This window comes from Prunus avium, chromosome 2 (genome assembly GCF_965620075.1).
Source record: "Prunus avium chromosome 2, drPruAviu1.hap1.1, whole genome shotgun sequence".
Classification (NCBI taxonomy): Eukaryota; Viridiplantae; Streptophyta; class Magnoliopsida; order Rosales; family Rosaceae; genus Prunus; species Prunus avium.
The window spans coordinates 9925384-10049496 of NC_142285.1; the positions used below are offsets into that span (position 1 = coordinate 9925384).

At 38.6% G+C, this 124113-nt stretch overlaps 8 protein-coding genes, 2 long non-coding RNA genes and 2 pseudogenes across 11 annotated transcripts; 4 read left to right on the forward strand and 8 right to left on the reverse strand.

Moving 5' to 3' along the window:
* Positions 1 to 2325: 2325 nt before the first annotated feature.
* LOC148296456 (uncharacterized) lies at positions 2326 to 3069 on the reverse strand. Its single transcript, XM_088248533.1, has one exon. The coding sequence runs from the start codon at positions 3067 to 3069 to the stop codon at positions 2326 to 2328; it is 744 nt and encodes a 247-aa protein (XP_088104659.1).
* A 9024-nt stretch (positions 3070 to 12093) lies between these two features.
* LOC148296457 (uncharacterized) lies at positions 12094 to 23982 on the reverse strand. Its single transcript, XM_088248911.1, has 4 exons — positions 23697 to 23982; positions 13033 to 14839; positions 12830 to 12935; positions 12094 to 12747 (listed from the first exon to the last, which is right to left on the reverse strand). The coding sequence occupies exons 1-4, from the start codon at positions 23884 to 23886 to the stop codon at positions 12094 to 12096; spliced, it is 2757 nt and encodes a 918-aa protein (XP_088105037.1). The 5' UTR covers positions 23887 to 23982.
* On the reverse strand, positions 16312 to 18206 carry LOC110759320 (uncharacterized; annotated as a pseudogene).
* LOC148296458 (uncharacterized) lies at positions 18552 to 22259 on the reverse strand. The gene is made up of 6 exons (XM_088247898.1): positions 22180 to 22259; positions 20535 to 22098; positions 19814 to 20442; positions 19417 to 19701; positions 19225 to 19330; positions 18552 to 19133 (listed from the first exon to the last, which is right to left on the reverse strand). Exons 1-6 carry the CDS (start codon positions 22257 to 22259, stop codon positions 18552 to 18554), a joined length of 3246 nt encoding a protein of 1081 aa, XP_088104024.1.
* An 8572-nt stretch (positions 23983 to 32554) lies between the features above and the next one.
* LOC148296459 (uncharacterized) lies at positions 32555 to 34548 on the forward strand. The gene is made up of 6 exons (XM_088248534.1): positions 32555 to 33016; positions 33355 to 33449; positions 33575 to 33668; positions 33759 to 33854; positions 33932 to 34271; positions 34388 to 34548. The coding sequence occupies exons 1-6, from the start codon at positions 32555 to 32557 to the stop codon at positions 34546 to 34548; spliced, it is 1248 nt and encodes a 415-aa protein (XP_088104660.1).
* Positions 34549 to 37935: 3387 nt separating this feature from the next.
* Positions 37936 to 40414, reverse strand: LOC110774155 (uncharacterized). Its single transcript, XM_088247737.1, has 4 exons — positions 40192 to 40414; positions 40066 to 40102; positions 38193 to 38231; positions 37936 to 38082 (listed from the first exon to the last, which is right to left on the reverse strand). The coding sequence occupies exons 1-4, from the start codon at positions 40370 to 40372 to the stop codon at positions 37986 to 37988; spliced, it is 354 nt and encodes a 117-aa protein (XP_088103863.1). The 5' UTR covers positions 40373 to 40414; the 3' UTR covers positions 37936 to 37985.
* Positions 40415 to 40829: 415 nt separating this feature from the next.
* LOC110759193 (uncharacterized) lies at positions 40830 to 43312 on the reverse strand. The gene is made up of 3 exons (XR_015833838.1): positions 42912 to 43312; positions 42054 to 42134; positions 40830 to 41135 (listed from the first exon to the last, which is right to left on the reverse strand). It is a non-coding gene; the product is annotated as an uncharacterized LOC110759193 (long non-coding RNA).
* A 5139-nt stretch (positions 43313 to 48451) lies between these two features.
* Positions 48452 to 50936, reverse strand: LOC110766065 (uncharacterized). Of its 2 annotated transcripts, none has more exons than XR_015833837.1 (3): positions 50534 to 50936; positions 49676 to 49756; positions 48452 to 49229 (listed from the first exon to the last, which is right to left on the reverse strand). It is a non-coding gene; the product is annotated as an uncharacterized LOC110766065 (long non-coding RNA). The 2 variants fall into 2 exon arrangements; XR_015833836.1 differs by having other exon boundaries at positions 48452 to 48757; positions 50534 to 50924.
* Positions 50937 to 56578: 5642 nt separating this feature from the next.
* Positions 56579 to 92629, forward strand: LOC110745745 (uncharacterized; annotated as a pseudogene).
* Positions 67805 to 68524, reverse strand: LOC148296460 (uncharacterized). The gene has a single exon (XM_088248016.1). It carries the CDS (start codon positions 68522 to 68524, stop codon positions 67805 to 67807), a length of 720 nt encoding a protein of 239 aa, XP_088104142.1.
* Positions 92630 to 92704: 75 nt separating the features above from the next.
* LOC148296461 (uncharacterized) lies at positions 92705 to 94180 on the forward strand. Its single transcript, XM_088248535.1, has 3 exons — positions 92705 to 92803; positions 93266 to 93350; positions 93735 to 94180. The coding sequence occupies exons 1-3, from the start codon at positions 92714 to 92716 to the stop codon at positions 94178 to 94180; spliced, it is 621 nt and encodes a 206-aa protein (XP_088104661.1). The 5' UTR covers positions 92705 to 92713.
* Positions 94181 to 105661: 11481 nt separating this feature from the next.
* LOC148296462 (uncharacterized) lies at positions 105662 to 106583 on the forward strand. The gene is made up of 4 exons (XM_088248536.1): positions 105662 to 105755; positions 105849 to 105927; positions 106024 to 106346; positions 106377 to 106583. Exons 1-4 carry the CDS (start codon positions 105738 to 105740, stop codon positions 106581 to 106583), a joined length of 627 nt encoding a protein of 208 aa, XP_088104662.1. The 5' UTR covers positions 105662 to 105737.
* Positions 106584 to 124113: the final 17530 nt, after the last annotated feature.

Sequence of the window (124113 nt, forward strand, 5' to 3'; positions counted from 1 at the left end):
GGCTCGTGCACTTGCGAGTATCACTAGTTGAGGATGCAACTGAATCCATTTTGGTGCAGCTGTATCTACGCAACAGCCGTAACCTGATGCTTGGGTGTGGACAGAGACGCCGAAGCTACTGCTTTCGCCGCAAGGCTCGATTCTCTCGCGCTCTTGGCTCCTCTGTCCGGCCCTCGGGGGTGTCGCGGGCGAGGTTGCCGGCATCCTCTCCTAGAAAAGTGTTCGCAGTTTTGAGGAGAATCTGTCCATGGCGGCCATGAAGGACGTTTCTATCCTGTAGGCCTGCTTGGACATTAGCTCCTCCACTACTGCCTGTTCTTGCATGGACTCGGCCGTGCGATCCGTCGTTACTGGAACGCTGGCCGAGATCCCGACCGAATGTTCGGTCTCGGTGGTAGCGATTGGCGGGGTGGACTCAGGACACTCATAAGTCATTTCGACTGCTTTGTTTTTGAGTTTTGCTTGTGCCCTAGTTTCCACCATAAGTTTTGACAAGTGATCCCACCGGGCGTGCCAAAAGTGTCTACTGCGCAAATATCACGGCCTGGGTTCCGGGCCGAGGGGATATGCGTTGACATGCGGCTTCCTACTTTTGGGTGCGGTGCAGTTGTACGCGGGCGTGCCAGCACGGTCTACCGTGCGTCGAGATGTGGTTTTGATGGAAGTGGTGAAATGGTGCGCCTGTTTGGACTTGACTTCTAATCAAACGATTGTGGCCGAGAGAGGAACTAATCTCGGCCGTCAGGTTCACGGCCTGAGCTACAAGGCCGTTTAATGGTGATGTTGATGGCGGGTTTAGGGTGGTGCTCCGGCGCGCTACTCAGTGAGCGACGGTTGTATGATATATGGGGTGAATGAGCGAATAACAAAGGTGGTGCTCCGGCGCCTTGAAAATCAAGGGTCGTATGATATATTGATGAATGGATTTTCCTTACAATCTAACACTACTCCTAGGAAAGCAAGTAAAGATATTAAAAGTGCATTACAGGAAAATATAAATTGCTCCGTGGGAGGCTTGGGTTTGGTGTTTGAACCTTTTGAACGTAGTCCTGAGCCTTGTATTTATAGGAAGAGTTTCTGGATGAGTAATCGAGGCTGAAATCCTGCATAGTGGAGTCTGATTAGAGCAAGTGGATAGTCCAATCGACATTTGGGATCGTGAAGTATGGTGGTGTGACCCCATGAATCCCGGTGAATCTCGGCTGCCGCCCTGATCGTGGGTTCTGCGCTTCTGGCCGTGGAGACGCATTTATTGCTCTTATAGCTGGTGACCTAATCTCTCAAGCTGCAAGGATTCTTGTGAGAATGTGCACGTCTAATCACTCTGTTTTCTGTCTCCACATCCTGACTCCAGTCACTTCCCACCTTCCCTCGTGCATTAAATGCTTATTCGTGGCCAGTGGGTTTGCTGCAATAAACAGAGGCCTTGCTTCATTAAATGAAGCATGTGGCCCTGTTGTCACGTGATGATCTGCCATTAATGCCTTTGGCCGTAATTTTGTTCGGCCTCGGCCTCGGCCTATAAACGAGGCCGAGATGATCGTGCCTTAGTAACATTTCTTTTGTTTTCAGGAAGGCCAAATACCTTGGCGGAACGCTGCGTTTCAGTTTTACGAGTAAGTGCAAGGGCCGAGGAAAGGGGCTCCTCCGGCCAGTTCATGGCCGTGATTTATTAGGCACAAACAAACTTATATTATCCTGTAATGTACTTTCAATATCTTTACTTGCTTTCCTAGGAGTAGTGTTAGACTGTAAGGAAAATCCATTCATCAATATATCATACGACCCTTGATTTTCAAGGCGCCGGAGCACCATCTTTGTTATTCGCTCATTCACCCCATATATCATACGACCGTCGCTCACTGAGCAGCGCGCCGGAGCACCGCCCAAAACCCACCACCAACACCACCACTAAACGGCCTTGTAGCTCAGGGCATGAACTTGACAGCCGAGATTAGTTCCTCTCTCGGCTACAATCGTTTGATTAGAAGACGAGTTCAAATAGGCGCACCATTTAACCATTTCCATCCACATCAACATCTCGACGCACGGTAGATCGTGCTGGCACGCCCGCACACAACCGCACTGCACCCAAAAGCAGGAAGCCGCGTGTCAACGCATATCCCCTCGGCCCGGAACTCCAGGCCGTGAGATTTGCGCGGTAGACACTCTGAGAACTGGAGTTTCTTCTCGTCTATCAGCTTCTGAATAACGTCCCGTAGGACGATACAGTTGTTCGTGCTATGGGACCAGGAGTTGTGGTACTTGCAGAATGTCTTCCCTTTGAGCTCCTCGTCCTTTGGGATCTTATGACCGGAAGACAATTTAACCATCTTTTCGGATCCATAGTAAATCGAAGATAGCCTTGGCCCTCATCAGGTCGAAGGTGTAGGCCTTTGTTTCTCGGGCCGCAAACTTGGCGTTGAGGATCTTGGTTCGGCTGTTGTAGGCCTTGACAAGTTCCTTACAGATGAACGGTTTATCTATGCTGACTTCGGCTGAGCTTATTTCAATCTCGCCGTCCTCGGCCTTGACTAGACCGTCTGCCTCGGCGTAGCCGACGATGGGGTTCTTGTAATACGTCCCTTTTGAGGCCGTTTTCTTCTGCATTTCCTCCTTCAATAAGGATGCGTATCTGTCCACCTCGCTGATCAGGTCATGCATGTCCCAGAATTCGATCCCCTGGAACTTTTTCCGGTACTCGAATTCTAACCCTTCTTCGGCCATTTTGACAAACTCCCTTTCTGATAGGTTCATTCGGCACCAATTCCTGCACGTCTTAAACCGCTGCAAGTAATCACGGGGTGTCTCGTCTGAGGCCTGACTCATCCTTGCCAGCTTGGCTACGGTTATCTCCCGATTAGCCCGGTAAAAGTGTTCATGAAAGATCCTGTCCATGTCAGCCCAGTCCCTTACCAAATTCAGTAGAAGATTTATAAACCAGGAAAACACCGCTTCGGTTAATGAATGAACGAACAATCGGAGTTTCTGGGCGTCCGAGTCAGGCTCCCCACATTGGGCCGTAAAACGACCTATGTGCTCGATGGAGGAGGTATGTGATCGGTTCATAATTGTATATCATTTTGTACCCTTCTAGCTTATGATTTGGTTATGTTTTTGAGTTAAACTTGTGCTTTTAATCCTTTTTGTGTTTATCTTTCAGCTTTAGGTAACAATGATGGCTTTGGATAGGAAATGATGCAATCCATGCATGTTAAAGCCTGATTTGGATAAAGGGAAGAAGTGCTTAAAGACAAACTCATTTTGGCTACAGCCCCCTGCCAGTCCAGTTCCGTAGGTCATATTGCAAGCTTTGTTTCAGTAACCTACACAGCTCGGATGAGGCCACATTCTTCATGAAAGTTGTTCCAATGGGTGTATACTATAATATATCCAAAAATCAGCCCCATTGGATACATATGGAGTCTGCCACCTAGCAAACACAGAACCATGCTCAGGATGGATTTTTGTCAGCGAGCAAAACGAGTTAGCAATTTGTTTTGGCCTTAACTTCTTCATCCAAGCTTGGATTGGGCCAATACTTGTGTGGTTGGATCAGACACATTCTGACCTTCAATTTGGAGTGCTTAAAGTCGTCATTTGCTTAAGAGAAGCCCAATTTGTAAGCCCTTGAAGTTGCTGGTCATGCTGACCTCAGGATGAGCTATTGTAGCTGGTTGGAAGCTTGGTCATGGTGACATGAAGATGAGCTAGGGCTGCTGGTGGGATTTATTGGTGAAGTGCATCAACCAATTCAGATTTTCTAATACAAGTGCATCAACCAATTCATATTTTCTAATACAAGTGTTGTATGCATTAGCCATATCAAATTCAGATTTTCACTTCCCCTAGGCGTATAAATAGGGATGTTCTCTAAGCTTGTAAACACACCCCAAGGGGGGGAGCTCTCAAACACTTCTCTAGAGCTCCCTTCCCTTCTCTCCCTCAAATTCTCTTAGTTTTGCTTTCTAGTTCTCAAATCTAGCTTTCTTTAATGTTTTCTTAGTTGTAATTTATTTTTCTTGTAATGTACATTCTTTCTTAAGTATTCAAGTTTAATTAGTTTCCAAGTTTCAATTATGGTTTTTGTTCTTATTCATTATGCTTATAAGTTAATATGCTAGTTTGAATGATTGATCACCATTTAGGCTTGCATGTTAGCTATCTTGGTTTGAATTAAGAGTATACACCATGCTTTAATTCGAATTGAACTATGAATAGGAAGAGTATGTATGGACATTCAACAACAGGGATTAGATACATGCTTGGTTGTTTAAAATGTTCTTCTATGCTTAATGGGTTCCTAATGCTTAATTTTAGGTTAGACAACAAATGATCAAATTAGGGAATTAGGCACACAAGGTTATGACCACACACCATGGCTTAATCATACTTTAGCTAGAATCAATCCATTAATCTAAATTGAACTTGGGAAATTATTTGCTTGAGTTACTTTCTTATTTTCTTCCTTCTTTCATGTTCTTTGTTTTTGTTTCTGTTTTGTGTAGGAAAACTGAATTGGATCATTCAATCACCAATCCCTGTGGAATCAACCTCGCACTTACATACGCTAAACTACCAACGGTTCGTGCACTTGCGAGTATCACAAGTTGAGGATGCAGCTGAATCCATTTTGGTGCAGCTGAAATCTACACAACAGTATGTCCATCCCCGGAGAACAACATGAATTCTGGCAGTCGGTAGTTCCGGGGAAGGAGAGTTCGGTCGATCTTTGGTGGGTATGGCTTAGTATACCTTGGTGCTTTCGTCCATCTTTGAGCCAGGCCGTCCTCGATCATTCGTCAAACGTCCTCGACTCGAAGCCCCTGATGAGGTGGCTCTGGTTGGGCCGCAAACGGCCGCAGGACCTGTTTTGCATCGTTCTGTGGGCTTATTTGTGGGGCCATTTGAACAATGGGCCCGGCTGTGGTGACTGAACCGAACTGCACTTGGTAAGCGTTATGGGCTTGGCCGAAGTGCGTATAGTCTACCTGCCGCAAAGGCGTGGCCACCTGCTGTCGGTTTGGACCACTCTGTAGTGGGAACCCGAGTATGTCTGTGTTGCCGTCAGGATGGCCGAACCGCACTGAAGCGGGGAGCCCACCGGAAACATCGGTGCCTGTGATGGCTGCACAATGGCCAAACCATTCGGGCCGTACTGCTATAACGATCCTGTGGACGCATTGCTTGGGCCGGGCTGTGCTTGGGCGGCCAGGGTATAGACAGGGCCGAGTTGTTGGACAGTGGAGTGCGTGGGGCTACTCTGTCCTAACACCACAGCTAACCTGATGTGGCCGTGCGGCGTCTCTGCCCCCAACTATTCATCGGCGGCTGAGAATGCTGACCACAGCTCGACGCCGGTATGCGGCCAGCAGCGCCGAGCCTGCTACCTTCACCATAAGGCTTGACCCTAGCTTCTCTGTCCGGCTCCAGGGGGAGTCGAGGGTGAAGCAATCGGCACCCTTTCTTGGAAGAGGGTTCGCAAATCCGATGAAATTCTGTCCATCGCGGCCATAAAGGAGGTCTCTATCCTGTAGGTTTGCCTAGCCATCAACTCTTCCATCTGCGAGTGCTCTTGCATGGCTTCGGCCGTACGGGCCATCACTATCGAGATGCTTGCCATTTGCTCGGTCTCGGTCGATATTGGCGAGGTTGACTCTGGAATTTCCAAAGTCATCTCGGTTCTCTTTTTCTTGAGCTTTGCTTGTGACCTAGTTTCCACCATAAGGCTCCTAATATTACAAGCGAATCCCACCGGGCGTGCCAAAAAGTGTTGGCATTCGCGAATCTCACGGCCTGGTGTTCCGGGCCAAGGGGATCTGTGTCAACACAGGTCATCCTTCTTCTGGTACCAAATGGTTTGTGCGCGGGTGTGCCAGCACGGTTTACCGTGCGTTTGAGAATGATGCGGCTGGGTGAATAGATGAGTTGTGCGCCTGTTTAGGTCTGACTTCTAATCAGAGTGATTGTGGCCGAGAGAAGAACTGATCTCGGCCGTCAGGTTCACGGCCTGAGCTACAAGGACGTTGATGGTAGTGCTGATGGTGGTTTTTTGGCGGTGCTCCAGCGCGTCGCTTAGGTGGCGACGATTGTATGATATATGAGATGAATGGAAGAGTAACAAGGGTGGTGCTCCGGCGCCTTGAAAATCAAGGGTCGTATGATATATTGATGAATGGATTTTCCTACAAACTACCACTACTCCTAAGAAAGCAAGTAAAAGTATTGAAAATGCATTACAAGAAGATAAATGACAAGAAGTAAATTACATGAAAATATAATCTGCTCCGTGGGAGGCTTGTGTTTGGTGTTGAACCCTTTAAATGTAGTTGGAGCTTGTTATTTATAGGGAAGGTCTTGAGGAGACAATGAAGCTGAAAATCTGCACTGTGAGATTGATCAGAGCTAGTGGGCAGTCAAGTCGGCATTTGGGAACGTGAAGCATGGTGGTGTGTAGCATCGGGCCTTGGAGGAGCATTTAATGCCCTGGTCTGATGGTTGGTGGCCTAGCCTTTCAAAATCATGGGATTTTCGCACCTAATCCCTGATTCCATTCGTCATATTTGACTTCAATCACGTCCCCTCTTTCTTGGCTCATTAAATGCTCCTATGTGGATCATGGGCTCTCTACTGTGATTAGAGGCATTACTTCATTAAATGAAGTGTGGGACCATGATGCCACGTGGCGACGCCACTTGATTTTCCTACTTTGGCCGTGTATCTGAGGAGTTTGTCCTCGGCCAGTATTACCGAGGCCGTGATGACTTTGAATTATAAGCTCAATTTTGTTTTTAACAAAAGGAAGCGAATGATAACTTGACAGCCGTGGATAGACGCTAGGGCCGAGTTGTTGTTCCTTCGGCCAGCCTCCTTTGGTCAGCTTCCTCGGCCGAGATTTTATTAGGCACAAACATCGTGATATTAATAATTTCTCGGTGAATCTTTAACAACCGGATTCTTCCTTGAGGTATCGATTGTAACAAAATCGAGCTTTGTTAAATTCATCATTTTCTTCTGCCAAATAAACATGTGGTTTGCCATAGCTTGGAATAAAACCTCAAGGATTGTCCACTTAATTGTTGGAAGTTTAGGTTCTTGATACTTTTTGATTTTTGAACTTCAAGTCAAAATTATATATTCTCATGGTATGGACATTCTTATAGTTTCATGTTCATATTACGGGACTTCAGGCCCTTACATAATTGTCCATGCTTTGACGAACTTGTGGCATCTCATTTAATTTGTGATCTAAAAGTTAAGAATTGCAGGTTCCTTTTTATATAATGGCAACAGTTCACCCAAAATGGTCACTATTTATGTATATGATACTATTCATCAACTCATGGATACATGTATATTCATGCATACAATACATTTGCCAATATAGTAACTATTCATGTGTACAACACTATTTACTTATATGGTTACTATTCATACATTTTTCAGTGCATTTACCATTCATGTGTACGACACTTTTCACATATACGGTACTGTCACATTATCAAGAAACTTCAAGTCCTTATTTACATGTTAAGGATCAAGGATCTTCGGGTACGATCACTTGTTTACAGATATAGTACCGGAGAGACTATCAAGTCTCATATCATTATCATCATCAAGGATCTTCAGGTCGATCACTTGTTTACAAATATAGTACTGTAGAGACTATCAGGTCTCATATCATTATTATCATCAAGGATCTTCAGGTCCTGATGTAGTTGTATGATGAGGATTAAGGAACTTCTAGTCCTGATCTGCGTATGCTATAAAACTCATCATAACACAAAATTAATTCAAAAAATAAATTGCTTGTAAATAAATTGTTAGTATGGACGATAAACACGCTCCACACTTTAAATAAAAGTAAATGTGCGGTAAAATAAATTCATAAATTAAATTGCTTGATGTATGGATGTTAATTCCACACCATTCTTTAAATAATAAAGTAAATGTATGATAAAATAAATGTGCTTGTATGAGTACTAATTCTACTCCTTACTTTAAATAAAAAGTAAATGTGGGGATAAAACCACCAGCTAATATATATATACAGTCTCCTTCTATTGAGGGATCCCTAAAATAATTTTGTTTGAGGGACGCCCTTTAGGGTACCCTATGAATTGTTTTTCAACGATCCAAACTATCTTGTTTTTAGGTCTTCATTCTTAGATCATCATTGCAAAAAATTAGACAAATCGAAAAATGTTTCAACATCAATTGTATCCTACAAAATCAATGAACATGATGCTTCAGGAAAATACTAAAATTTCAATAACACAATTGAGTGGTCAAACGATATCCAATTCAAGTGATTTTTTGTAGAGATGATCTTTGAATGATTATCTAAAACATAGATGATTTGGATTAGTGAAATACAATGTGAAGTGGGCCCTACAAAGGTGTCCCTTAAATAAACTAATTTGAGGAATCCCTCAATAGAAGCTCTCTCTCTCTCTATATATACTATACAACATACTATACAACATATTATAGTCACATTTCCATATAAAGGTGAACCATATATAATAAAAACCAAATCCGTTAATCATGTAGTAATATAATATATAAATCAACAATCAACAAGGATATTAAAGTGGTCCTACTGTAGATGCATTCTCCCAAATTTTTATCTCACCTGCCACAAGTACAATCATAAGTTCCACGAACTTTCTATAGTCAACAAGGATATTTAAATAACATAGATATAATAATAATAAATGATCAAGATAAAGGAAAAGGTAGTGGGCTTATATTTTTCGATGAGGGTTCATATCCCCCTTTCAACTTCAATTCAGATCAGGTGAGAACGCTTATGTGAGAACATTATATAAGAATCAATCGCAGCCGTGGAAATGCATCTGAACGGTTTAAGAGAAAAAGCAAGCTTACGGTGGAAACAGGTAGGCTACAGTTCCCCCTTAGCAAAGGTGTCAAGTCGCGCCTGGTTCGAAAAAATGGCGCCTTTCTTATTCCTGACAATGGCGCCTTTCTTGTCAATGGAGTTATGAATGAACCCTAGTCATAACACCCAAATACCTACCAGACATCAAGTTCTGTATTCCTCATCTCTTCTCGCAGAAACTCCCTGGTCTACTGTTTCTCTTTGACTTGCTCTTTTGTTGTCGCAGAACCTCCGTCATCTAGTATTTCTCATCTGAACGTCTGAATTGGTACGTTTCTGTCGAATTCCTTCTCTCTCTTTGATATTAAAGTTTGCATGTTATATTGCATTCAGTTAATATAAATTGCTTTAGGATTTTAGGGCTTTGATTTTCTGGGTAAGAGTAGTCTGTCTCTGTACGGATGTGTTTGCAAAAATATTAATTGGCCTGAGTAATTTGTGTTGTGTTTTCTACTTCGTATTTTTGTTTGCATTCTGGTTGTTTGTTGTGTTTTCGTAAAATTCCAGGAATCTTCATTTGTTCCTCATTGTAATCCTGCTTTGGCCATGTAGTGGTGTGAGTATAGGGCATAATTTTAGGGATTTAATGGGGCTTGGAAAAAAAATAATAAGTACCAGTAGAAGTAGAACGCATAAGAGAAAATTGAATCTTAACTCTGAATATGAGATGATTTGGGATGCATAAGGATCAATGCATCTTGTAGTAGGTATCAATTCTGTATCTGAATTTGTTGAAATTAGTGTTTGTAGGTGAAATTATGTATCTTAATGTGTTGAAAATAGTATATCAGTTTTGTAACTTGATATGTTGAAAATTCTGTTAGTAGGTATCAATTATGTAATGTGTTGAAAATAGTGTTTGTAGGTTTGAAAATGTGTAGATAATATTGTGAGTAGGTATCACTTTTGTATGTTAATGTGGTCATAATATTGTGAGCACGTATCACTTCTGTTTCTTAAGCAAAAGGTATCTGTTGCAGGTATAAAATGGATTCTGGGTTTGAGTTTTGTTTCCCGGAGTCAGAGGTCTATTCTGTGAGGGTGAATAATCTGTGTGTGGCGCAAACAGTCCTATGTAATTTGGGGGCGCATTTCAGTGAGTCGCTTATGAAAAGATTTAGAGATGGCTATTTTGGGCACCTGCTGGGCCTCCATAAAATTGCATTTAGTGGTCAAATTGTGCATGGTTTGGCACTCCGGCGAGTCGGAGGACTTGGTATAAAGGACATGATGGGCCTTAGTTATACAATAGGGTCAAACGTTGCTCAATTCAGTGTAAAGGATTTTTGTTTGATAAGTGGTCTGAAATGTGGAAGAGTGTTAGTTTTAAAACATTTTTAAGAAGTTCAATTGAATATTAAACATGCATTTAATCAAATTAATCGCAGCGGAAGAATATGGTGGTTGTTTAAATTCAAAACAAAACTTCTTCCAAGTATCTTAAGCCATGAACATTGATATGTTTTTCATAAATGAAAAATCAAGAGAAAGGGATAAGTTCTAATTACCCTTGAACCTATAATATGAACCAAGTTGTGTTTTGGTCTTCTCTTGATGATTTCCCTTAGTTGATCTCCTCTTGATCTTTCTCCTCCTTGTGAGCCACAAAAGTATATGGCATCTAAGTCTCCACACCAATAGAACCTTGAGATGAGAAGAAGTATCTTGAGAATACAAGGATGCTAATACAAGATTCTCAAGATTGGTTTCAATCTAAACCCCTTTGAAAGAAGAGACACTACTACAAAAAAGGCAAAAGACAACGGGAATTCACCGTCGTGAATTTGGTTTTCAAACCGTCGTAAAATCGATCGACGTCTTTTGCAAAGTAAAACCACGACGCGAAATCACCGTCGTTGTTATAACAAACAACGTCATTAACAACCAAACAACCGACGTCTGTATACTGAAAAATGAACCAAAAAATTGTCTTGGAGAAGAATAGACGACCTATTTTATACAACCTCCGTCGTGTAAAAGAATACAATACGTCTTTAAATAAATAAAATATGACGTTATTAAATCATACGACGTCCAATGTATTTATATAACCATCGTGCAATAGTAATGCCACTTCGTTTTTTACATTAATATTGACGTGGAAATAGCGGTTAGGGTAAATCACCGTCGTTGTTATAACAAATAACGTCATTTACAAAAAAAAACCGACGTCTGTACACTGAAAAATGAACCAAAAAATTGTCATGGAGAAGAATAGACGACTTATTTTATACAACATTCGTCGTGTAAAAGAAAACACTGCGTCTTTAAATAAATAAAATATGACGTTATTAAATCATACGACGTCGAATATATTTATATAACCGTCGTGAAATAGTATTGTTACTTCACTTTTTCCATTAATATTGACGTGGAAATAGCGGTTAAGGTAAATCACCGTCGTTGTTATAATAAACAACGTCATTTACAAAAACAACCGACGTCTGTATACTGAAAAATGAACCAAAAAATTTTCATTTAGAAGAATAGACGACCTATTTTATACAAACGCAGTCGTGTGTATGTATATACTACGTCTTTAAATAAATAAAATACGACGTTATTAATATTTATTACGTCTTATATATTTACATAACCGACGTGGAAAATATGTTAGGCTTATGACTTACGACATATTTATTTCTATAAACGACGTAGTATGTGATATACAACGTCGTGATCATGTAAAAGACAGCCGTGTTTCCCTATTTATACGTCGTCTTTAGTAAAATAATAGTCGTCTAATCCATCCAAGACGTCGTCTTTTGTAACGTTCAGGTTCGATATCTGTCCTTTTAGACGTCGGTATTATTGTACTGAAGTCGTGTTATTTGTAATTACATGTCGGCTCTTTATCCTTCTCCGACGTGATATCGTTAATAACTGTTTCACAATAACGTCGTCTTTTTTCACTTTTAGTTCGCTTTTAGACGTCGGTAAATTCAATGCCGTCGTTGAATGCTCCAAAACGTCGTTTTTTATTGACAATTTTATGGCAACAGACGTCTGTTTTTCACAGTTTTATAAGGACCGTCGTTTTATAATACTGAACCAGTATTTTATGTACTGATTGTTTTGTGTCCAAAACCTGCATAATGAAAGTGAAGAAAACACATTACAATTTATTGCAAAATTAATGTCATACAGTAGTGCTGTTTAGGGCATAAATAATTTCATAAATTACAAGAGCATCATTCAATCCATATATCTTCACACCCATCTCGAATATTTTGACTCCCAAACTCACCCACTAGTTCATCAAATGTGTCAACATTTGGCATCCCTCTAGTAAATGGCTCACACTCAATTCTCACATCACCTAAGACATCATGACCAATAACATCATCATTATATTCTCTATTAGGCGCTGATAACACTACCGACCAACCATGATGCATCGGGTCGTCAACAAAAAATACTTGTTTGACTTGAGAAGCCAAAACAAATTGGTCATTCCTATGTCCAATTTTACTCAAATCTACAAGGGTAAATCCAAGTTCGTCGACTACAAGGCCGGAAGTACTATCTATCCAATCGCACCTAAAGACTGGGATTGTAAACTTTTGGTAGTCAAGGTCCCAAATTTCTTGAATGACACCATAAAAACCCATATTTGAGAGAATTGGGTTTTTATCCTTGGCACTAGCAACTTGCATGGTATGTGCAAGTAAATAAACTCCACTATTTTGAACTGTCCGCACATCATCTTGTGCCTTGATGTTAAATTTAACACCTTTAATAAGATAGCTCCTATATAATGGCACTGCCATGTTTGGACCAACTGCTAGCCACCTTAAATTTTCTGATACCCCATGATTGCCTCCCTCATCAAGTTCACTTTGAACCTGCAAATTAATCATATCTTAATTCAATCTAACATAGAAAGAAGAAAATTAAAAGTCCAATATGTTATTGAATAACATATACCTTGAAGTGTAGCCATTGAATGAAAGTGCTATTGTGCTTATCTTGCAGCCACTTTGTTCTCTTTCTAAATTTTGGATAAGCGGCCTTGATGTGGATCATATGTTCCCTACATGACACGAAAAATTCAAGCATTACGGTCCCAAACATATAAGATAAACATAAGGAATAATTTAAAATGGAAACTTAAGGAATAAAAATCATACTCGATATAAGGTAGAACTTCCTCCGTATTCTCCAAGACATATAGATGTGCTTGGTTCAACAGGTCCCGATCAACTAAGCTCACTGTGCAACCTGATAATGGCTTTGAAACTCCTATCTTCTGACTTGATGGCACTCCAATTGTACTAATATCAGATAAATGTTCAGTGCAATATTCTACAGCTTCTTCAGCTATATAACGCTCCGCAATGCAACCTTCGGGATGAGTACGGTTCTGAACATACCCCTTTAGAACTTTCATATATCTTTCGAACGGATACATCCATCTAAAATAAACTGGCCCACATAGATGAACTTCTCTCACAAGATGTACTACTAGATGAACCATGATATCGAAGAATGAAGGTGGAAAGTATTTTTCAAGCAAACACAAAGTAACTACTACATCTTCTTCCAACTTATCGAGCTTGGAAACATCAGCCATCTTTGCACATATAGCATTGAAGAAGAAGCACAAACGAGTTATTGCATACCTTGCAGGCTTCTCCAAAACAGAACGAATTGCCACAGGGAGCAATTGTTGCATTAAGGTATGACAATCATGTGATTTAAGGCCAAGAAGTCTTGAATCTTGTAAAGATACAAGATTTTTTATATTTGAAGAATAACCTTCAGGGACCTTCATACCATAGAAAGAATTGCAAACCGCTCTCTTCTCTGCTCTTGACAAATTCCAAGGCCCTGGAGGCAAACGAGTACTTCTTTCTCCATACTCGGGTTGCAAATCAGTTTTGACCCCCATGTTCAATAAATCTAACCGAGCAGCAATCCCATCTTTATTTTTTCCAGGGATCTCCAGCAATGTACCAATGATACTATCACAAACATTCTTCTCAATGTGCATAACATCGAGGACATGCCTCACTGGAAGGTATTTCCAATACACAAGATCAAAGAATTTTAACTTCTTCTTCCAACAAACTCTGTCACCATCATTTTCACCTCCACCTCCCCCTTTTTTCGATCCCCATATGTAATTAATATCTTCAACCATATGCAGCACTTCTTCTCCCCTTAATGGCTCCAAAGGCGTGCCATATTCAGGTTTCCCATTAAAAGCTGCACGTTGCCTTCTATATGGATGATTAATTGGTAACCATTTTCTATGCCCAATGTAACAAATTTTGTGGCCATTTTTCAACCTGTGACTAGGTGTATCATCGCCGCATATTGGACAAGCTTTATATCCTTTAACAACACAACCAGATAAGTTTCCATAGGCGGGAAAATCATTAATGGTCCACAGTAATGCAGCTCTGAGTGTAAAATATTCTCCTATGTGTGCATCATACACTCCTCTAATCCCATCCCACAAAGATTTTAAATCATCAATCAAAGGCTCCAAGTAGACGTCTATATCATTTCCGGGTTGTTTAGGACCGGAAATCAATAAAGTCAACATCATGAACTTTCGTTTCATGCACAGCCATGGTGGGAGATTATATGTAACTAAGATAACTGGCCAGCAACTATATCTGCTACTTAGAGAACTGTGGGGATTAAATCCATCAGATGAAAGAGCCAATCTCAAGTTTCTCGGCTCATTACCAAACTCGGGCCATTTATCATCAACAAGTTTCCAAGACGGGGAATCCGCCGGATGAGACATCTGACCGTCAATTGATTTTCTAGCAACATGCCAAGTCAAATTCTTAGCTGTCTCATGTGATTGAAACATCCTTTTAAACCTTGGAATTGGAGGAAAATACCACAACACCTTCGCTGCCACACCCTCTTTCAAGAATCCATCTTTGGTTTCCTTCCACCTTGAGATACCACAAGTAGGCACTACAAGACAAAAACCATTCCACGACGTCTGATTTGCGTCATGGAAGGCATTTAATGACGCGGACGAGACGTCGTAACACACGTCGTAGAATGGGGGGGTCATGGAAACTTTTTTAAAAACATGGCGTCTGTTACGCGTCATAGAATGATGTTTCAATGACGTGGTCCCTGTGTCGTCCTATACTTTCTATGACGCATCCACGATGTCATGAATGATGTTTTAATGACGTCCATTAGGCGTCATTAAGAATATGACATTCCTTTTAACGCCGTCTATTAGCACTTTACATGACGCAACATGCACGTCATTGAACTTAACGACGTTCCTGAGACGTCATTGAAATATTTTTCATGACACACAGTTAGACGTCATTGAAATTTAAAAATTAAAAATTAAAAATTATAATATATATATATATATATATATATATATCCCATCATTTTTAATTCTACAAAAAGAAATTAATATATAGAAGCAAAACTGAAGACATAAAGGCTAATTAATATACTTTAAATTAATATTACTCAATATGATTCTAGTACATCATGGCAAGTCTAAAAATTGTCTTTAACTAATCCCATAATGTCAATCCTATGAAGTATGAGAAGATTTGATACTTGCACTGTCCAAAACAAAATAAACATCCAAAAAGATGAGCTCCATGATAGTTTGAGAGGATGTGATGCTTCATGTCCAAAAGAAGGTGCAAATGGTACTAAAATAATTACAACCATTATTACCTGCATTAAAACAAAAGATCAGAAAATGAGAATGAAGGTCTAGAAATTACAAGCACGCATGAATGAAAATGAACCAGGTCTGTAAATTCTTGGTCCAAATGGGAAATTTCATTACATAGAAATATCTTGCCAAATAAAACAAGAGAATAAGAGAATCCAACAAAACTAATTTAAAGGACCGAAAGTTCATGAATGAAGTTAAAATTGACCAAGAACCCAGAAAAAAAAAGAAGAAGAAAGATAATAAAAAGGTTTAAGCACGGGGAGAGACGACACAAGAGACTAAACAATGAGTTCACAAAGAATCTAACTTGCCCCTTCTTTACAATTCTTTGGTTTTTTTTTTTGTGGTAACCTTTTTCTCACCTATGAAAGACAGACTTCCAAAGCTCAGCATGTAACAGTATATAAAAAACTATATAGATTCTTAATTACCCCTCAAGTGTCCATGTAGAACAGATGTATACAACTCTATATATACAAGGTTCTTTTCTTCTGCAAACAGAGATTTGACATTTCTAAGTATACAACTCTAAGATAATGCAGTTAATAAGATTTCAATTGCATGTGCAAGTTTAAGATTTGAATACCAAATTATTTAGTGCATGTAGAAGCCAATTAATGCCAATATTTCATAAACAAATTACAAATGGACAATCACAAGTGTGGTAGAAAGACCTTCATATATTATAGAAGAAATGATTTTGACTCCGAATTTACCTCAAACTTCTTTAGTCAAAGCTGATATACTTATGCGGCCAAGCAACTATGCTTCCAATTGCATCATCAAGAAAGAAATGCTCACGTGAACTCCTAAACAATGGTACTTCGAGGACTAAAATTTCTTTGATCCAAACTTTATAACAATCAGGCCCAAGTACAATATGATGTACTTTTGAAGTAGGATCAGTAGATGCAATTTCTGCCCTTGCAACTACTTGCCCTGTTGCAGTCCAATTTAGCAGATTGCACTTTGCATTGGTAAGGTTTAGATTAGAAGGCACTTGAGTATTGCCTTTTGGGGACTGATAATAAATCAAAAAACTGAAGTTACTATAATTTCTACAATCTTAGGTGGATATGTAATTTTTAATAATTGACTATTTGTATTTACCTGTGATGGTCCAACAGGACTTTGTGCAACTCCATCAGCATTGCTAGTCTTTTTCTAAACAGAGATTTGCATATTTAAAATATGAGAATGCACCATTGAGATAAAACTACTAGAACTACAAGAATTAGAGCAACTTACCATGTTTTGCCTAAACTCCATGATAAAATCCTCTAGAAATTTTTGGCGTTCTGTCAATGCTGCCACTTGAGTAATCATGGACTGCTTCCAAGAATTGTTTTGAATTTGAGCGTCTACCTGCGAAGGTGTAACCCCAAATCCAAGGCCTCTAACACGACCAGGGTGCTCCTTACCAAGAACTTGAGTCAATGCATCCTCTTTAATAGAAATGGGATTCTCAGAAGCTGGAGCTTCTGCCATTTTTTCCTTGATATTTTCCTACACAAATAAATCAAAGACATGAAATTATATTATATTTCACATGCATTAAGAAATCAATTAAATTTCGAATTCATCTATATTACATACAATTGCAGCAGCTACAACATCATTCATTTTTGCTTTCTTTGGCTCATGTCCGATTATCCATAATTCAGGCCTTGTTAAAGTTTTACCTGGATTATTAGTTTTCTGCATAGAAAAGAATTAGTAATAAATCAAAAAGATCTAATAAATAAGTTTTCAGAAAAGATAATATAAGTCCTACTCACATAATCATGTTCCAATCGTGTATATCCTTTTCGGCTAAGTGTGTGTGGCATAGTTTGTCTTGCCCGTACTGCTCTCATTTTATCACTTTTTTCCTGCAAAGGATCATATATATCTCTTCATATATGTAACCTTAATCTTACAACAATAATTTTTTATTACAAAGCATGATACATTTCTGGTCGTACTTTCCACTTATCTGACATGCGTTCTGCCACAAATGCATCCCATTCTTCCTGTGCTGCATCACTAGGCTTGAGTAGAACCATATGACGTGCTACATCTGACCTACTTTCTAAAATTCTTCTTATTTGCACTGATAGTTCAGATTTCCAGTTTCTCCAAAGCTTATCCATCATGCGCAAGATAAAATTCTTGTGACAATCTTCCACTATGAATTTTTGCTGCAGTATCAAATCAAGAACTATAAGAACAAATATTCAAATCCCTCATAACGTAAATGCACATTAAGAAAGACTTATATTACCATCAGGAGAGTCCAAGCTCGATTTTTGATAGAAGGTGTCACTTGGTCCCATGACTCTATGTTTATTGGCACACACTCCCTTACTATATAACCCCAAGGGTTGTACTAAACCTCACTGAGACTTCACCAACAGGTTGGCCAGATTCATTCCACTCAATTTTCTTGCGATATTTTTCTCCCGTTGGAATAACTTGCAATGTTGTTTTACCTCTTTTCTTCTTCTTTTCCTTGTTCATAGAATGGGGAATAGTTTCTTCTCGAGGTGTAGATTCAGAACACTCATCAGCTATTCTGGAAGAACTAGCTCCTTCTCTCAAACCACATCTAGGTCTTTCCTTCCCTCCAACAGAATCTGCCATCTCAAGTGTAAATCTGCCATTTAACCCCCCCCCCCAAAAAAAAAAGTACCATAACATGTCCAGTTTTCTAATTAGTAATATGATGTTAAGAGAAAACCAACACAATCAAAACAGCAAAGAACATGTCAGCACAATAAGTTCAATAGAAAATAGTATTAGCACATTGTAACTAAAGAAACTGATTGTGGTTGCAGTTGATAGCATTACAACTTAAAAGCAGAAAAAAATGCAAGGGTCTTACTTTGATAAACAAATAAAATATATAGCACGTAGTAATATGAACAGAAACGAAATTTGTAATGCCAATAGGAAAAGAAACTAATTTCATATATGGAATACAAACAATTAATTATCAGCATTGTCCCTATCATCTATGTCAAGTGAAGATGCATCTTGTGGAGCATATGATTTATAAACACTCTCATCAAATTCCTCCAGGTCATGAAAGCCTCTTGGTGGTGCCTTTAGTACTGTATACCAATGTGAGGTTTCACTTTCTCTAAAGTAGAACACTTGCTTTGCATGAGATGCTAAAATGAATGGATCTCTTTCGAATTTACTTAAACCATCATGAAGGTTAACTAATGTAAAGCCATCCTCTTTTTTGACACCACTAACAATGTTGGCCCAGTCACATTGAAATATAGGTAACCTAAATTTGACAAAGTCCAACAGCAAAATGTCCCTTATGACCCCATAATAATCAACATTTGCAACAACTTGTGCTGTATCCTTGGCACTAGATCTGCATAGAGTCTCAGCTTCAAGATAAACACCATAGTCTTGTGTAGAGTTATCAACTTCAGTTGTATGAAAGCGTTTTCCATTAATAAGATATCCAGTGTGAGACATGGCATAAAGCCTAGGCCCATTTACAAGCCATTGAAGTGTATTCAACTCTATGTTGGTATCACCATCCAACGGAATCTGTATAATCAGAATAAGTGACTTTTTTAAATATATGCATGTCAGCTATTATATCAATTGTAGCAGACCAGATTAAGAAAGCATTTCTAACCTTGTGTTTTAACCATTCAATGAAGGTCTCCAAATGCCTTTTAACTAGCAAATTGTCATCTCGTAGTAAGCGCCGGTCTGAAAGCAATAACTCGTTCTTATGCATCCTAATAGGAACACGGTAATGATAATATTATTAGTTACTAACGATTATAAAACCTATAAAGGGCTGTTAAATGGTTAACAAACTCACTTGATGTACGGTTCAACTTCAGTACTGTTAAGCAACACATGGAGATGAACAATTTTTTGCATTTCGGCAGAAAGTTGAATTAGACGCCCCTTTAAAAGTGGGCGACCCACTATAATTGTCTCATCTTCAAAATCTTCATTACGATGGTATTTAGTACCAACTGCCTCAACTTGTTGAATGTATCCACTACACAATCTCACACACTCCTCAGTTAGAACCCATTCTGCTATACATCCTTCCGGTCGTGCACGATTTCTAACATACCCTTTAAGCACCTTCATATATCTAACAATTTGCACAGGAAATAAGTGAACAGTTAATTACTCCTTTTCAGAATGTGCAATCATTGATTAGATTGTGTATTGCATAGATAAAATAAAGGCTTAAAATAAATTACCTCTCAAAAGGGTACATCCACCGGTAATGCACAGGTCCACATAATCTAGCTTCCCGTCCTAGATGAATTGTTACGTGAACCATGACGTCAAAAAAAGATGGAGGAAAATACCTTTCCACCAAACATAGAGTTTCTGCAATCTCGTCTTCTAATACTTCCAATGTATTTTTATCAATCACTCTTTGACATAGCTCATTAAAAAATGAACATAGACGGTATATTGCCTTTCGGGGTCCATCAGGTAAAAGTCCTTTTATAGCTACTGCTAACAACTGTTGCATCAATACATGATAATCATGGGACTTCAAACCAACTATTTTGCATTCTTTCACTTTAATGCAATTCCCAATATTTGAGCTATATCCATCAGGTAACTTTAGATTAAATAACCTCTCACAAAATTTTATTTTCTCAATCTTTGATAATGTGTAGCGCACTGATGGAATATTCAACTTATCCTTTCGTTCTTCCAAAGGCAAATCTCCCATAAGATCCAATCGCTCTAAATCTCTGCGAGAATCAGATCCATCTTTCGACTTTCCCTTAGCATCGAATATTGTTTCTATCAAACTCTCACAAACATTTTTTTCAACATGCATCACATCCAGATTATGACGCAAAGGCAGTACCTACGTTACATTTCAAAAACAACATGTTTAGTTCAAGCTTAAAAGTAATGAACTAATTACAAGGAATGTATGATATTATAAAAATAACTAACCTGCCAATATGGTAAGTCAAAAAAAATTGACTTCTTTTTCCATATTTTAGATGGATAACCTTTTTGGGCTCTCTTTCTCTTTTTTTGGGACTTTCCCCACTCATTGGTGAAGCCACTTAAAGCACGTAAAGTATCATTCCCAGTCAATGGTTTCGGTGCCCTCCTTGTTTCTTTGGTTCCATCAAACCAGCTTGCTTTTGAGCGCCATGGGTGATTTGGTCGAAGAAAACGTCTATGACCCAAGTACACTGTCTTTCTTGCTAATGATGACCATTGAGAGCATATATCTGGACTACAAACAGCACATGCGAATTCCCCCTTTGTAGTACATCCAGCTAAATTGCCATAAGCTGGATAATCATTTATTGTCCACAACAAAGCAGCTCTAAGGTTGAAAAGGGAATTTCTAAAAGCATCATAGACCTCGACCCCATTGGTCCATAGCTCCTTCAAGTCATCCACAAGTGGTTGCAAATATATATCTATGTTGTTTCCTGGTTGTTCTGGACCAGGAATAAGTAAAGTCAGCAACAAGTTTTGTTGTGACATACATATACTTGGTGGAAGATTGTAAATGACTAGAACAACTGGCCAACAACTATATTGAGAGCTTAGATTCTTGAAGGGATTAAATCCATCAGTTGCAAGCCCAAACCTAAGATTTCTTGGATCACCAGCAAAATTGGGCCACTTTTGGTCAATCACATTCCATGTGACTGAGTCAACCGGATGACGCATCTTCCCATCTTGACTATGGTGAGTGGAATGCCAAGTCAATTGCTCCGCTAATTCTGGTGAATTGAACATTCTTCGCAGTCTTGGTATTAAAGGAAAGTAACGCAAAACTTTCGCAGGCACTCCCTTCTTAGTCTTCTTAGTTCGTGGGTTTACTTGCCATCGCGACTCACCACACTTAGGACAAATCTCCATATGCTCTTGTTCTTTTCTAAATAAGCAACAATCATTAACACATGCATCAATCTTCTCATACCCCAAATCAAACTCTTTCAGAAACTTTCTTACTGTGTACAAAGAATCAGGAAGAACATTTGGATTTGGTAACATATCCTTAATAGCCTCAAGAAAATCGTTGAATCCCTTATCGGTAAGGCCATTTATAGCTTTAATTTTGTATAAGTATGTGGTGGCCAATAGCTTTGTGTATTTCGTACACCCTGTATATAAAGGGCATTGGGCCTCATCCAACTTCTTTTTGTAACAATCCTCTACACTTTCACCTGTTGACTTTCCAGCTCCATCACAAGTAATATAAGCATCATTGTACATCCTATGTGCCTCTGGCATTTCATAATCTTCAGTTTGGGCATGCATTTCCAAATCTTCAACGTGTGTAGAAGTACTTACTTGTTCCCCATGAAGGATCCAAACCTTGTATAGAGGGTCAAAACCATGCTTGAGCATGTGCATATATAATATGTTATCTGTTTGAGAGCAAAGGTTTTTACAAACTTTGCAAGGACATATCACCATATCAGGATTCCTTGCATAATGTTTAGCATTCTCAATAAATTTTCTCACTCCATGTTGGTATTGATAACTAAATCTACACAAAAAATAAATTTATATTAACCAACTAAATTTAATAATTCCTCTATAGTTCTATTGATTTAGAGATTGGGGAAACCTTGGGAAAGTTGTCCAGCTTTTATCCATAGTAATTAATGAATTGTCTTTCTTATCTAACTGGAATATGACAATAGTCATAGTTAGTAAAAGAACAACACATGTGATGTTATCATAAACTAGAATTAGTTTGATAACCGAGGTGATAAACTGATGTGAAAATCTATCTGTCATTGTACTTAAAAAAAGGCAATCTGGATAATATATATGTATAGAAACACAATCCCATGACAGTTGCTTTGTATAATTCAGATAATTAAAATAAATATAAACGGTTACTAGAAAAAATCCACCCAATGAAAGTGCAAGACTTAATATGCACAACAGATAACAAACCCAATGAATACAAAAACAAAAGCAAACATCAATCGAGGAAACAAAAACAAAACTTCACTCAATTCCAATCACAAGTAGACCAACACTTCATGAGAAACAAAAAATTAAGAACAGTAACACCTTAAGAATATTCTGGAAGAAGTTTGGTGAATTAATTCTGTTTCAATTGAATTCAAAAGCCAATTACACACCAAGAGAGAGTGAAAGCTTAAAATTCCTCTTGCTGTAGAAGCCACCAAGATAGAGTGGAAGAGAGAGTGCTTACCTTGAGACTCCAGGTCTGAGAATGAAGAAGAAGAAAAAAAATCAATTTAACCTTGAGCTAGGTTTGAGAACGAAGAAGAAGGTCTGAGAACTGAGAACGAAGAAGAAAAAAAAATCAATTTTGGGTTTAGGGTGAGCAAGAAGACGCTGGAAAATATCAGACCCAAAAAAAAAAAAAAGACGCTGGAAAAAAGTTGTGAAAAAATAAGGCGCCAATATTTTGGTGAAACAAAAGGCGGGACGCGAAAATAAAATAGGGAAACAAATTCTAGATTTATGACGCAGACTACAAGTCATGTGAAATAATTCTATGGCGCGGCAGACACGTCTTTAAGTTAATGACGCAGACCAAACGTCGTCTAAAAGCACTAGAATCCATGACAGACAACACGCGTCATTAAAAAAAAATAACAATGACACTTGAAACGCGTCATGGAAACCCCTTTCGATGACGCAGATCGCGCGTCATTAATAGTTTGACGTTAAATTAAAAAATTTTTAGGGGTACATCTATGACGCAAGTCATGCGTCGTCGTATAACTGTTTCATGACGTGTAGAGGACGTCGTTAAATTAAGAAAAAATTTCGGATGCATCTATGACGCAGATCATGCGTCGTCGTATAGGGGTTTCATGACGTGTAGACGACGTCGTTAAATTCACAACAAGCTATAGAGAAAAAAAAATTAACGGCGTGTGATAGGCGTCGTCTAAATATACAAGAAACAATGACGCACATCCCGCGTCATTGAAAACAAATTTAATGACGCAGTCAGCAAGTGTCGTGATAACCGTGTCATAAACTCACTTCGATGACGCATTTTAAAAACACGTCATAGATAATGGCATTTAATGACGTGTATTTTCAATGTGTCATTAAATCTGCGTCATAAAAAGACATATTTGTTGTAGTGAGGACAATTAGTTGAATCTTCATACTCCTTCCTATACAAGATGCAATCATTGGGGCATGCGTGGATTTTCTCATAACTCAGCCCCAATGCACACAAAGTCTTTTTTGCCTCATACAAAGAGGCCGGTATTCTATTTCCTTCTGGAAGCAACTCGCCCTGAAGTATCAATAATTCTGTAAAACATACATCACTCATCCCATGTTTTGCCTTCAAATTATACAACTTCACTAATGCTGATAACTTGGTGTACTTTCTACAACCAGGGTACAATGGTTGATCTCCATCCCCAATCACATTAGCAAACTCATAAGGATCGGATCCAAAATCACCAAAATCATTATCATCCATCTCTATTTCTTCAGACACAAAACTGTACCTACTATGGTCATCATCTTCTTCAACATTTCTACTAGCATTACTAGTTGCAATTGGTTCCCAAGGTTCTCCATGAAATGTCCAATTCTTATAGCTTTGGTCAACTCCATTAAAGTATAAGTGATCCCTTATAATTCCAACCCCAAACAATTTCAAATTCGCACATTTAACACATGGACAACGGATATGCGTTGTAGTTAGAAGATTTTCTACAGAAAATTGCAAAAATGCTTCCACCCCTAACTCATATGCCTTCGATCTTCTATCCGAGTGCATCCATGACTTATCCATCTCCGACACTATATCCTATTATCTATAATAAGGTGAAAAGACAAGCAATGACTATCACTTATAGCAGATTATATAAGGTTTTAATAGCAAATAATAGAGTAAACAGACGACGGTTTTTAAACAACAACAGACGTATTACACATATATAGACGACGGGTTTGAAAAGAAACGTCGTCTAATGCTAGCAAGAAACGACGCCAGCGAACTTGAACCACGACGGTAGTTAAAAACTACGTCGTGGTATATATTTACAAACGACGGTTTGTTAAAAAAACCGTCGTCGTATGCATAAAAAGATATCGAAATCCCAGTTTATTTTCAAGAACCCAAAATATATTCAGAACACAACATATATAAGGTGAAAAGACAAGCAATGACTATCACTATAGCAGATTATATAAGGTTTTAATAGCAAATAATATAGTAAACAGACGACGGTTTTTTAACAACAACAGACGTTTTACACATATATAGACGACGGGTTTTAAAAAAACGTCGTCTAATGCTAGCAAGAAACAGACGCCAGCGAACTTGAACCACGACGGTAGTTAAAACAAGCGTCGTGGTATATTTTTATAGACGACGGTTTGTTAAAACAAGCGTCGTCGTATGCATAAAAAAGATTTCGAAATCCTAGTTTATTTTCAAGAACCCAGAATATATTCAGAACACAACATATACATTAATACTAAGCACGAAACCAACATATACTAAGCATGAAAACATTAAATCCATTCCCGATTCATAATAACAGAGAGTATTAAAAGATCCGACAACATTAAACCCTAAACCCGATTCATGAAAACAATAAACATTAAATCCATTAACCCATACCGTCGACAACATTAAAACATCACAAAACCCTTTACCACATAACTGAATATCATTCAATGAATTTACAAGCATGAGATTAGGGTTTGCACTTACAGGTAGGCAGAGCTCACAGCTTATGGCCAACTTGGATTCGACGGAGTTGTAAACTTGGCCAACTTGGATTCGACGGAGAGACCAACTTTGAATTAGAGTTGAAGTGAGAGAGCGAGCAAAATGTTTTAGGACACAAATTTTGGCAACTTGTATAAGAGTTAGAGCGAAATCTGAAAATTTTAGGTCGAGGTGAAATTTTTAGAAAGCGCGCTTTTTAAAAAACATCGACGGAAACAAAAACACAATCGTCGTTAAAAGTTCAACCTAAACATGACGCTTATTTTAAAAATGACGTCGTTGTAAATATCCTTACGATGCAAAACCAAACTACCGTCGTTAAACCCTAATAGACAAATATAACCTAAACCCTAAACCCTAATAAATAAAACCACAATTATATATATATATTTTTAAAAATAATTTCTCCAAAGGGATTAGGGTTTTATGTCCTAAAATATCTCGTCCATAAAACCCTAAACCCTAATCCCTTTTCTAAATTTATATAAACCCTAAACCATGAAAGTATAAGTGATGTTGTGACTCATGAAAACATTTCTCTTTTTGGTTTTAATTTTAAATTTGTATAACTCAAACTTAATTTTTTAAAGCTTAAGGGGGAAGAAAATATCTCAATGACTTCATAGGAGTTGACGTTGCATTTTTTGGATTTATTTTCAATTTATTATAAATATTTCGAATTAAATAGAATAAAATATTATTAATAAAACCCACAAACCACGTCGGCGTTAATAAATTAACGACGTTTTAAATTATAATAAACGACGTAATTTTTAAACAAACGTCGTTTAATGTTAAAACCATGGCCATTTTTACACAGAAAACGACGTACAAACCATTTTCCACGACCTAAACGTGTATATGTAATTAATACACGTCGGTATATTACAAAAAACGACGTCTTAAATAATATACCATGACGCGAGAGATTAATTTATCGACTTATTATTTTGGAGCATACTACGACGGTACCTACAACACTACTGTCGTGTTTATTTACCACGTCCTAAGTTCAAATTACCGTCGTATTTTTTCAATTTATACGTCTGCCTTCTCTATAAACCGCCGTCTTATTTTTATAGCTTTTTAAAATTAATTAATTTTTCTTTTATTTTGGTAATATCTTTCTTAACACAAAACAAAATTTAATTCTCAATCCTCAACAACATTTTCATCTTAAAAGGCAAATCTCTTCGTGTTAAATATTGATCAATATTTACACAATATATGTACACAAATTTGGCAAATACATCGTGGTTTCTTTTCTGCCTTCACCCTCAGCTTGTTCAACTGTTTCTTCCTCTCATATGCAAGCTGGGCCCTCTCCTTCCTCTTGTTCTCAAGCTCCTGCACAGCCACAGATGAATATCTAATAATTTCAGAAAATCAAAATCAACAAAGTGTGAAAAGCTCACTCCTCGATTCCTGGTTACATTGTAGTCCCCTTTTCCACAGTGATCAACTTCAATCCTCCTGTGTAGCAGGGGGGAACCAGCCTTAGATTCTGTTGTGGGTTGTGCGTCTGCAAACCCATGCAGGTTCTAAAGCTGGTTCCACCCTTGCTACACAGGAGGATGTAGCAAACCCATGCTTGGTCTTGTGAGGAATCATTAACAGACGACGGTAAATATAAACAGAGAAACAGAAAATTCAAAGTTCAAAGACGTTACCATTTCCTCCTGCTGTTCCCCATTCTTGGCAGTATCCTCCTCAAATTGTAGGGCTCTAACATCAAGTGCCCCAGAACAGCTTGCTTTGTCAGACATTGGATTTTTGGGACTTTGCCCTTGGATTTGGGACAATGTATTCAGTTTCAGCAGGCTTGGATCAAAATTGGGGATGATTTTTGAAAGCTGACTCAGCAAATTTTCCCTCTCAGCTTCTACCAATTGCTTCGTCCTAGCCTCCATCTTTAAACTCTCTTCCCTTGATCTAGCCTCCATTTTCAAAGTCTCTTCTTGAAGGACAAGTCTTACACTTTCCTTCAATTGATCAGCAAACCTAACCTTCTGTTGTCTAGGTAAGTTGAAGTATTGCTTAGGGGAAACCCCAGCCCCTACACCTCTAACTCTTCCTAGATGCTCGGGACCCAAAGCCATTGTCAAAACATCATTGGATCCTGACAGAGAAATTGTGCCTTCAGAGACTTGCTTTTGCAAATCATCCTAACAAAAAGACATAATAAAAAGTCAGAATAAGGAAACAAACGACGGTTATTTATAAAAAATAGACGTAATATAATATTTCACACGACTCAATAACATAACAATCGACGTAATATAATATTTAAGACGACGCTAACTAAATACCGACGTTATTAATATATTAACACGACGTCAATAATAATCCACCGACGTCTTATGATATAATTACAAAAAACAGAGCATGGATTCCAGATTCAGACCTTTAACATCGCCTTTTAAAATATTTCGACGTAGTAAAACTTTTCACACGACGGAAAAATATAACAGCAGACGTAATAAAATTTTTAAAACAAAGTGAGTAGGCTTACAATTAATTTTGCTTTCTCTGCAGTCTTTGGATCCGGGATGTTATCATGTTTGTCTTCTCTTGCTTTTTTCCATAAGGTAGATCGATCAATATCTACCCCAGGCATGATTTCCTTCAAGTCCTCCTTAAAACCAACATATCCTTTTCGAGACAATCGATGATTGTACTCGAGTTTCTCCCTCCTCTGTGATTGTTCTTCATGCACAGCCTCAAATTCTTTAGATAACCTTGAAGCTACAAAGGCATCCCATTGAGCTTTCTCTATGAATTTGTATGTTTCAGGGGGCTGCCTTAATCTATCCTGCTCCTTGATGAATGGAAGGATATGAAACCTCGTTAGTGTGGACTTGAAATCTTTCCATTTCTTGGCGGCAGAAGATAGCACCATTTGCTTGCCCCCTTTACCAACCACAAAAGCCATGTCAACGGCTTCCCAAATCTGCTCTTTTATATCCTTGGATATTTGAACCCATTTCTTGTCCACAAGTGGGACTCTGGAGCGTGCCAACACACCAATGTAGGACTGCATCTCATTATGTGCACGGCCATAAGGTTTCCCTTCTTCATTGTACTCAACAACAGGCTTGATTTTCTGAATTTTTCTCTGCACAACACGGGGCATTGTGCTCATACCCCGACCTGACTTTGCCTCCTCAGAAATAGTTGCCGTGCTGGCTGGTTCTGTCTCAGAAGATGAAACAAACTTCATCTTCTTCGAGGCCTTGGTTTGAGGATTTACAACTCTAAGCTCCTTCTTCGAGGATTCATTTTTTTTCAAACCAGACTCCTTACTTTGGGATTGAGAAACCATGGTTACAGACAAATTAAACCTGCAAGTGAAAATATATCAGTGAAATTAAGAAAAACCATGACGATTATTTATAAACTACGACGTATTATAATATTTCAAACGACGTAAGAACAAAACAAACGACGTAATAATAAATTTACACGACGGTAATTAATCACCGACGTGATAAAATATTACAACGACGTCAATAATAAACAACCGACGTCTTATGATATAATAAAAACAGAGTATTAAATATTACAACGACGTTAATAATAAACATTCGCCGTGGTATTGAAAATAAAACGACGTAAATATTAATATACCGTTGTCTATACCACAAAAATAAATTAGGAACAACGTAAAATATTTTCAGCAGAAAAATAATTAAAAAGATTTTCGAAACAAAAACCATTGTTCAGAGAAATCAAACATGCGATGAAAGCTTGGAAACTTAAAATGATATCCTTAAAAATCAAAAACAAAAAAAGGATATCATTTTAAAAAACAACGACGAACACTTTCACACGACGCTAGGGTGACTGACGAACCGTCGTGGTCTATAAATCTAACCACGTAAATAATAAGCCACCGTCGTCTTATTTAGTTGAAGTAAAAGAACCAGAGTAGTGTTCAAACTTGGAAACTTTTCGTCTTTGTCTGCAAATTTTATCAAACTTGGAAATAAAAAATGTAAAAAGATTTAAAGAAACGAAAATGATATGCGCATGCAAAACAGGAACAAAAATCCTTCCAGAAATGCTTACCCTTTGCTTGCGATGAAAGCTTTCTTCTGGAGTTTGGTGTTTCAGTTCAGAGATGAAGACGAAGAGGAGATAAGCTTGAAAGTTTGAAACAGTTCTTGGAGAATGAAAAATGAGAAAAGCTTGAAAGTTTTTCTCGGGTTTGGAACCAATGCAAGTATGGGTCAGGAAGGCGAAAAGTTTAAAATAATAAAAAACCTTTTCATAACAACGACGCTATTAATAGTATGCGCCCTAGTATGATACATTATACGGCGCTATTGTTAACACTGCCCTATAATATTACTTTCAACGACGGTATGTTTTAATGAAACGACGTTTTGAAATCGAATTACACGACGCATGTTTCTTCAAAAAAGATGAATCGTCATTTTCCAATTTACCAAACGACCTTATATTCAATAATAACGACGTTAAAAATTAATACCACGTCGTTTTAATTACTCATACCGACGTGTAATTTTTTTAATTACACAATAAATTAATTTTCCAAAAAATTACAACGTCGTTTTTATATAGCGTCGTTGTTAAATAATTTATACGACCTTATTTTAAATTTAAAGGACGTGTATGTTATATATAAACGTCGATATTTTAAAACACCGACGTGGTATATAAGATTTGTTTATAAATAATGGGTTTTCTGTCTTTCTGTCGTCTTCATTTTTCAATTAGGGTTTCAACTTTTTCTCAATTCTCTGGAGGCACATCACCTCTCTGTCTCATCTCGCTTTCATTTTTCAGTTTGGATGTTGATGTGTGGGCGCGTTTGTGTATCTGAAAGACACAAACACGCACACATCATCTAAAAAATTGTCTTTCTGCATAGAAGGAGAACAAGGTCTGCATCAGCCCTCTTTCTCAGCTCCTCCATGATGGGGTTCTCTGGGTTGATCTCCATGGTCTTCTTGCTCGACATGTACCCAGCCGCTCTGTTATCCCTCAAGGCCTGAGCCTTCATGATTCTTTCCATGTTGGCAGTCCAGCACGGTCAGACGGTCAGACACCACAACCTTCTCCACTCTGTCACCCAAAACATCCTTCACAACCTTGCAGAGTCCCTCAAACTTCTCCTTCAACTCTTCCTTCTTCTTTGCCTCGTCTTCACTCTCATCAAGCTTGAGACCTTCCTTGGCGGCTGAGACAAGCTTCTTGCCCTCAAACTCCTTGTGAGAGTAATTGGCACATCATCCACTTCTAAAACATTGCCTTTGTTCATTCTGGTTCGATTATGATGAGGAACAGAGTTCATTCTGGTAATGATAGACTAATAATTGCATAAAATTTGTACGTCGTTAATTTAACAAACCGTCGTGGTTAGTACAATTATGCGACAGTAGAGTTATGGATACCGTCGTAGTATATTATAATTAAAAAGTCGATAAATTTATATTTACAGTCGTGGTAACTTAATTTAAAGCGGCGATTTTTTTTGTAATTAACCGTCGTAGATTCCTTTGAATTTATGCGTCGCTGACTAAGAAAATTGGGTCGTGTTTATTAATTAATTAACACGGCATCTTATTTTTATATCGTCGTCTTTACTTTCTACGACGGTGATTTCATAGATATAGTCGTTGTTTTTAGGTTCAGATTTTAACTCTGAAAATACCTTTGTAATAAGACGACGCTTTTTTAATTTGGTGCGTCGTGGTTTCAAAATATCTATACGTGTGCCATTTTTTAGGTGTTTAAAGTATGTTTCTACGACGGGTTTCTATTACCGTCGTCTTTTAAAAAACAACGACGGTTTTTTGATCTACCGTCGTTGTTTACTGGTCGTCTTTTGCCCTTTTTGTAGTAGTGAGAGTGTTTCACTCTTGAAAACTCACAACTATCTCTCTTTGATCTCCCAAACCTATTTGGTTGATGTTGGATTGTGTTTGTTGTGTTAATTAGCTTATGGAAACAATTCCCATACACATTTACTTAAGCATTTTCGGCCAAACCCCATTGGGCTTCCAAAAATGGGCCTTATGACACTTAAGCCATAATTTAGGTGTCTTAAGTCCATGGGCTTGATACCCAACCATTTGGGCTTCTCATTAACTATTACCGAGGCCCAAATACATTTTTACACGTAGTAAATCATCCACATCAAATCAATCAAATTGATTTCCTCATTCTCATTTGTATTACTCAAAGTTAACCATTTAAGGTGTGCGATCCATTAGGTTCTAATTTAGCAAGGCAGTGGGAAAACATTAGAACTCTTTCTAACCAACTGGAATTAAAACCCCCTTTTAATTCTTCCTTTATTTGGATCGATCACAATCAATCCTAGGACTTCCACAAGCCAAGAGTGACATCTAGCAATATATCATGGCTACCCATGCTAATTAGAATAGATGAAGAACATATTCAGTTGGAATTGCAATGCAATACGGTCCTTCTCTTATACAATGTTTCCAATCATATTATTAGGGTACGAATTGATAATGTCAAACCCCTAATATGATTAACCTCATATGATTCAATAGAACATAATTAAAACCACTTTCTAAATCATGTTCAAGTACTTCGGCCGAAGATTCACTGAATCATATCTTGAAACATTCTCCTTTCCTTATCAAAGGTAGAGATTCCTTATTGTACATTCACATGCCTCCATGATGAATTAAGAGATCCCAATAACACATAAGGAAAATCTTTTACGACTTGTCTTTGTGAGCTATCAAAGATCAATAACGCATCACAAGACAACCATGATGCCTCAGGTCTAAGGACTAAGTTGCATTATTGCAACTACGAGTTCTCGTTTGACATATAGATAAATACTCCATACGAGAACTGCGGTTGATCACGTTCAGTGTACTCATTCATTAATGAGCACCCACATACTTATATTAGTGTCAACTACACAAATGGTTTGAGACCAACCATCCTCATTATTGAGCATACATAGTATGTGCCAATCTTGACGGTTTATCAATGCCCATTTGATAACCCTATGATTAGGAACATTTTGGGATACTACAGTTAGAGATTAAAGGTCTCCCGAATCTAAACTTCTTTAGATTACTTTATCTCTTATTTAGTATACCCTGGACTTTTGTTTCTTTACGCGATATAAAAGATAACAAAATAATATTGCCCTTTATTTTTCATATACGAAATGTATTCTAAGGAGATTACATCAAATGTATTGGCTCTTAGGGCACATTTCTAACAAAGAGAGCCTGACATAATGTCTACCGGTGAAGATCATAAGCGATTTATGAAAGCACATTTTACCAACAGGAGTCACATTACTTGCCAAGACGAAGAAAATGCATTCCTAAAGTCCGAAAGAGGAAGCGAGGACTTGTTCAAATTGGGACTGTTGTATTTTGTGGAGTCTGTGATAATGGGTAAACCTCGAAATGTAAAGATAAACGAGGACTACTTACATTTGGTTCATAAAGTGGATGAATTCAACAAATATCCGTGGGGATCTATATCGTTTGAGTGTCTACAAGATTCTCTGTTGTTTGTTCCCGGGAAGAAAGAGAGAGATGAAGACAGGGACGGGAAGGGGAAAGGAGAGAAAAAGCGAAAAAAGGTGGTGCGGAGTTCAGTGAGAAAAGGGAAGAAAAACGTGGAGGATGAGAAGCCTGAAAGAATTAACAGACCTGCATGGAATATAAAGGGATTCAGCTATGCTTTCCAGGTATGATTTAGTTTAATATTAGTGTTTCTAAAATTTAAGTTTGTAACTAAGTACTGACTTTGATAATCTATTTGTTGTAGATTTAGGCGTATGAATAAATTGCTGAATTGGGAATTCCCCCCCCTTAGATATTGTAGGCAGATCGAGGAAACTGTATTAGTCCCTCAAATTTGCTGGTGGGAATCCACAGATAAAGTGCCTGAGTTTAGAAAGCTGAACGCTTATATATTTCAAAGCAAACAGGTGTGTAGTTAATAATTGATTTCAATAGTATGTTGATTTCATGCGGAAAGCTGTTTACTATTGTATATGACCTGTTAACTGTATATGTTTCACAGCCTGTTACACTACGGCTCTTACGACCAAGTGAATTGGAGATGAGGCAACCTATTGGAGTTGGGGATCAGATGTTCCTGAATGTGATGCACCTAGTGTAGGGACAATAAGTAAAGTAAGTTCCCTTTGCCCGTCCTTAGTGAAATGTAAATGGTTTATTATGATTACCTATTGAGTCACTGGTGAAACCGAATTGATAATAACAATGATTGACAAATATAGTTCACATGTGCGGTTATGTGGAGACAAAGCTATGGAAGGTTTGCATAACTACTTTGTTCGGTTGCTGACCAAGGACTGTTGGTTTGATGACTCGGTAAGCATTGATTGAGTTGGGATTTTGTCGATATGCCATTGCTATGTAGTAATTTATTGATTTAATAATGGAAACAACCATTTTATGTAGAACATTGACATGGCCTTGCATTTGCTACAGGAGCGGCACAACAGGTCTGGCAAGTGGGTGGGTTCTGACTGGACGATACTGGACACCACTTTTCAGGTCTGTATTATTTCATAAGCATTGTTTGTTTTGAAATTCTGTATCCGTATGATGCAAACTTGTGTGCCACTATGCAGAAATGTGTTGCCTTAGATTACATACAAATGAAGTCGTATATGGGAAAGGATGAGAGGCAGCACACCAACGGTCTACTAGGAATGGTCAAGGGCGAAGGGCATAAGTTGGCTAAATCATGGTCGTCTGTGAATCAAGTTTTTTTGCCCTTCAACCTACAAAGGCAGAAGCACTGGATCTTACTTGTTATCTATTTAAAAGAGTGTGAGATAAGGGCATATAATTCAAAAGTAGATATGTGCAGAACACAAGCCATCCAATGGGCTGTGCAGCCCGTGGCGAAAATACTGCCCCGGTTGTTATACGAAGCTGGATATATTGGCGACGGTCTACTTCGCAAAAGTAAGTGGCCAGTTATTCGCATTTTGGATGCACCCCAACAAGTAGGTGGGTGAGTCATTTTCGACCTAAACACATTGTGTTATGAAAGTGCGCTTTTATTGTACAATGAATGACAGCTTCTTCGCTATATTTCAGGGGCGACTGTGGGATGTACATTCTCAAATACTGTGAGTTTCTGACCTCCAATGTAAACCTAGCCAATATTTCCCATGACGCCATGCCCTTGTATCGGTTGAAGCTACCTGTGCAATTGTTGCAGGGATATTGGAACCTGTGATTAATTAGGAGAGGCAATATGACATAACTGGGTGGGTGTAGTATATGAACTTGCAAACTTCATTTCACTGGGTGGGTGGTTTGTAATTCTGTAGGTAACAGTTGTTGAACTGAAGAAATTCATATAGCTTGGTATTGGCTCAATTCACGAGATAGAGAACTAACCTTTCTATAATATAAGGGAAGCTTGAAGAGCTTTCTTCCCATGCTTGAGTGCATCTTTCCCGTTTGTACTAAGGTTTTGAAAAGGTAGTTTTGAGTCCTACTTGTTAAGGAACAAACTCTTGTTTATGATCCAACTCCCCCTTTTGACTTCAAATTAAAGAATAAGTTTTTTTATTGGGTTCAAATACAACCTATACGAAACCATGAACACATGTTGTTGATACTATGCTGAACCGTAAACCGTAAATGGTGCATGATTGTTTTCAAATGTGGAATAAATAGGAATGTATCTTGTTTACGGCAAACAAGATTGTGAAGTTTAGATGCAGGCATATCAAACGTTCAAAAATTCTTCTACTAATTATGCTCAATGATTAATTCATAATTGTAGATTTCCAAACACTTCTTCATATTTCATAGCTGTCCGGATTACAAAATTACAAAATATATACTTGAAAAACCAAAAGTTAACAAAATTTAAAAATGTATACTTGAAATTGCTTGAAGATTTCCAGACGCAAAAAGTTTCTTACTTATTCATCAATTTAACTGCCAAAATCAGAAATGATAGAACTAACAACAGTAGGAGGATATTTTTAATGCCCTTCACCATACGGATGACTTCAGCATATGCATTAAGTTCCTTCACATCCAGCTGGTTTTGAATGTGACATTCAGTTGGCCTGTTGCCTCTAGTCACCCATTCATAGCCACTACACCTTGTAGCTCCCTAAAAAAACATAACAAAGTTACATTTTTCAGTTTCGGATTACAATGTCAGACCCTATTCTTCCACTCTGTACCAGTTTTCGTTGGCTTAGGCAATGGCTGATCTGAGTTAGTGTTATTGGCTTGATAAGTTCATAATTCTACACATTTGCATGCCTTCTTTACTTAGTGATTTGGTTTAGTTTCTCTTTATTTCAAGTCACTTACCTATGTTTGTGTGTTTTGTAGGTTAAGGCAGCAAGAGATCACATTTGATACAATCCATGCATGTTAAGGGCTGATTGGCACAAGAGGAATATAAGCTTAAAGACAGACCCAATTTGGGCCACACTCCTTGTCAGTCCAATTTCGTGGGTCATTGTGCAAGCCTCATTTCTGCAACGTACACAACTCGGATGAGGAGACATTCTTCATAGAAGTTGTTCAGATGGGTGTCTAGTGTAACATATCCAAATTTCAGCCCAATTGAACATATCTGGAGTCCTTAGCCCATCAAACACTGAACCATGCTCAGGAGAATTTTAATATGCAGCTGCCAGCTAATGAGCCTTGTGTTCCACACCCCCTTTGAGCCATTGCCTCAACTCAGCTGTACCTGACTTTAGACCTGACATGTTGAGCAAATTAGGGAGGCATTGCAGCATTGGAAGTCTCAAGGAGCAAAACAAGGCGTGCTTAATTATGGGGAAACATGTTTGCACAAATCAAGGAACAGTTTCCAGGATTTATGGTGGGCTGTCTACACCAGTCAAGGGGAGGACGAATTTGAAGTCTATAAATATAGAGTTGTAGCTCATTCATAGGGGAGATAGACACACACATTCACTTCATCCATTACTCTCATACACACATTTAGATTCATCACAAAGAGAGAAGAGAGCTAGCTGCAAAAGAGGGAGAGCTTGGAGCTGTCCTGGGAACTACCTTGCTACCACCAACTAGTTCTTCTCTTCTCTTTAATCTATTTATGTATTTCTTATTTTCTGTATTCTTAGTTATGTGTAACTAATCCATTTAGTTAGGGCTTAGGATGAAGCCCTAGTCATGAATATTCAATGTTATGGATGATTTCATAGTTAATTGATTTCCTTGCTTTCATTATCAAGTTGTTAATTTCCAGTTTATTATGTGCTTGATGTATGCTTTCTTAGAGTAGCAAACTAGGATTTTATGCATCTAGCGTAAGTTGAGAAGGGGTTTAGATTCACCAATTCTACTCTCCTTTCACAAGCAACACGTGAATGGCCTAAGAATCATTCATGGGGTTAATGACCATAGGTTGACTAGGACAGATACCATGTTCTAGGACTTGTGTGATTATCATATTCTCAGGGAACTTAATGACTCTTGTATGCTTTATTCTAAGTAGATACCATGCTTAGGTTGCATATTAGAGATCACGTGTTGTGTAGATACCATGCACAATTACATGCCTTAGGAGAATCATGCATCCTGCACCTAGATATAATAGGCTTGTAGGCGATAATCTATTGTTGATGAAACTTGAGTCACTTCTATGCATTCATAACTTGGATAGGAAAACTAGTGGTGGATTCCAAGGCTCTAACACCTCACAATCATTGTTTCACAACTTGTTGATTGCTACTATTGTTTACTTTCCAGCACTTCCATTTCATTCTCTTGTTTTCATTTCAACAACAAAACCCCCCATTTCGAGTGCGTGTGTGGTGCTAGGATTCTGTCCTAGACCTTTCTCTTAGTAGTTAGTTTGTTTCTTTGTTTTCTGTTTTTCCAGCATTCTAAGTAGTTTAACTTGTAACCACATTACCATTCTCCGTGGGATCGACCTCGTATTTACATAAGCTATACTATAAACGGTTCGTGCACACTACTACAAAAATTGAAATAGACGACGGGGAAACACCGTCGTCTTTTTCTTTTTCTTTTTCAAACCGTCGTTAAATCGACAGTCGTCTTTTTGAAAGTCAAACTACGACGGTAATTAACCGTCGTCTATTATATGTAAAAACGACGGTTTTTAAAAGATCCGTCGTCTATTAAATGTAAAGACGACGGTTCTATAAAAAAACTGTCGTCTATTACATGTAAAGACGACACTTTTTCTAAAAAACCGTCGTCTATTAAATGTAAAGACGACGGTTTTTCCTAAAAACCGTCGTCGTTTTTATGAAAAAGACGACGCTTTTTGTAAAACCGTCGTTATATATGGTAAAAACGACGGTATTTTGTTAAATACCGTCGTTGATTGTATATAAAGAAGACATTATTTTGTTTAAAATCGTCGTCGTTTTTATGTACAGACGACAGTAAAACCACCGTTTATTTTCTTTAAATATGTCGTCTAATAAGTTTCCAAGCTTTTACATTGTAGTTTTTTGTTTTCTATGATTCCATACAACAATTTCAACTAGGAAACCGATTATAATGATTCAAAAATTATTTCTTTCATAAAACTTGAAGATTCAATAGTCATTACATAGTCAACCAATATTTATTCTATTACAAACATACTTCCTACCTATAATTAGAAATAAAGGAGCTACATGTTGCTCACAAATTCTACTAATTTGATACAAACTTCATCAATTTGTTCTTGGATGTATGAGTTAGCTCCGCCTTCCTTGCACATTTTCCAAGTTGTTGTATTCCCCCCTCCACTCTAGCAATATCAACAACAATAGGTCAAAATACTTGAAATGCCATGCTTGAAGCTTTGTTACAGACTGACAACTCAAGTGGAGCAAGGCAGAGAAAGTTGTATGCTAGTACCTTTCTTGACCACTGAGTAAGCTTCCTTGTAGCAGCAACCTGTACCAAATCAGAAAAACAAAAACAAAATTTTAACTAAAGCTACTATGGTCTACACTTTAATAATACAGCACTTCTTGGAATTACCTTTTTCTGAAAATATATAGATTTATTTTCCCTATACTGCTAAAAAATGCTTTTCATATATTCATAGTCTATTACCATTGATGAGTGTTACTACAGCACCAACTGACAGTTCAAATAGACCCCGAGTATAATCCTTACCAAGATAGCCAAACCTGCCCTAAACTTCTATTTTAATCATATAGAATATGTGAAATTCATCTTATTTCTACTGAAAACAACAGAAAATATTACTTAAAGTTACTTAAACTTCTATTTTAACAAAGAAACAGTAACTGGGGCATAATCCCAACCCTCCTCACAACAATGAACAAGTTGTAGGAGGGGATTTTTCTCCCTGGTGGACTTAAAGTTGAAGAGTTCATAAGTTACCACATACCTAGTATCCAGGCCTGCATTTTCTAACCCTTCCATCCCAAAACAATCCCCAAAATTTGAAACCGTAGTGCCTACTATTTAGATATGTATAGCAGCAAAAGTATACTTGGTTAATGTCATTGCATAAAAAATACCATCAAATACTAACTTAGATAACCAACAAAATGCAAGTGTCTTTCCTTGTGTAGGCTCACTTTACACAAACTCTTGTCACCAAATTACTATGAGACTGCTAAATTGATAAAACACATTTTTAGAATGTTTTACTTGAATAGTGGATTCAAATAATTTCCAAGTTAACCCTTGTCCATGTATAACATGAATATACACTCTTCTAGCTAGAAAAAAGGTAAAAAGCAGTGGATAACTAGATAAAAATATGTTAAAAGGCATCATAGATTATGATCTGTTCTTGATAAATCCATGAATTTCTCCATAAAAATAAAGTTTTATCATAGAAAAATGATATTTTCATATAATTAGTATGCCTATTATGTCTTGAAATTTTAGTTAAAATAATGAGAAAATAATAAATCTGAAAGTGACAGCTAGTACCAAATGTATCTGGTATATGATATATTAAAATAGAAGCACTCGCATTCCTTATAGTCTCCCATTTGTTTATCATCCCATGACATCATATAAAACCGAAAATCAAATTAGGAAAAGAATGACTGGTGAACACTGTTTTAAGAAATCACTGATGAATATTATCTTATAAGAAATCACTGATAAAGATTGCCTCTCATAAGTCAAACTTCGTGCAAGTTTATATTGACCACAGTGGAAAAGAAAAAAGAGGAATCCATCCTACATTATATCACAACCAAACCAAGAAAACATATTAAAATCTGCTTCTAAAATCCTTGCTTAATTGGCCAATTTTTAATTTTTTTTTCAGACAAAAAAAAGGGCCAATTTTAAGAGAGAATCAATTTTGAACTGTTGACCTACAAAATTATTAGAATCGACCAATGCTAATGACTAAATTCAGTACAATCTCAAAATTCAGATTCAAAGCTGGCTTCATCCATCAGAATGAATCACAAAACACTCCTTTAGACCAAAAACAGAGTAATAGCTAAAAGCTCCAAGACAATTCAACCAACATCAGCAAAAACCAAAACAAACCCAAGTAGAATTCAGCAAGTTAAAGTCCAAATTCCATCAAATTACATTAAATCAGACCAAAATTAACATTCTATATCAAATCCCTAAAATAGTCGATGGTGTGGATTTCTTACCAGCTTTTTATACCCAAAGCCCTAATTCCTAAATCAACTCACCAGCATCTTTAATGGAAGAACCTAAATCAAACAAAATAAAACATAAACAGTTTCTTCGATAATAAACCAAACATAATAAAACATACCCATTGCAAAGTGTTCGCGAGCCAATCATAACCAGATCTGACATTAAAACCCTCATTAAAATTAAAAAAATCAAAAAAGGAGAAGAAGAAAACAGAGAGAGAGAGAGAGGGAGAGAGAGAGATTACTTGGGGTTTTTCCCTTCAAATTAGTGCTTGAGCTTGGTTCGTTTTCAGAGGGAGAGAATAAATTTTGGCGAACGAGGCGAGTTCGGTGGACTGAACGCGGTGAGCTCGGTGGACTGAATGACGCGATGGAGATGGCGATCTCTGCAAACTCGGTGGATGGTGAGAGGGAGATGTGCTTCATCGATGTGAGAGAGAGTTGAGAGAGTGAGGGTTTTGTGAAAGTTTCGTGAGAGAATTTGAGATAGCATAGTGTCTGAGAGAGCGAGTGTTTTCTGAAAAGCTCTGCGCTCGCGAACTTAAAGTGAACTGTTGTTAGCGCCTCCTGAAAACACGACGGTCCTGATAAGGTATGGTCGTAATTTTAAAAATCAACTTAACATATTGGTGTATTAGGTACTTTACCAGGGCGGTGTTATAAAATTGGTCGTCTTTTAAAATACCACGACAGTTTTTATATAAAGGGTCGTTTTTTGGGTGTCGTAGTTTAACATAATTGTAGTAGTGGCACTTGCGAGAATTAAAGTTGCTATTGTTAATAACTCGTTTTAGTTGTTAAGAATTGTCACGCCCCGAATTTTCAACAACAATTAATCTGCAAAATTAAACAGAACAACCAACGATCCGGGACGCGAAGCTCGGAACCTTCAACAAAAGTACCTAGAAATTTAAACTTTTCTTTCTTGATACAACACCACTGTTCCGAACCACAATGTCAATAATGACTCAACTCTTCTGAGTCAAATATTACATTACAAACTCACAACATAAATGAACAATCATCATTTTACATAATATGCTCCTCAGAGCTTATTTCACACAGCGGAAGTCTAATACTCACCAACACTCTCACACCACACTTTACAGTCTGTGGAACCACCAATGAGCCTCCTGCTCCTCACCTTAATTCTCCTGCTCACCGTCTCTACCACCTGCAGGATTTTCCCCTACACCATTGAATAGTGCACCGGGTTCACCACAGAACAACCCGGTAAGCTTTCTAAAGCTCGTATGAGTAAACCACGTCCACAGTATAATATGTCAATTGCACATAATATACAAACACATGCACTTACATTAGCACACCACAATCCTTGTATAACCAAGGTAATCATAATCATCAATATCATCACAATCACAATTCTTTTATTTTATTTAAAGAACTGTTTCGATCACCACCTGTGACCACACCAAAACTCTTTATTTCAAAGTAGTTTTCACACGTCAATTGTTTGACAGATAGAAGAGAGAATACTATGAACCTCTAATCTATAACACTACAAAACACCATAGTAGTGTTCACTCATGATTACACACCAGTCATGAGTACTAGATGGCGCCAGACTAGAGCTCTAACTGTTCTTGGGTCTTGCTCCCTAGGGTAATTTATCCCTCATTATTTGCCACGAGAATGCCCACCTGACAAACTCAGAAGGGATTCAAGGTATTCTCACCTAAATCCATCAACACCAAAACACCAACACCAAAACACCAACGCCAAAACAATATAAAATGCAGTTTCACATTAAACATTGTTTTATAGCCAAATACACCAATCACAGCAATATATATTTATTATATATATTTATGTGGTTATTCACGAATGAATTTCCACCATACATCCACAATATATGTTATATGGTTAAACACCAAAATCTCCAATAATAATAATTAATTCAAAACAAAATAGGTTTCACTTACCTCATGAACCGTTGATGAACAAGTTCATGTGTTTTAAATCAATTAAAACATTTTATAAAATCACAACCAACATGTTAATTATAGCCATTAACATTATCCAAGGTCACCTTATAATAAATATAATAATTCGTGACTTTACTCACGATTAGGATGGTTTTACTCACCTTTCGTCCAAGCTGCGTCTTCAACAACTTAACGAATCCTCAATCTCAGACCTCAACGAGCAACTCAAACTCCAACAGTACCTAAGCAAAGTACATAGCTCAACTTAGTACAAAACTCCAAAAATCCAAGATTTCGCATCTAATGACGAAATTGCCCTTTGGACCAACCGGGAATCCAAAGTGATCAGATCTCATCCAACCAACTCCAAAACTGTGACGTACGTGTTGTCGACGTCGAATCATGACCAATGACACCCATTGTCCAAAAGGTCACTATTTGGGTCCCGTGGGTCCCACATGTCTAACCGACACTCCAAAAATCCGCCTTTGGCCCACAACCTCGGATTCCAAATCCGATCTCACCAATGGACTCTAAATAGTCCCAACATCACCCTGCAACAATTTGGGCCCAATCCAACGGTCGGATAATTCTACATTACACGATCGAATGGCGATCGCTCGCCTTAACTTTGAAATTTAAAAACTTAAGATCGGGACGTCCGATCATCAATCCGTCTGAACCCACAGACTCCTAACAACACCAGCTACAACATAATTAAAATTGGACACGATCCAACGGTCCGATAATCTCAAATCAATGGTCCACATTTGTGAGGCTCCGATCGTCGATTAAACGACGGAATCTCAACAATTTTAAACATACAAACATGTTCAGTTACTCCAGCAATACATTCTGTCTCTAAAGCCCTAACTCAGAATCGCCACCGAGCGCCGCCACGCGCCGCCACCGCCGGTGGTGGTTCGGGTACTATTCCGGCGACGGACCACCCTAAAATCGCCGGTCAATACCTATGCCAAAATGTTCGTAATACTGAGTAGAACAACTTTAATTCTTACCTCGAGGTCCAATTCGAAGCGTAAGTGACTCAAACCGCCTGTTGAAGTTGCTGATTTCACTATTGACGAACCAACTTCGCGGCGTCGCCCAGCCTTCACCGCACATCCGATGGCTCCGATTCTTCTTGGGTTATGTTCACAAGATAGCAGGCTTCCTATCTGGGTTGGTGGTGTCGATCACCTCCACCGTACGCCGCCGCAGACGCCGCCGGAAATCGCCTCTCCGACGAGCTCTCAAACCTCCGGGGACCAAAATGAGAAATCTGATTTGCACAGTAACCCTCCACAAAATATAAACCAAAATCTGTCACTGTTTAGTTTTTGCAAATAAGTCCCTAAAACTTCAATCGAGCATAACTTCTTCATTTCAACTCGGATTCGCGAACCGTTTGCGCCTACGCGTTCCTGAGATCAACCTCGATTTTCCAAATCAAAAATCATAATTTTCTCGCTTCAATTTCTTGTACTTCCTTTGTAAAATCATAAACTTAATCATAAAGGTATTTTGTCCCAAATTGAGATTAAGTCACTTAATTCCAATATTTCCACACCAAACCCAAAATCATACAACATCCAAAATAGTCACACGACTTAATAATATTTTCCACAAAAATAATAAAACCAAATATTATTTTTGAGGTCATTACATTCTACCCTCCTTAAAGGAATTTCGTCCCGAAATTCAACCCGCTTCGTCCTCAAAAAGATGAGGATACTTCTTCCTCATTTCAGACTCCAGTTCCCAAGAGGCATCACCCTCGTCATGGTGACTCCACAACACTTTGACTAAATCCACCTGAGCTGTTCTAAGCTGTTTGGTCATCCTGTCCAAGATGCGTACAGGTGCCTCTACATAAGTTGCATCTCTTCAACAGTACCGTAATCAATTACGTGTGAAGCATCCTTAATATACCTCCTCAACATTGACACATGAAACACGTTATGGACACTTGACATCATTGGAGGTAATGCCAACCGATATGCCAACTCACCGACCTTATCTAGAATCTCAAAAGGTCCAACAAATCTGGGAGATAACTTCCCTTTCTTTTTACCAAATCTTATTACTCCCTTCATTGGTGAAACCTTCAAAAACACATGGTCACCAACTTCAAATTCCACACTCCGCCGTTTCTTATCTGCATAACTCTTCTGACGGTTCTGTGCTGTGCGGATTCTATCTCTGATGATAGAAACCTTCTCTGTAGTCTCTTGAACTACCTCAGTATGCATTACTTTATTATCACCTACCTCAGCCCAACAAACAGGTGATCTACATGGCCTTCCATACAATGCTTCATACGGTGCCATACCAATACTAGAGTGATAACTGTTGTTATAGGCAAATTCTATCAGAGCCAAATATTCATCCCAACTTCCCTTGAAGTCCAAGACACATGCCCGAAGCATATCCTCCATCACTTGATTCACTCGTTCAGTTTGACCATCAGTTTGAGGATGAAAAGCTGTACTCATATCCAATCTAGTCCCCATGGCCTTTTGGAAACTACTCCAAAACTTAGAAGTGAAACGAGCATCCCTATCCGAGACAATGGATATAGGAATCCCGTGTAGTTTCACCACCTCACGAATGTAGAGCTTACTCAGTGTGTCCACTGAATACTTCATAGATACAGGCAGAAAATGTGCCGATTTCGTTAGTCGGTCCACAATAACCCAAATTGCATCGTGACTCTGTTTAGTCTTAGGCAATCCCACAACGAAATCCATAGCAATATTTTCCCATTTCCAAACAGGAATAGATAAAGGTTTCAACAACCCTGATGGCCGTTGATGCTCTGCCTTCACCCGTTGACAAGTTAGACATTTAGTCACATACTGTCCCACCTCCCTTTTCATAGCAATCCACCAGAATTGTCTCCTAAGATCCTTGTACATCTTAGTACTTCCTGGATGAACCATATACTTAGAACGATGAGCTTCATCCAAAATCTCTCTCTTAAGATTCTCAGATTCAGGCACGCACAACTTCCCTCTGTATCTCAAACCACCATCACTCCCAATTGTCCACTCAGAAGGACCTATAAAAGTTGGTTCAATTGTTAACTCAACCATTTTAGCTTGCATTCCCACATCTTGAGCTTGCTCTTGAATCACCTTACTAATCAAGCTAGGTTGAACTGTCATACTCCCCAGAAAAATATCTCCTCCAACTGTAGTTGGTACTAGGTCCACCTCTGTTGCCATTTCCAGCATTCTCCACTCCTGTGCCATTACAGATGCGACCACTCCTCTAGGCTTGCGACTCAATGCATCTGCAACAACATTAGCTTTCCCTGGATGATATTCCAACGTGAAATCATAATCCTTTATGAGTTCCATCCATCTCCTTTGCCTCATGTTCAGCTCCTTTTGAGAGAAGAGGTACTTTAAACTCTTATGGTCTGAAAAGAGTTCAAACTTCTCACCATACAAATAATGCCTCCAAACTTTCAAGGCGAACACTACTGCAGCCAATTCTAAATCATGTGTAGGGTAGTTTCTCTCATGGACCTTCAGCTGTCTAGATGCATAAGCAACCACTTTACCATTCTGCATCAACACACATCCCAAACCCTGAAGAGATGCATCACTATAAATCACCAATCCTCCTCCTCCTGAGGGAATTGTCAACACCGGAGCAGTAGTCAATTTCTTCTTCAGTTCCTTGAAGGCTTTCTCACAATCCTCATTCCAAATGAACAACACATCTTTCCTTGTCAACTTGGTCAAAGGTGCAGCAATACTTGAGAAATCCTCAATAAACCTCCGATAATAACCGGCCAAACCCAAGAAACTACGAATCTCAGTCACAGTAGCAGGCTGTTTCCACTCCATAACTGCTTCCACTTTAGAAGGATCCACTAATACCCCATCCTTAGAAACCACATGACCGAGAAATTTTACTTTATCCTGCCAAAAATCACACTTTTCATACTTGGCATACAACTGATTCCTTCTTAGTGTTTCCAAAACAATTTCCAGATGTCTATCATGATCTTCATCATTCTTTGAGTAGATCAAGATATCATCCACAAACACCACAACAAAATCATCCAAGTAAGGACCGAATATTCTGTTCATCAAATCCATAAACACAGCAGGTGCATTAGTCAACCCAAAAGGCATGACAACAAACTCATAATGTCCATACCTGGTTCGAAATGCTGTTTTAGGAATATCTTCCTCCCTCACCCTAACTTGGTGATATCCTGATCTCAAGTCAATCTTTGAGAACACAGTTGCCCCCTTCAACTGATCAAACAAATCTTCAATCCTTGGCAACAGATACTTATTTTTATCGTCACCTTGTTTAACATTCTGTAATCCACACATAATCTCAGTGTGTGATCCTTTTTCATCACAAATAGGACAGGTGCACCCCAAGGTGATGTACTCGGTCTAATGAACCCTTGTGCCACTAAACCATCAATTTGAATCTTGAGTTCTTTCAACTCGGTAGGTGCCATTCTATATGGAGCCTTTGATATTGGTGACGTTCCCGGAATCAATTCAATAGTAAACTCCACTACCCTCCTTGGAGGCAAACCCACAATATCTTGGAAAACATCCTGATACAAAGATACTTTAGGAACATCTTCCAATGCCAGAACTCGTTCTACTCTTTCCACAAGAGCTAGAAACCCGAACTTCATAGTTGCATCAGTTTTAATGCACCTATGCCGAACCACCGCTTGTCCAGGAGTATGAAATGACACTAACATTCCATGACAATCAATTACAGCATGATTACACCGTAACCAGTCCACACCAAGTATCATATCATACGAGTTATTATCCAGAACAATTAAATCAGCAAGGAACTCCTTGTTACCAATCAACAATGGGCAAGACTCACACACCAAAATTAATTTCACAGAATTACCCAAAGGTGACTCAACAGTTAAAGGCACACCAAGCAATTTAGGAGTTAATCCCAACGCATTCACAACAGATCGAGAGATAAAAGAATGTGATGCACCAGTATCAAACAAAACCCTCACAAGATTATGAAAGAGAGTTATTGTACCTTCCACACCAGTGTTCCCCTGCCTTTGACCCACGGCAAAGACTCTGGCATTTCCTTGTCTTTGTTGTCTCCCCGGTTTGTTTTCACTCTTGCAATTCTTAGCAATATGTCCTGGCTGACCACAAGTAAAGCATGTATACACCTTAGGCTTGGTGCAGTTTATTGACAGATGACCCACCTCATTGCAGTTATAACATCTAATGGGCCCAGCTTGCTTAGCATGTGCCTCATTTTTTGTCGCAGTCAGGTACCCCGTCCTCTGCTTCTAGCCAACACCTCCCTGATTCCCAGTGGTGCTACTTTGTGCTGGCGCCTTTCCTTTCCCCTTGACATCTCTCTTGACATCCAGACTCTTCTTGAACTCATTATTATTTGCTTCAATTGAAGCTGCACACTCCACCAAATCCACCAATTTCGTATGACGGAAACCAGTCACCATCTTTTTCACATAAACATTCAAACCCCTTTGAAACTTCTGGGTTTGTTGCAACTCACTCAGAGGGTCTGAAAAACGAGACAACTCAGCAAACCGTGCCTCATACTCCCTCACAGTCATGGTCCCTTGCGTCAAGTTTATGAACTCCATTTGTAATTCCTCTCTTACGGTATCAGAAAAGTACTTCTTGTAAAATAGTGCCAAAAACTCTTCCCAATCCATCTGGTCCACATTATGTGATCTTTCCACCGTATCCCACCACACTCGTGCCTCATCCTGTAAGTAAAAGGAAGCTGCACTCGTCTTCTCAACACCAGTCATACGCAACATCTTGAAGTAGTTCTCAAGATTCCGTATCCACCTATCCGCCTTCATGTGATCCACTTTACCCTCAAAGGGTTTAACTCCCAGTTTCTTGAGTTCATAAACCAATTGGGACATTCTGAAAGGATCTGCGGGTGGCACTGGTGGTGGTGGAGGAACACCATGCTCCCGTGCCCGCAAGAACTCTGCAAATAGATCAGCTGTACGATCATCCATTGGCACATTGCGCATATTTTGCGCACCAGCAGGAGCTTCTTCTTCAATCTCCTCCTCAGACTCCTCATGAATTTCAAAATTAGTCTCAACAGCTCCTTGCTCTTCGCCCTCACCCCTAGCTCTGCCTTGGCCTCGGCCTCGGCCTCTGCCTCGACCTCTGCCTCGACCTCTGCCTTGAACCATTATCCTTCTGGCAAAAGACCAACAAACTGTTAATTCCATACTTGAGTATTATCTCAAAATAAACAAGCTTGAAATTAACATACAACCACAACAACAACAGAGGATCCATTCCTCTAACACCTAAACCCTTCTTAGAGTTAAACACCATACAGGTCTCCCGAACTTACCCAAAGTTCCGACAAGGCAAAACAATTGAGCAGTTAGCAAACTGTCAGAGCTGACCATAAGCTCTAACACTCCATCAGAGCAGAACCACATGCTCTGATACCAAACTGTCACGCCCCGAATTTTCAACAACAATTAATCTGCAAAATTAAACAGAACAACCAACGATCCGGGACGCGAAGCTCGGAACCTTCAACAAAAGTACCTAGAAATTTAAACTTTTCTTTCTTGATACAACACCACTGTTCCGAACCACAATGTCAATAATGACTCAACTCTTCTGAGTCAAATATTACATTACAAACTCACAACATAAATGAACAATCATCATTTTACATAATATGCTCCTCAGAGCTTATTTCACACAGCGGAAGTCTAATACTCACCAACACTCTCACACCACACTTTACAGTCTGTGGAACCACCAATGAGCCTCCTGCTCCTCACCTTAATTCTCCTGCTCACCGTCTCTACCACCTGCAGGATTTTCCCCTACACCATTGAATAGTGCACCGGGTTCACCACAGAACAACCCGGTAAGCTTTCTAAAGCTCGTATGAGTAAACCACGTCCACAGTATAATATGTCAATTGCACATAATATACAAACACATGCACTTACATTAGCACACCACAATCCTTGTATAACCAAGGTAATCATAATCATCAATATCATCACAATCACAATTCTTTTATTTTATTTAAAGAACTGTTTCGATCACCACCTGTGACCACACCAAAACTCTTTATTTCAAAGTAGTTTTCACACGTCAATTGTTTGACAGATAGAAGAGAGAATACTATGAACCTCTAATCTATAACACTACAAAACACCATAGTAGTGTTCACTCATGATTACACACCAGTCATGAGTACTAGATGGCGCCAGACTAGAGCTCTAACTGTTCTTGGGTCTTGCTCCCTAGGGTAATTTATCCCTCATTATTTGCCACGAGAATGCCCACCTGACAAACTCAGAAGGGATTCAAGGTATTCTCACCTAAATCCATCAACACCAAAACACCAACACCAAAACACCAACGCCAAAACAATATAAAATGCAGTTTCACATTAAACATTGTTTTATAGCCAAATACACCAATCACAGCAATATATATTTATTATATATATTTATGTGGTTATTCACGAATGAATTTCCACCATACATCCACAATATATGTTATATGGTTAAACACCAAAATCTCCAATAATAATAATTAATTCAAAACAAAATAGGTTTCACTTACCTCATGAACCGTTGATGAACAAGTTCATGTGTTTTAAATCAATTAAAACATTTTATAAAATCACAACCAACATGTTAATTATAGCCATTAACATTATCCAAGGTCACCTTATAATAAATATAATAATTCGTGACTTTACTCACGATTAGGATGGTTTTACTCACCTTTCGTCCAAGCTGCGTCTTCAACAACTTAACGAATCCTCAATCTCAAACCTCAACGAGCAACTCAAACTCCAACAGTACCTAAGCAAAGTACATAGCTCAACTTAGTACAAAACTCCAAAAATCCAAGATTTCGCATCTAATGACGAAATTGCCCTTTGGACCAACCGGGAATCCAAAGTGATCAGATCTCATCCAACCAACTCCAAAACTGTGACGTACGTGTTGTCGACGTCGAATCATGACCAATGACACCCATTGTCCAAAAGGTCACTATTTGGGTCCCGTGGGTCCCACATGTCTAACCGACACTCCAAAAATCCGCCTTTGGCCCACAACCTCGGATTCCAAATCCGATCTCACCAATGGACTCTAAATAGTCCCAACATCACCCTGCAACAATTTGGGCCCAATCCAACGGTCGGATAATTCTACATTACACGATCGAATGGCGATCGCTCGCCTTAACTTTGAAATTTAAAAACTTAAGATCGGGACGTCCGATCATCAATCCGTCTGAACCCACAGACTCCTAACAACACCAGCTACAACATAATTAAAATTGGACACGATCCAACGGTCCGATAATCTCAAATCAATGGTCCACATTTGTGAGGCTCCGATCGTTGATTAAACGACGGAATCTCAACAATTTTAAACATACAAACATGTTCAGTTACTCCAGCACTACATTCTGTCTCTAAAGCCCTAACTCAGAATCGCCACCCAGCGCCGCCACGCGCCGCCACAGCCGGTGGTGGTTCGGGTACTATTCCGGCGACGGACCACCCTAAAATCGCCGGTCAATACCTATACCAAAATGTTCGTAATACTGAGTAGAACAACTTTAATTCTTACCTCGAGGTCCAATTCGAAGCGTAAGTGACTCAAACCGCCTGTTGAAGTTGCTGATTTCACTATTGACGAACCAACTTCACGGCGTCGCCCAGCCTTCACCGCACATCCGATGGCTCCGATTCGTCTTGGGTTATGTTCACAAGATAGTAGGCTTCCTATCTGGGTTGGTGGTGTCGATCACCTCCACCGTACGCCGCCGCAGACGCCGCCGGAAATCGCCTCTCCGACGAGCTCTCAAACCTCCGGGGACCAAAATGAGAAATCTGATTTGCACAGTAACCCTCCACAAAATATAAACCAAAATCTGTCACTGTTTAGTTTTTGCAAATAAGTCCCTAAAACTTCAATCGAGCATAACTTCTTCATTTCAACTCGGATTCGCGAACCGTTTGCGCCTACGCGTTCGTGAGATCAACCTCGATTTTCCAAATCAAAAATCATAATTTTCTCGCTTCAATTTCTTGTACTTCCTTTGTAAAATTATAAACTTAATCATAAAGGTATTTTGTCCCAAATTGAGATTAAGTCACTTAATTCCAATATTTCCACACCAAACCCAAAATCATACAACATCCAAAATAGTCACACGACTTAATAATATTTTCCACAAAAATAATAAAACCAAATATTATTTTTGAGGTCATTACAAGAATAGGCTCAACATGGCTTAGGGAAGATAATACTTACATATGTTGTGAAGCACTTCCAATACGGTCTGCCCAGATTCTTTTCAGATTTGGAAATTAGCATCACCATCTTAGCATTGCAGTGCCGACACCTCTTTCCTTCAGTGTTTGTTGAAGAATTCGACATAGCTTTGCCCAGAAGGGAAAATGAAGATAACAGAAGATGACAACCCTTCCAAAAATTTGCTCAAAACCCCAAAATTCTTTTCCTTCAATTCTGAAATGGAATTGTATTTTATTTTTTGGGGAGAACTAATATGGAGTTTGAAGTTTGAATTGTCCTGTTTTGGTCGTAACAATTCGTGACTGTGAGCGGGAAATTTGAAATTTGCAGGAATTTTTTTATTTTTTAACCCTAACCCATGAGCGGGAAAGAAAAGCATTGCTTTGGGGAATTTTAAATATTTTTTAACCCTAAGCACTCCACAGTAAACCCTAAATCGTAGGCGGCAAACCCCTACACCCTTCAAGTCGTTTTTTAATTGAAAATTTAAGTGGAAACGATTAAAAATTGAAAAAAAACAGGCATGTGGTGGCATGGGAATGCGCTGCGTGTCGGTCAGGCTTGTAGCTCTCCACTCCAGCGCCTCCACTTGACATTTCTTGTATATTTTATTCCTTCTTTTTTCCAAAAATTGTAAAAAAAATGCATGAAAATTACGAAAAAAAATTGGGAAAATTCTTAACTCTGTGTGGGGATGAATACTTCATACGGAAAGTACAAAACCTTGTTTAGGAGCGAGTGAAAAATAAAATTAGGGAACGAACCCTACATTCGGATGATGCGAATGAAAACACTAATACACTTTGTAAACCCTACACTCTCATTTGTTCGATCACATTAATCCCGTATCCAAATTTGTTTGCCCTGCCCTTTTTCGGGATATGTCATCGAAAGAAATCTCGTCCCGATCGCGGAGGAATTTTTCTGCAATTTTTCACCCTTAAATTGGATTTTTAATTGAATATTTAAGTGGAAACGATTAAAAAATACAAAAACTGGCGTGTGGCGACATGGGAATGCGCCACGTGTCAGTCAGGCTTGCAGCTCCCCACTCCAGCGCCTACACTTGGCATTTCTTGTATATTTTATTCCTTCTTTTTTCCAAAAAACGTAAAAAATGCATGAAAATTACGAAAAAAATTGGGAAAATTCCTAACTCTGTGTGAGAATGAATTACTTCGTCAGGAGTTTTGGGTTAATACTTGGCAAAATGTTTTTTGTGGAAATTGATATGTAATTCATTAAGTTAGTGAAAAGGGATTTCCGTAATATGGGAATCAATGATTTTTTTGTTTGGTGCAGAAATCCTAAAAATTGCTGGACAAATCCAAAAATAATGGGGAAATGTCGTAGATGGTTATAATCAAAATGAGAAAAACCCTCCACTTATGTCGTTGGTTAATTTAGATTTTTAAATCATTATGTTAGTGAAAAGGGATTCCCGGATGACTTAATTAAACTTCTGTTTTGTTGCAAATATAGTTTCAAATGCAGGACAAATCCGAAAATTAGGGGGAAATTTTTTGGGGTATTTATGGGATCATCAGAGTATCTTAGAAGATCAAGGATGGCTCAGACTTCCACTGTCAACGAAGTGACTGAAAGGATAATCCCTTATGCGTTGACAACACGCAACCTCTCTACCATATGCCTGTCTGTCATGTTGAACGAATGACTGTTTGGGTGATCTGAACCAGCAATACCCCATGTCAGACCACTTACTCAAACCATATAGGACCCAAAACCTCGTGTGCGACAAACTAAAAACATAATATACAGAACAGATGCGTGGATGCCACTAAGTAACACAAACGTCTACAACAGGACTTAAATTAGATCTTACAGGTGTACTGAGCTTTAATAAAACCATAAACATACCTTGAAATAAAAACAATACAACCATAAACATAAGGTTCACACAGTTTCCCCTTTACATAAAAACAGTCAAAACCAAAAACACACTTTCTTAATAATACTCATATCATACGATGTATATGAAAATTAAATCCACGAGGTCATCAAATGGAGTTCGCGCTGGAAGCAGAACAACTCCCTCGTCCATTTGCAGGGTTCACAGTAGTTCCAAGCATATACGTTGTCACAGTATTCGCCCCTGCGGTGCCATAATTGATACCACTCCCGATTACCCTCACAGTGAATGCAGTCTTCAAAATAACTTTCGTCAGTAGTAAACTTTGCAAGCGTTGGAGGAGTCACGATGCCACACATTGTATACCTCAGCAGTCGATAGATGATTGAATCCCTGCAAGCTTGCCTGTTAATTTTCTTGGTTTTGCTGAGATGACACAAAAAGTCCATCTCATCCTCCTTGCCCTCACTAGTGTTCAACAACCCTAGCAAGCCAACAATGTAGGAGGATTCCATATGCCCTGCCATAGCCCCCACCCACAGGTTCTTGACCGCCTCATCATCTTTCAATAGGAAGAAGTCATGAAAAGCTTCTCTGTAAATGATTTCTGGATTGTTATGTTCTTTTCACTTTTGCAAGAACTCAACAATTTTGCCTTTATCAAACCCGTACTAGTCCTCATGCCACTGGTACTTATCTACAGACACAGTTCGCCAAACCTCAGGATCACTACAAGAAAACATGGATTCGGCAACGAAACATTATGCAACGACTAAAATCTCCTTGCCTATAACTACAATAGGCAACAACTTTTTAAAGTCCTTGCGTAGTCTGACATTTGTGAATACGGGAAACCTAGATCCTCGCTTATTAATTTCATTTTGTTGCCAATTTCATGGAGGGGGAAATTTGCCGCCATAATGAAAATGTAATAGGAAACAAGTACATGTGTGCTTGCGTATAGCTATGGACAACAATTTTTTATCGTTGCTTAAATTATAAGGAGAGGACTTAGAGAGAAAGTGCAACAACGTGTCAAATACATGAGGCAAAGAATTGGTTTTCTTGTCTTTTAATAAAACCAAGGAATCTAATCAAAATAAATAACAATTGGTATTGTTGCCTATTCATTTTTACGCACAAAACCCACAAAGAAAAAAAATATGTGATATTTCCAAGGCACTCAACTCTATCTCAAAATTCTATAATCTCCTTTCTAACTCAGACCTTCGGTGCTTGTCCCAGCTCCTCCTTCATCTCCTTTCTAACCCCATTTAACCCTCTTACTTTCTCGCAATCATAGAGAAAAACCAAAGGCCACCCCACCCACATAGGTTAGTTGGAAGATATGGTCTTTATTTCTCAGTTTTTTGTTTCATTTTTCATTTTTCATTTCTTTTCTAATCCCAACTTCTCATTTTTCTTGTAGCACGAAGAGACCAAAGACCCACTCATTCTTTGTTTTTCCAGCACCATGGCCATCACATAGAATTGGTAATCCCAACCACACCATTAAACCGTTGTCTTTCTCATTTTGGGTATAAAAAAAAAAAGCTTTCTTTTCTAGTTTTCACTTGGTTTTTTTTTTATGGGTTTCATTTACCCCCTTTTTTTTTTCTTTTGTTTCTTTACAAAAATTTTTGTTGGATAAGGTATTTAATCTGCAAAATTTCCTACTTCTTTGGATAAAAAGCCTTTCTTTTTCTCTAGTTTCACTCTGTTTTTCAAAGTTTCATTTCCTTTTTTTTTTGTCTCTTCTTCTTTGCAGGTTCTTCAAAGAATTTGTTGGATAAGGTATATTTGTCGTTGCGCTAATATGTGGTTAACTTATTTACAAATATTGTGGGTATGCTCCTTGTTTATAAGGCTTTACTAAATATGTTGTCTGCATATAACTTGTTCAGCTTTTGTTTTTGTTTTAATATAACTGATTGGTTGATTTTGATAAAATTTTATCATTAATATGATTGAGAAGTCTTGTTCTTTTTATACATTTATGTCTTTTTGGAAGCATTGGTCTACTAAAATATGTAATTTGTTGGGTTTCACTATAAATTCTTCATTTGTTAAGGTTGGGCATTTGGTATTGTTCTTTGTTGTCTCTGGTTTAGGATTTTTCAAAAAACTTGATTCCATTGGTTGAATTTTGCGTTTATTAAAATCTGGAAACCACATGCTATCTTATATGGTTGGAAATTTTAAAATTGATAAGGCTTTATTAATTTGTTGGCTGAATATAACTTGTTCATTTCTTTTTGGTTAAAAAGAAATTTTTTGTGATATTATATCATAGTTATGTATATATATATATATATATATATATATATATATATATATATATATATATTGTCTAGTTAGAGAATGTCTTATTTTTTCTGAAATTGAAAGCATAGTGTTAGAGCTGCTCACCACCGCCCACAAAAGAGAAGAACTCATCTGGTTTGAGGAGCCCAATATGGATAGGCAGTGGATTCGTAATCGCAATCGACGTACTGAGGAGTATTCAAATGGGGTTAATTCATTCATTGATGTTGCAAGACACCATGTCAATAGCATGAATCAGACATTATGTCCATGCAAGAATTGCCAAAATTTATTTTGGCACTCTTTGGAGGTGGTTTATGTTCATCTGTTGAAGTTTGGGATGTCAGTGACTTATGATATATGGGTGTATCATGGAGAATACATGACTGGTCGTGGTTTGATTCCCCCAGTTCAGGTGCGTACTAATGAAGTGAATAGAAGCTTGTTTAATATGATTGATGATGTTTTTCATAGAATGGATGGTGATAAAGAACCGATAGAGGAGGAAAATTATATAATGGGCAATGAGGATAGTATAATGGGTGTTGCAGCAACCAATCATAAAGCTAATGTCGATAATTATGAGAGGTTGCTTCGTGAGGCTCAATGACCTCTTTACGACGGATGCACTGATTTCACTGTTTTGACCGCTGTTGTGGAGTTGCTTCATTGCAAGGTTGATAGTCAATGGACTAACAAGTCTTTTGATAGGATGCTAGAAATCAAGAGGCGGATGTGTCCTAAACCTAATTATCTTCCTGAATCTTACAATGCATGCAAAAAGATGTTGAGAGGTCTTGGCTTGGGGTATGAAAACATTCATGCATGTATAATGAATGTGTTTTATTTTATAAGGAGCATGAAAAAAAAAAGACAAGTGTCCTTTTTGTAATGAGCCAAGATATCAGCACAGTGAGCGCAAGCAAAGGAAAAAGGTTCCCCAAAAGGTGTTGCGCTATCTCCCACTTAAGGACAGATTACAAAGACTATTCATGTCCAGGCACACTGCTAGTGCTATGAGGTGGCACAAAGATAAAAGAATTGAGGAAGAAGGTATTATGAGGCATCCTGTGGACTCTATTGCTTGGAAAGAATTTGATAAAACATATGCTGAGTTTGCTGAAGACCCTCGAAATGTTAGATTAGGCCTTGCAACTAATGGGTTTAATCCTTTTGGGAATATGAGCACATCTTATAGTATGTGGCCTGTGATACTTGTACCATACAACTTGTCGCCATGGATGTGCATGAAAAAACCATATTGAATGATGACCTTGTTAATTCCTGGACCAAAAGCACCAGGAAAAGACCTTGACGTGTATATGCAGCCACTAATTGATGAGCTTAAGGAACTATGGGAAGATGGTATTCAAACCTATGATAAAGTGAGTGAGTCTGCATTTAATATGCGTACAGCTGTGATTTGGACTATCAATGACTTTCCGGCTTATGCAAATTTATCCGGTTGGAGTACCCAAGGTTATTTGGCATGCCCCGTGTGCAATAAAGATGCATCATCTACCGGCATAAGGAGTAAGGTTTGTTATACTGGACATCGCAGATACTTATCTATGGATCATTCATTTAGAAAAAGTCCATTATTTAATGGAAAGTCAGAGATGAGACCTTCTCCAAGGGAATTTTCTGGACATGACATACTTGACCAATTAGATCTCATCTTACCTTCTAATCCTGGTAAGCATCCAAACAACAAAAAGAGAAAGAGAAGGGAAGATTTTGAATTAAATTGGACAAAAAAAAGTATATTTTTCGAGCTTGATTATTGACCTATGTTAAAAATTAGACATAATCTTGACGTTATGCACATTGAGAAGAATATATGTGACACCATTGTTGGGACATTATTGAGTATAGAGGGTAAATCCAAGGACACGTACAAGGCAAGGTTGGATTTGGCTGACATGAAAATTAGGAAACACTTGTGGTTAAAGCCAAAGGGGGATAAGACTAATAAGATGGAAAAATTTCGAGGGGAGTATGTGTTCAAACCAGCTGAACGTACAGCTTTTTGTGAATTCTTAAAATTTGTGAAATTTCCAGACGGGTATGCATCAAATATATCACGGAATGTGAATGTTGATGAGGGGACAGTTTCAGGTTTAAAAAGCCATGATTTCCATATGCTAATGCAAAGGCTTCTTCCAGTTGGAATTCGAAAAGACTTGAAAAAATCAATATATAGCCCACTTGTGGAGTTATCAAGTTTCTTTCAACAAATATGGGCAAAGACATTGAGAGTTGCATATTTGGATAAGTTGGAAGAAAACATTGTGATGACACTATGCAAGCTCGAGAAAATATTTCCACCAGCATTGTTTGACGTCATGGTTCACTTAGCCGGGCACTTACCACAAGAGGCTAAACTTGGTGGTCCAGTGGGATATAGGTGGATGTATCCCATTGAGAGGTAACTCTATTTTTCAGTTTTAATTGAGTATTAAATGTCTGGGCAGATTCTTCATTGTGGCCAATAATCAATTATTCTATTCTTTTTCAGGTTGCTAGGAACATATAAACACTACTACAAAAAGGGCAAAAGACGACCAGTAAACAACGACGGTAGATCAAAAAACCGTCGTTGTTTTTTAAAAGACGACGGTAATAGAAACCCGTCGTAGAAACATACTTTAAACACCTAAAAAACGGCACACGTATAGATATTTTGAAACCACGACGCACCAAATTAAAAAAGCGTCGTCTTATTACAAAGGTATTTTCAGAGTTAAAATCTGAACCTAAAAACAACGACTGCATCTATGAAATCACCGCCGTAGAAAGTAAAGACGACGATATAAAAATAAGACGCCGTGTTAATTAATTAATAAACACGACCCAATTTTCTTAGTCAGCGACGCATAAATTCAAAGGAATCTAAGTCGGTTAATTACAAAAAAAATCGCCGCTTTAAATTAAGTTACCACGACTGTAAATATAAATTTATCGACTTTTTAATTATAATATACTACGACGGTATCCATAACTCTACTGTCGCATAATTGTACTAACCACGACGGTTTGTTAAATTAACGACGTACAAATTTTATGCAATTATTCGTCTATCATTACCAGAATGAACTCTGTTACTCATCATAATCGAACCAGAATGAACAAAGGCAATGTTTTAGAAGTGGATGATGTGCCAATTACTCTCACAAGGAGTTTGAGGGCAAGAAGCTTGTCTCAGCCGCCAAGGAAGGTCTCAAGCTTGATGAGAGTGAAGACGAGGCAAAGAAGAAGGAAGAGTTGAAGGAGAAGTTTGAGGGACTCTGCAAGGTTGTGAAGGATGTTTTGGGTGACAGAGTGGAGAAGGTGTTTGGGCCCAAATTTAGCACGCCGAAAACAAAAGCCCACACCATCTCCTAGGCCGCTTGTATCAGACGACCTCAAGCCCATCAGCACGACCCAGCCTATTAAATGAGTGGACAGGCCAAAAACACGGCCCAAAACATTAAAAGGCTTGGGAACAATAGGAATCAGAAAAAACTTGGGCCTCGAAGAAATCCAAAGTTAGGCTCAAAAGCAAACTAGACTCAAGCTGGCCTTCAAAACGGAACAGTCCCACGTGATCCCTGACTTGGAGGAGTCAATAATTTCGGCTGAAAACTGAAAATAGAACAGGAGCAGGTATAAAAGAAGAAAAAATCTAAAGTAGCTTGCTGCCAGAAGATTAGAACCCGCTTAGTTTATCTAAAAGATATTCTGATATTTTGGAGGAATACCATTTTCGAGGATAAGCAGACTCTGTTTTTATAAAAAGAGAGATAAGCGGGAAACAGGAAACTGTCCAAAAGCTGAGAGCCAGCCATCTCCAAAACTCCAGACCTTTTGCAGAAGCAGGTGGAATGGAAGAACAGGCAGGGCACTCCATCAAAAATACAGAAGTGGTCACCTCAGGAACTAATCGTTGAGTGCTTACTCGCCAGAAAATGGATAGAACCCCTGTTTATTTCATTTTAAAAATTAAAAGATCTTTTGATTACTTGCCGCCCATTCTCGGAGGAACACTTCCTATATATACAAGAGAGGGTGAATAGAGCAAAAAAGACACACAATCAATCAACCAACCAACCAAAACTCAGTCAAAAGACAAACACTCAAAATGATCACTTGATCACAAAAATCCTAAACAAGTTCCAACAGACTTCGAGCCTGAAATATTCAAAAGCTTGCCAACAAGCTTGCAGAATCATCCTGTCTTCTCCCAGCAAAGATAAAGTTTAAATCGCTACCTCTGGTTCGAATCCCAGTTCGCTAGTCAGCAATAATGAGGTTTCTCTCGTTACAAATTTGGTTCAGTAAAAGCCAAACTAAGCAGAGTTTCGAGTTTCCTCAAATATGAAAAACTCAACAAATTTGTGAAGAGCCCTGACTAAGCAGCACAGGTATTACAGCCCATTTCCAGCTCGAGTCCAGCCACTTCTGCCCCTTTCAGACTGGAGAAGTCCCAGTTCTGCCCATCCAAAAGCCTTCCAGGGTTCGAAATAGATTAAAGCTCTGCCAAACTCAAGCTTTGGTATCGATTTGCAGCTGAAGCCTAGCAGTTGAAGTTGTTAAAAGTCCAGTCCAGCACAGGCGTACCCAGTCCAGCCCAGAACAGAGGCAACTATCCAGACAGAAATGGAAGCACAGCCCTCTTCTTGTCCTTGTATAGTCAGTTTTTCCCTTTTTGAGTCTTGTAAAAGGGAGTTCTGCCTGAAATTGGTTCAATCTGTCATCTTTCATTCTGGCCAGAACTGCCGGTTTTTATACTGAGATAAATTGTAAAAGTCCTTACCAGTCTAAGGCATAGAAAAGAACTTACTTGGGAGATATTCCTCACCCAAATTCACAATCGTTTGGTAAAAGTTAATAACTTGGGGCGCAAGTTATTTTACCATAAGTCTGTTAGGGTTGAAAAATTGCTAACAGTGGCACGCTCAACACATAAAGAAAGTTAATTCACTGACCAAAACATGGTCTTTGAATTAATGGGGAACTTTGCCCTGTCATCTCAGGAAGTAAAATAAAACGGGTGAACAATTTGGCACGCCCAGTGGGACTTCTCAGTATATACACCCTGCAGTATTTTGAAAGTATATGTATATTGGAAGTTCTAGCCAGAACCCATATCACACGATGGAACGAGACCAAGCAGCTTTCCAAGAAGGACCAGACTCGGAAGAAAGCGACGCTAGACAATCAGCTCATGGCAGTACAGGAAGCAGACGTTCCAGAACTGGTTCCAGGAGGCTGAACCAAATACAGGAAGCCGTGTTCCGACAAGAGGCCACAACACAAAGTAGTCAGGAGTCTTTGAACAACATAACAGCCATGATGCAGTGGCAAGTTAACAGGCAGTTCAGGAAAGACCGCGAGGCCGCTATGGCCAGGATTCCAAATCCTGACGCCGTAGTGCAACAGTTGGACCTTCCCTACGGTCCTCCACCAGGACTATCATGGCCATATCAAGAGAATCCTCTTATTGCACAGATAGCTGGAGTACCGGGACCCGAAGAAATCCAAGCTGGACAGAGGGGCGGAGCCCTTCTAGCCCAAGAACACGAGGCCCCAGCCAGGCCAAAAGGTCTTGCACCAGTTCAGGTTCCCCAGAATCGGCCAGAACCGCCTGCACCACAACCTGTGGCCCCACGAGATCAACCATTGCCACTTCTGCCTGAGGCGCCAGCCGTGCCACCCTACAGACCAAGAAGAATGGACCCCAATCCATTCCCTCCATTAGCAAGGGGCAGGAGAGGCAGAGGGGGAATTAACCCTTTTGCCAACAATGACAGGAACAGACCGGGGGAAAATTGGAGAAACCATCTGGAGATTGAAGAAGAGGAAGAACACAGGGAGGAAGCTCTGCCCCGACCATACAGAATAGAGCATAGGTTTGATAATGATCAGCCAGAACAGGGACGAAATCCACGTCCTGTCAATGCTTTGAATGACATGGGGGCACTACAGAGAATGATCAGAGAAATGATGGAGCCAGAGGCCAGGAGAGGAGAAAGGCCCACCTACAGAAAGCCGTACCCGGCTTACATAGATCAGATTCCTTTACCTGCAGGTTTCAAAGTACCAAACTTCACCTTATTTAACGGAGAAGATCCTCATGCTTCGTCCGTTGAACACATAGGCAGGTTTTCTGTCCAGTGTATAGCCATAGAGAATAATCCTCTGTTAAAGCTAAGGCTTTTTGGGAATTCTCTCTCCGGACAGGCTTTCACCTGGTATACCAGTTTGCCAGCCAATTCTGTTCAAACCTGGGAGCAAATGGAAAACATTTTTCATGACTATTATTTCAGGATCCAGCCAGAAGTCACCATCAGTGATCTTGCCGCTCTTAAGCAAAGCGAAGACGAACCCGCCCAGGATTTCATAACCAGATTCAGGAAGCTCAAGATGAAGTGCCGAATTCCCATGGAAGAAAGACATTTCATTCAGATGGCTCAGACCTCCCTCAAAATTTCATTAAGAAAAAGATTTGACGGGATGCTGTTCGGAGATCTGGCAGAACTGGCAGACAAAGCGTCCAAATATGAGGAACTGCTGAGGGAGGAACAGCAGAAGAGGAACTCTTCCAAAGGCACATACTACAAGTCCCCTTCTTCTTCAATTCATTTGATTGAAGTAAAATCAGAAGAAGACACAGATGGCTCGGAGGAAAGAGAGGTTGCAGTGGCAGAAATGGCAAAGTTAAAGCATCCTATCAGCTGCAAAGCTCTTACAAAGCCACCAAAGGACCAGAAGCCGCCACCATTTACAGGAGGATTTGTTCCAAACAAACCAACACAGAACAAGGTTTACTCTTTCGATCTAACCAAGGTCGATGCTCTGTTCGATGAAATGTTGGCGCAAAAGGCAATAGAGACGCCTCACAAGCTGCCCAAACCAGAGGAGCTTAAGGGCAGGCAGTATTGCAGATGGCACAACTCTTGGAATCACTCTACTAACAGTTGTGTCGTGTTCAGAGATGTCATACAGGAAGGAATAACTGCAGGAAGATTGAAACTAGCAGAAAAACCACCTTCAGTCACGACAGATCCGTTTCCCCAACCTCAAGTTAACATGGTCAATTTAAATTGGCTAGAACGGAGGGAAGATGCCAGTTCCAGCAGAAGCAGGAGAACTACAAAGGAGAATTTTCAAAGGCCAAAGGCGACCATCTCGACCGGGATAGTACTATGCAGTAAATGCAAGTGTGAAAGTGAGTTAGAAGTTACTCTGGACAGGCAGAAACAGCCCACACACAGCGTATTTGACCGGATTGGAACGTCGCACCAGCAAGGCCTAGCTCCGATTCCTCCCAGAAACAGAGTCAGACAAAGGGATTATCTCAGGCCAGTTCAGCAAAACAGAAGAATGTCAGGACAACCTAAGGAGGAGATACCAATTAGGATGCCAGGAAATGACTAGCCTTTGGCAACTATCATAGAGGGAAGATGGTATTCCGTCGGAAAAAGCGGCAGACCAACCTTGGAATTAACCAGAACTCAGAAAAGAAGGGTTCAGAGGCAATATTCCACCTTCCTTAGAAACAGGAAAGATGTGCAGGTGTTGACAGAACCAAATTCTGCCAGGAGAAGAGAAAATCCAGAAACAATTCATCAGGCAGAACAGACAAAACATAAGTCCCAAAAGCTGATAAAGACAGAATCCTTCATCTGTTCAACCTCATCTCCCGCCGATCAACCCAAACTTCAACAAGTACAAGAAGAGCCAGAACCTGTTCCAGAAGAAGAACAACAAGGCTGGACAGAAGAAAACGAGGAGGAACAGTTGGACTATGAGCCATCTGCAGATGATCAAGCTGGTTCCCTCGAAACAGGAGAACAAGGAGAATGGACAGAGGAGATGGAATACGATGGGGGATTAGATGAAGAAACCGAAGCTTTTGGGGCAGAATTGGAGAACTTGTTGCAAGGTGATCTTGGCATTAACATGGTATTTATCCTATCAGAGAAATTCAGGGCAGCAGAAGGACAAGGAAGCACTCTAGAGGGAGACGTACTCTCGCAAGAAAGCTTCGAGTGCAGACTGACGGAAATAGAAGGAGCGCCAGAACAGCAAGTGCCTGCTGCCAGAACAGGCGGAACCACCATGAAACTAGTTGCAGAACAGCTTTGTTTCTCCAAACCAACCGGGGAAATGGCCAATCACCTCAGGCCTCTATTCATAACTGCAAACTTTGGAGGCATTCCTGTTTCCAAGGTAATGATAGATGGAGGCGCAGCCATTAACCTTTTACCACACAGACTGTTAAGTAAAATGGGCAGAACAGAAAAGGATCTAATTCCAACACGTCTGACCGTCACCAACTTTGCCGGGGGCATCACTAAGACTCACGGAATTTTCAACGTGGATGTCATTGTTGGGACCAAAAAGCTGAAAATTGCATTCTTTGTGGTGGACACTACTTCTACTACCTACAATGCCTTGCTCGGAAGAGACTGGATTCACCAAAGCCTCTGCGTTCCTTCTGCTCTGCATCAGCAGCTAGCTCTTTGGCATGAAGAAGGTTACATGGAGGTAGTAGAGGCCGATCCACGGCCATTTCTGCCTTCTGCCATGTGTTTTGAGGCAAGATACTATCACGATGACCTTGGTCCTTTCACTTTCTTTGGAGTCAACCAGAACGGCCGCCCTCATGGTGTCACGGCCCAAAGGCTCATTGAAGACGGTCTGGATCGAGCTGCAACAATCCGATCCATTACAAAAAGATTGTTGATATACTGGGAAGAAAAGAAACTCATTGTGCAGAATCCAGCCATTAATATGGCAGAATTCACGCATGAGAGCATCAAAGAACAGGAAGAGAGTTTACAGGAGGAAATATTGGACTTTGCACCATCATCACTAGATGATTCCTTACCAGAAGTGGAAGATCCATTACAGGAGATTAATCTAGGGACAGAAGAGGATCCAAGACCCACTTTCATTAGTGCACTATTGGAAGAACCGCTCAAAAACGAAATCATCGCACTTTTACATGATTTTAAAGACTGTTTTGCTTGGCATTATCACGAGATGCCAGGATTAGACAGGAAACTGGTAGAGCACAAGCTGCCTATCAAAGAAGGCTACCTTCCAGTTAAACAGGCCAGAAGAAGAATGTCCATGGAAACAGAATTAAAAGTCAAAGAAGAGATAGAAAGACTGCTTAAAGCAGGATTCATCAGGCCGGCCATCTACACTGACTGGCTAGCCAATATTGTGCCAGTTCTAAAAAGGAAAACAGGGGCAGTTAGGATCTGTGTGGATTACATAAATCTGAATGAAGCATCCCCCAAGGATGAATATCCTATGCCTATGGCAGATATGCTAGTAGATGGAGCTGCCCAGAACCAAATGCTATCTTTCATGGACGGCAACGCAGGGTATAACCAGATCATGGTAGCAGAAGAAGATATCCACAAAACAGCTTTCATGTGTCCAGGGCACATAGGTGCTTTTGAATACACTGTGATGCCTTTTGGCTTACGAAATGCAGGAGCCACTTATCAAAGAGCAATGAATTCTGTTTTCCATGATATGATAGGACATTCTCTAGAAGTATATATAGATGATGTGATAATTAAATCCAAGGAAGCTGAAAGTCATGTGTCGGATCTGAGAAAGGCATTCCAAAGAATGAGACAGCATAAATTGAAAATGAATCCTAAAAAATGTATTTTTGGAGTGCAGGCAGGAAACTTCTTGGGTTTTTTGGTCCATCAAAAAGGCATAGAAGTCGATAAAAATAAAGCAAAGTCCATCATAGAAGCTCAACCACCTCGGAACAAGAAGGAGCTGCAAAGTCTTCTGGGAAAAATTAACTTCCTAAGAAGATTCATATCCAATTCCGCGGGAAAGATTCAGCCCTTTTCTTCCTTGTTAAGGCTAAAACAGGAACAGATCTTCAAATGGGAGGAACAGCACCAACAGGCTTTTGAAGAAATCAAACACTATCTGTCAAATCCACCAGTTCTGTTCCCACTAAAGAAGGGCAGACCGCTCAAACTCTATGTGTCTGCGTCAGGAACATCTATTGGAAGTCTGTTAGCCCAAGACAACAACGAAGGGAAGGAGCAAGCGGTATACTATCTGAGCAGAACTTTGACAGAAGTAGAAAGAAATTATTCTGTGATCGAAAGGCTTTGTCTGGCTTTATATTTCACTGCTATAAAACTCAGACACTACATGCTGCCATTTACCATTTATATCATTGCCAAGACAGACCTAATCAAATATATGCTAACAAGGCCAATGCTAAGAGGCAGAATTGGGAAATGGACTCTGGCTCTGACAGAATTTGCTTTCAGATATGTCCCTCAGAAAGCTGTCAAGGGGCAAGCTGTAGCAGACTTCCTAGCCGATCATCCAGGAGAAGAAATTGAAAATATGGACTCTTTGGATATAGCAAATGTAGATCTATTGACAAGAGCTCATGTTTGCCTTAACAATCCCATTTATTCGATTCATCTCACACCATGGAAGCTGTATTTTGATGGATCAAAAACTGACTTAACTTCCGGAGCAGGAATTGTTCTAGAAGAACCTTTGGGAGTCAGACATTGTTATTCTTTCCAGTTGGATTTCCAATGCACCAACAACAGAGCTGAATATGAAGCTTTAATCATTGGCCTTGAAATGTTGGTGGAACTGGGAGTCCAGTCTGTGGAAATTTTGGGAGATTCTATGCTTGTTTTGAAACAGACTGCTGGAGAATACAAATGTTTGAACCCTGCTCTAGCTGTCTATTTAGTAGCAGCTAGGAATCTGTTGACAGAATTCAGGGAAGCCACTTGGGAACACATCCCAAGAGAAGAGAACTTTGCAGCCAATGAACTGGCTCAAATAGCTACAGGAATACAAATCCCGGAAGATTGTGTGCAAAGGATTATTAGGGTAGGAAAGAAAAGTCTGCCATCTGTTCTGACCAGAGGAATGGAGGCAGATGTCAATTCTGCCATAATCACTGAAGATGATTGGAGAACTCCCATCATAAACTACTTGCAGTATCCAATTCTGCCTTCTGAAAAGAAAGTCAGAATCATGGCTTCAAATTATCTTATGTGGAATGAAGATTTGGTCCGGAAAAGCAAGGATAAAGTATTATTAAGATGCTTGGGAAAGAAAGAATACATGAAGGTCATGGGAGAAACTCATGAAGGGATATGTGGAGCACATCAAGGTGGAAGGAAAATGTGTTGGCTAATCAGAAGGTATGGTTATTTCTGGCCAACCATGATGAAAGATTGCATTAACTACTCCAAGGGATGTGAAGCTTGTCAAAGACATGGACCGATCCAGCAGGTTCCTTCGGTTCCCATGAACCCAGTAGTCAAGCCATGGCCATTCAGAGGATGGGCAATGGACCTCATTGGCAAGATTTATCCAGCCAGCAGCCAAGAGCATTGTTTCATCATTGTAGCAACGGATTATTTTACCAAATGGGTAGAAGCCAAGCCTGTTAAGTCTACCACGTCTCAAGAAATCATCACTTTCATATTTGGTATTCCAGAATCAATCACTACCGATAGGGGATCTTCTTTCATATCCGGAGATATGCTGAACATGGCAGAAGCGTTCAAATTTAAGCTACTCCAATCCACGCCTTATTATGCTCAAGCCAACGGACAGGCAGAATCAAGTAACAAAGTGATAATCAATATTATCAGGAAAATGCTTGAGAAGAATCCAAAGCAATGGCATGAGAAGCTGTCAGAAACCTTATGGGCATATAAAACTTCGAAAAGGGAGGCGACTGGTATGACTCCATATGCTTTGACTTATGGTCACGATGCAATTCTGCCTATGGAGATAGCAGTCCAATCCCTCAGAATTGCCCATCAAAACGAATTGGTTGGAGAAGACTATAACCAAGCCATGTTATTAGAACTGGAAGGGTTGGACGCAAGTAGGATTGATACCCTCAACAAACTCTTAGCAGGAAAACAGGCTGTGTCAAGAGCATACAACAAGAGAGTTAAAAACAAGAGTTTTGAAGAAGGAGAAATAGTCTAGAAAGCAGTTCTGCCCCTCGGAACACATATAGCTGGTTATGGAAAATGGTCACCAACTTGGGAAGGACCTTTCATAATTAACCAAGTCCTAGGATTAGGGGCGTACAGACTACAGGATCGAGATGGAGAAGTCCATGCTGCGCCAATCAATGGCAAATGGTTAAAGAAATTCTATCCAACTATGTGGGATTCACAGGCTGTGCAGACAGATCCTGGGATAGAAAGGCAACAACTTGAAACTGTTGTTTGATCTTGTTTTAAGATTTAATTCGGTATTAGTATAAGCTTTTATTTCAGTTTGTCAAGAGAAATCGAAATTCCAAAAAATAAATAAACTTTCATTTTCAAATAGTCACTTTGGTGACTCAACCAGTTCATTACAATTCCAAAATCTGAATGTTAAAATCCTAGTTTTCTAAGGGTTTCCTGCAGACTCGTCTTCTTAATCGAAAGCTCCTTCTGAAGCAGTACTCCCTGGTGGATTGAAGCCTCTGCAACTTCCAAAGCTGGCCTGGAGGCTGAAACCATGGTCTGCACCAGGAAAGTGGCCTTAGTCTTGGAGCTCAGTCCAGCACCCAGCTTGCGCTGTACCTCCCTGCGTTCTGCCAGCCGCTTTTGAAGCTCCTCAATCTGCTTCTCCAGCCTGTCTGCAGTAGCCTTGGCCTCTTTGTACCCCGCGACCATCTGATCCAGTTCTGCCTTCTGTTTTGCATAATCAGCCAAATTAGCGTCATGAGTTGTCTTGCAGAGTTCAAAAGTCTCGAAGGTAGGCTTGAGATCCTCATAGCGATCGTGAAGGTTAAGCACATCTCTGGCCAGGTTCAGACTTATCTCAAGAATTGGCCTAGGAGCCATGTTCTGCCTATGCAGCAGGTCCAGATCTTTCATCAGTTGTTCTACAGCTTCCCTATTTTCCTCCAGTTCCAGCTCAGTAGATTGCCAGACCTTCACCCTCTCCATGGCCTCATCCACTGCTTTGAATTTGGTCTTGTTAGGGGTAGAACTGAGTTTCTCCAGCCTGTCCAGTTGGGCGTCCAAGTCCATAGCCTCGAATTCAGCCAATTCTGGGTCAGCAAAGGAGGCTGTGATGGTTGAAACAGCACGGGATTGGACAGGCATCTGCAAAACCAAAATTGTGGATTAGAAAAGGGAGAAATAAAAGAAAAATTCATGACATGGTGAAAACTTACAGCTGCGAGAACAGGCTTCAAAGGGCTAATAACCACTGCCATGGCTCCTGCGGCGCCGGGCACTTCCACCTAAAAAAAAATAAAAATAAATAAGATGTAAAAGAAAACAAGGACAGGATAAAGCACGAAGGATGGACAGAAATAAAAGGACAAAGACTTACCATGGCTTCAGAAATAGTAGCGGTTAATTCTGCTTCAGATTCTGGGGTTGCAGCAGGAAGCTCCACCTGCTCCACAGGCCCCGAGGCAGATGGTTCTGCCAGGCTCGCAACCGGAAGTTCTACCCGTCCCACAGGTCCCGATTCTGCCAAAGCCTCCATATGCTCCCCAGACCCTAGCATTGCCTGTTCTGCTTGAGCTGTGACAGAGAGTTCTGCTTGTTCTACAGGCTCGAATGCAGGTTGATTCGTTGAAGCGGCTACAGGAACTTCTACCTGCTCCACTGGCTCTGAAACAGAAGGCTCTGGCTGTTCCTCAAATACTGGAGCTGCAGTAGAATGTTCAGCCTCCGTGTCCTCAAAGGCGGCCAGTTCTGAGCTAGTCAACTCTGTCCGGGGAATGGCACGCTGTTGTTGAGCCAAGGCAATGCTCTCTGCGATCACCTCAGCCGGGATCTCCTCCTAAACAGACAAACAGAAATCAGGAGTTAGAAAAGAAAAAGCAGAAAGAGCATGTCTACAAATGACCAGAATTCAACCCCACCTCTTCGTCGAGATCTTTCCCTTTCTTTTTTTAGAGTTTCCACTGCCGTTTCTTGTTGCTCCTCTTTTTCAACAGCCTCAAAAGCTTCTCTCAGCTCATCATCAGTCCCAGAGGCTTCATTCGGATTGGCAGCAAACTCTTCTGTCTCATCAGAATCGATCTCACGCCTCTTCCTAAGTCTTTTAGACCTGGTGCGAGGAGGAGGAGGAGGAGGGCTTTCAGCTGCATAAAAGAAGCAAGGATTAGAAGAAGGAACAAGGCAGAACAAGTCAAAAGGAAGTGGGATCTAAACACAAGGACCCTACCAGAAGTTTCAGGCTGGGCAACGCTGCCCTGAGCAAAAGTGCTCTCTTTCCTTTTCTTTCCAGCAATTGGAGTGGCCACGGCAGGCTGTTCTGCCAGATCTTCATCCTCCTCACCAGAAGGAGGCTCTAGGTCCCCAGCAGCAATGATAGAACTGACTATATGAGGAAGAAATTTGAAGTCAGAACTAAACACAGTATAAGGAAATAAAAGGAACAGGGTAGATCGAAGCTTACCAAACATTGCTCCAGCTTGAGCCGTCTGTTCACCAATGATTTTCTTCACGGAAGGGTCTGATACATGCAGAATTGATTTGTCAGACAAGTATAAACGACAGAACAAGAAATTGTAGACAGAACGAAGAATTTACCTTCTATGATCTGATCATTGACATCTTGAATAGTCTTAACTGTGAATTTTCTGGCCTCAGCCTCGCCAAACACATTTCCACAGGCCCAGCCCTCAAAAAGCACCTTGACTGCAGCAGCCGAAGCCGGCATCCCTCGAAACCTGGCCTTCCACCAAGCATCAAAATCGGAGGAACTGGATGAATTCGGCTCCCATGATGGATAAAGACCATCCAGACTGTTATTGATTTTATTAACTGCACAACGAGCATCCTTGTGCACCTCCAGATTATCTGAATCTCTCCAGGACGAGGCTCGATTGCAACTTCGGTAGTATTTGAACGGAATGACCTGTGGACAGCCAAGTTGTCGTGCACAGAAATTGGGATGGTAGACTTCTGTCCCCAGATGATAGCTTGGTGGCTTCCCACCTCCATGAGGCAGATCCCTCAGCAAGGCTACACTCAGAAATATCTTCCTGTATTCTGTCTTGGCAGCCTCGTCTTCTGGCTCCTTTTCAAAAAGCCGGTGCCCAGGCTGGAACCAAGGATAGGTTCTTCTGATCACCACTTGCCATTGAGCCGCGGAGCGCTTAAGACAGTGTCTGAACCACATCAGGTATTCGTCAATGGAACGCTTGGGCACTTCTGCCGACATCAGAGGGAGAGCCAGAACCTGCTTTTCAGGCAGGACTAGATCAGGAAATCGGAACTCTGGAAAATACACCTGCAACAAGACCTGGATCATCCAAAATGAGCCAGGAGCAGATAAATTCAGGGGATTCTCCATTGTGGCAGTATGCAGGTTCTTGAAAAGGTGAGCCAGAACTGACGGCCCAAGTCCAACGTCGGTATGGTTGTGTAAAGCTTCTGCCAAATGCCTATACTCAAGCAGAACAGCAGAAGAACGATTGGGGAACACAAATCTGTTCAGCCAATACAGAAGGAATAGCATATGCTGCTGATCCTTGTCCTTCTCCACACTGAATTTTCTCAGAAAAACGGAAAAGGAGCAGTTCTGATTGATAGTAGCAGGAGAGACAGTGAAAGGCTTGGCTAGTTTCTCCTGGTTCCTCCTACGATGATAGTCTCCAACAGCATCCACAGGTCGTCCATGGGGCCTAAACCCAAAGATCTGAGCCATGTCCAGCAGAGTTGGCGCCATTGGACCCACACGGAAATCAAACGTGTTGCTAGCAGAATTCCAGAAACATAGGGCAACGGCAAGCAGGTTCTCATCCCGGTTGATGGATTGCTTAGACAGAAGAATCGCATCATAAATTCCTGCCCGCCTCCAGTGAGCTCCAAACTTGGGAAGAAGTTTGTCAATCCAGTCCGCCCACTTCACAGGACTATTCCTTACTTCACTGGACGGAAATGAACGGCTTAAATTCTTGCTGACCCAAGAATAAGAGGATAGGGCAGAGTTCCCTTGGTAACACAGAGGTGCTTCGGCATCCTTCTTAACTAACTCTGCCATCTCAGCTGGGACAGGACCAAACCAGCGAGGTCCCACAGTCAGAGTACTGTCAAACAAGTGAAGGACGTTTTCGTCCAATTTTTTCTGAACAAAAGGATGAAGTCTGCTTCGAACTTCCATGGCGTGAGCGTCGATTCCACTCCCGGTGATGTAGTCTGGAGGAACCGAGGAGGAAGCACTGTGGGCACGAGTCCTTGGAGAAGACATTTTCTGGGTTTACAGGCTAGGAACGAAAAAGGGTTTAGGGATTGAACGAAGCAAAGGGAAAGGATTCTGACAAAAACCGAGAAAATTGAACTCTGAGAAAGCTAGGTTTTGAGATGAACAGGAACTGGAAATTTCAAATTTCTTTTAAAGGACTCAAAATCGTGGGAAAGGGAAGACAAGACGCCACCTGAAAGCTAATAGTGACGAGCTATGACCAGCTAGTAACTGACCAGTTCCCCACGAAGTGTAGGTAGGTGGACGTGGCAGACAGGGGACGTTTTAAACTGGCGCGCACAAATTAATAGCCGAAAACATTAAATCTGAAAACCGGTTGATAAACGGTTCAGATTTAATGGGGGCATTGTTTGGGCCCAAATTTAGCACGCCGAAAACAAAAGCCCACACCATCTCCTAGGCCGCTTGTATCAGACGACCTCAAGCCCATCAGCACGACCCAGCCTATTAAATGAGTGGACAGGCCAAAAACACGGCCCAAAACATTAAAAGGCTTGGGAACAATAGGAATCAGAAAAAACTTGAGCCTCGAAGAAATCCAAAGTTAGGCTCAAAAGCAAACTAGACTCAAGCTGGCCTTCAAAACGGAACAGTCCCACGTGATCCCTGACTTGGAGGAGTCAATAATTTCGGCTGAAAACTGAAAATAGAACAGGAGCAGGTATAAAAGAAGAAAAAATCTAAAGTAGCTTGCTGCCAGAAGATTAGAACCCGCTTAGTTTATCTAAAAGATATTCTGATATTTTGGAGGAATACCATTTTCGAGGATAAGCAGACTCTGTTTTTATAAAAAGAGAGATAAGCGGGAAACAGGAAACTGTCCAAAAGCTGAGAGCCAGCCATCTCCAAAACTCCAGACCTTTTGCAGAAGCAGGTGGAATGGAAGAACAGGCAGGGCACTCCATCAAAAATACAGAAGTGGTCACCTCAGGAACTAATCGTTGAGTGCTTACTCGCCAGAAAATGGATAGAACCCCTGTTTATTTCATTTTAAAAATTAAAAGATCTTTTGATTACTTGCCGCCCATTCTCGGAGGAACACTTCCTATATATACAAGAGAGGGTGAATAGAGCAAAAAAGACACACAATCAATCAACCAACCAACCAAAACTCAGTCAAAAGACAAACACTCAAAATGATCACTTGATCACAAAAATCCTAAACAAGTTCCAACAGACTTCGAGCCTGAAATATTCAAAAGCTTGCCAACAAGCTTGCAGAATCATCCTGTCTTCTCCCAGCAAAGATAAAGTTTAAATCGCTACCTCTGGTTCGAATCCCAGTTCGCTAGTCAGCAATAATGAGGTTTCTCTCGTTACAAATTTGGTTCAGTAAAAGCCAAACTAAGCAGAGTTTCGAGTTTCCTCAAATATGAAAAACTCAACAAATTTGTGAAGAGCCCTGACTAAGCAGCACAGGTATTACAGCCCATTTCCAGCTCGAGTCCAGCCACTTCTGCCCCTTTCAGACTGGAGAAGTCCCAGTTCTGCCCATCCAAAAGCCTTCCAGGGTTCGAAATAGATTAAAGCTCTGCCAAACTCAAGCTTTGGTATCGATTTGCAGCTGAAGCCTAGCAGTTGAAGTTGTTAAAAGTCCAGTCCAGCACAGGCGTACCCAGTCCAGCCCAGAACAGAGGCAACTATCCAGACAGAAATGGAAGCACAGCCCTCTTCTTGTCCTTGTATAGTCAGTTTTTCCCTTTTTGAGTCTTGTAAAAGGGAGTTCTGCCTGAAATTGGTTCAATCTGTCATCTTTCATTCTGGCCAGAACTGCCGGTTTTTATACTGAGATAAATTGTAAAAGTCCTTACCAGTCTAAGGCATAGAAAAGAACTTACTTGGGAGATATTCCTCACCCAAATTCACAATCGTTTGGTAAAAGTTAATAACTTGGGGCGCAAGTTATTTTACCATAAGTCTGTTAGGGTTGAAAAATTGCTAACAGTGGCACGCTCAACACATAAAGAAAGTTAATTCACTGACCAAAACATGGTCTTTGAATTAATGGGGAACTTTGCCCTGTCATCTCAGGAAGTAAAATAAAACGGGTGAACAATTTGGCACGCCCAGTGGGACTTCTCAGTATATACACCCTGCAGTATTTTGAAAGTATATGTATATTGGAAGTTCTAGCCAGAACCCATATCACACGATGGAACGAGACCAAGCAGCTTTCCAAAAAATACAACAGTCCCAATTTGAACAAGTCCTCGCTTCCTCTTTCGGACTTTAGGAATGCATTTTCTTCGTCTTGGCAAGTAATGTGACTCCTGTTGGTAAAATGTGCTTTCATAAATCGCTTATGATCTTCACCGGTAGACATTATGTCAGGCTCTCTTTGTTAGAAATGTGCACTAAGAGCCAATACATTTGATGTAATCTCCTTAGAATACATTTCGTATATGAAAAATAAAGGGCAATATTATTTTGTTATCTTTTATATCGTGTAAAGAAACAAAAGTCCAGGGTATACTAAATAAGAGATAAAGTAATCTAAAGAAGTTTAGATTCGGGAGACCTTTAATCTCTAACTGTAGTATCCCAAAATGTTCCTAATCATAGGGTTATCAAATGGGCATTGATAAACCGTCAAGATTGGCACATACTATGTATGCTCAATAATGAGGATGGTTGGTCTCAAACCATTTGTGTAGTTGACACTAATATAAGTATGTGGGTGCTCATTAATGAATGAGTACACTGAATGCGATCAACCGCAGTTCTCGTATGGAGTATTTATCTATATGTCAAACGAGAACTCATAGTTGTAATAATGCAAATTAGTCCTTAGACCTGAGGCATCATGGTTGTCTTGTGATGCGTTATTGATCTTTGATAGCTCACAAAGGCAAGTCGTAAAAGATTTTCCTTATGTGTTATTGGGATCTCTTAATTCATCATGGAGGCATGTGAATGTACAATAAGGAATCTCTACCTTTGATAAGGAAAGGAGAATGTTTCAAGATATGATTCAATGAATCTTCGGCCGAAGTACTTGAACATGATTTAGAAAGTGGTTTTAATTATGTTCTATTGAATCATATGAGGTTAATCATATTAGGGGTTTGACATTATCAATTCGTACCCTAATAATATGATTGGAAACATTGTATAAGAGAAGGACCGTATTGCATTGCAATTCCAACTGAATAGGTTCTTCATCTATTCTAATTAGCATGGGTAGCCATGATATATTGCTAGATGTCACTCTTGGCTTGTGGAAGTCCTAGGATTGATTGTGATCGATCCAAATAAAGGAAGAATTAAAAGGGGGTTTTAATTCCAGTTGGTTAGAAAGAGTTCTAATGTTTTCCCACTGCCTTGCTAAATTAGAACCTAATGGATCGCACACCTTAAATGGTTAACTTTGAGTAATACAAATGAGAATGAGGAAATCAATTTGATTGATTTGATGTGGATGATTTACTACGTGTAAAAATGTATTTGGGCCTCGGTAATAGTTAATGAGAAGCCCAAATGGTTGGGTATCAAGCCCATGGACTTAAGACACCTAAATTATGGCTTAAGTGTCATAAGGCCCATTTTTGGAAGCCCAATGGGGTTTGGCCGAAAATGCTTAAGTAAATGTGTATGGGAATTGTTTCGATAAGCTAATTAACACAACAAACACAATCCAACATCAACCAAATAGGTTTGGGAGTTTTCAAGAGATAGTTGTGAGTTTTCAAGAGTGAAACACTCTCACTGAACCTAAAAACAACGACTGCATCTATGAAATCACCGTCGTAGAAAGTAAAGACGACGATATAAAAATAAGACGCCGTGTTAATTAATTAATAAACACGACCCAATTTTCTTAGTCAGCGACGCATAAATTCAAAGGAATCTACGACGGTTAATTACAAAAAAAATCGCCGCTTTAAATTAAGTTACCACGACTGTAAATATAAATTTATCGACTTTTTAATTATAATATACTACGACGGTATCCATAACTCTACTGTCGCATAATTGTACTAACCACGACGGTTTGTTAAATTAACGACGTACAAATTTTATGCAATTATTCGTCTATCATTACCAGAATGAACTCTGTTCCTCATCATAATCGAACCAGAATGAACAAAGGCAATGTTTTAGAAGTGGATGATGTGCCAATTACTCTCACAAGGAGTTTGAGGGCAAGAAGCTTGTCTCAGCCGCCAAGGAAGGTCTCAAGCTTGATGAGAGTGAAGACGAGGCAAAGAAGAAGGAAGAGTTGAAGGAGAAGTTTGAGGGACTCTGCAAGGTTGTGAAGGATGTTTTGGGTGACAGAGTGGAGAAGGTTGTGGTGTCTGACCGTCTGACCGTGCTGGACTGCCAACATGGAAAGAATCATGAAGGCTCAGGCCTTGAGGGATAACAGAGCGGCTGGGTACATGTCGAGCAAGAAGACCATGGAGATCAACCCAGAGAACCCCATCATGGAGGAGCGAGAAAGAGGGCTGATGCAGACCTTGTTCTCCTTCTGTGCAGAAAGACAATTTTTTAGATGATGTGTGCGTGTTTGTGTCTTTCAGATACACAAACGCGCCCACACATCAACATCCAAACTGAAAAATGAAAGCGAGATGAGACAGAGAGGTGATGTGCCTCCAGAGAATTGAGAAAAAGTTGAAACCCTAATTGAAAAATGAAGACGACAGAAAGACAGAAAACCCATTATTTATAAACAAATCTTATATACCACGTCGGTGTTTTAAAATATCGACGTTTATATATAACATACACGTCCTTTAAATTTAAAATAAGGTCGTATAAATTATTTAACAACGACGCTATATAAAAACGACGTTGTAATTTTTTGGAAAATTAATTTATTGTGTAATTAAAAAAATTACACGTCGGTATGAGTAATTAAAACGACGTGGTATTAATTTTTAACGTCGTTATTATTGAATATAAGGTCGTTTGGTAAATTGGAAAATGACGATTCATCTTTTTTGAAGAAACATGCGTCGTGTAATTCGATTTCAAAACGTCGTTTCATTAAAACATACCGTCGTTGAAAGTAATATTATAGGGCAGTGTTAACAATAGCGCCGTATAATGTATCATACTAGGGCGCATACTATTAATAGCGTCGTTGTTATGAAAAGGTTTTTTATTATTTTAAACTTTTCGCCTTCCTGACCCATACTTGCATTGGTTCCAAACCCGAGAAAAACTTTCAGGCTTTTCTCATTTTTCATTCTCCAAGAACTGTTTCAAACTTTCAAGCTTATCTCCTCTTCGTCTTCATCTCTGAACTGAAACACCGAACTCCAGAAGAAAGCTTTCATCGCAAGCAAAGGGTAAGCATTTCTGGAAGGATTTTTGTTCCTGTTTTGCATGCGCATATCATTTTCGTTTCTTTAAATCTTTTTACATTTTTTATTTCCAAGTTTGATAAAATTTGCAGACAAAGACGAAAAGTTTCCAAGTTTGAACACTACTCTGGTTCTTTTACTTCAACTAAATAAGACGACGGTGGCTTATTATTTACGTGGTTAGATTTATAGACCACGACGGTTCGTCAGTCACCCTAGGGTCGTGTGAAAGTGTTCGTCGTTGTTTTTTAAAATGATATCCTTTTTTTGTTTTTGATTTTTAAGGATATCATTTTAAGTTTCCAAGCTTTCATCGCATGTTTGATTTCTCTGAACAATGGTTTTTGTTTCGAAAATCTTTTTAATTATTTTTCTGCTGAAAATATTTTACGTTGTTCCTAATTTGTTTTTGTGGTATAGACAACGGTATATTAATATTTACGTCGTTTTATTTTCAATACCACGGCGAATGTTTATTATTAACGTCGTTGTAATATTTAATACTCTGTTTTTATTATATCATAAGACGTCGGTTGTTTATTATTGACGTCGTTGTAATATTTTATCACGTCGGTGATTAATTACCGTCGTGTAAATTTATTATTACGTCGTTTGTTTTGTTCTTACGTCGTTTGAAATATTATAATACGTCGTAGTTTATAAATAATCGTCATGGTTTTTCTTAATTTCACTGATATATTTTCACTTGCAGGTTTAATTTGTCTGTAACCATGGTTTCTCAATCCCAAAGTAAGGAGTCTGGTTTGAAAAAAAATGAATCCTCGAAGAAGGAGCTTAGAGTTGTAAATCCTCAAACCAAGGCCTCGAAGAAGATGAAGTTTGTTTCATCTTCTGAGACAGAACCAGCCAGCACGGCAACTATTTCTGAGGAGGCAAAGTCAGGTCGGGGTATGAGCACAATGCCCCGTGTTGTGCAGAGAAAAATTCAGAAAATCAAGCCTGTTGTTGAGTACAATGAAGAAGGGAAACCTTATGGCCGTGCACATAATGAGATGCAGTCCTACATTGGTGTGTTGGCACGCTCCAGAGTCCCACTTGTGGACAAGAAATGGGTTCAAATATCCAAGGATATAAAAGAGCAGATTTGGGAAGCCGTTGACATGGCTTTTGTGGTTGGTAAAGGGGGCAAGCAAATGGTGCTATCTTCTGCCGCCAAGAAATGGAAAGATTTCAAGTCCACACTAACGAGGTTTCATATCCTTCCATTCATCAAGGAGCAGGATAGATTAAGGCAGCCCCCTGAAACATACAAATTCATAGAGAAAGCTCAATGGGATGCCTTTGTAGCTTCAAGGTTATCTAAAGAATTTGAGGCTGTGCATGAAGAACAATCACAGAGGAGGGAGAAACTCGAGTACAATCATCGATTGTCTCGAAAAGGATATGTTGGTTTTAAGGAGGACTTGAAGGAAATCATGCCTGGGGTAGATATTGATCGATCTACCTTATGGAAAAAAGCAAGAGAAGACAAACATGATAACATCCCGGATCCAAAGACTGCAGAGAAAGCAAAATTAATTGTAAGCCTACTCACTTCGTTTTAAAAATTTTATTACGTCTGCTGTTATATTTTTCCGTCGTGTGAAAAGTTTTACTACGTCGAAATATTTTAAAAGGCGATGTTAAAGGTCTGAATCTGGAATCCATGCTCTGTTTTTTGTAATTATATCATAAGACGTCGGTGGATTATTATTGACGTCGTGTTAATATATTAATAACGTCGGTATTTAGTTAGCGTCGTCTTAAATATTATATTACGTCGATTGTTATGTTATTGAGTCGTGTGAAATATTATATTACGTCTATTTTTTATAAATAACCGTCGTTTGTTTCCTTATTCTGACTTTTTATTATGTCTTTTTGTTAGGATGATTTGCAAAAGCAAGTCTCTGAAGGCACAATTTCTCTGTCAGGATCCAATGATGTTTTGACAATGGCTTTGGGTCCCGAGCATCCAGGAAGAGTTAGAGGTGTAGGGGCTGGGGTTTCCCCTAAGCAATACTTCAACTTACCTAGACAACAGAAGGTTAGGTTTGCTGATCAATTGAAGGAAAGTGTAAGACTTGTCCTTCAAGAAGAGACTTTGAAAATGGAGGCTAGATCAAGGGAAGAGAGTTTAAAGATGGAGGCTAGGACGAAGCAATTGGTAGAAGCTGAGAGGGAAAATTTGCTGAGTCAGCTTTCAAAAATCATCCCCAATTTTGATCCAAGCCTGCTGAAACTGAATACATTGTCCCAAATCCAAGGGCAAAGTCCCAAAAATCCAATGTCTGACAAAGCAAGCTGTTCTGGGGCACTTGATGTTAGAGCCCTACAATTTGAGGAGGATACTGCCAAGAATGGGGAACAGCAGGAGGAAATGGTAACGTCTTTGAACTTTGAATTTTCTGTTTCTCTGTTTATATTTACCGTCGTCTGTTAATGTTTACCACGACGGTTTATTTATTTGTTTTAATTTTTCTACAATGTCATTTATATATTTCTTTATTTCTTATAACAGAAATCAGGGGAAGTTGAAAAGAGAGTAGAAGGAAAGATACTTGAGATAGTTGAACAGGTAAATTCTCATAACTTTGCTTTTTTCAATTTTTTTTTTCAATAAAGGAATTACCACGACGTTTAATGAATGTTACACGTCTGCAATTATTTAATTGAATGTTTAAATTGTTGTACAAGCTTAGATACCGTCGTAGTATATGAAATACCACGACGTTTATTATTTACCGTCGTGTGATTAAATATACACGTCTGTAATTCTTAAATAGCGTCGTTTGTTATTATTACCACGACGGTTTAATTTTTTTTTTTTTTTTTTTTTTTTTGCCCTTTTTGTACTATGTCTTATATATATTGAGTTTATTTCTTATAACAGAAATCTGGGGATTGTGAAAAGATTGAAGAAAAGAAAGATGAAAAGGTAAATTCTCTTAACTTTGCCTTTTTCATTTCTTTTTCAATTTTCAGACGTCTATATTTTCTTTCAACCGTCGTTTGTTTTAATTGAATGTTTAAATTATTGTACAATCTTTCTTATATATATATCTCTTTATTTATTAAAACAGCAATCCAGTGTTGGAGAAAAGAAAATTGAAAAGGTAAATTCATTAATTATGAATTTTGCATTTGAATTAGACGTCGGTTTTATTTAAACGACATAATAAAGTATTCATTACGACGGTATTTTGTTACCGTCGTGTAACTCATTTTAAGACAACGTTTTGTTATTTAAACCGTCGTTGTTATTTATTTACCACGTCACTTATGTTGCTTTATTTGTTCAAACAGAGTACTGAAGTACCAGATTATACAAAGCTGGAGTTGCCATCTTCTTTACAATCCCTTTGTAGTTATGTTGAATCGACACTAAAGCCTCAGGAGAAGGCTATGAGCTTTATGATTGAGAAGGAGGTGTTTGGCATAGATCGTAACACCTTCGTCTTGCATGAAGATATTACCCAATTTGCTGGCATGGAAGAAATTGGGGCTACTGTCGTTGCAATATATATGAGGTTTGTCCTTATCAAATATTCATTTGACACTCTCCTTTTGTTTTAAAAAAAAACACTCATGGTTTCAATTCATATATTTAGGTGCCTGTTTGATCATCTGAAAGCTGCAAATATGGTGAATATGGTTGGCTTTATAGACCCTGCTCTAGTTAGTGCTGATGCTGGTTCATTAACTGAAAGATCACGTCTCGTAGCCAATCGTCTTCAAAAAACAGGTGGTGAACAGATTTTCCTGATGCCTTACAATCCAGGGTTAGTCTCCAAAACAAAAAACAGGATTTTGTTTGTATGATGCTCTGCATATAACACTATTTAACCTTTATATTTATTTTGTGCAGCCGTCATTGGGTCTTGATCATTGTAAGAGCAAAGAAGGAAACCGTATATTTTCTGGATCCACTGCCTGGAAATCGGTTTGTGGATGAGGACGGGAAAAATATTGTGAACTCTGCTCTAAAAATGTATAATACACACATACGCAGAGTAGGCCGTAAAACACCTCTCTGGAAAACTCTGCCCGGCACTCCAAAGCAACCAAGCAGTGTAGAATGCGGGTATTATGTCATGCGCTTTATGAGAGACATCATAAAGAATACTTCCCTGGAATTTGAGAAGATGGTAAGAAGAAAATTTTCAGATTTATTTTTATGTGGGTTTTTATATTATCAACGACGGTAAATTAAAAATACCGTCGTTGAATATATATACTACGTCGGTGAATGAATAATAGCGTCGTCTGTGAGATTAATCTTTGTTTATGGACTGCAGTTTGCCAAAGGAAAGGATCAAGCGCCATACCCCCAAGCTGCCATTGAAGAAGTTAGGAAAGAATGGGCAGAGTTTGTGTGTGTTCATATGGAGTAGAGGAATTTTAGCATACTTAAACATTTTTATAAAATGTACAAATTTTGTTAGAATTAGACAAGTTTTTGTACAAAATTGGTTAGAATTCGCAAGTTTTTGTTGAAATCAACGTCCCTGTAAATTTGTTGAGGTTTTCATGTTGTGAAAAACCGTAGTTTGTTCAAAAAGACATTGTATACACATAACAACGTCACAGTTTTTAAAAAAGCGACGTAAGAGGTTTTTCAAACGACGCTCTTGGTTCTATAGACGACGTTGTTTTTTTGATATTAGACGGCGAGAAGTTAAGAGTTGTGGTCGTGGAAAAAGTTTTGTACGTCGTTTTATGTGCAAAAATGGTCATGGTTTAGAATTTAAACGACGTTTTGTTTTAAAATTAAGTCGTTTATAATAATTTAAAACGTCGTTAATTTATTAACGCCGACGTGGTTTGTGGGTTTTATTCATAATATTTTATTCCATTTCATTCAAATATTCATAATAAATTGAAAATAAATCCAAAAAATGCAACGTCAACTCCTATGAAGTCATTGAGATATTTTCTTCCCCCTTAAGCTTTAAAAAATTAAGTTTGAGTTATACAAATTTAAAATTACCACCAAAAAGAAAAATATTTTCATGAGTCACAACATCACTTATACTTTAATGGTTTAGGGTTTAGGGTTTAGGGTTTAGGGGGATGAAGGTTTATTTTTGGGGTTTAGGGTTTATGGTTAATATATATTAGGCCCTAAAACCATAAATCCTTTTCTATAATTATTTAAAAATATATATATAATTTATGATTTATATTTTATGGTTTAGGGTTTAGGGTTTAGGGTTTAGGGTATAGATGTCATATTTAACGACGGTTTTATTGTTTTCCGTCGATGATTTACGAAGAGCGCATTTCTAAACCTTGGTTTCTTTAAAATGACGTTGTACACACATAACAACGTCATAGTTTTTACCAAGCGACGTAAAAGGGTTTACAAACCGTCGTATTATAAATTTATAACGACGGTAAATAATTCATAACTGACGTAGTTATCATAACTGCCGAACGACTGTATTTTAATAAACCGACGTGGTTACTTTGGGGTTCTGAAAACGACGTCGTTCTCTTTTTAATACTCGCCAAGTGACTTTTGGATTTCCGATGTAGTTATGACGGCTCTTGTTTATCTAAACGGACGTTGATTATTAAAATATGACGTCGCTATGTATATTATAACCGACGTTGTACTTATATAATTTGTTTAAATACGATTTTTTCACGCGTTTTTTAACTCTCAGTTTTCAATTGGGGTTGCAGAATGATTCCTCACAAGAAATTGTCTTTCTGAAAGCAAATGGGTTTGCAGAATGATTCCTCACAAGACCAAGCATGGGTTTGCTACATCCTCCTGTGTAGCAAGGGTGGAACCAGCTTTAGAACCTGCATGGGTTTGCAGACGCACAACCCACAACAGGATCTAAGGCTAGTTCCCCCCTGCTACACAGGAGGATTGAAGTTGATCACTGTGGAAAAGGGGACTACAATGTAACCAGGAATCGAGGAGTGAGCTTTTCACACTTTGTTGATTTTGATTTTCTGAAATTATTAGATATTCATCTGTGGCTGTGCAGGAGCTTGAGAACAAGAGGAAGGAGAGGGCCCAGCTTGCATATGAGAGGAAGAAACAGTTGAACAAGCTGAGGGTGAAGGCAGAAAAGAAACCACGATGTATTTGCCAAATTTGTGTACATATATTGTGTAAATATTGATCAATATTTAACACGAAGAGATTTGCCTTTTAAGATGAAAATATTGTTGAGGATTGAGAATTAAATTTTGTTTTGTGTTAAGAAAGATATTACCAAAATAAAAGAAAAATTAATTAATTTTAAAAAGCTATAAAAATAAGACGGCGGTTTACAGAGAAGGCAGACGTATAAATTGAAAAAATACGACGGTAATTTGAACTTAGGACGTGGTAAATAAACACGACAGTAGTGTTGTAGGTACCGTCGTAGTATGCTCCAAAATAATAAGTCGATAAATTAATCTCTCGCATCATGGTATATTATTTAACACGTCGTTTTTTGTAATATACCGACGTGTATTAATTACATATACACGTTTAGGTCGTGGAAAATGGTTTGTACATCGTTTTCTGTGTAAAAATGGCCATTGTTTTAACTTTAAACGACGTTTGTTTAAAAATTACGTCGTTTATTATAATTTAAAACGTCGTTAATTTATTAACGCCGACGTGGTTTGTGGGTTTTATTAATAATATTTTATTCTATTTAATTCGAAATATTTATAATAAATTGAAAATAAATCCAAAAAATGCAACGTCAACTCCTATGAAGTCATTGAGATATTTTCTTCCCCCTTAAGCTTTAAAAAATTAAGTTTGAGTTATACAAATTTAAAATTAAAACCAAAAAGAGAAATGTTTTCATGAGTCACAACATCACTTATACTTTCATGGTTTAGGGTTTATATAAATTTAGAAAAGGGATTAGGGTTTAGGGTTTTATGGACGAGATATTTTAGGACATAAAACCCTAATCCCTTTGGAGAAATTATTTTTTTTTAAAATATATATATAATTGTGGTTTTATTTATTAGGGTTTAGGGTTTAGGTTATATTTGTCTATTAGGGTTTAACGACGGTAGTTTGGTTTTGCGTCGTAAGGATATTTACAACGACGTCATTTTTAAAATAAGCGTCATGTTTAGGTTGAACTTTTAACGACGATTGTGTTTTTGTTTCCGTCGATGTTTTTTAAAAAGCGCGCTTTCTAAAAATTTCACCTCGACCTAAAATTTCAGATTTCGCTCTAACTCTTATACAAGTTGCCAAAATTTCTGTGTCCTAAAACATTTCGCTCCGCTCTCTCACTTCAACTCTAATTCAAAGTTGGTCTCTCCGTCGAATCCAAGTTGGCCAAGTTTACAACTCCGTCGAATCCAAGTTGGCCATAAGCTGTGAGCTCTGCCTACCTGTAAGTGCAAACCCTAATCTCATGCTTGTAAATTCATTGAATGATATTCAGTTCTGTGGTAAAGGGTTTTGTGATGTTTTAATGTTGTCGACGGTATGGGTTAATGGATTTAATGTTTATTGTTTTCATGAATCGGGTTTAGGGTTTAATGTTGTCGGATCTTTTAATACTCTCTGTTATTATGAATCGGGAATGGATTTAATGTTTTCATGCTTAGTATATGTTGGTTTCGTGCTTAGTATTAATGTATATGTTGTGTTCTGAATATATTCTGGGTTCTTGAAAATAAACTGGGATTTCGAAATCTTTTTTATGCATACGACGACGCTTGTTTTAACAAACCGTCGTCTATAAAAATATACCACGACGCTTGTTTTAACTACCGTCGTGGTTCAAGTTCGCTGGCGTCTGTTTCTTGCTAGCATTAGACGACGTTTTTTTAAAACCCATCGTCTATATATGTGTAAAACGTCTGTTGTTGTTAAAAAACCGTCGTCTGTTTACTATATTATTTGCTATTAAAACCTTATATAATCTGCTATAGTGATAGTCATTGCTTGTCTTTTCACCTTATATATGTTGTGTTCTGAATATATTTTGGGTTCTTGAAAATAAACTGGGATTTCGATATCTTTTTATGTATACGACGACGGTTTTTTTAACAAACCGTCGTTTGTAAATATATACCACGACGCAGTTTTTAACTACCGTCGTGGTTCAAGTTCGCTGGCGTCGTTTCTTGCTAGCATTAGACGACGTTTCTTTTCAAACCCGTCGTCTATATATGTGTAATACGTCTGTTGTTGTTTAAAAACCGTCGTCTGTTTACTCTATTATTTGCTATTAAAACCTTATATAATCTGCTATAAGTGATAGTCATTGCTTGTCTTTTCACCTTATTATAGATAATAGGATATAGTGTCGGAGATGGATAAGTCATGGATGCACTCGGATAGAAGATCGAAGGCATATGAGTTAGGGGTGGAAGCATTTTTGCAATTTTCTGTAGAAAATCTTCTAACTACAACGCATATCCGTTGTCCATGTGTTAAATGTGCGAATTTGAAATTGTTTGGGGTTGGAATTATAAGGGATCACTTATACTTTAATGGAGTTGACCAAAGCTATAAGAATTGGACATTTCATGGAGAACCTTGGGAACCAATTGCAACTAGTAATGCTAGTAGAAATGTTGAAGAAGATGATGACCATAGTAGGTACAGTTTTGTGTCTGAAGAAATAGAGATGGATGATAATGATTTTGGTGATTTTGGATCCGATCCTTATGAGTTTGCTAATGTGATTGGGGATGGAGATCAACCATTGTACCCTGGTTGTAGAAAGTACACCAAGTTATCGGCATTAGTGAAGTTGTATAATTTGAAGGCAAAACATGGGATGAGTGATGTATGTTTTACAGAATTATTGATACTTCAGGGTGAGTTGCTTCCAGAAGGAAATACAATACCGGCCTCTTTGTATGAGGCAAAAAAGACTTTGTGTGCATTGGGGCTGAGTTATGAGAAAATCCACGCATGCCCCAATGATTGCATCTTGTATAGGAAGGAGTATGAAGATTCAACTAATTGTCCTACTTGTGGTATCTCAAGGTGGAAGGAAACCAAAGATGGATTCTTGAAAGAGGGTGTGGCAGCGAAGGTGTTGTGGTATTTTCCTCCAATTCCAAGGTTTAAAAGGATGTTTCAATCACATGAGACAGCTAAGAATTTGACTTGGCATGCTGCTAGAAAATCAATTGACGGTCAGATGTCTCATCCGGCGGATTCCCCGTCTTGGAAACTTGTTGATGATAAATGGCCCGAGTTTGGTAATGAGCCGAGAAACTTGAGATTGGCTCTTTCATCTGATGGATTCAATCCCCACAGTTCTCTAAGTAGCAGATATAGTTGCTGGCCAGTTATCTTAGTTACATATAATCTCCCACCATGGCTGTGCATGAAACGAAAGTTCATGATGTTGACTTTATTGATTTCCGGTCCTAAACAACCCGGAAATGATATAGACGTCTACTTGGAGCCTTTGATTGATGATTTAAAATCTTTGTGGGATGGGATTAGAGGAGTGTATGATGCATACATAGGAGAATATTTTACACTCAGAGCTGCATTACTGTGGACCATTAATGATTTTCCCGCCTATGGAAACTTATCTGGTTGTGTTGTTAAAGGATATAAAGCTTGTCCAATATGCAGCGATGATACACCTAGTCATAGGTTGAAAAATGGCCACAAAATTTGTTACATTGGGCATAGAAAATGGTTACCAATTAATCATCCATATAGAAGGCAACGTGCAGCTTTTAATGGGAAACCTGAATATGGCACGCCTTTGGAGCCATTAAGGGGAGAAGAAGTGCTGCATATGGTTGAAGATATTAATTACATATGGGGATCGAAAAAAGGGGGAGGTGGAGGTGAAAATGATGGTGACAGAGTTTGTTGGAAGAAGAAGTCAAAATTCTTTGATCTTGAGTATTGGAAATACCTTCCAGTGAGGCATGTCCTCGATGTTATGAACATTGAGAAGAATGTTTGTGATAGTATCATTGGTACATTGCTGGAGATCCCTGGAAAAAATAAAGATGGGATTGCTGCTCGGTTAGATTTATTGAACATGGGGGTCAAAACTGATTTGCAACCCGAGTATGGAGAAAGAAGTACTCGTTTGCCTCCAGGGCCTTGGAATTTGTCAAGAGCAGAGAAGAGAGCGGTTTGCAATTCTTTCTATGGTATGAAGGTCCCTGAAGGTTATTCTTCAAATATAAAAAATCTTGTATCTTTACAAGATTCAAGACTTCTTGGCCGTAAATCACATGATTGTCATACCTTAATGCAACAATTGCTCCCTGTGGCAATTCGTTCTGTTTTGGAGAAGCCTGCAAGGTATGCAATAACTCGTTTGTGCTTCTTCTTCAATGCTATATGTGCAAAGATGGTTGATGTTTCCAAGCTAGATAAGTTGGAAGAAGATGTAGTAGTTACTTTGTGTTTGCTTGAAAAATACTTTCCACCTTCATTCTTCGATATCATGGTTCATCTAGTAGTACATCTTGTTAGAGAAGTTCGTCTATGTGGGCCAGTTTATTTTAGATGGATGTATCCGTTCGAAAGATATATGAAAGTTCTAAAGGGGTATGTTCAGAACCGTACTCATCCCGAAGGTTGCATTGCGGAGCGTTATATAGCTGAAGAAGCTGTAGAATATTGCACTGAACATTTATCTGATATTAGTACAATTGGAGTGCCATCAAGTCAGAAGATAGGAGTTTCAAAGCCATTATCAGGTTGCACAGTGAGCTTAGTTGATCGGGACCTGTTGAACCAAGCACATCTATATGTCTTGGAGAATACGGAGGAAGTTCTACCTTATATCGAGTATGAGTTTTATTCCTTAAGTTTCCATTTTAAATTATTCCTTATGTTTATCTTATATGTTTGGGACCGTAATGCTTGAATTTTTCGTGTCATGTAGGGAACATATGATCCACATCAAGGCCGCTTATCCAAAATTTAGAAAGAGAACAAAGTGGCTGCAAGATAAGCACAATAGCACTTTCATTCAATGGCTACACTTCAAGGTATATGTTATTCAATAACATATTGGACTTTTAATTTTCTTCTTTCTATGTTAGATTGAATTAAGATATGATTAATTTGCAGGTTCAAAGTGAACTTGATGAGGGAGGCAATCATGGGGTATCCGAAAATTTAAGGTGGCTAGCAGCTGGTCCAAACATGGCAGTGCCATTATATAGGAGCTATCTTATTAAAGGTGTTAAATTTAACATCAAGGCACAAGATGATGTGCGGACAGTTCAAAATAGTGGAGTTTATTTACTTGCACATACCATGCAAGTTGCTAGTGCCAAGGATAAAAACCCAATTCTCTCAAATATGGGTTTTTATGGTGTCATTCAAGAAATTTGGGACCTTGACTACCAAAAGTTTACAATCCCAGTCTTTAGGTGCGATTGGATAGATAGTACTTCCGGCCTTGTAGTCGACGAACTTGGATTTACCCTTGTAGATTTGAGTAAAATTGGACATAGGAATGACTAATTTGTTTTGGCTTCTCAAGTCAAACAAGTATTTTTTATTGACGACCCGATGCATCATGGTTGGTCGGTAGTGTTATTAGCGCCTAATAGAGAATATAATGATGATGTTATTGGTGATGATGTCTTAGGTGATGTGAGAATTGAGTGTGAGCCATTTACTAGAGGGATGCCAAATGTTGACACATTTGATGAACTAGTGGGTGAGTTTGGGAGTCAAAATATTCGAGATGGGTGTGAAGATATATGGATTGAATGATGCTCTTGTAATTTATGAAATTATTTATGCCCTAAACAACACTACTGTATGACATTAATTTTGCAATAAATTGTAATGTGTTTTCTTCACTTTCATTATGCAGGTTTTGGACACAAAACAATCAGTACATAAAATACTGGTTCAGTATTATAAAACGACGGTCCTTATAAAACTGTGAAAAACAGACGTCTGTTGCCATAAAATTGTCAATAAAAAATGACGTTTTGGAGCATTCAACGATGGCATTGAATTTACCGACGTCTAAAAGCGAACTAAAAGTGAAAAAAGACGACGTTATTGTGAAACAGTTATTAACGATATCACGTCGGAGAAGGATAAAGAGCCGACATGTAATTACAAATAACACGACTTCAGTACAATAATACCGACGTCTAAAAGGACAGATATCGAACCTGAACGTTACAAAAGACGACGTCTTGGATGGATTAGACGACTATTATTTTACTAAAGACGACGTATAAATAGGGAAACACGGCTGTCTTTTACATGATCACGACGTTGTATATCACATACTACGTCGTTTATAGAAATAAATATGTCGTAAGTCATGAGCCTAACATATTTTCCACGTCGGTTATGTAAATATATAAGACGTAGTAAATATTAATAACGTCGTATTTTATTTATTTAAAGACGTAGTATATACATACACACGACTGCGTTTGTATAAAATAGGTCGTCTATTCTTCTAAATGAAAATTTTTTGGTTCATTTTTCAGTATACAGACGTCGGTTGTTTTTGTAAATGACGTTGTTTATTATAACAACGACGGTGATTTACCTTAACCGCTATTTCCACGTCAATATTAATGGAAAAAGTGAAGTAACAATACTATTTCACGACGGTTATATAAATATATTCGACGTCGTATGATTTAATAACGTCATATTTTATTTATTTAAAGACGTAGTGTTTTCTTTTACACGACGAATGTTGTATAAAATAAGTCGTCTATTCTTCTCCATGACAATTTTTTGGTTCATTTTTCAGTGTACAGACGTCGGTTTTTTTTTGTAAATGACGTTATTTGTTATAACAACGACGGTGATTTACCCTAACCGCTATTTCCACGTCAATATTAATGTAAAAAACGAAGTGGCATTACTATTGCACGACGGTTATATAAATACATTGGACGTCGTATGATTTAATAACGTCATATTTTATTTATTTAAAGACGTATTGTATTCTTTTACACGACGGAGGTTGTATAAAATAGGTCGTCTATTCTTCTCCAAGACAATTTTTTGGTTCATTTTTCAGTATACAGACGTCGGTTGTTTGGTTGTTAATGACGTTGTTTGTTATAACAACGACGGTGATTTCGCGTCGTGGTTTTACTTTGCAAAAGACGTCGATCGATTTTACGACGGTTTGAAAACCAAATTCACGACGGTGAATTCCCGTCGTCTTTTGCCTTTTTTGTAGTAGTGAAAAAATATGTTCGAAACAAAGCGAGACCAGAAGGCTCCATTGTGGAGGCATACATTGCATACGAGTCTCTAACTTTTTGTTCCATGTATCTAGGTAATGTTGAAACTACCTTCTCTCGAGCAGAACGAAATGACGATGGGGGTGAACCTGATGCAAAATTATCTGTGTTTGCTCAGAAAGTGCGTACATTTGGTGCTCACATAATGGTTGAAATGTCCTCACAAGAAAAGGAGGCATCTTATTGGTACATCTTGGATAATTGTGATGAGATTGAAAGTTTTAGAAAGTAATGTTTACAATATACAATTTTTTTGGTTATGTTTTCTTTCCTTTAATTGCATTAACTCTATTTGCCAATATTTTTTTCTTGTAGTGAGCATTACCAAATTTTGGAAAGAGAGACTCTTGACAACTTAGCAGAGAGACATAGGAAATTATTTCCTAATTGGTTTAGAGCTCCGGTGCCTGATTTGTATAGTCAAGGATCTGAATTGGTGGATGAAGAGTTCTATTCATTGGCTCAAGGTCCGGATTCGCGGTGTGTCCAATATACTGGTTGTATGGCAAATGGGGTTCGTTGGTCAATCAAACATATGGAACAATACAGGACAACGCAAAATAGTGGGGTCAGAACAATAAGGTCGCATGATGGAGAAGACTAATTTTTACGGTAATTTGATTAGTGTTGTTGAGATCCAATTCATACGATATAAGGTCATTCTTTTCAAATGTCATTGGTACAATACAAATACCAAGAGGAAAGGAATTATCTATGATTTTCATCTCACATCAGTAAATGTAAATACTAAGTGGTACAAGGATGATCCTTATGTGCTGCCAACTCAAGCACATCAAGTGTTTTATGTGGATGACCCAAAATTAGGTCTTGGATGGAAAGTTGTTCATAGGTTTGAGCATAGGCACTTGTGGGATGTTCCAGAAAAAGCATATGTCGATATTAATGATGGTGATGAAGATAATAATGATAATGATGAAGAAATCGAGCTTGGTAACGATAATGATGATGATGCAGATGTTGAGGATTGTGTTGATGATGGTTCTGGTTCATCATTATGTAGACATGATGAAGAACCTGAAACTATTGTTATGGATAATATTAGTTTGGAAAGAATCATACCAAGTACAATTGATTTTATTGACGATGATATAGAAGAGGATGAAATACCGTCTGGGGAAGAGGAAGATAGTGTACATAGTGACAGATATAGTGATTTAGACTAATGATTTGGTATGACGTGGAAATCTGCTAGTAACCTACTTATAATGTTTTATGATGTATTACTTAAATTATCTAGAGTTGTTTATTAGTTTTGTAATGTAGATGGCAGACCAACGACAAAGAGGGAAAAGAACGAGGAAGCGCCCCATATTACAACCTCCTCTAGATGTTACTCAAGAGGCAGTACCATCTCCACATCCAGTTTCACCATCTCAATTAGCAGCTGAGGATATTACAGATGCTTTACATGTATATTTACTAGTAACTTGCTTATAATGTTTTATGATGTCTTATTTTAATATTCCAGAGTTCTTTATTTGTTTTTTTAATGTAGATGGCAGGGCAACAACAAAGAGGTAAAAAGACAAGAAAGCGCCCCATTTACAACCTCTTCCAAATGTTACTCAAGAGGCAGTACCACCTCCTCAGCAGCCTTCACCACCTCAATTAGGAGCTGAGGATGTTATGGATGATCACTTTGCACCTCAAACAGGACCACAAACTCTAAGTTCAGGTATATTTTATAATTTTCACATTATTAACAGTAGTGCTGCTAATTTTTTTAACTACACATGATGGTATCCCTAAACAATGAATTAATAATAGTTAACGGCTGCCTAATTTTTCTTATTATCATATTTATAATTTACATTTTGATTTTATATGTAGAGACATTAAACGAGGATTCTAACAAGAAACGGACACAAGGAAAATCATGTGGAAAAGGTCTACATGAATATGTTGAGGCCAATGGGGGGAAGAGGGTTACATTGCCCTTTAACTCAATATTGCAGGTCCCAATTAATCGCATAATGTTAGGAAAGTTCACTACTGAGGTGGGTTGTATTGTGAGGAGTCATGCACCAGTATGTCATGATGGATGGAAAAAAGTTCCAGAGAGAGACAAGAAAAAGCTGCGGGAGGCTTTGCTGGTAACATTATAATTTAAATGAATCTCAGTTTTTATTATGATAATTTGAAGTACTTATATAAATTTATTAATTTTTAATACAGGTTAAGTTTGATTTGGATTTAGAAAAAGATGATATGTTAATTGATTATATAGATGATAAGATGAGCACTGCCTACACTCGCTTCAAGCACAGGTTGCATGACCACTATAAAAAGTGTAAGACACCCGAAGAGGGTCGAGCTAAGTTCCCAAGCCTGATTTATGGAATGGTCGACCCCTCTCTCATTGGAATTGGCTTTGCGATTTGTTTAAGGATCCAGATTATCAGGTACACATCTGTATTTTTTGCGTTTCATTGATTGGTTATATTATATAATGAATTATTATTGCCATTCATGTTTAATTTGGCAATGCAATATAATTTTTAAATGTAGGAAATTTGTATGGCTAATGCAAACAATCGCAAACAACAAAAATATAGCCATAGAGGAGGTGCACAACCATTTGTACAACATGTGCAAGCAAAAGCAAAAGTATGTATTTGACTGAAACTTAAACTGTTAATTTAAATTCTGTTTAATACAATGAATTTATATGATGGAAGTTATAAGGAATGAATAGAACACGAAAATTGAAAGAGAAGTAGAATATTTGATGTTTAAAAATTGATTTGTTGTTTTGATGACTACGCATTTGTTCTTTCAATTTACAAAGAATGGAAAGCTCTCATCTTTCATTGACAACTGGGGGGATCTACACCTAGACAGGAATCATGTAAGATCCCACATCGACCAACGGAGAGGGGGTTGATGTGCCTTATATGTACATGCCCACATCCATCTAGCACGAGGCCTTTTGGGAGCTCACTGGCTTCGGAGTCTTAGGAACTCCGAAGTTAAGCGAGTTGGGGGCTAGAGCAATCCCAGGATGGGTGACCCACTGGGAAGTTGCTCTTGAGCTCCTAGAAACAAAACCGTGAGGGCAGAGAGGGGGCCCAAAGCGGACAATATCGTGCTACGGCAGAGCCGATCCCGGGATGTGACAATCAACATTGGATCAGTGAGGCCGCCCAGGAGAAACATGTAAGTCAACAATGAGTAAATCTGATGTAATGATTGCTCTGTTATGTTATTTGGTGAAACATTAAAAAAAAAGATAAAAAAATAACAGGAAAAAAAAAGATAAAAAAAAGATAACAGAAAATAAAAAGAACCGTTCATTTATATGGTTCTTCTGGTTGGTATTTTAGTTGGATAGGGTGTCTAGAGTAGATTGGGTGCCCTTTCTCTTGTCTTTTCTATTTGTCTTCCATGTATGACTTGCATAATCCAATTACGTATTGCAAATGTTATGCATGGAAAATGTGAATACAATTTCAAGTCATTATAATTCATATTGAATCCTAGCTAATATGTATCAGATATAATGTGGAAGTAACTTGGTTACTTTATGGTTTTACTTTACATGAAAAAATGAAGCAAAAACGAGATGACCTTAAGGCAAGGCTAGTTAATGAGGCTCCTGAGGGCACTCCATCTGATTCCATTGAGGTGCCATTGGAATCGGAGTTCCAGATCATGGCGGAGGACCTTAGCAGGAAGAGTAGGACCATTCGTGGTCTTGGTTCATTTCCTCGGATGCATAAATCCACATCTAGTCGTGCTTTTTGTTCTGGGCCTTCTATGGATCAATGGACTGAGATGCAAACTCAGTTCAGCCAAATTGTGGGTAGTGTTTCTGCTCTTCAAAAAGAGAATGAAAAATTGAGGGTTAAATTGGAGGCTATCAAGGGATCTCATGGGCAAAGCAGTGGTGAATCATCGCAGCAGCAACACCAAATTCGCCGCCCATCAAGAGATGATGCATATGACCATTTATCACCCACAAACAGTGATGAATATAGCGCATGATGCTGCAAAGTCATCCGTATGAACAATTCTAAGATATTTTGCTGAACCTGTAATTACTTGATAAAAAATGTACTTTGTTGAACACTTAGGATCAGTGTCTTATTTTGGTAAATATCATTAGGGAGTATGCAGCCTTCAATAGTGTTCAAACACTTGGGATTAGTGTCTTATTTTGGTAAACACCCTTAGGTATTAGGCAGCAATAGATAGTGTTCAACTTTTTTTATTACTTGTTGTAAAAAGCTTTGAACATTATTAGGCATCCAAACATTGCATATTTTGTATATTTTGAAGTGATGGAACAGGGTTCAAGACTTTATGAATATAAACATTGACCTTGGTGTAAAGTGCTTCATTCTGTATATATCAATTCATATGTTATATAACCAGCAAAAAAATTAATTGATTAAAAAATTTTAAAAAAATTTAAAATATATGGAATAGGCAACAACTTCAACTTGCAATAGGCAACGCCAACTCCTTCCTATTATTTCTAGAAATTGTATTTCATGAATATTATAGGAGACTAAAAATGTCGTTCCCTATAATAATAAGCAACAAGTTAGGTGTGGTTTCTTTCCGTGATATGCAACGACATGAAAGTTGTTGGAGACGAGAATAGGAAACGACATCATGGTCGTTCTCTAAGACAGACGCCAACGCGTAAATTTATCGTTGCATTAGTGCTCGAGCAACAACTCATGTACTTCGTTGCGTATTCCATTAGGACAAGGATATAATGCAACGATCGTCGCAACGACAATTTTTCGTTGCCTATATGTTCAGGCAACAAATTTTGATGTTTGGCAACAACATCCAGTTGTTGCAGAATGGGGTTTTTTTTTTTTAGTGATCATTCAGCATTTGTTGAAATAACTTGCATGTTCCCGCCATGCTGTACAAATCTTCAGAGGAGTGCTTTGCAACCACGAGCAGCACCTTAAACCATGCCAATTCTGGGATGTCCATCTGGGTTGTTGGAGAAGAGGGACTGAAAAGGGTATCTAGTGGATTTAATTCATGGTGTCGTTTGTAGACCAAGAAGATGTCAGTCGCGCAAATCTCATGCCCTGGAGTTCCAGGCCGAGAGGATGTGCGTTAACACGTGGCTTCCAGCTTTTGGATGCAGTGCGGTTGTGCGCGGGCGTGCCAGCACGGTCTACCGTGCATCGAGATGTTGATGTGAATGAAAATGGTTAAGTGGTGCGCCTGTTTGAACTCGTCTTCTAATCAAACGATTGTAGCCGAGAGAGGAACTAATCTCGGCTGTCAGGTTCACGGCCTGAGCTACAAGGCCGTTTGGTGGTGGTGTTGGTGGTGGGTTTCGGGCGGTGCTCCGGCACGCTGCTCAGTGAGCGACGGTCGTATGATATATGGGGTGAATGAGATAGTAACAAAGATGGTGCTCCGGCGCCTTGAAAATCAAGGGTCGTATGATATATTGATGAATGGATTTTCCTTACAGTCTAACACTACTCCTAGAAAAGCAAGTAAAGATATTGAAAGTGCATTACACGAAAATATAAGTTGCTCCGTGGGAGGCTTTGGTTTGGTGTTTGAACCCTTTGAACGTATTTTGAGCCTTGTATTTATAGGAAGGGTTCCTGGAGGAGTAATCGAGGCTGAAAATCTGCATGGTGGAGCCTGATTAGAGTAAGTGTGTAGTCCAATCGACATTTGGGATTGTGAAGTATGGTGGTGTGACCCCATAAATCCTGGTGAATCTCGGCCGCCGTCCTGATCGTGGGTTCTGCGCTTCTGGCCGTGGGGACGCATTTATTGCTCTGATAGTTAGTCACCCAATCTCTCAAGCTGTAAGAATTCTTGTGAGAATGTCTGCGTCTAATCATTCTGATTCCTATCACCAAATCCTGACTTCAGTCACTTCCCACCTTCCCTCGTGCATTAAATGCTTATTTGTGGCCAATGGGTTTGCTGCAATAAACAGAGGCATTACTTCATTAAATGAAGCATGGGGCCCTGCTGTCACGTGATGATTTGACTTTAATACCTTTGGCCGTGATTTTGTTCGGCCTCGGTCTCGGCCTACCATCGAGGCCGAGATGATCATGCCTTAGCAATTTTTTCTTTTGTTTTCAGGAAAGCCAAACATCTTGGCGAAACGCCACGTTTTAGTCCTTCGAGCAAGTGCTAGGGCCGAGAAAAAGGGGCTCCTTCGGTCAGTTCATGGCCGTGATTTATTAGGCACAAACAGAAGAAAGTGCCGGATTGTATGTACCCAACCGTCGTCACCCACTTTACAATGGACGAAGACAACATTGGGTTTAGATCAGTTATTATTGTCTTTGTTTCCCAACCGGTATGACTGAAAGGACACTTCACACTCATCAATGAAGGTGGAGGGGCGGAATTGGTGTTGTCGCGCAAACACACCTATTTACAGCTCTTAGGTCTTCGCATTTATGAAACTACTTATCACCGTCAGTAGTCAAAAAATTATAAATGCCTTTCGTGATAATTATTATGCTTAAATCACATCAGCACTTATGAAGCAAATGACTTAGTTACATTTGAACATGACCAAGTAATCAATTTCATTTTGCCAACTATGAAACTAAATATCAACGCACCATTAACAGTAAAGTAAATGATCACACTGTTTATGATACTAATAATGCAAATATGACATCACCACGTCTGAAGGTAACTTGCATTTTAACATGACCAAGTAAGCAGTTGCATCTTGCCAAATATGGAACTAAATATGAACGCATATCACCAGTACAAAAAATAAAACTGTGTTTATGATATTGATAATGCAAATATGACATCACACGTTTTGAAGGTAACTTACATTTCAACTGCGCCTCGTGAACAGTTAAATCTCCGCAAATATGATACTTAATTTGTCTGAATATCACCTATATATAAAGAAAATGAAACTACTGTGTCTGATACTAATAATGCGAATATGACATCACCACCGAAATTAGGTATCTAAAGTGGCCACTCCCCAATCGAAGTGAACAAATTAATTTTGGCAGGTAAAATTAGTAAGGGGACTGCTCTATAAATAACAAAGTGATATATTTTAACTCACATTGCACCACCGGTTGGTCCAAACAACCCTCAACTCCCCATGGGTTCACCTACGAAAATCCCCCCCATACTTATAACAACTCCACCAAAAAATGCAAAGCCTATCTCACACAAGAATAAGAACGCTGAAGATGTTGCCATAGGACATGCGAAATCCATAAACTTTTCATCTAAGGACCACGATGATGCAGGTCGTATCGGATAGATGCGGTAGGATGCGTTGAAGATTGAAATAAAACGTCAGAAGATACGTCTAAGATGGTATGAAGAAACATTGGGGAAGGAGAAAAGTCAAGCGAAATTACACCTTCGATCAGTCAAAATAATGAAATTGAGGGTTAGGCTTGCGAAAGGACAAGGTTTTCGAAGGTTCAGGGGGTCGAATGAGGCAGTGCAGATGAGGCAAGCAGAAGCACGTAAAGGGTTTGACCTATTCCAGGAGTACGCAAAATGTGTTGTCCCAAGCTACAACTGGGACGGAATCACCATGGAGTAAACCGTCGCTGGACAACGTTCATTTTGGTTATTTTTAGTATGTTTGTTTGGAAAAAATAGGTGGTTCATTTTGACTGCGTTTGTTCCAAATTTGTGTGCGCTCCTGAGAGTGTAACCATTTTGCTTTGGACACTTCAAACGGTATCGTATATGTATCCAAGCTGTAAGATGTGAAGAAAGAGTGAGTGAAAAATATAGGGAAACTGGTTTTGGTTTACTATGTGTACTTTTGTAAAGCTAAATGGGTTTGCTTTAATTGAAGTTTGTTTACATTATTTTCTGTCAACATATTTAATTTGTCTTTACAAAATGCCTAAAAGTAATGGGATAGATTTTGGCATTGATTGTTCGTAAAATGGTATCAGAGGTTTGCTTATTCGTGTGAAATATATAATTTGACCAATGAAATAACAAGAATAATATTGTGTGTGTCATTTGAAAGGAGAAAATTAGAAATATTTTTCCCAATAATTAGATACGAAGCAAATGAAACCGATACTTGTGTTATTTTAAATTAGATAATGAACATGAAGGAAATAGACGGAAAAGGTTTGCAAAACATAATGTTACGGTTGAAAGGAAAGCGAGTTCAAACCATATTCCGAAGATGAAGTGTACACTCTGTATTGTCACATCTGATGAAATTGAGTACGAAAGTGAGTTTGAAAAGCAGTTTCGATGATTTATAGCTTCCCCTAGTTGTGTAATGGCACAAGGAGCTGGAATCAATTTTGGGGCAATTTTTCCGATTTTTCTCCTTTTTATTACCATGTCTTCAATAATTTTGCAATAAAAAATTATGAAAATAACGAAATACGACACATGCCAGGACCTGACCGCATCAACCTTGGGTAGGTGCACACGTGCACATCAGTGACCATTGCCTCATCCTTCCTTTGCAAAAATCGAGATAATATTTCGAAAAATCATTGAAAGTTGATAAATCAAAATTCATGTGTATGCTTTCTGTGTTTAATACGAGGCTTTAATCCAAATTCAACCTAACTAAATCAAATACTCTCATTACTGAACAAAAAAACAAAACTGATGTGACAGATGGGGAAAACAAATAAAAGAAACTACGGAAAACTCCAGGACATCATATATAAACGTTGTCGTATGGCTATGGGATACTCATTGCCTTACATCCACATCTTGTTTTCTCTCTTTTCTTCTTTGGAGTTGTGTTTTTTGCATACAACGAATCCCCCAATCTGAAGAAACTGAAGATTTGTCAACCTGTCCGCTAGTTCAAGCGCCAATGCTAATCAAGGGGACTCCAATGGGTCATGGGAATATGCCCCTGATTATCCAAGGTCCCCTCTACCACCGCTGCCACATCCAACCTCCTCAACAAGCGAGGGGGACTTCGATGATCCTGCTGTGGAAATAAATGATATCAAGAACAAATTGGAACACGACTCCTCCTTGGTCCATTATTGGACTCAAAAGTGTGTTGGAGTTGAGCAGAAGTTGGCGTATTTGACGCGCCAAGTGAACAAAGCGCGTTACAGAAAAGAGAAGCACAGAATTTGTGGCCAAAGACAAAAGCACAAAGCAAAGGATTTGCATATGACCGAGGAGGATGCTACGTAAGAATCTTTGAGCATCCACAAAGGAGGCGACAAGCATGGCCAAGCAATGTATGTGGCTTTCAACGAAGGTTTTGAGCAATTCCGACGGTTCGTGTAGATGTCCACAAAGATATTGACTGGGACGCCATAACTCCGTCTGTTGCACAGCAAATCATCTCCGACGGTGTACACCCACCAGAGAAGGCCACCAACCAGCAAAAGCCAACGATAATGAAGGCTGGTAGCCATATCAATCGCTAGGCAATCGTTATTCACTTGTTTGTTTTTTGTTAATGCTCGATCTGGGTTTGTGTTTACATGTTTATGCCCGATCTGACTTACGTGTAGCTTATTCGGGTTTACATCTGCTATCACAGCCTTTCGTTCTATGTTCTTACCAGAGTTCAGTCTTATTTCTTCGATCACTAACTACTGGATTAGCAGAGTTCAGTTACTAAGATTGCTCAAATTTTTTGTTTCATTCATTGTCAATGGGTCGATAATTTTTTTCAAGATTCTCTGACACAGATATTCGGTTCTTTGACACATTACTGATATGTAGTGATGGTTTCAAGATTCCCTTACTGACACACAGTGATGGTTTCAAAATTCCCTTACATAGATATTTCATTTTCCTTGCAACCGTTGCAAAGGTGTATAAAACCCACATTGCATGAATCCCAAACGAATCCTTCAAACAATGGCTTCACGTTCTTAAAACGCCAAAGCCCCAGAGGAAATCCGAGACATTCACCTACAACCAAAGATGGATCCGAAAGTTCGAGTTACGCATAATTATTGCAAGCATGGTGTCATTCACGACCGTCCTTGTGGGACGTGCAGGGATCTATTCGCGGTAGGTTCAGACAATGTTCAATACTATCAGTCCCCAACCCCTTCTCCCCCAAAGCCCTCATCTCCCATTGTTTGCATGTGTAAACCCCCAAATTTAGAGTGGTGCTAGGATTGCTACAATGACAAACGCATTCTAGATTGGGAGGAACGTGGCCACTTTGAGTCAAGTGATGACTCTGATGCTGATAACTAAGTGGCTCTTCAAATAACTTATTGTTGACTTTAATGTAGTTTTTTAATTTTATTTTTCTATGTCCGAATGCAAGTCATGCGATACGTGTCTGACACTTAATAATTATCGAATACAAAAGTTACTTTGTTTTTGGGCAGTTTGACTGTTGATGTTCACAAACCTTAGTTCAGTATCAACATGAGGCACTTACATAAGATTCATTAACGGTTCCAAATGGTTTCAAAAACTACGCAAATTGGTATCAACAAAAATTCAAACTCCGGGACCGTAAATGAAATCAAACTCTTGCATGAATGACACTGTTATAGTAGGTTCCCTGTCCTGCGTGCTCTGACTGGGCTGCAAATTCTCATCAACTGCAGCACCAACTTCTGCGTCGGAAGATGAAGAGTTGCAACATCGACACAAATAAACAAGTCAACAGCATTTCCTGTATAAAATTCAAACCCAGACAATTACATATTCACTTACGGGCTCCCAAGTATTGGACATCTCCGTCTATCATGATCAGTCTTCCTACATTCAGCGGCACCACCGTTTATGTCATTCCGCTGCCTTCTCTTTTTGTCCTTTCACTCTTCTCGAACGCCATTTTGCTTTTACTCGATGGGGATCTTTCATTCTGACTTCGGGAGAACTAGTTCCGACCTCTCCATTGGGTTCTTCTTCGATACGAGCTCTTGATGACAACAACCTTGTAAGCTTCCCACGAATGCCATCAAATAAATTTTCCAGCAACTCAAAACCTTCATCACACAACAAAGCCGAATCTATCAAATCACCTGCAACTTTGCAAAGTTGCGCGTCGAACAATATGCGACGAATATGTTTATTTGTCGCGCAATGTCTTACGGTTTTGCACGACGAAATACACTATCCGTCGCGCAAAATCGTCGTTTATTACTTATTCAGTTTCAGCCACTCTCTCCCTCTATCTCGAACGTCATATGCCAAGCAAACGCATCAATCTCATTTCGTTTATGAGTTAAACTATTTCTGCCTCCGGTAAGTTCATTGATTATGTATTTTTTGTCGTTAGTGTGAAAATATTACTGTAAATTCATACTAACGCCATTAATTTCGTTGTATATAGGGATATTATATGTGATTAGCGATTGGTGGAGAACGATTGAGAAGGTATTATATAAAATTAATTACATTATGTTTAAATTGTGTTGTGAAATTATATTTATATTATGTTGTTCAGTTATGCACGTTGATGTACGAAGTTAATTGAAATTAACTTCATACATTTTTTTTTTGTAAAGCTTAGTTCCCGCATGGGTGGGTAAACCACGACTACGGTCCAATTAATTCTTGAATTGTCCCATACTTTGGACAGTTTGGAAATGCATAGTCGTGTCACGTAGTTTACAGCTACAGGATTAGGTTTCGATTGTGGAGATTTCGGTGTCATCTCGGTACGTTCTTTGGGTGGTACGTAGGTATTTTATATCTACGGTACACCTCAAGAACTGTACCGAGATGCTGCCGAAATTCATCCACGTCGAAATCTAATCTCATGTAGTTGTAAATTACGTGACATGACTATGCATTTCCGAATGGGATAGGGCCCTTACCGAAGGCATAAGGTGACGTTATGATTTTGTAAGAATACAACATGATTGTTGTCTTGTGATTGTGGTTCCAGGAATTATGAGCAGAAGGTGGATACAGAACCCTAACAGGTGCGTAGAAGAATACTTAGATGGAATCGAGGACTTTATTCACTTTGCACGGTCACACAACCCGGGTGCAACTAGAATTCGGTGTCCTTGTAGGAAGTGTAACAACATGTTGTGGGAGACAATTGAAACTGTTCGATTTCATTTAGTAAGGAATGGAATGATTGAGACATACAACACTTGGAACCATCACGAGGAACAATTAGACATTGCTTCGTCTTCAAGGGCCACAAGAGTGGACAATGTTGAACCTATTGTGGATCCTAAGGAATAAGTCATGGATATTATAAATGATGCTTTTCCATTTGCATCGACGAGCAGCAATCAGCAAGGGGAAGATGATGTGCCTACACCAACGGATAGTGCAGAGTTTGAACAGTATGAAAAACTGTTAAGAAATGCCAACCAAGAGTTATATCCGGGGTGCGAAAGCTTTTCCGTTTTGACGGCCATTGTGGAGCTAATGCATGGAAAAGTAAAGTACCGTATGTCGAACCTGAGTTTCGATTACTTTTTGGGGGTTTTCAAGAGAATGCTTCCGACGGACAATTGTTTGCCGAAAGACCACAGACAGGCGCAGAAGATGTTGAGTGGTCCTGGATTGGGTTATGAAAAAATCCACGCTTGCAAAAACAATTGCATGTTATTCTACAAAGAGTATGAATCATTGGATACATGCCCTATATGCAATGAGTCGAGGTTCAAACAGAAGTCTCAGAATAGAATGACTAAGGTTCCACAAAAAGTCATGCGTTATCTGCCCCTGAAACCAAGATTGCAGCGATTGTATATGTCGACGCATACTGCCACAAACATGAGATGGCATAAGGAAAAAAGGGTAGACGAAGATGTGATGCGGCATCCTGCAGATGGGGAGGCATGGAAAGAGTTCGATCGAACGTTCCCCGAGTTTGCTGCTGATCCCCGAAATGTTAGGCTGGGACTTGCCACTGACGGATTCAATCCGTACGGGGTTCTAAACCAACATCACAGTACTTGGTCGATTTTCGTATTCCCATATAATTTGCCGCCTTGGAAATGCATGAAAAAAGAGTACATGATGATGACTGTTTTGATAAATGAGGATCCTGGCAGGTCAAAAAAAGTTTCAGGGTTTAGGGTTTAGGGTTTAGGGTTTATCTTTGCGCGACGTATTTCAAAAAAATTCGTCGCGCAAGCCGCCCAAATTTTTGGCGGAGTTTATCCCGCGTATTAAAAATTCTTTGCGCGACAGGTTATATTATCCGTCGTGCAAAGTGCGATATTTATCTTTGCGCGACATTTTATATGTTTCGTCGCGCAAGTCGGCGAAGCTTTTATGAAAAAAAACGCGCATTTCTGTTCGTCTTCAACCTCTCTCAGCCCCTCTGTCTCTCTCTCCTCGAACCCTAAAATCCTTCGAACCCTCAAATCTCTCAGCCACTCTCTCTCTCGCGTTCAACCTCTCAGCCCCTCTATCTCTCTCTCCTTCGAACCCATTGATCTCTCACCCAGTCTCTCTCCTTCGCACCCCCAAATCTCTCACCCAGTCTCTATCACAAGCTCTCAGCACCGCCCCTCATCCTTCTCAGCCGCTCTCTCCTCCGTCCCCACTCATCCCTCTCTCCTCCGTCTCCACTCATCCCTCTCAGTCCCTCTATCCTCCATCCCCACTCATCCCTCTCTGTCCCTGTCTCCTCCGTCCGCTCTCAGTCACTCGCTCCTCCATCAGACGACGGCCCTTCGATCTCTCTCTCGCTCTCCACCGTCGAAACCCACACGGTAAAAGTCCCGACTCTAGCCCCGATTTATAATTACAAGTTTTTGGATTTTTTTTTTTCTGAAATTTGTGGATTAAAATATATGTTAGGATTAAATTTCTGAAATCTGCTGTTTGAATTTGTATATTTATTTTGTAAGTGTTTACATTACTTAGTCTGGTGGTTGGTTAGGATTGCTCCGTTTCAATTTCCTTTTTATATTGGATTTGCATTTGTGATTTCAGATTTTATTGGAAGTGTTGAAATAGTGTTAGATTTGTGATTTTGTATTTGGTTTGGTTTCAGATTTTAAATTTGATTGGAGCACAATTTTATGTTTTCTGTTTTTTGTATGTTGATTGCTTTTCGTAATTTTCTGTTTTTTGTATTTGGATTGCTTTTCAGATTTAAGATATGTGCAACTAACCAAATTAGATGTTCACTTTGTTGAGATGAATATTTGATTGTTGTGGTCCGTGTATTGTGCTCGTTATCTACATTGTGTATATGCCAACAACTTTGGTAGCTTGTTTAATAAACCATGCTATAGTTTACTTCTGTTTTATGATTTTCATTACGAGTTTTATCTATTCAACTCTTTTTTGTAATCACATACCGACTCTTTAATAATTTGGCCAGCTTCTGGTTTTTTTTTATTTATAAAAGAATACATGTTTATGTTTTTTATTTATTTATATATATATGTTTTTGTTTTGTTTGCAAACAATGTGCATCTGTTATTTTTAATATATATATGTTTTTGTTTTGTTTGCTTTAAAACAATGTGCATCTGTTTATTATTATTATTTTTATAAGAATACATGTTTTTGTGTATTTGTATGCTAAATATTGAATTTGTTGTTGATTAGTTGTTGAGGTTGTTTTTTAAAAAATAAACAAACATTTTAGGCAAGGATGTTTTAATTTTAAGACCTTATCAGTTGTGCAGATGTCGAACCTTATCAGACGTCGTAAGACGGTGACGAGTCCTCATAGTTTGCCTCCCCCGATTGCGACGTCAGCTGTCACTGCTCCAGCACAGTTGAACGAGATCCCATATGTTCCGAACGTCTCCCATGCACCAGTGTTATCAGAGTCCTCAGTTGCGCAGCTTGTTAGCGCCAGGCGGCGTCATCGCCCTCCCCACTTGATCGACACCGCTTCGACCTCTGCTGCTGGTGCGTCGGGTTCTCAACCAGGTAAAGATTTCCTTTACCTACAGATAAACTGTACCATTATTTTTTTTATAATTTGTTAATTAACGTTAATTTTATATATCTTTGCAGCCAAGAAGAACACCCAGGGACCTTGTCGCCAGTTGAGTACGGCGAAGCTCACTCGGGTGACCAACACTCGTATCAACATCAGATACGACGAGCGTCATCGGGCTGCACCTACTGCGGACCAACATAGCTCATTGGCCCACAATGTTGGTTCAGTCATTCGGACCCATTGTCCGATGAAATGGAAGTCTTGGAAGGCCATGCCTAACGAGGTGCAGATGGAGGTGCGTGGACAGCTGTCGGTATGTATCCTACCTTTTAATTGTTTTCCCTTCCAATTTTAAATATTTCTAGTACTTAATGCATGTAATTAATTTATTGCAGATCAACTACAATTTAGAGAATCTCAACGACGATTTGTTCGGGTACATCGATAGACTGTTTGCGGATAGGTACAAGCAGTGGAAGAGCGACCTGAACCACCATTTTCAGGCATATGATGCCCGAAGGAGCTTGAGGGGCGGGAGGATAGTTGGGAGTGGCTCTGTGGTCATTTTCAGGGGGCAGATTATGTGGTATTTTTTTTATACCAAGTTCAAAATTCTGTTTTCATTTCATTTTCAACTAAAACATTTTATTTTTTGTATAACAGAAGATGGCCAAAGCAAATAAGGGCAATAGGGCGAAGAAGACTCTTCTCCACCATTCAGGTGCCAGGCCCTTCTCCTATAGGATGGAGGCGCGGCGGCAGGTAATAATTATATAATTTTTATTTACTTTTTAATGTATTTAATGTTAATTTGTTTTTTTTGTACTAACATTTTTTTTTCTCTTGTTCAATTAGGAGGGGTCCAAATTCCCAGAGATTGACGTCTTTGGCGACGTTTATGTTCGACCTGGGAATGAGTTGGCGGAGTCCATTCATGTAAGTAGTCTTTAATTATAATTATTCTCTTACATGTTCAAGTTTCAACTTTATTATATGAATGTTTTAATTAATATTTTATGTTATGTTAAATATACGACCATGATTGAGAAGAGCCAGTTGGTTCTTCAGGAGTCCGCCTCTCAGCTTCCTCCCGATACGCCGCTCGAGTCCGTGGCTCCTCCACCAGATGCGGGGTTTCAGATCTTGATGGAAGCTTTGGATCAGTCTCTCGGGAGGCGGCCAGGGACATATTGTCAAGGGATGGGGAATGCCCGGTGGCGGGAACCTAGATCCCGTTCATCATCCCAGTCAAACAGTGCTATGACAGCAATGATGGCCCAATTTGAAGCCCGGATGTCCCAGATGGACCAGCTTCAAGCCCGGGTGGCCCATATGGACCAGCTTGAAGCCAAGGTGGCCCAGATGGGCGCGCTTGAAGCAAAGGTGGCCCAGATGGGCGAGCTTGAAGCCCGGATGTCCCAGATGGATTCGTTCTTACACTCCCTCGCCCAGTCCGGCATTCCCGTACCGTCTTTTGTTCCTCCATCCACCTCTAAGCCCATCCAACCCGAGCATGGCCATCAAACCTCTGCCCCTGTCCACAATGTCCAGATCGAAGACCAAGTAGATTATCAAACAATGTTTGATTAGTTTTCTATTTTCTTTATGACATTTGAAACATTTTTCTTGTATTTGACTCTATATTTTGTTATAACAAAAACTTACTCTTAATTACATTTTTTTATTGTCATTTCATTTAATTATAAAAATAAATAAACCAAACAAAAATTTCCCCAAAAAAATAAAATAAAATAATTTAATTACTATTTTGCGCGACGAACATATGCCGTGATGTCGTCGCGCAAAATTATCCACAGGAAAATACAAACCCTTATAATTTAAATGGAGAAACAATATATTTACGTTTGCGCAACGAAATCTGTCGTCCCCTAAAGGAAATGCGACGACGAGAATTTTGTCGCTCTATATTTGTGCGACAAATGGACATCGTCGCACGAGGTTTGTGCGACAATTACTCTTTCGTCGCGCATAAAACTGAGCGACAAAAGTCCATCGTCGCACCAGGTTTATGCGACAATTATTTTTTCGACGCGCATAAAGCTGAGCGACGATTCTTATGCCGCCTCTCAAATGTCTGTGCGACGACGGCAAATCGTCGCACCAGGTTTGTGCGACAATTATTTTTTCGTCGCGCATAAAGCTGAGCGACGATTCTTATGCCGCCTCTCAAATGTCTGTGCGATGACGGCAAATCGTCGCACTATTTTTTCGTGACGATTATGCGTTCGTCGCGCAAAATGTTTGCGCGACGCAGTGTAGCCGTCCTTGAACTGTTGGTGCAACGAGCTTGTTGCGCGACGAAATGAGCAATGTTCTGTCGCGCAATGGCTTTCTTTACGGACTTCATGCGACTGAGTTTGCGCGACGGTGATTTCGTCGCGCTGTTATTCGAGCGACTACTTTGTACTTTGCACGACAAATTTGTCTTCGACGCGCAAACAGTGAAATTTAGTAGTGCACCCAAATCTCATTTACTACATAAGAAATTGGTGTTGAAGTTCCTATAAATTACATGACTGTCATTGATCAACTTAAAAGAAGCCCAACACAAAAAACTTAAAAGGCACCCAACACAAGCCCAACCCAATTTTATAAAAAAAACCCAAACAATTCATTACAAACAAAACGTCTTGAAAACCGTAGTTTCATTAACGTGTCATGTTGATTAATAACTGTAATGATCCACACCTTTACTGTCATGTTGATTAATGGCTGTAATGTTCCAATCTAGGGTAATAACACTGCTAGTTTACTATCATGTTGTTTAATGATTGTAATGTTCTAGTCATGGGTAATAACACTGCTAGTTTCCTATGACATCTTATTTCTAATGCATGTCTACCCCTGTAATGTTCCAGTCTAGGGTAATAACACTACTAGTTTCCTATGACATCCTATTTCTAATGCATGTCTAGCCTTGTAATGTTCCAGTCTAGGGTAATAACACTGCTAGTTTCCTATGACATCCTATTTCTAATGCATGTCTATCTCTGTAATGTTCCAGTCTAGGGTAATAACAGTGCTAGTTTACTGTCATGTTGATTAATGGCTATAATGTTCTAGTCTAGGGTAATAACACTGCTAGTTTCCTATGACATCCTATTTCTAATGCATGTTTACCCCCTGTAACGTTCCAGTCTAGGGTAATAATACTACTAGTTTCATATGACATTCTATTTCTAATGCATGTCTACCGCTGTAATGTTCTAGTCTAGGGTAATAACACTATTAGTTTCCTATGACATCCTATTTCTAATGCATATCTACCCCCGTAATGTTCTAGTCTAGGGTATTAACACTACTAGTTTCCTATGACATCCTATTTCTAATGCATGTCTACCCTTGTAATGTTCCAATCTAGGGTAATAACTGCTAGTTTACTATCATGTTGATTAATGCTTGCCATGTTGCTATTTCTAATACATGTCCACCAAAGAAAAGATGAAGAAAGAACAAACCAGACCAACTCAAAACAAGCCGAGCCCAGATTGTTAATACTATTATGTCATAGAAGTACATTGTTAATACTCTGTCATAGAAGTATATTGTTAAACAAAAATGAGATCCATAACTAAAATAGTAACAAAAGATAAATCGCTCATCAAAACTTAAAATACATTCAGAAAATCAACTACAATTTGAAGAAAAACACATAATTGAAGTTCAAACCAAATGACGACAACGACGATGACAACGATGACGATGATGATGACGATGACGATGTAGAGAAAGAGGAGTAGAGCTAAGAGCATCTGATTGAGGTTCGTTCGAGGTTCCGAACAATCGGTAAGAAAAAATTATGAATAGAAGCACGATTTTAAAACAAGTAATCGAAGGTGAAATATTGAAAATTGTAGATCATAGATGAAGAATATAGTTGGACCTGAGACTGAGCTTCAATGGAAGCTCCTCTTGCTCCAACACCGATAAAGCACCAGCGAGAAAGGAGAAAATGAATCTGATTTGGTTTTTTGGCAGATTTGGTTTTATGGCAGATTTGGTTTTTTTGGCAAATCTGCTTTGGTTTTTTGGCAAATCTAATTTTTCTCTCCCAAATCCATAGTACAAGGGCTATATAAGTATTTCATACACACAAATAAACTAAAAAATAGCTATTAAATTGAAAAAATTGACAACTGTTGATTTTTGGGTTTTTCTTTTTGGTGTGTTTATAGTTTTTAAATGGTTTAGGGTTTCTTTATAAGACTATGTCTAAGATTGGGTATATAACTAAATTTTTTTTTTTTTTTCAACAGAGAGAGAGGTTGTGTTGCAAGGTATAAATAAATACCCAACAAAGAGTAAGAGAGAGAGGTTTTGTTGCAACGTAGAAAGAAATATAAAAGAAAAAAAAAAAAGACAACTTGGAGTTGGAGACAAAGCTTGGATAGACAGTAGGGCCCGTCAATGGGCCGGGCCGGGCTAGCCCAGCCCAAATTTAATGGGTTTGGGTTGGGCTGGGCCGGGCTTTAAAGAGGAGAGAGAAAATATCGAGCCGGGCCAGGCCAGGTTTTTTTAGAAAATTCAAAGCCCAAGCCCATCTCATGAGCCGGGCCGGGCCGAAATGGGCCTAAAAAATAATAAGTGTAAAAAAATAATAATTTTTTTTATAAGGATGGTATGAATAAATATGCAAATGTTTAGTGATGTGTTCAAGAAAAGTATGATTATATTTGGTGGTATGATTTTGTTTGGTGATATGATATGTTGTTTGTCTTATTATATATATATATAATTGTTGTATTAATAAATGACACAGATTAATGTGCTAATCATCCAATTATAAACTAGGAATTAGTAGAATTCAATGGAAACAAACACAATTTTTATAACAAGTAACACACACAAAAAAATTAAAGAGGGGGATTTGTCATTCAAGTGATGTAATCCTAATCCTAAACCCTTATTTATACATAATTATATATGTATGCGGGCCTAATGGGCCGGGCTTTTGTGGGCGGGCCGGGCCGGGCTTTCATGGGCTTAATCGGGCCGGGCCTAGGGGCCAGGCCGGGCTTCAAACACCCAAGCCCAAGCCCAAGCGGGCCGGGCCCTCTCAAAGCCCATAACGGGCCGGACCGGGTTTTTTTTCAATGGGTCGGGCGGGCCCCCGTAGGCCCATGAGCCCGAGGGCCAAATGATGAGGCCTAATAGAGAGGACCATGCGTAGAGAGAGATGTTGAGAGAATAAGAATAATTATGTATTGGAAAGAGAGAAAGTCCGGTGTTGGAAGAGTAAGTACATCTTCTTTTTTATTTTTCCTTTTTTATTTTTTTATTTTTTTATTTTTTTATTTTTTTCAGTTCCATTGTAGTTACCTAAAAAATAAAAAATAGGAATTTTAGCTGTGGGACAATATTATATTTAGTATACATAATTCATATATATAAAATTTTGGGGCGCCTTTAATTGGAGGCCCATTGCGGTCGCCCTCCGTGCCCAGGCTCAGATCCGGCTGGTTCGATGATGGATTAGAGAGATGGAGACAGTGGTAGGTGTTTTTCTGGATTATGCTTTCTTTACTCCTTTCTTCTCTTATATGTTTGTAGATATACTCTCTGCTGCAGTTGTAAGGTTGGTTGCTGTAAATTCGAGAAAGAATGGTATTGGATTAGATGGGTTTCATCAAAGAATTTAGCTGGTATTTTTGAAAGCGAATTTGTGCTGGTAACATGTTGTAAAATGAACGGTATATGCGGGAATATTGAGTTTCACGTAAAGTAAATGAGACACAATATTTAACGAGCTTTGGTCATGCCTACGTCCTCAGAGAGCAGCATCAGTAACTTTTCCACTATGTAAAATAATAGGGCTACAACTTTAGTGTTTACAATCTCTCTGGCTCACTGATTTTTCTCCCTTTGAAAATTCTCTGATCTCTTCTCTCATCACTCTCCTTTCTTTCTCCCTTCCTCTCTGCCTGGGCTCTCATTTTCTTCTCAGATGGTTGGTGTGAGAAGCATTTACAAAAGAGGGAAGCCTTTTATAGACAAATATCAAACCATTCCCATGAGTGTGCAGGAAAGCATTATGCACGAAAATCTTCAAACCATTCACTAGAAATGATGTGAGGTACTTGGTTCCACGTCCCAAGGACTCGAATGTGATAGGTACTAAATGGGTCTTCAGAAGCAAAACTGATGAAAATGGTATTATTATAAGAAATAAAGCAAGGTTGGTTGCACAGGGATATACCCAGGTTGAAGGGTTGGATTTCGATGAAACTTTCGCTCCCGTGGCATGGCTTGAATTAGTTAGATTGCTTTTAGCAATAGCTTGTCATATGAGGTTCAAACTACACCGGATGGATGTGAAAAGTGCGTTCCTAAATGGGGTTTTACAGGACGAGGTATATGTAGAACAACCTATAGGATTCAAAGATCCTTACAATCCTGATCATGTATATCGTCTTAGAAAAGCTCTCTATGGGCTGAAGCAAGCCCCTAGGGCTTGGTATGATCGGTTGTCATCCCATTTGCTGAATAAAGGGTATGTAAGAGGGGCTGTTGACAAAACTCTGTGTGTCAAAAAGACCAAAAAGGATTTGATTGTTGCCCAGGTTTATGTCGACGACATTGTTTTTGGATCTAGATCAGAATTGCTTATAAAAGAATTTACTGGAGTTATGAGCAGCGAATTTGAGATGAGTATGTGTGGGGAGCTGAGCTATTTCCTAGGACTGCAAGTGAAGCAACAAGATCATGGTATCTTCATTTCTCAAACCAAGTATGCAAATGACTTAGTAAAGAAATTTGGTATGAGCTCTGCCAAACCAACAAGGAATCCCATGGCTACACACAACAAAATTGATGCTGACCCATCTGGAAAATGTGTAGAACAAACACTTTACCAAAGCATGATTGGAAGCCTCTTATATTTAACATTAACAGCCAGTCGACTTGATATCTCATTCAGTGTTGGTGTGTGTGCTTGCTTTCAAGCAAATCCAAAGGAGTCGCACTTGAATGCAGTCAAGAGAATCATCAGATATGTAAGTGGTACTCCAACTTTAGGTGTATATTATTCATTTGACTCAAATTCTGAAATTGCAGGTTACACCGATGCGGATTGGGCTGGAAACGTTGATGATAGAAAGAGCACATCTGGAGGGTGCTTTTATGTAGGTAATAATATTGTGTCTTGGCATAGCAAAAAGCAAGCTTGTGTTTCCTTGTGTACAGTCGAAGCGGAATATATCGCTGCCAGAAGTTGTTGCACACAATTACTATGGATGAAGCAAAGGATGAGTGATTACGGCATTGAGCAAGGTACTTCAACTCTCTTTTGTGATAATCTGAGTGCAATAAATATTTTCAAAAATCCGGTTCAACACTCACGAACAAAACACATAGACATTAGGCATCATTTTATTCGTGAATTGGTTGAAGAAAAGGTGGTAAGTCTTGAGTTTGTTTGCACAGAAAAACAATTGGCTGATTTGTTTACAAAACCATTAGACACTGTTCATTTTGAAACTCTCAGGAAGTCTCTTGGTATTTGTTCCATTGAATGAACTCCCTCTAATGTTTATCCATTCAAATTTCATTGTTGTATGCCCATGTCGAATAAGTTTATCAGTTTATGGTATTTTTTTTTTTTTTTTTTTTTTTGTAGCTTTGTAGTACATCATTGCACTGCATTTTCAATTCCATTGTCATTAGCTTGTATTTCTTTGAACTAAGATTGGGTTTTCTAGTCTAAGTGAGGGCCTAACTGTGAGACACATGCTCTCAGTTGATAAATATTTTTATATGTTAGTCTGTAGCATTAATCCTTGCTTAGCCAAAATTCTCATAGGCTTTCCTTGGTTCTTGCACACGCACACCAATATGAGCTATATGAATGCCTATGTTGCAAGATTTTAATTTAAACGACAATGATAGATATCTTTGGAGCTTGACTCAGGTTATCCCAAAGTAGCCAGACCTCTTACCTAACCAGTGTTGAGAGTCGCGTCGAATATGGGATGGCTTGGTCCATTTAAAAACAAACAAAACAAATTTGTCACAACTTTGAAGCCTTTTGACTCGAGTTGCTAAGCCCATGGAGTATCCTTGATATACTTAGTGCCCTAAAGTCCTCTGGCTTGGGAGAATCTGGCCTAAGACTTGTTACAGGTCACTAGAAAGCTTGATAAAGTTGTGGATTGTGCTCCATAAAAAATAAAAAATAAAATTACAGCACAATTGTGAATTTGTTGAAGTAAACTTGTGTGCACTGTCATTCCTATCTCTATTGGTTATGTTGGAATTTTAAAAAAAATTTAAAAATTTAACCGTTTTATTTATTTAATTATTTTGGCTGTTTTATTTTATTTATTGTGGGGGGTTATAAATATTTAATATTCAGGTTTTATTTCTATATTGAATGCCTTAATTTTTTGGTTGGTGTGTTGGAAAAATGGCTCACATTAAGTATGCAAGTGAAGGAGGAAGCGACCGGTCGCTGGGTATTTGCGACCGGTCGTTTTGAAGCAGATTTGAAGTCTGGAGGTGAAGCTGGAAGTCGCGAAAAGCGACCGGTCGCAAGGTGAAAGCGACCAGTCGCCTTCAGTCAGAGTGCAAAGCGACCGGTCGCCAGTAACGGGCGACCGGTCGCCAAGGCTGCTGTGCTGTTTTCTTCCACGCGTTTTTCAAGAGGTCTTCACATGTATTGGTTCCCTACCTAATCCCTCGGGCCTCTAAGGTGTGGTATGGGTTCTAGGAGGTCTAGCAAGGTGCTGGAAAAGCTGGAGCACCATTGAATGAGGATTGTTGACTTGTTTCAAAGAGTACCTACCTTATAGCTCTAGATAGGGTGGCTGAAGTTGCAGCTATCAATGCCTAGCCTTTGGTCTGCCCAAGTTGTGGTCCATGTTAGGTAACCAAGGGCAGAACGTGGGAGGAAAGAAGGAGTCTCTTCTGAAGTCCAAAGGCTTGTGTATTAAAGGGAAGAGGAAGCAAGACAACATGTGTGGTTAATCTCAAAGTTGTCAAGTAGCTGGGGGCTATTGTGTTCAAAGGGAGGTTATCTCACCAAGGGAGGAAGAGAGAGAGGGCAATCAGTTCAAGAGAAAGCTGAGTTGGGTCTTGAGTGTCTAGACACCAAAAGAGGGAAACACCAAGTGTGAGAGAGTGTTCACAAGTGCATCAAAGTGTTGAGCAAGGGGTGAGAGAGAAAAGAGAGCTTGGTAGAGAATACAGTTCTAAGGGGGTTTCTTTGTAAACCAAAGTTGTAACTTATTCTTTCATTAGTGAATTTCTCAAGGGGATCACCAAGAGGATGTAGGCAATTGCTGAACCTCTAAAATACTTGTGTCACTTTGTGCTTGGTTGGTTTCTCAAGTGCGTGTGTGTGTGATTCATCCATCCTTGTGTGTGTCACAAAGTCCATCAACAACAAGATCATTAGGGGAGTGAGTGAAAGTGTTTGTCCATTTTCACAACATGGTGAAGGTTACATGTTATTGGATGCCTATAAAAGGCCACTCCTCCTTCACATTTGAAACACACATAATACACTATCAGATTTGTTTGTACCAAAATTTTCACTTTTTGGCCAAACTCTCCATTCTAGCCAAAATACATTTGGACTTATTTTTTACTCATCAGCCCAACTTATTTTTTACTTATTTTTTACTTATTTTTTACTTATTTTTTACTCATCAGCCCAAATTGGAAAAGAAGCCCATATCATTCCAAGAGATAAAATAAGCCAAAATAGCTTTCCCAAGTTTCCAGATTACATATTTTGAAACTTGAGGTCTAACCTTCATTAACTCAAGACCATATCAACAGAAAGGTAAAAGCAAAAGTTATCTCCTATAGCCATTTAAGTCTCAGGAACTACAGACCCGTGTGGTCTCATCAGTTAAGATATTTTGAAGCACAACTTACAAAAATGGCCAAAAGGTATTCAAAAGGAATTCTTAGAGAAAGCATGCTGAGTATCTCTACAAAACATCCATGTGCCTCCAAAAGAGGGATATTTTCTTCACAAGTTACAAGGAAAAGATATTCATCACAACTGATATTTTCCAGGAGATATTTTCCAGATATTTTTAGGAACCAAAATTCCTATAAATACAAGGGATGAGAACTGAAAAACGACGACCAACAATCAACAAAACAAATACAAAAGAAACAATCAGTTCACTGATCATTCTAGCCTTCAATAGAAGCAAAGCCAACAAAGGTACCAAGGACCTTCAAAGCTATCCTTGAGATTCTGCTCAGAATTCCCAGCCACTCACAACTCAACTTGATTATAGCTCTGCCAATTTCAACATTGGTATCGATTTCCAGCTAATATTTATTAGTTGAAGGTGCAGCCAATTCAGTCCAGCCTAACAGTCCAGTCCAGTCCAGTCCAGCCACACAATCCAGTGCAGTCTAGCTTGACTAAAATAGTCTCAGAAATGGCATTTCAGGCAAAATTCGAAGTCCAATATTTTGATGTATTTCTGGACTTAGCAGTTCCTTTCATTTACTGTATTTCAAACAGTTCTCCTTGAACTTGTTTTTCTTTTCAAATACTTGTATTTTTGCTTTACTTCCCAGTTTTATTTAGATAAATTATGAAGTCCTTACCAGTCTAAGGCATAGAAAAGAACTTACTTGGGAGATATTCCTCACCCGAATTCACAATCGTTTGTTCAAAGTCAATAGCTTTGGGCGCAAGTTATTTTTACTCTCAAGTCTGTTAGAATTGAAAATTGCTAACGGTGGCACGCTCGACACACAAAGAAAGTTAATTTATTGACCAACCATGGTCTTTGGATTAATGGGGAACTTTACCCTACCATCACAGGAAACAAATCAAACGGGTGAACAAGATTATCACATACCACAATCACTACCACAAACTAATTATCTTCTTTTCTACTTTTATATATATTCTCTATTTTATATTATTATTTTGGCAATGGTTCTGTGACTTTATATCCGTCGATGAACGTGCTCATAGCGGATCTTGAGTTTGTGTACAAGGGGTCGTATCTTGGAGTCTTGTAGACCGTCAGTACCTGCACGTATGGAGGCTACAAAGGCTTTAGGACAGCATCTTTGATGTGCTTCACCGTACCAAACTCACCTTTTTACTTATTACTTACCTATTAATTTGTTTTCTTCAATTTCATTGCACCTTAAAAGCTTTCCAATTTGTTTCTATGTTATTTATAATATAAATATTTTTGTATTTGGCTTTACGGAAAAGGAAAACTATATTTTTTATAACAATCTAAAGCCTTTGTAAGTTAAAGTTGTTTTCTTCCCGTACTGCTATTGCTTTAATACCTTTTAACTCTTTGACTGAAACTTTTGCATTTGTATTGGATTTTCAAAATGAAAATTACGATTTGTTTTGGGTAGATGCAGTTTAAAGCTTTCATGTTGTTTATGCAATTTCAATTGCATTTATAATTTTATAATTTGTTGCTAACGTTTGGGCAATTACTGCTAGTGTTTGAAAATAAAAACCCTGCAGACTAATTTATGTGGTATTATTATTATAGCTCAACGTTACTACTACATGGTATAAATATCCTATGTATGGAATCAAAAACTGATTGATTTTGCTTTTGATTTCTTTCAGCCGTTAGCCTTACGACATCATGTTACATCTACAACTCTTTATATACTAATATTTTAATTGCTGTAAATTTACTCAAATGTCATTGGTACTCACTTATTGGGTTATTTTGAAATATTTACTTTGGCGTCAATTTTGGTTTTGATTTGACCAATTTTTTTGTCTTCAATCGGTATATTGATTTTGTCAATTAATATTTTGATAATATTATAGATTTTATGTTTCAAAAATGGGTAGAAAGTTTTATGAGATTTTATCGCTATTGAAATGTTTTAAAATTAATTTGGGAGCAGTCAACAACTATAAAAGCCTTAACTAGTTGGCTAATTGATTCGGAAGTTTTTGAAGCAACCACAATTTATTGTGAATTAAAACTTTTACATTTATGGAGAAATTAAATTTGACACACACATAGTGGGCTGTTGTATATTGATTTATATAGTAATTGTTTGGGGCTGTTGAAAATCTGTTTGGATGTGGTCTCCAAATCCAAGCTAAATCAAGTAGCCTCCAAATCCTTACTTCAGAAAAATGAAGGCAGGGGGCACTACAACGGTTGGATGATCTTCAATTTTGGATATGTTATAGCCAACATAATTTCGAGCAAGTTTCGTGAAGCAAGCACAACCATCCGAGAATCACGTATTAAAATCAAATGCAGAAACCGAGTCTGCAGAAACCCACCAGCCGTGGCTGAACACAAAAGCTGCAAACCCGTTTTGAGGCATCAGTAAAATTCAGAAAAATCTACAAGTTTCACAGATTTTAGTCCTCAAGTAGACGAACAACTTTCATGAAGGAAGTTTTCTGATCGGAGCTTCCTAAATATGACTTCTGGATTTATGAACAGTACCCTCGGTTTTGGGTCTTGAAGAAGTTGGCTGAAGAGAAGTTGGCTGAAGAGAAGTGGGCTGAAGAAAATAATAGGTGGATGAATGAGAATTGGCTGGAGAGATAACGTTGGCTGGAGAGATAGCATGGGGATCTGCAGAAAGGAACAATGCAAGTGCGGCCAAGGTTGTATGTTTTTTGAGAAGATGGGCCAAAAGTTATTGTATTATAGGTGGATAAATGGGAAAAGCATGGTTGGAGCATTTAGATGGTCTGCCAATGTGGCTGAAAAGTTCTTTCCTTATGCTATTATATATATAAAGTGGATGAATAAGTGTTGCCAAAGTTTGGAGTTTATGGAATTGGTTCGGCCGAAGAGTTTTTGTAAAACTTGGAGTTTTGTCCTATTACATATAGATATATAATAGGAAGAATTCATAGAGGCGGATTCTAGGTGGCCGAGTGTTTTCTCAAAAAAGGTGGCCAAGGTGTCTTCTTTTGCAAAAGAGATTGGGCGTATCTTTGAAGTTGGCTGAACACTAATGTTGCAAAAAAGTTGGGCTAAAGTGATTGGGCATATCATATTGATATATTCATTTATATATATATAAATGGGTGGATGCATGCATGAATACGGCCAAAGCTTGGAGTTCTTTGGAATTGATGTGGCCGGGACCTTGAAGTTTGGAGGTCGTAGCAATTTGGGCTACACAAGTTTGCAGCCGGGTGAAGCTAGGAAAGCTGGGTAAAGAATGGCGGCCGAGAATTGTTCAAATTCGGCCGGGGTTTAAGGCTTGCGAAAAGATTGCGGTCGGATTGTGATGCTTGGGATATCTCGGCTGGGGTTTGCTAGAAATTGCGGCTAGTTGTTTTTTGGTTTTGAGCGAACATAATTTTGGAATATGTCGGCCGGGTATTTAGTTTCTTTACAAACTGGGCTGAAGGGCTTTGAGTAGGAAACTTAATCATATATACATATATATATATGTCGGCCGGGTATTTGGTTTTTGGAGTAGATAGGGCGCATGGATTTTTTGTGCAAGCTGGGCTGAAGTTTTTTGTCTTATATACATATATATATTATATGAATGCGGCTGGAGGCTCCCAAGTTTAAACCCTCCATCTCATATATTGTGATAATATAATATTATATATATATATATATATATATATATAAGTATATATAAGTAGATGAATGTGCATGTGCGGCCAGCTCCCAAGTTTAAGCCTTATTCATCCTATTTTAGGCTTATATATATTTGGAATTTAATATAATTATTCATATGGGAGGCATCCACTCATCGTTTGGGCGGAAATTAGTAAGACATCTGTTCATCATGCGGCCGACAAGGTATGGCCATATAAATAAAAAATAGAGAATTCCTATGCCAACAAGTTCTCAACCAAGGTTAGAATTTCCAAATATTTGGAGAATTCATCATGCGGCCGATATCAAATATTTGGAGTTCACATGCCACTTAATGTTGGTGGGAGTCTTCATCAAGTCCAAAGCCCAGCCTACAAGTTCCAGCAGATGTTTTCCTACAAGTGGCGGAGTTTAAAGACAGGAAGACATTAATATTGGGAAGATTTCCAAGACATCGGGCAGTTCGTGCCTAGAGCTCCCGAAAGCATTAATATTGGGAAGATTTCCAAGGCAGAGTTAGTTGAATGGCCAAACCCATGAGCTGAGGAGCTCTATAAATAGAACATCAGATGAAGAAAGAAAGACCGCCAACTGAACACGCAAAATCTATCTCTTTATCCTGTACTTCTCAATTCATAGTCTAGGATTTTATCTTTCAAGCTTTTCAGATTATCCAAGTTCTTCGTTTTCCTAGTGTAAGCTTTACATTCTTGCAATTTAATTTCAATTGTCTTTACATTCGAATTTAATTCAAGTCTTTATCGCTTTAATCTATTTTATCGCATTTGCATTCCTGTCATTTTGTTTATCGCACTTACATTTCTGTCATTTCTTCTATTGCATTTACATTCATTACAAATATCACAAAAATCCTAAAAATAATCATACAAAGCTCAATCATCCTTGACCTCAAGGAAGAAAAAGAACCTAGGCCAAGAGGAGGTTCCTTGCTTGGTCGATCAGTCGTTTGATTAAAAGTCAGAAGCACAAACACACTCACACGATCTTTCCATCCAAGCCATCAAGTGGTTTGGTGGTGGCACGCCTACGCATCTCAAGAGAAGAAGGACCAAAAACTCCTTCCATCGGCCTACCCGGCCGAAAAGAGGGAAACAGTAATTGTACAATCCGTTACAATCACTCATATCTTACATAGTGGGCATTAATACAAAAGAATCATTGATACCTACAATCAGTTACAGATGAGGAAGAAGCAGAGTCCTGAGCCATCTTGAATTATAAAGGTTAACCCTAAACCATTACTTATTCTATGTTGAGATTAAGTTCCCAGATTTAAAGTATTCCAATATGCTATAATTGGTTTTGGAGGTTAGTTTTTTTTTGGTTCCGAAAGTAGTTAATTGCTATTAACTTATTTAGAACCCTTTTGCATTGCATTCAATTTCGAGATTTTTTTTATGCAGCCTTAGTTTCAAAACTTCAATGTCAATTTCATAATGCTTAGAGCTTTTACTTTTGGCAATAAAGTTGTTAATAATGTTGGGTGATTATTGCCGTTAACTCACCTTTATGAAATTTTAATTACATTTTTGTGTGTTCGACAACAACAGCAACAACAACAAATACATTATTGTGTGTTAATACTGTTAAGCTTGGGACGGTTTTTTTTAAAAAAAAAAAAAATAATTATATTTGAACTTGCCAAAGGAAAAAAAAGGAAAATAAATTTTATGATTTGACTATATAGTCTTGCCGCAGTTTTGCTTTATTAAGTTTTGGAAAAACCGTAGTTTAGTTTAAATTCCGTTGATATGATTTAATCTTCAAATTGTTTTCATATTTGCCATTAAATCATGTTGTTAATGTTGGTATTTTATTGCTCTCAACGTTGGGTTCTTTTGCACTATGTTTATGTTATTTAATTAATTTGGTTTAATGCTTTATATTCCGATCAACAACTACCATATGTTGTGCATTGTTTCTAAAGAGTTTTACATGGGTATATTTGCTTTAAAGTTTAAAATTTGAAGGAAAAATTATTGCTACTTGGTTACACTTTAGAATGTTATTATCACTTGAACCATATATGACCAATTAAATTTTAAATAATGCATTATTTCATTTGCCTTGAATTATGCAATTTTAAGCTACAATCTGCTACATTTGAAATTTGGGGTTTATACTAACAGCCATCAGTTTTTTTAGCCTTTGAGATAACAAAAAAGTGAAAACTTTCTTTTATGCTGGTTTCTGAATGTCTTGGACATTTTAGTTTTAAATCTTATTAACAAATATTTTATGTCACATATGTAAAATCATGTTAAGAGCTTTTAGGTGCTTCATATTATTTACTTGCAAGTTAATCTTGATACATATATATATTGAATGAACTAATGTTCTTTTGATTGTGAAGTCTTGACAGCTGCCATATTGAGTTAATTTCCAAGAAGTGTACATTGTGAAAACTTCTTGAGAAAACTGAAATGAAATAACAAATTATATTACTGTAAGTGGCATTTTATTTTGAGTTTTGGTATAAGGCTTTCAAACCCTAATTTTTGCAATTTTTTTTTACATTTATTTTTTGTGAGGCTTTCGGTGGTTTCACTATTATATTTACAATGACTATCAAGATGACTGTGAGTTGGCATATCTTATGAATTTTAAAAATAAATAAACTTTTGGTACAGTCTTCATATATTTTGAGAATTTCCTAATTTGTGTGGTTGTTCCTTAACTATTTGGGAGTTCAAAATACAAAATTAATTTCAATACTTATTTTATGTTGAATACAATTTTTCGAGATTAGTTTTAAATGGTTTGATTACCTCTTTAAAACTGAATTATTAATTTTTTTTGGGTACATTTATTGTATAAGTTGTTATATATCTTTTGTCGGGATTTATCTTATTTTGTTTTAATTAGCCCTCAAATGTTTACGTTACTTGCTTTTGGTAATAATAATTATTATTATGTATTTTAAAACAGTGTAGACCAAGTTGTGGAAGTTGAATTTTCCTAAATGGGAACTTTAATGCTGTAATTTTATTTTTGTTAATATTATGCAGTTTTTGCTTTTATGCTAAAAAATGCTAGATTCATTTAATGTAGTCTAATTGCATTGCTTTACTATCGTAGGCTTTTCTTCTCACTTTTCTTTTCCACAATTTTGTGTGTGTTTTCAATTTCTTTATGCTATAATGGGAAAGATTCATTATATTCATTTAGTGACATAATATTTTTTATATTCTTTTGGCAAACATGTTGTGTCCATATGTGAAATTTGTTTTTTCATTACGAAAGTTTATCATGTGACTAATTTATGTTCAATTTTGATATGAAAATGTGTGCAACTAATGATGGCCTGGGTGAAAATTTTTGGTAGAGGCTTCTTATTGTCTTTGGTGAAAAATTTTAGTAGTGACTTCTTATTGTCTTGTAGGTCATATTGAGAATCGACAAGATACAATTTCAACTTGGATATGTGTTCATGATTTCAGCCACTTGGAGTGCACAAAAATGGAGTAAGAGTATCCTGAAATACTCAGTGTTTATAGTTAAATTTATTTAATGAATTAATTGCTATATTATTTTTCATAAGTGGTAGCAGGTGTACTCAAAGTTTCATGGACTTGAGAGGTACTCTTGATCATAAGATTAAATGTACGATGTATATCCGTTATGCTTAACTGTATAACAATGCATATTTAATTTCCAATTATACTGAGGTGAAATCCACTAATTATTTGTGTGCAAGATTGTGTAGGAAATATTTTAATAACATGTAGGTTTAAAGCACGCTAAAATGGAGAACAAAGACATGACCTACAATATATATGCCTTGTGAAGGCTAGTCCTGATATGCATGCTTCGTGGAGGAGGCTATTAATGCAAAATGTCGAGGGGGATGTGCTTAAGCCCATAAGGGAGTCACCTAGGGAGGTAACCCAACTTCTGTGATTGGCGATCCCATGAAGGAAGTTTAATGTGGTAGAAACAATCCATACTGCGTGACTCATATAGCACTCATAAAACTATGGAGATATCCTTGAGATATTCTTTTGCACATCCCTAAGGAAAAAGTGCTATTTTATGTGACGTTAGGAAAGGATCTATCCTTGAATGAGTTTCGAGGCGGGCAAACTCCCGCAGGGTGCAGGGCACATGTACTCTTGGAGAACTCACCTAAGTGAAAGACGTCGTGAGGCCGTGACTATGAGAATTGGGCTATTCTCTAGTAACTCTCATGAGAATCAAGATGAGCACATGGCCATAAAAAACGCTACCCCGCATCCAAGTCTCAACTAATACTATGTGTGGGATATGTTGAAGTTTGGTCAAAGGTGCTGAGTTCAATACTGTATATACTCAGGTTCCTCAAATGGAGACTATCATCACTAAGTGAAGTTCAAGCCCGGAAGGCACCTACACCTATTACATAGTATTATATTGCCCATATATATATTATATATTTTTCACTGTTTTTTAAATCACGGTAAAATTTTGAAAACCTTGTGGGGGATTGTTGGAATTTTAAAAAAGTTTTAAAAATTTAACCGTTTTATTTATTTAATTATTTTGTCTGTTTTATTTTATTTATTGTGGGGTGTTATAAATATTTAATATTCGGGTTTTATTTCTATATTGAATGCCTTAATTTTTTGGTTGGTGAACTTTTTTGGTTGGTGAAGGTTACATGTTATTGGATGCCTATAAAAGGCCACTCCTCCTTCACATTTGAAACACACATAATACACCATCAGAATATCACATACCACAATCACCACCACAAACTAATTATCTTCTTTTCTACTTTTATATATATTCTCTACTTTATATTATTATTTTGGCAATGGTTCTTTGACTTGGATACCTATATCCGTCTATGAACGCGCTCATAGAGGATCTTGAGTTTGTGTACAAAGAGTCGTATCTTGGAGTCTTGTAGACTGTCAGTACCTGCAAGTATGAAGGCTACAAAGGCTTTAGGACAGCGTCTTTGACGTGCTTCACCGTACCAAACTCACCTTCTTACTTATTATTTATTTTACTTTTACTTACCTATTAATTTGTTTTCTTCAATTTCATTGCACCTTAAAAGCTTTCCAATTTGTTTTTATGTTATTTATAATATAAATGTTTTTGTATTTGGCTTTATGGAAAAGGAAAACTATATTTTTTATAACAGGTTCACTTTCATACCAAGGACTCCTGTGAATTTTTGCTAACCTTCATTATATGTTGTTGCCTAACATGCAAAGATATTTAAAAACACTTGATGCTGTGGGTTCTCATTGTTACTCTTCAATTTTGACTTGATATCTCCTTACAAGCTTTGCTTAGAAATCTCGTTTGTGACACTAGTTCGAAAAATTCATATCTTGTGTGCCTCATTGCTCATTCATTATTACCTATGTTTTTTCATACATTCATGCGAGAATTCAAAATTTGGAACTTTTGCCTCCATTGTTCTTTCTGGGAGTGGTTATTGTCTGCCGCGCAAATCTCACGGCCTGGAGTTCCGGGCCGAGGGGAGGTGCATTAACACGGGGTTTCCTGCTTTTGGGTGCGGTGCGGTTGTGCGCGGGCGT

Coding starts and splice junctions, on each gene's coding strand:
- LOC148296462 (XM_088248536.1), top strand. Junction 105,928..106,023: donor TGAGTTGGCGGAGTCCATTC/ATGTAAGTAGTC, acceptor GTTATGTTAAAT/ATACGACCATGATTGAGAAG. Junction 106,347..106,376: donor TGGACCAGCTTGAAGCCAAG/GTGGCCCAGATG, acceptor CTTGAAGCAAAG/GTGGCCCAGATGGGCGAGCT.
- LOC148296459 (XM_088248534.1), top strand. CDS start 32,555: ATGTCTACCGGTGAAGATCATAAGCGATTTATGAAAGCACATTTTACC. Junction 33,669..33,758: donor ACTGTTGGTTTGATGACTCG/GTAAGCATTGAT, acceptor CATTTTATGTAG/AACATTGACATGGCCTTGCA. Junction 34,272..34,387: donor CGACGGTCTACTTCGCAAAA/GTAAGTGGCCAG, acceptor AATGAATGACAG/CTTCTTCGCTATATTTCAGG.
- LOC148296456 (XM_088248533.1), bottom strand. CDS start 3,069: ATGAACCGATCACATACCTCCTCCATCGAGCACATAGGTCGTTTTACG.
- LOC148296458 (XM_088247898.1), bottom strand. CDS start 22,259: ATGACTATTGTCATATTCCAGTTAGATAAGAAAGACAATTCATTAATT. Junction 22,099..22,179: donor AGCTGGACAACTTTCCCAAG/GTTTCCCCAATC, acceptor TTTTTTGTGTAG/ATTTAGTTATCAATACCAAC. Junction 19,702..19,813: donor TGGATGTACCCTTTTGAGAG/GTAATTTATTTT, acceptor GCAAATTGTTAG/ATATATGAAGGTGCTTAAAG.
- LOC148296460 (XM_088248016.1), bottom strand. CDS start 68,524: ATGCCTGTCCAATCCCGTGCTGTTTCAACCATCACAGCCTCCTTTGCT.
- LOC148296457 (XM_088248911.1), bottom strand. CDS start 23,886: ATGAGTGATGTATGTTTTACAGAATTATTGATACTTCAGGGCGAGTTG. Junction 14,840..23,696: donor GTATGAAGATTCAACTAATT/GTCCTCACTACA, acceptor TTTGTCTTGTAG/TGCCTACTTGTGGTATCTCA. Junction 12,748..12,829: donor TTCAATGGCTACACTTCAAG/GTATATGTTATT, acceptor ATTAATTTGCAG/GTTCAAAGTGAACTTGATGA.
- LOC148296461 (XM_088248535.1), top strand. CDS start 92,714: ATGGCTAATGCAAACAATCGCAAACAACAAAAATATAGCCATAGAGGA. Junction 92,804..93,265: donor ATGTGCAAGCAAAAGCAAAA/GTATGTATTTGA, acceptor AGAGAGGGGGCC/CAAAGCGGACAATATCGTGC. Junction 93,351..93,734: donor TGAGGCCGCCCAGGAGAAAC/ATGTAAGTCAAC, acceptor GTTTTACTTTAC/ATGAAAAAATGAAGCAAAAA.
- LOC110774155 (XM_088247737.1), bottom strand. CDS start 40,372: ATGAAGCACATCTCCCTCTCACCATCCACCGAGTTTGCAGAGATCGCC. Junction 40,103..40,191: donor TTTGAAGGGAAAAACCCCAA/GTAATCTCTCTC, acceptor TTTTAATGTCAG/ATCTGGTTATGATTGGCTCG. Junction 38,232..40,065: donor TCGCGAACACTTTGCAATGG/GTATGTTTTATT, acceptor GATTTGGTACAG/GTTGCTGCTACAAGGAAGCT.